This window comes from Crocodylus siamensis, chromosome 8 (genome assembly GCF_052110815.1).
Source record: "Crocodylus siamensis isolate JL-2025a chromosome 8, ASM5211081v1, whole genome shotgun sequence".
Classification (NCBI taxonomy): domain Eukaryota; kingdom Metazoa; phylum Chordata; order Crocodylia; family Crocodylidae; genus Crocodylus; species Crocodylus siamensis.
The window spans coordinates 20,747,491-20,891,669 of NC_143402.1; the positions used below are offsets into that span (position 1 = coordinate 20,747,491).

Here is a 144,179-nt window from a genome sequence, read left to right on the forward strand (position 1 = left end):
TCGTAGCTGGTAGGGCTGGAAGGGACCTGAGCAGCTCATCAAGTCCAACCCCCTGCCATGGCAGGAAAGAGTACTGGGGTCAAATGACCCCAGCATGGTGTTCATCTAGCCTCCTCTAGACCCCCAGGTGTTACCAGATTTGCCTATTACTTTGGGGTGTGCTCATTTATTTGGGATACGTTTCTAGGGTCTTGGTAATTGTATCAGTGTGCTGCTTGTGTTACTTGTGTTTCTATATGGAGCTGTACCTCTCCCTTCTGCAAGCCCTCACCCCCAATGGAGCTATCTTGCAGGACTCAGTTTCAGTGGGGCTGGGTTCCCCCAGTCCTCAAATCAATCATACACACAAACACACATAGATTAACGTGACACACCTGACCTGGCTGGTTTGATCAGCATGGACAGGCTGACACCCTCATATGCCAAGAATCAGTTCATCAGAGCAACAATAAACTGCAGTCAGACACAAGCACACAGTTAAACAGAAGACCTCTGAATCTGGCTGGGTGTCCAGATGACACCCTCATGGGCCAGCATTCAGTTCATTAGGGTACCTCTGAGCTAAACTGGGTCAATCAGCCTGTACAAGCTGATCCCCTTCTGTGTTTCAAACTCAGTGCATCCCAATCTTTTAGTCTCCTGATGAGAAGACACCACAGTACTTTTAGGCTACACAGGGATCTTTAGCTTAGATAAAAGAAACATTGCTGCAGAGCAAGTGGGGAAGGAGAAGTAGAGAAGGAAAAATATACCCAGTTACCACCAGTTTGACTATAAAAGTTATTTATTGCTAAGTATGTGAAATATATAATGACACTAGTAGTAATAGACATGCAAAGGAAAACAAACAAACACAGTATTACCCTGGTTTCACTAAGTATTTGGGGAAAATTAGCTCAGGCTTAACTAACACAGTTCAGGTTCAGAAATCTGTGCTTAGAGAGCGAAGAGAAAAGAGAGAGAGCTGGGATCTCACCAGTTCAAGGCACTTGGGTTGCAAAGCTGACAGGTTAAAGTTCTCAGCATGATCCTTGAAGGGAGATGATCTGCCTCCTTCAGCCTCTTGAGAAAAAAGTGCGTGGTGTCAGCACACACTGCTGCTTTTTACAGATTTTTATACCCGCAGTTCAGCTTCTTTCAAGCATTCTCAATAGTGTAAATCAAATTGTCTTTTCTATTGACAAGGGGTTATCTGGTTTGGAACATCTCAGGAAACTGATTGATACTCAGGAAACACGTAAGTTTATGGAGTAACCAGATACTTAGGAGCCAGCTTGAAATTCCTATGGATAGCAGATATACTGAAGGGATATCTCCTGGTTTCTTCAGAAACAATAGATAGCTTGCAGCATCAGGGTTTTGGATTTTTACTTGTTGTGAACAAGCCTCATCTTAGCATGACTTTTCCAGATCTTACTATCTTTTAACAGACTTAAGGCAATTATTGGAGTGTTCATAACCTTTGAGAGGGGAGGACTTCCACCAGTCGTCCCGGGAAAAGTATGACAACACTTGTGGACAGGGCTCCAACGGGCTGGATGCTGTGATGAACCCATTATCATTGTTCAAATGTTGCCCATACCCCCTCGGACTCAGTGTCTTGCCTCAGCATTCCCTCATCTGGCAATCGAGTTTTAGCCAATTAAGTTTAACTAAGCCTCCCAAGGTGGGACTGGGGAATGTACAGCCCGAGATGCCTATTAAATTTACTTCTGCTTAGTGGTGTGTGTGGGGGGGGGGTCAGGGGAAGGGGGGAAGTCCTTTGTAAATGCAGATGAGAGCTGGTCTGATAAATGCTGAGCTGGGTGTGTGGGTTGATTAGCATTTGGAGCACAGATTCCCCATCATGCAGTGCTCCCCTGCTTCTCTGATCCCAAAATTCACTGTGGTCTCTGCTTCAGACTTTCTGTTCTCCATCTCTCATGTAAATGAATGGTCATCTGGTTCTATCTCGGATGCAGTTGTTTCACTCTTGTCACCCTTATCTGGAGGGTTTTAGGTGTGTCTCTCACTGTATCTTAAATGGTTTCTGTTTAGGTAGAGGAGGGGGGGATTCTTTGTGAGTCAGACAGTCTGTGTCCTGTGTCAGGGTTTCCCAAGAACATGGAGCTGAGAAGCAACACAGCCTTGTTGCAGGGGTTGAGGACCTGAGCCACCCCAGGGTCTCCAAAGATCCTGCTCCATGCACTGGCCTGTGTACCGTGTCTCTAGCCGCATGCCAGAGGTTGCAGACCTGAGCCACCTCATGCATCTCACAGGGTCTGGATGCCATGCATCATGCACTGAGAACCTAACTGCTGGAGCCATGCCACATTCCCTGCTTATAAAAGTCTTGAGGGGCTCTTCCTGGGCTACTGCTTCACCTTGCTGAGCAGCTCTCCTCAGCTCTTCTAAGCCCCAACTCTTCTCTCTTCTCAGTCCCTGATGCATCTGTCCCTTGTACTGCACATGCAACTCCTTTTATACCACCCAGGGCGCCACCCCTGAAGTCTTCTGGATCTGACAGTTTGCAGTCTTCAATCAGGTCTGGGGGAGCTCTTGTCCCCCTCCTCTCAGGAAAGGGGTGTGATGTTATTTCTCTTGCTGCCTCCTGATTGGTGGATGGGCTCCACCAATCAAAACAGCAGGATCTCAAGCCTGGGATTCAACCCGAGCTTTGAAAGGTAAGCGTGCTACACAAGATAAAGTGCAGTTAGCTTTGCTGATGATTTTGTCACACTGGTGACTCATATGTTCATCTTGGAGTCCACTATGACTCCAAGATCCCTTTCTGCTTCTGTGCTGCTGAGAGGGTCACTTCCCAGCCAGTAGGCATGATGGATATTTTTGTACCCTAGATGCAGCAATCATTCCCTACCCTCCGGAGTGTGTACTTCACCCCATTATTTAGTATCATCTGCACACTTGGACAGAGTACACTTCACATCCACATTCAAGTCACTGATAAAGATATTGAAGAGTACAGGTCCAAGGACTGAGCCTTGCGGGACCCCATTACCCACATCCTTCCAATTCGATACCGACCCATCTGCTACCACTCTCTGGGTATGACCACTAAGCCAATTTGCCACCCACTGAACTGTGTAGACATCTATGTCACAGCCCCTTAATTTATTTATGAGAATGGGATGAGATACTGCAGCAAGAGGTTTTGGGACCAGCATCGTGGCCAACATAGCAGCCAATACAGAGGCCAGTGGGTAGGGCTTCTGATGTCACAGACCACATGATGAGCCAGGAGTTCTAGTTCCAAGGCCAGAAACCCACTCCAAAAGGAATATTTTGCGGGGGAGGCAGGTGGGGGGCAGGACAACTTCTGGTCCCAAGAGGGCAGCCATGGGGCAGGGCATCTGTCAAGAGGCAGGGCTTAATAGTTTGACATGAGGTTTACTCCTTATACTACTTATACTAGAACCAGAGAGAGTTGCATTTGTCCTTAAGCAAATGAAGGTTTATGAAGTTCCCATGTTTATTGAAGGAAACATTGAGCAGGAAGCATGGATGAAGGACCTGCCAGATTTCAATTTCTGATGTGTAGTCTTCAGGCTGATACCTTCAGAAAACGATTGGTTCCATATTGAAAACCCTCCGTTTCAAAATCAGATCCTTTACATTTCCAAAGTTCTCATATTCACTGGGAGGGAAGGAGGTTGGAGTGCACGTGCATCATTTCATAGCCATTGTACTTCAAAGACTTAAGCATGCAGTTGTTTTGGATCCTGTGTTTTGTTTCCTTGAAAGCCATCATCAGATCCTGTAATAGGTATCCTCCTCATGTGCATTTATGACTGAAATAAAAATCAGGTATTAATGAGAAGGAACCCAAAGAGACTCAACATTGCCCAGCTGCAAAATCCTGGGCCGGATCCTGTTCTCAACCATACCCGAGATAATTCTGGCTTTGTATGAGCTGAGATCAAATTATAGTCCTCTGCCTTCAGTGTCAATTGAATTATGCTGGCAAAAAAAAAAAAAGATACTTTTGGAAAATGAAGCATTTAAATGGAAATCAATAGCCCAAATGCAGCTCATAGAAGTATATGTGAGCTGCTTTTGGATGATCAATTGCCTTTTACATACAAAGTGGTCCATGGCTGCCTATATCTTTTAAATAGAAGTGCAACTCAATATGAAATTGCTAAGAGACTGGCCTTACTTTAACATACTGTGTACAAACTTCCCCAGCCAAATAGCACATTATAATATAAACGCTGTTAAAATAAGGGGATGGCTAACCTGCCTTGGAGAACCTTCAGATTTGCACTTCTATTCTGCATGCACGGGTGAATTAAAAAAAAAAGTAGGAAATTTCGATTCAAATGCAGCATTATGACATTCTAGGAAGTTATACTCAGAATAAGGAAATTCAGCAAGAGGTAGTTTTGGAGCATTGTCTGAAAACACAAGCCACATTTCACTGGAATTTTATCTGAGGGAAAGAGAAGGAGATTCCTCGTCTGGATTCTGGACAAAACACTGGAAACGAGGTATAAGACAATGTTTTTCCACCTTCAATTTTGTTATTCTAATATATCATTCAAGAACATTATCGTTATTAACCACTACACCAGTGATTCTCAACCAGGGTGCTGCAGCATTTTTTTTCTGTAGTCAAAAAACAAGTAAAAACTAAGACCTAGCATTTCCTGAGGGGTGCCTTGAGCGGAACAAGAGATGCCTGGAGTCTAACACGGTGGAGGACTCTAAACCCTAATGCTGTTAATCAAATGCATCATTAAAGTATTCAAACTCTTTCCTTCACAAACAATTATTTTTCCCCCCCTCAGGAAATAGTTTTTCTGCCACACTTTAATATCACAGCCACACCAGTCTTCCCGGCATAATACGTGAAGAATCATACCACTATGTGACATAATAGGTCTGACCTGGAAAAAAAAGAGTCAAAAGACAAATATTTTGCATTTGCCTCCTCCTAACAGAAACTTGGGGGGGAGGGGGGTTAATTTTGAAAAAAAATGAACTCTAAAAGACACTGAAATAATAATTGGCACTGACATAGGACTGTACGGATGTTAACTAATGAATCCATTGAAGGACCTGGGACAGTAGGTAAGTACGGTCATTCCCATATTACAGATGGGCAAGCCAAGGCACAAAGTAGCTAAGTAAACTGACAAAATTTACAGTTGTGCTGAGATTACTAAACCAGCCTTGTGCTCAGGCCATTACATTGCCACACCCTGCAACTTACATTTTTTTATGTTTTGCTCTCCATCAGAAGTATCTGGCATCAATATTTACCAAACTCAACCTTGAAATCTTTTTCTTGGGACTTGTTGTATTGTGTCAGTCAACACGGAGACACTGAGTTATCCTTGTTAACACTTAACATTAAATTCAAAATGAAAGCTAGTAGGTTTTTAGGAGCAAATGTTCATAACTTGGATGTACTTTTTGTTTGAAAGCAGAATAAAATCCAAGCCAGCAATATATCCATTTATTGTTGTGAAAGTGAAGCGAGGCTTGCTGACTCCCTCCTATTGGAGCTGTTCCACTTTGCATTCTGGGGGCTGCTCTCTCTCTTCCTTACGTTTTGGCCAGGATCTCCTCCTGGACCTGAGAAACCTTTCTTGTTGAAGAATGGCATGGATGGTCTGCAGAGAGATTCAGTTCTGATTTCATTAGAAAATTCCCAACCAGGTATCCTCATGAAATGAGGCTGAATTAAGATATTAAACTCAGTGCATCCTTTCTGGCCTTCAAATCTGTGAAACATCAGCCTAGGCTAGTGGTGCCAAGATTCACTGTGCCTTGAACATAGCCACTCTTAGTCTCCTGTAAGAAAGGAATGGCTTTACCACTCAAGGTCCATCTAGTCCATTATTTTGCCAGCAGTACCCAGGCTGAGGTAGGTTCATCTGGAAACCACTAAGTGTGTGAACAGTGCTAAGGAGGTCTCTGTGTTATTCAGGACCTTGGAATCTGAGAGAGCTCTAACCGATTTGCACTGCAAGCCACTACATAATGAAACGGCCTCTAACTGGCTCATGTCCAAAGCTGCTTATTGGTACAGTTCCCCACAATGCCAACTGGAAGTCACTGCTTAAAGAAGGGAAACATGTTAGTGATCTAACAAACGTTTCCGGGGCACACAATGAAAGAACTATATTCATATCACTGGAATGATGCGGCAAAGCAATGGAGACTCAATGATTACCAGAAATCTGGTAAACAGGAATTAGGATTCAATTGACAATGCCATAGAGTAGGCTTGCCCTGGTGTTCAGTTTCAAGACCGATTGCCACGGTCTTTGCTATGTTCCATCTACGGTATTTTAGCAGCATGTTTAATTTGCAGCCAGACGGTTCCTTTCAGGCTCCGTTCTAGGCAGGCAGAAATTGTTTAGAACAGGGGTGGGCAACATGGTGGTGTAATCCGGGCAGTACTCCAAGAAGTACCCCCTCTCCACTTGAAGGGATTAAAGCAGGTGCACAAGCACTGTGGGAAGTGTAGGGACTCTCCTCCCCACTATACAGCACAGCCAGACCACCAATGGGGCCTTAACCATATACCTTCTAACGCAAGAACAGTACTGGGAACATAACAGGCATAAACCAGGGGGTATAGTGGACACTACAATGCCCCAAGGGGGCAGGATTCAACAGAGATGTGGTCTACTGCCTGCACATCCCTGCCTGGAAAATGCAGGTTGCAGATCGTGGCTCTGTCCTGGCTCTGGACCATGATGTCACTGCTGCAAGATCCCAGTCCTGCCATGAGCCCTGCCAGCAGGGGTGGTGCTAAGAGAATGGTTTAGCGGGGGCCACAGCCAAAATTCCCTGTAGCCACCCATAGCCACCCCTTCTAGTGCCTGCCCTGCACAGGTGGCGGCAGCTGAGCCCACCCGGTGCTGCTCACAGCACAGCCCTTCCTCAGCTCCCCCATCAGGAAGGGGCTGGTGCCGCTGCTACCTGCCAGTGCTGCTATGGTCAGTCTCCATGGAAACCCTGGCCTTGCGCTATCACAGTGTGGCTGCTGCTGGGGTCTTCTTAGAAACCAGCCCCATCCAAGTGGGCAGGGGCTGCTAGGAAAAGGAGTCCACTGCTGGCCACTGGACTTTGCCTGCCCCGATTTAGAATCTCTAGGGTGATTATGGCCCTGCTGGGAGGACACCACTCAGGAAGGATTGGAGAGAGAGACACGTAGCACTCACATGCATCCAAGAGTATCTCTGTTTCTCTCTCGTCCCATACTTCATCCAAGACAGCAATATATCCAATTATTGTTGTGAAAGTCCTTCATTGGGCACCTTGCCACAAGACATTCACACACACTTTAATGAAAGTGCTTTGGTCAGACAACTTGAATTTTTTAAAGCAGATCTCCAAGCTGCTGGGGAGCTGCTGACACATGAACCACTTGCATCCTATAGCTTGCTCACCCCTCCCCAGGAGTGTGGGAGTATAAAGCCAGCCTGCATAAAGCTTGCTCACACAGAGTAACCCAGATCTCCTCAGCATGCCCTACTCACCTTATCTGTTTTTCTTTCTGCAGGAGATGATGGTGATGACAAGAAAGACCACAGAGGCACAGAGTACAGCGATCAAAACAACAAGACCGAGGGACAGGCTGGTCCTGTGGGCACCTAGATCAACAAAGCACAGGTCATTTTGAGCTGATTACTAAGCCTGTGCGAAGTGACTAGTATTCACTTTGGATTTGGATTCGGTCGATTCAGGAGATAGTGATTCAATTTGGCGATTCAAATCACCGTCCCAAATCAATCTGGCTGAATCTGATTTGGAGATTCGACCACCGTGGAATCGGCTGAATCTCTGAATCAAACATGCCCCAACCCTGCTCTCCCACCCCTGTTCCATCAACGGCTGCCCTACATGGCCCCAGTGTCCCAGCTCTTAAAAAAAAAGTGCCACGCTCACTGGCTCCTGCCAGGCTGGGGTGGGGGGAAAAATCCCTACTGCCCCCCACTGTCCCACACTGCATGGGGGGCTCTGCCATGAGCCCCCAGAAACCCTAATGGCCACTGCAACAGCCGGTGAGTGCGGGACTTTTTTGTTTTTTTTAAAGGGTCGGGATCCTGGGGCCACACGGGGCAGCTATTGACAGGGCTGGGAGAGTGGGTGGGGGTTGCAGGACACTCATGGGGGCTGGGGAAGCAGGCAAGGGATGGTGCCTGGTAAGGGTCCCCCCATAGTCCCCTCCCTCCCACCACCCCCCTCCCTCACTTACTGGCACAGAGTCTGGTTCCAGCTCCCTGAGGCAGCAAGCAGGGACTGCCCAAATCTCCGAATGTCTCCAAAGCTCTATGAATCTTTTCTGAATCAATTTGGAGAGTTTCAAATCAATTTGGACCTTTTTATTGGTGTCCCAATTTGATTTGGATTAAGAGATTTGGCCACCGAATTGGGCCAAATCTCCTCGGAATCAAATCAGCACCTGAAGCTTTGCACAGCCCTACCAATTACCAGCAGCTACAGTCATGATGGTGGATATTTTCCCATGGGGGCTGAGGGTAAGGCTGAGGTTGGCACAGCAATTTAGGGACATTTTGTTTTAACACAAAGACAGGCATTTGGTCCATGTTAATGTCCCTTCTCCTCTCCTCTTCACACAGAACCATCCACCAGGTTGCCAATAACTCCAAGTGACTGTTATGGTTTAGTTAATTTGCTATCTCCTGGCTGGAATTCCCAGGTATGGATCTTCGTTGGACATAGTGGCCCATGTACCATATTTACTCAAATATAAGATGAGTGCAAATATAAGATGATCCCCTCAATAATTAGATTCTACATATGGAAAAATGTATAAATGTGTTATAATTGCCCAGGAATAGAATCTAATAATTAGTGGTTTGCCTTGAATTTGTTCTTTCCACTGCTACAACAGAAAAAAAGTCAATCGGGGGAGGAGGGGGGTTCAGGTAGTCCTATTGCCCTATACTACCCCTAACTTCTTCGACCTGAAGCTCCTTCCCTGCCCCATACTGTCAGTACCATCAGAGCCTGCTCCCTCTGAACACATGGAAATGAGGAGCAGATCTGAAGTCCTATGGAGATAAACTGATGCATTTTATCTTTTTAAAAAACTGATGCAAGTTAAAAAACCCAGGTACACCACAAAGATACCTTTAAGAAGCACTTTTGTAACCTCCTTATACAGAGTACAGACTATGCATCATACTAATCCAAACCCAAAAGTCTCATGATTTAGTTTGTTAGGCTGGGTCTCAGCAAAAACAACAGCATTTCAAGCCATGGTGACCCCATAGCTCAGAAGTGCTCAGTATGTGTGTGCATTCCAGATATTCTTGCCACAAAGGATGCATGTGCTAATTAGCCCCTCACTCAGGACTGGAACAATGTGTTCTTGTCATGAGTTTTGGGATTCCCCAAAAATGCATATATGGATGAGGTGTGGGACAATCTGGTCCAGCTTCACCTCTGGGAAGGTGGGGCCACACGAATCATATGTGACAGGCAGAGCAGGGCTGACAGAGGGATAGTGGGTGAATTGTTTGGGGCCCTGTTTCATGATGTTTGTTGAACATTTGAGGCTGGTGAAGGAAGAAGAATAATTAGAAATGGGAAAAAGGCACAGCTCAGCTATGGGAGTGAAAAGAAAATTGAAATGAAGAGGAAGTTGAAATGTATTCGATGTAGTGGCTCACCATGACTTGAAAAAGAGTCAGTGCCGAGGGGGACTAAGCGGAATGCGTACTACTGTATATTGTATTCGTATGAGCTTCACTAACCTGTATTCAATACGTTCCCACAGGTATGAGTCCAACACAAAGTGGAATGCAGGAAAATTGAAGTCCGGGTGTTAATGCCCAAACCTGATCCCTCACCCTCAAATCAATACAAATATCCAACCAAGGCTGAAAGCAGTCTACAGGAAACTGTAAATGCTTTGCTACGCTCGTAGGGCGGGTGGGGGTAGAACAGCAGAGTATCAACAATGCCCCCATTGGGTCTGTAAGGAAAGTAGATGGGAAAACCTGGAAGCAGAGGAGATGCTATGAGGTGGTTTTCACCTTACGCTGTTTTAATTACCTGGCAGGGGAGATACCGTTTTTCTTGGCCTTGAATGATGTGATGTACTTAGAAGGTGAAGGCTTATCCCTTGCACTGTGGGAAGACTGACCCCTGCAAGAGTCTACAAATGCCCCTAAATGCAAGGATCTTGACTACACAATTTATGGTGATGGGGGATCATAGAATCATAGAAGTAGGGTCGGAAGGGACCTTGTAGATCTTCAAGTCTGACCCCCCGCCTGGACAGGAGAAAAATTGGGCTCAAATGACTCCATCCAGGTAGGCATCAAGCCTCCACTTAAAGACCCCCAGGGTAGAAGCAAGCAGCACTTCCCTTGGAAGTTGGTTCCAGGTCCTAGCTGCCCTAAATGTGAAGTAGTTCTTGTGGATGTCTAATCTAAACCTACTCTCCAACAACTTGTGGCCATTATTCCTTGTTATGTCAGGGGCGCCTGGGGAAACAAGGTCTCTCCCAGACCCTTCTGGTCTCCCCTAGGGAGTTTACAGACTGTCACCAGGTCCCCCCTCAGCCTTCTCTTGTGAAGGCTGAACAGGTTCAGGCCCCACAGTCTCTCATTGTAGGGTCTGCCCTGTAGTCCCCAGATCATGTGGGTGGCCCTCCTCTGGACCCTTTCAATGTCGTCCACATCCCTTCTGAAGTGCGGCGCACAGAACTAGACACAGTACTCCAGCTGTGGCCTGACCAGTTTCTTGTAGAGGGGGAGAATCACCTCCTTGGCCCTGTGGATGCACGACAAGGTCCAGCTAGCCCTGCCAACCGTGACCTCACATTGTTGGCCCACGTTCATCTTGGAGTCAATAATGACTCCAAGTTCCCTTTCTTTCTCCATGCTCTCAAGAAGGGAGTTTCCCCATCTTATAAGTGTGCTGCTGGTTACTACTCCCCAAGTGCAGCACCCTGCACTTGTCAGTGTTGAAACACATCCTGTTTTTGTTAGCTCAGCCCTGTAATCTGTCCAGGTCTTGCTGCAGTCTTTCCCTCCCTACTAGCGTGCTCACCTCACCCCAAATTTTGGTATCATCAGTGAATTTAAACAGGTTGCTTTTCACCCCATCATCCAAATCGCTGATAAAGAAATTGAACAGTGTGGGCCCAAGGACTGAGCCCTGGGGTACTCAGCTGCCCACTTCCCCCCAGGTTGAATATGACCCATCCACCACCACCCTCTGAGTACGACCCTTCAGCCAATCTGCAATCCATCTGACTGTGTAGGCATCAATGCCTAGTTTTTTAATGAGGATGGGTGGGAGACAGTGTCAAAGGCCTTGCTGAAGTCCAGAATGACTACATCCATGCCAACACCTGAATCCAATGCTTTTATGACCTGATCATAAAAGGCAATCAGGTTGGTCTGACATGATCTGCCCCTAATAAAACTGTGCTGGTTACCCCTGAGCATCATCCCTGAAGCTGGCCCATTGCAGATGTGCTACTTGACAATCTTCTTAAAGAGTTTCCCTAGGATTGAGGTAAGACTGATGGGCCTATAGTTGCCCGGCTCCTCCCTCCTCCCTTTTTTTTTTTTAAAGATGGGGACCACGTTGGTTACCTTCCAGTCATCTGGCACCTGGCCCGAGCACCACGAGCACTTGTAAAGCTGTGCCAAGGGCGCTGCAATAACCCCTGCTAGCTCCCTTAACACCCATCTAGCTTGCCCCTTCAGCCTTTTGGTTAGGGGTAAGTGAGACTAGTGGACATCTGAACTGTAAGGCCTCCTGGCTTGGGGTTTGCATATAGGATGCCTGCCATGGATCTGAAAGTATCTGAAGCCCCCTGCTGAAGAGTTTGGGTGGTAGGATACTTGTTGGTGGTAGTGCCACACAGACTTGAATGACTGAGCTCTGCTCAATCAATAGAATTCAGAACTGATTTGGCTGGTTTGACCTGAGACACAACATTTCAAACCCCCTCCCCCAACTCTCCTCCCCCCCCCCCCAAAAATAAAAATAAAAAAATGGCAGGTTCCCATCAGCATCTCGGCCTTTTGGCTAAGATCAAGTAGCACATTTCTCCTACCTGCTCCTCGGCCTTTTGGCTAGGAACAAGCAAGAGCAGGCAGCATCCGAACTCCAAAGCTTACAGGCCAGGGCTTGCACATAGGATGTCATCCAAAAAAAAGGGGCCCATCAGTGTGTTTTTTCAATGTGGGTCATGTTCTATAGTCATGCTCAGCATTGTAAATATGGTAGCTCATGGGCATCATCTTTGCCCAGATACCTAAATGAAGCCCAGGGTAATTGAGAGGGTGGGTTGTGTGCTGAGCACAGCCAAGCAAACTGTTCCTATCATACCCTTGAACTACATGACACTTGTCCAATTCAAGAAAACTAAGTTCAGACACTTTCCTGCAGAGACCCACTATGATTCAAAAGGGTTTTGAACATATCTTTGTTCAAGTGAAATCTACCATTTCAGTACAATACTTCATGAATAGTAGCAGTTTGGCCAAGATTAAATTACTTAACTTTCATTGGATCAGTTTAAATGAGAAACCCCAAATGAACATTACACTTGGGACACAACAACATGGACAGGATGTTGTGGGAGGGGAGGGTCATATTCATTGGCCTATTAAGACACCAGAATCTCTGAGTTTGAAGGTCTGAAATATGATGCCAAGAGATTTTTCTCTGCAACAGAAGCCCCTGCCAGATGCTAGGTTTAAAAGTTCATGATGATTCCTGGCCTGCTTGTTAGCCCTTCATAATCTTCCCCTTTACCTGTAGTTGTGCTGTTCCTTCCTGAATCTCCAAGGCCACTGTTGGGATCCAGCACTGTTGTGGTCAGATCTGCAAATCAGCAAGAAATTAGATGAACAAAGCAGCTCCAAAGTCCTTAGTTCAAAACAGAAAGAACCTTGATTCGGTTCTGTGGAGTAGTTATAGGACTCAGGGACAATTCCCCATTTCCCCATCCCAAGTATCCAGGCCTTACCTGTGGTGGTCAGAACCAGAGGGGTTACTACTATGAACAATAAATAACTGCTCTTGGAGACATCCAGGCAATTGTCTAGCAGTTAAGATTAGCTAATGCAAAGCTTGCAAGTTTGCAACTCGCAAGTGCAATTTGTCACAATTTAACCAAGGTGTTGAATCTAACTGTTTGCACTGATCATAGGACTGACTGGGCCCCCAAAATAAACAAAACTACAGCATCAGCTGATCTAACAGGTTTTCTAAAGGTCAGCCATAACAAGATCTGACCACCTAATATAATTAGCACATTCCAAGGAATCCAAGGGGTTGAGCTTGGGCAGAGTAATGCTAATTTCAAACCTCAAACTAATATGGTGTAATTTGCTTATTGGGTGAACCCGAATTTGGGCGGTAATCTTTCATGATAATTTCTAACACCTTTTAATCCCATAGGGTAATAGATATAGGGCAAGATTGTGAGTGGCTCTAAAACCAACAGATTAGCATAAAATAAGGCATAAAGGAACATGCGTGTCAAGAAACCAGTTTGAAAGATGGGACAGAAGGACCATTGCTGTACCGAGCCTGGACCCTGGACTCCCAGCGTGAGCGAAGAACGGATCCTGACCAAGGGACCTTCCTGGTGACCTCTTGGACAGTGTTGATTGGGGGCGCACAGCTTCACTGGAACAACTTGGTGCATACCTGGCTTAGAGGGACTGCCAATAAGTTGCCAACCCCATGTGGGAACTCTTTGTCATTCTGTCTATCTGTTGTTATTATTCACTATGAGCTCTTGATTACTGTATTATCTATTTGTCACATTAACCTTTCTGTTAATTGTTGTATGCTAAGCTATAAGTAAATTTCACTCCTGACTCACCTCCTCGATCCCGAACCCAGCAGCCTAATGGCTGATACACTCACAGCACCTAGCCAGCCTGTGACAATGTAACACTTACCCCACAGCTCTCAGACATTCACAAGGCAAAATGAGGATCCTCTGACTATGCCATCCATGGTTTTCAGCCTTCAGACTCAAGGCTGCCAAACAAGTCATTAGCCCAGGCACAGAAAAGTCAATGGATGGGTCTTGGGTAGCTCCAGCACTACAGCCAGGGGCCACCTGAGCTTCTTATTTAACTGAACACAACTCAGGGATAAAATAAACCACATGAGCTGAAAGTTGGAAGGGACGTGGCATATTGTATCCTTCTCTGCACAAACACAGAGTAAAGTTGTGGGCTGGAGGTGGGGAGGGGGTTGCCATTCTGTGGCACTTCTGTGTATGGGCACAGAGTGAAGATGCGGAAATCTGGAGGCGCAAGAGTGTCTCCCGGCAAGAGCCCACTAGCAACAACATGACACTTCCGTGTTGACTGCTAGCCCTTCAGTCTTTCCCATTTACCTATAGCCATGTTGCTTTTTCTGTTAGCCCTTCAGTCTTTCCCATTTACCCATCTTTATGTTGCTTTGTCCCGACTCTTCCAGCATACGGTAATCATCAAACACCGTGCTCAGCTCTGCGACTTCAAGCATTGGTCGCATGACTCTCAGAGCGGAGAAGCTGGAGGCCACCTAAGCTTCCCACTTACGGCCACCCCAAGCTTGAGATGAGCTGCACTCGCTTCACCTCTCCCACTGGCCCTTCCTCCCCTGCTCTTTGGGTGTTTCCCTTCAGGAAGCAGAACTACAGGGCTAGCCACAATACCAACTGCCCCAAGCCACAGGAGCTACAGGATCAGGATTCACGGTCCTCCACCACTTCACGGCAACTCCATGCAGCTGAAGAAAACCGTGACTCCCCTAGGCAGGAGCCACTCGGGTGGTAGAAGAGCTCTCTCTCAGCAAAGCGGTGGCAGCTGCAGTCATAGACAGCTGCAAAGGTCACTTCCTACAGACTACCTGCCCCACGAACCAGATGCCCAGCTGTCACAGGGGACTTATCTCAGTCCCCAATTCAACTCCTTTCCCTCCTGTGCATCGTTCACAAATGGCACTTCCTCTCCAGCCTGCAGACTGCTTCCCAGGCAGCCCTCAGCAGTCCAACATGCGTTTGGGTGATTCCAAACTCACGTCTTCCACCACAGTGATGGCAGGACCCAAAGCAAACTTTTCGGCTATCAGGCTGTTGTCATCTCTAGCGTGTCACCCTGCACCAGGTCTTGCGCTATTTATAGTCAGGTGCCGTTGGCTGCATGCCCCGGCCTCAATCTGAGGTGCTAGGAATCAAGGACCTTGTCCCATTACAGGACAGACCCCTGGGACAGACCCTGGAGAGCCAGTGCTGTTCACTGAACTGACAGGGTTACAAACCCACCTGCCCTAGTAGCTTTCAACGTCGTCTGAGCACTTGTTGGGGTGCTTTTGACAACAGCGCTCTTGTGGCTCACGGTTAGGGCTGCAAAGGAAACAACGAACTTAACCCTGGAGTTCATACAGGAGCAACAGGCCCATCCTCCACTAACCCTCCTGCATCCCAGTATCCGTGCCTGACCACACAGCTCTCAGGCAAACACAATGCAAATGGCAGGTCCTCTGGCTATAACAGCCACGGTTCTCAGCCTTCAGATTGAGGACTGCCAGCAGTCCTGTATACCCTTGCATATCTTTGAAATAGTATCTTCGATGATCGTAACATCAGGATCCAAACCAAGCTTTTCATCTGCCAGACGCTTGTCATCTCTACTCTGTGAGCCTACCCTCACCTTGTCATCGCACCCAGGTGTTTGTCATCACTACCCATCCCTACCTTCATCTTTTTCATGATCAGGTGCGGCTGGAGCGAGTGTCGTGACCTCAGTCCCGGCTGTTGTGGGCATGGCTTTGTTGAGATCTAGAAGAGAAGGATCCATGCATGTTTAGCAGCTGCTACTTCTATGCAGACATACGAGGTTACAAATCAGGGAAATGAAGAGTCTGCTGGGACAATTTGGAAACGGCCTGTAACATCAGGAACCCCGACACAGAAAAGTCAAGGGCTGGGTTTTGTGTTGATCGAGCTCTACAGCAAGAGCCCAAGTCAGCTTCCCTTCTACCTGAGCACAACGGGGAGCTGCACTAAAACAAGTGGGCTGGAGGTGGGAAGGGGGTTGCCGTTCTGTGGCCCTTCTGTGCACGGGCACAGAGTGAAGATTTGGAAATCAGGAGGAGCAAGAGTGTCTCCCGGCAAGAGCCCACTAGCAACAACATGACACTTCCGTGTTGACTGTTAGCCCCTCAGTCTTTGCCACTTGCCTATAGTCGTATTGCTTCTTCCTGACTCTTCCACAATATTGTTATAATCAAACATTGTGGTCAGATCTGCAAGATCAAGCATAAGTCGAATGACTGTAAGAGCAGTGTCCCCAGTACAGCATCAGGAGGAAAGTCAGTTCTGGCCTGCAGAGAAGTGAGGAACTACCGTTTCTATACCCCACAGCCCTCATGCTGGCAAATTACAATTTCAGCCTTGCAGATTCAATTCTATTCAATTTTTGTGGCTTCAAGGAGACAAGTGTTTACAGATGAGAACCAGAACTAGAACCAGGGAGCCCCCCCAACTTTCCCATTGACATGGAGCCTACTCAGGGTTGGACAAAACGAGGTGGGCTCAAAGTTGGGAAAAGACACAGCACTTGGAGGCCCTTGTAGAGATAAACAACATACTGAAAAATCTGAGGTCAAGACATTGTGTTCTGGGAATAGAGACAACTGGTGGCCGAATCTCCAAATCCCAATCAAATCACAGGACCCTTTAATCTCCCTGAATTGAACCAGAACCCTTCAAATTGATTCAGAGAGATTTGGAAAGACAGAGCTTTCAATGTTTTCTCTACATACCTCTAGGTAACAGGCAGCTCATGAATGCATGGAGGATCCCACATAAGCACAGGGGGCTCCCTAGCGCATGTGGCAGCAGACCCGGAAGTGGACCAGAAGCACTTCCAGTCCACTTCCTGGTCGACTGTGGAGTGCAAAGGCCCCCCACCCCAGCATCCCTCTGGATTGGTGACGGGTGCCTTCTGGGTCTGGGGGGGCACCTGCAGTTCCCCCTGCAGCCAATCGCCGAGCTGGCAGGGTATGGGGAGGAGGGCCTGTGCACTCCCTGGGGGACCCAGAAGTGGACCAGAAGCCAAATCAACAAATTGAGTCACTGTCCCTGATTTGGGCCGAATCCAAACTGAATAGGACCCCATTTATATATCCCTATTAACAACCATCCAAAGCTTCTCCATAGCTATTTGTGTGGAAAAGACATAAAGTGGCTTATTCACCCTGTTCTATTCCTTCCACTGGCATTCTGACCCTGCCCCAGCTGTACTTTGTTCACCCCATAGCCAAGCGTCAGGGCTAACCGCCAGGTCTCTGCGGTCTAGCACATTGAGCCTACAGACACAAAGCTGCCCACCATGCAGCAGGGGGTGGCAGGTTGTAGATGGGATGTAAAGCAAATACCAAGCTGGAGGCCACCTAACTCAAGAAAACCATGACTCCCCTAGGCAGGACCCACTTGGGTGGTAGAAGAGCTCTCTCAGCGAAGTGGTGGCAGCTGCAGTCATAGACAGCTGCAAAGGTCACTTCCTACAGACTACCTGCCCCACGAACCAGATGCCCAGCTGTCACAGGGGACTTATCACAGACCCCAATTCAACTCCTTTCCCTCCTGTGCATCGTTCACAAACGGCACTTCCTCTCCAGCCTGCAGACTGCTTCCCAGGCAGCCCTCAGCAGTCCAACGTGCCTTTGGGCGACTCCAAACTCACGTCTTCCACCACAGTGATGGCAGGACCCAAACCAAACATCTCGGCTACCACACTGTCGTCATCCCTACCTGTCAGCCTGCAGCAGGCCTCGTGCTATTTATAGTCAGGCGCGGTTGGCTGCATGCCCCGGCCTCAGTCTGAGATGCTAGGACTCAAGGACATTGTCCCATTACTAGACAGGCCCCTGGGACAGACCCTGGAGAGCCAGTGCTGTTCACTTACCTGACAGGGTTACAAACCCATCTGCCCTAGAAGCTTTGAAGGTCCTCTGAGAGCTTGCTAGGGTGCTTCGAACAACAGCTCTCTTGTGTCTTAACCCTGGAGTTCATCCAGGACCAACGGGCCCAACCTCTCCTGACACACTCCTACATCCCAGTATCCATTCCTGACCACACAGCTCTCAGGCATGCACAGTGCAAATCGCGGGTCCTCTGGCTGTGCCGGCCATGGTTATCAGCTCTCAGACTGAGGACTGCCAGCAGTCCTGTATGCCCTTGTGTAACTTTGAAATCATATCTTTGATGATCGTGACGTCAGGATCCAAACCAAACTTCTCATCTACCAGATGCTTGTCATCCCTACCCTGTGAGCCTACCCTCACCTTGTCATCACACCTAGGTGGTTGTCATCCCTACCCTTCCCTACCTTCATCTTCCTCAAAATCAGGTATGGTTGTACTGTGAGATATGTCCTCAATCCTGCGTGATGTGTGTGTGGTTCTTTGGAGATCTGGAATAGAAGGATCCATGAATGTTTAGCAGCTGCTACTTCTTTACCAATATACCACTTTACAAATCAGGGAAATAAAAAGTCTGCTGGGGGAATTTGTAAACGGCCCGTAACATAACAATCCCAAACCCAGAAAAGTCAAGGGCTGGGTCTTGGGTGGATTGAGCTCTACAGCAAGAGCCCAAGTCAGCTTCCCTTCTACCTGAGCACAACTGAGAGTTGCATTAAAACAAGTGGGCTGGAGGCGGGAAGGGGGTTGCCGTTCTGTGGCCCTTCTGTGCACGGGCACAGAGTGAAGATGCGGAAATCTGGAGGAGCAAGAGTGTCTCCAGGCAAAAGCCCACAAGCAACAACATGACACTTCCGTGTTGACTGTTAGCCCCTCAGTCTTTCCAATTTACCCATCATCGTGTTGCTTTGTCCCGACTCTTCCAGCATATCGTAGTCATCAAACACCGTGCTCAGCTCTGCAACTTCAAGCATCGGTCGCATGACTCTCAGAGCGGAGAAGCTGGAGGCCACCTAAGCTTCCCACTTATGCCCACTCCAAGCTTGAGACGAGCTGCACTCGCTTCACCTCTCCCACTGGCCCTTCCTCCCCTGCTCTTTGGGTGTTTCCCTTCAGGAAGCAGAACTTCAGGGCTAGCCACAATACCAACTGCCCCAAGCCATAGGAGCTACAGGAGCAGGATTCACGGTCCTCCACCACTTCACTCCATGCAGCTCAAGAAAACCGTGACTCCCCTAGGCAGGACTCACTCCTACATCCCAGTATCCATTCCTGACCACACAGCTCTCAGGCATGCACAGTGCAAATTGAGGGTCCTCTGGCTATGCCAGCCACGGTTCTCAGCCTTCAGACTCAAGACTGCCAGCAGTCTTGTATGCCCTTGGATATCTTTGAAATAGTATTTTCGATGATTGTGACATCAGGATCCGAACCAAACTTCTCATCTACCAGACGCTTGTTATCCCTACCCTGTGAGCCTACCCTCACCTTGTCATCGCACCCAGGTTGTACCTATATCCCTACCTTGTTCATAATCAGGTATGATTGAAGCATGTGCCATTGTCTCAGTACTGGGTGATGTCCTCATGGTTCCTTTCAGATCTAGAAGAGAAGGAACTATGAATTTTTAGCAGCTCCTACTTCTTTAAATAAATATCAGTTTACAGATCAGGGAAATTAAAAGTCTGCTGGGGGAATTTGGAAATGTCCCATAACATTATGAACCCCGACCCAGAAAAGTCAATGGCTGGGTCTTGGGTAGATCCAAATCTACAGCAAGAGTCCAAGTCGTGTTGCTTCTTCCCGACTGTTCCCAACATATTATAATAAGAAAAAATCATGGCCAGCTCTGCAAGTTCAAGCATAAGTCAGATGACTGCAAGAGTAGAGAAGCTAAAGGCCACCTAAGCCTCCCAGTTATGCCAACTCAAAGCTGGAAAGGAGCTTCATTTGCTTCACCTCTCCCACTGGGCCTTCCTCCCCTGCTCTTTGGGTGTTTCCCTTCAGGAAGAAGCACTACAGGGCTACACACAATACCAACTGCCCCAAGCCATACGAGCTACAGGAGCAGGATTTACAGTCCTCCATCACTTCAAGCCAACCCTATGCAGCTCAAGAAAACCGTGACTCCCCTAGGCAGGACCCTCTTGAGTGTTAGAAGAGCTCTCTCTGAGCAAAGCGGTGGCAGCTGCAGTCATAGACAGCTGCAAAGGTCACTTCCTACAGACTACCTGCCCCACGAACCAGATGCCCAGCTGTCACAGGGGACTTATCACAGACCCCAATTCAACTCCTTTCCCTCCTGTGCATCGTTCACAAACGGCACTTCCTCTCCAGCCTGCAGACTGCTTCCCAGGCAGCCCTCAGCAGTCCAACGTGCCTTTGGGCATCGCCAAACTTGTGTCTTCCACCACAGTGATGGCAGGACCCAAACCAAACATCTCGGCTACCACGCTGTTGTCATCCCTAGCCTGTCAGCCTGCAGCAGGCCTCGCGCTATTTATAGTCAGGCGCGGTTGGCTGCATGTCCCGTCCTCAGTCTGAGGTGCTAGGACTCAAGGACATTGTCCCATTATTGGACAAGCCCCTGGGACAAACCCTGGAGTAAGACAGTGCTGTTCAGTTAACAGACAGGGTTACAAACCCGCCTGCCCTAGTAGCTTTGACGGTCCTCTGAGCACTTGCTGGGGTGCTTCTGACAACAGCTCTCTTGTGGCTCATCTTTAGGTCTGCAAAGGAACCAGTGAACTTAACTCTGGAGCTCATCCAGGAGCAATGGGCCCAACCTCTGCTAACACTCCTGCATCCCAGTATCCGTGCCTGACCACACAGCTCTCAGGCAGACACACCGCAAATCGCGGGTCCTCTGGCTATAACAGCCACGGTTTTCAGCCTTCAGACTCAGGACGGCCAGCAATCATGTATGCCCTTGCATATCTTTGAAATAGTATCTTCAATGATTGTGACATTAAGATCCAAACCTAACTTCTCATCTACAAGAAGCTTGTCATTCCTACCCTGTGAGACTACCCTCACCTTGTCATCCCTTCCAGCTGCTTGTCATCCCTACCCATCCCTACCTTCATCTTCTTCAAGATCAGGTGTGGTTGCAGCATCCACCATGGTCTCAATACTGTTTGATGTGATCCTGGGTTCTTGGAGATCTAGAAGAGAAGGATCCATGCATTTTTAGCAGCTGCTACCTCTTTACAGACATACCAGTTTACAAATAAGGGAAATGAAATGCCTGCTGGGGAAATTTGGAAATGGCCCGTAACATCAGGAACCCCGACACAGAAAAGTCAAGGGCTGGGTCTTGGGTCAATCGAGCTCTACAGCAAGAGCCCAAGTCAGCTTCCCTTTTAACTGACCACAACGGAGAGTTGCACTAAAACACGTGGGCTGGAGGTGGGAAGGGGGTTGCCATTCTGTGGCACTTCTGTGCACGGGCACAGAGTGAAGATGGGGAAATCAGGAGGAGCAAGAGTGTCTCCCAGCAAGAGCCCACTAGCAACAACATGACACTTCCACGTTGACTGTTAGCCCCTCAGTCTTTCCCATTTACCTATAGCCATGTTGCTTTTTCCCCGACTCTTCCAGCATATCATAGTCATCAAACATTGTGCTCAGCTCTGTGACTTCAAGCATCGGTTGCATGACTCTCAGAGCGGAGAAGCTGGAGGCCACCTAAGCTTCCCACTTACGGCCCTCCAAGCTCGAGACGAGCTGCACTCGCTTCACCTCTCCCACTGGCCCTTCCTCCCCTGCTCTTTGGGTGTTTCCCTTCAGGAAGCAGCAGGACAGGGTTACCCACAATACAAACTGCCCCAAGCCATAGGACCTACAGGAGCAGGATTCACAGTCCTCCATCGCTTTAGGCCTACTCTGTGCAGCTCAGGAAAACACAAACTTTACTTTTGGACTCCCTGTTAACCCCCCATAGCCTTTTCCCTTTACCTGTACTTGAGATGATCCCTCCTAAATCTCACAAGTCACTGTTGTAATCTAGCCATGTGGTCAGGCCTCCAAAAGCAAGCGTAAGTGAGATGACCATAAGAGTCAAGTCCTCAGTTCAGATCAGGAGGAAACCCAATTCTGCCCTGTGGAAAAGTTAGGAACTGGAGGGCATTTCCCCATCAGCTGACAAGGCCCTGAAGCAAACTCTTTAGAGCTATGGCCATTTAGGTGACAGGATAGCGGGTGCGTCTGATTTCACGGGGCCTACTATGTTGGCTTTGAACATCCATTGAGTGGTGGTCTTGATTGTCTTGGCAAGAATGTTTAATAGCTGTTGAAAGCTTTCTTTTCTGCGCTCATGGGTGAAAAGAAACCATTTTATTTAACCTGCTTTGGAAATGATGGAGCCTATCACTTTCCCTGACATTGTCTTGCGTTCCTCCTATCAGTTCTCTACCTCACAAACCTCAAGCACACACAATGCAAATTACAGCTTCGATCATGCAGAGTCAGTTCTATTAAATCTTATGGCTCCAGGGACAGAACTGTTTATAGACTGGAGCCAAATCTAGAACCAGAAAGGCTACATTGTCTTTCCACTGAGCTCGAGTTACTTGGGATTGGACAAAACCAGGTGGGCTGAAAGTTGGTAAGAGAGAGAGCATTTAGCTGCCCTTTTAGAAACAAACAACATTATGAAAAATCCGAGGTCAAGAGATAGCGTTCTGGGAACAGAATCAACAGACAGGTCTGTTTTCATCCGTTCACTCTTCCTCTATTCTCCCCTTACGTGTTGTATCATCAGAATCCCCCCGTTCATGCCAAGAATCCAGTAGTCTTGAAGGCAACTTTGCAAATCAAGGAAGAGTCAAATGAGCGTGCTACTGGTTTCCAATGATTCCATTCAGCATCAGAATAAACTGACCCGGTCTCCACAAGTAGCTCGTGGTTTGAAGGACATCTCCCAATTTTTTGCTGATGTGTGATAAACCCCTTAAAGTTGGCACTGTTCATTTACTGGACAGACAGATGGGCCTTTCTGCCCTGATAGACCTGTTACAGCCCCACTGTGAATTTGCCCTGTGGTTACTTGGCATCTTTGTACGGGAATATATTTTGTGTGTGTGGGAATAGGATCCAAAGCTTCTCTTGGGCTATTTGGGTGAAAAGAAATAAAGTGACTCCCTCACCTTGTTCCACTCCTTCCACTCGCATTCTGAGCCTGCCCCAGCTGTAGTTTGATCACCCCATAGCCAAACCACACACTCAAAACCAACTGAAAGGACTATTCACTATCCAACACATCAAGACTACAGACACAATGCTGCCCACCATGCAGCAGGGGCTGACAGGTTGTAGATGGGAGACAAATCACATATAAAGTGAGAGGCTACCTAAGTTTCCCAGTTAGGGCCACTCAGAGTTTGAAAGGTGTTGTACTGACTTCACCTCTCCCACTGAAAATTCCTCCCCTTCCCCTTTGGGTTGTTTAACTTCAAGCAACAGCACTACAGGGCTACTTATAATACAGATTGCCCCAAGCCATAGAAGCTACAGGAGCAGGATTGATGGTAATCCATAACTTTAGGCCAACTCTATGCAGCTCAAGAAATCCATGACTCCCCTAGGTAGGCCCCCTTGGGTGTCAGAAGAGCGGCCTCTGAGCAGAGCAGTGGCAGTTGGACCCATAGATATGTGCAAAAATCACTTCCTACAGACTACCCGTCCCATCAACCAGATGCCCAGCTGTCACAGGGGACTTGTCACAGTCATCCCTTCAGCCCCTTTCCCTCCTGTGCATCTTTTACAACAACTGTGGGGAAAACAGACTTCCCTTCCAGCCTGCAGACAGCTTCCCAGTCACCCTCAGCAGTCTAATATGCCCTTGGATGTCTTTTGTAATGGTGTCTTCAATGATCGTGACACCAGGACACAAATCAACTTCTTGTCTACCAAGCTCTTGTCATATCTACTCTGTGAGCCCTTAGCAGTCTTCACCTTGTTCATAATCAGGTATGGTTGCAGCGTGTGCCGTAGTCTCAATACTGGGGGATGTGGTCATGGTTTCTTTGAAATCTAGAAGAGAAGGAACTATGCGTTTTTAGCAGCTCCTACTTCTTTAAGAAGGTACCAGTTTACACACCAGGTAAATATAGTCTGCTGGGGGAATTTGTATACTGCCCATAATGCTCCATAATGTGCCATATTGTCCCACTAGAGTGTGAAGGACAGTTCTCTGATGTCCATCAGTTATCAATCAACCCTGAAGCAGACAGGCATAAAGCCCTTATGGATTTATCTTTAGTAATGGTGCTGCAGTTAGCGGCTATTTTCTATATCCATGGATAATCATTTTTTAAAATCTGATAAGCTATTTGCCAGCCTCAGTAATCTCCTACAACAATGACTTAATGGAGCACACCAAACTTTAGTTTCTGGTGTAGCTTGTTAGGAATTTTTCTATTAAAAGGAAAAACTGATTCCCACCTTCTAATTCTAGGCATTTACCTTTCACAGTCAGCTGCACCACGTCGCTCTGCTCAGTGACAAGGGATCTGGCTCTGTTCTCTGCTTGACAGTAGTATTTTCCCACATCTGAGGATTGCAGGGGATCAAACACAAGTTCAGCCTGATTGCTGAGGTGCACTGCACTGCCTCCTGGCTCCCCCTTGAACCATTGGTAGCTGATGGGTGGGGACCCTCTGGCTGAGCAGGTCAGGCTTGCCCTAGCCCCTTCCGGCACTGCCAGTCCCAGATGCCCAGGTGTGATGATGGGTTTGGACACTGCAACTGAAAGACAGAGATTAAGAGGTTTGCTTCTGAGGAGGCCCACAGTCCAGGGGTTATTTAGACCCAAGAGGCAGGTCGTTATGGAAAAAGGAGCCAGTGTGTGACTAGGCTTCACTGTACTTCATGGCTATTCAGATGGACAAGGGCATGAAGCAATTTGCACTAGCTCTTCTAACTTGTTGCAGCTCCTCATCTCTCTCAAAAAAATATTCATAACATGCAAATCCTTCTCCATCAGATGCAGAGCCATCATTCTGACCACCCATAAACCACATAAAGGGAGCTCTGGCATCCCCTAGATAATATAGGTGGAGTAATGTATTATCCAGCTGTTCTCGAGCTACTTCCCATAGGAACATTAGGTTGCTGGACATAGGACAGCCTTCAGCACTGAGTTCAAGCTGGCCACTGGCAGCCCCAGAGTTGGGTGGCCATAGGCATCTCCCCAGAGCCTTGGACTGGACCCTGCTTTCTAACAGACATGATTTGCATCCTCCAAATTATTTCCTCCCAATCTGGGAGACAGAAGTTGTACAGTGAGGAAGAGCCCCGAGACTCCATAAAATGCTGCCCCTAACCCTGTGGATGCGGCGAGTCACAGTGAAAGAAATAGTCCTCTACTTCTGCTGTGCAGCCAGCTCTCTTACTAAATACCACATCTCATTCACAAGGCATTTACGTTTTACCGCTATATTTACCTTTAACAACTCGAAATGTAGTTGTCACCTCCTTTGTTATCAGGCTGTCATTCTGGGCTCTCCAGGTGACTTTGCAAGTGTAGTGCCCACTGTCCGGGATTTCAAGATTCTTAATCTGGAGGGAGACATTGCCTGGGATTTCTTTTTGGATGCTGACCCTGCCTCTATACTGAGTTAGCAGAGTGTGGTCACCACTGAGATCTCTTTGAATGATAGTGACACGGGTTTGATCTCGCTCCAGGGTCCAAACGACTGTTTTCTGATTAAAGTCCTCTATGGGTACATAGATGCATGGTAAGATAGTGGAACTCTTCCACACTCCTTCAATCTCATGGGTGCCAGTCAGGTCCAGGATGGCTGCAGGGAGCAAGAGGCAAGGGGTAGAAATAAAATCACGGTGATGAGAATAGCATCAACACCAAAGGATGCGGAAAACACCATCACGTAAAGCCCACCAAGCCACCAGCACTGTCAGACAAGCAGCTTAAAGGAAGCCACATGTTTTAGTGGCATAGACTAGGAAATGACAAATATAGTTGAAGGAAGCTAGAAGGAAAGCATCTGGAGCAGTGCAGAAGAGCTGAGATATGACAGGACGCACACTGCATGGAAGAACTCTGTACCATGTTCAGGACAACTGGTACTGTGATCTCTTCAGCCAGCCCAAATTAAACAAGATCAGACTAGGGAAAGCAGATCAGTCACACTGGGAACTGATGAACAATAACATGCTCTTTGTCTCTTCCCCCCCCAGAGGCAGGGAAGTTTTGTGAATGTTGCATTATTCTTCCTGGCTGTATTTTAAGGAACCTATAGGTTCCCCACCTCCCCACTCCCCAGTCCCATCTTCTTTTCATAAAGTTAACTACAACCTTTAAAGGCCCCTTTATGTCCTTTATTCTCGAAATAAATTCCTCTGATGACATAAAACAGGTTTAGCCTTGATAGGTAATTACCATCATCACTTAATAACTAATTCTGAAAACAATTTTTCAATGTTTCTTTCTGCTGAAAGTTGTGATGGAAAGCCCTGTAGACGTCATTGATCAACAGAGAAAGTATGACACTATGATGCCAGAATGTGTCTCTCAGCTTTAGTATAGAACAAACCTGCTGGTCAAAAATGGGGGGTATATTCTCCTGGTCCTAGTCCATCTGTAAGCTCTCTTTTAAGTAGGAGAGCAGGGGGGATATTCAGTACCAGATAGAGTGGAAGGGTTGGTTTGTGATGTGAGAACTTTCCTCATTTATTAAATGGCTTCTGACCAGATACGCACTACTTTAGTCCCCTACTTGTTTTTACCTTCATGCTCTAATTGGCCAGCATAGCTGTTCTAAACGTTGCTTTTTTGCCTTCTTTCAAAACCATTGTATTATGGGAAGAGACTCAAGAAAGAAAAGTTTTAGAAGCTGGTGAGGAAATGCATATCAAGCTAGTTGTTCCGTTTAACTTGACCATAAAATACTTGATGTCTTGTACTCTGTGGATGCAAAATTTTGTAGGACACATACTTGCAGTGTTTGGATTTACTTTCAGGAGGACACAGGATTCTTCTTTTTTGCTAATTCTAAGCTGCTACACATTGCTACTTGGTACTGTAAACAGCTGTTACACAGAGGTCTGCGCTGTGGGAACTTTTTGTCATGACAGTAAAAGTCTTAAATAGGGATTTGGCAATATATTTAACAAAGTGTCAGATAAAGTTATTTTTAATCACATAGATCTTCAAGATTTAGTAGTCAAGCAATAAAGGGAGTTTCCATTTGAATTAATGAGTCAAAGAAATGAGTTGTAGATAATTTATCCTTTGACCTCGACAAGTGAACATGTTGCAATGGGCAGCTCTTAGAACAGCTCGTAATAAATGGAATATAATTAGAATTAGAGAAATCAGAATCTGGCCCACTGCAAGTTACATGGATGGTTGAAACTAGCATTGCAGTTACAACTGTGCATCCACACATTTCTGAAAAATGGCTACAATCCAAACGAATGAACGTATTCCATGTTGGAATAAACATGGAATTGGACGCCAAAATGCCAGAGCAGAAATTCCCCAAGTAGTCTGGACAATCTAGCTTTGTTCCAATGGATTATATTATCTCTGACCAGCTGCCCAATACTTTGCAACTTGTTACAGTTTCAAAAACACCTCTTTGCTCTGTCTGAGGTGATCAAAATGAACTGTAACACCACCTGTGTTTTCCTCTAGAGATGCAATGCTGCTTCTTTCTACATCCTTTGTATTTGAAGTGTAACCACGCTAGGTACATGCCAATAATATACAAAAGGCACCCTTTCCTACAGCGTAGGTTTAAACCCTTGCACTAGGAACATGGCCATACACTCAAACTGACACACATTTGTCTTCACCTACCCAAGTTACTCACCATTGCAGAGGAGGAAGGAGTTCACCAGCACTACCGCACGCACCACCTTTTCCATTCCTTCCAGCACTGTGGTTACTTCTCTTCTAACCTCAGCCTAGTAAAAGAGATCTGCTCTTCTAGGCTCAACAGGAAAGTCAGAAACACTTCCCCTTCCTCTCGTTATAGTATCAGCTAGTATCTCGGGTTGCTGAACTTTCTTCCTTCCTTCTTAGACAAATATAATGAGAATGCCGAAGGTACCGGGCTGCCCGCACGGCACTAGTATCGGGAAGTTCTAGTGAAGGACAGAAAAAGGGAGACTCCAAGAACCCTTTTGTTCTGGTTCATGCTCCCCACCCTGTGTGCCTATTGTATGCCTATTTACTTAGTTTACCACTTATTCAGGGTGTCCAATGAACTGCATCCTTTGATGCTCTTTATAACTGGGCATTTCTTTTCTGGTTTCTTCCCTTTTATGTTTTGCAATCTTTTCTCAAGTACTATTATCACTATGTATGTTAAAAATATTCCTTTAAAGATAGATAGCAAAGTCAAGTATGGAAAATGAAGGAAAAGCTAGAATGCAGATCTCCTGTGGAATGTTAATTCAACCCCACTCTGGTCTCCTCTGGACCCTCTCAATGTTGTCCACATCCCTCCTGATGTGCGGCGCCCAGGACTGGACACAGTACTCCAGCTGTGGCCTGACCAGTGTTGCATAGAGAAATATTAGTGTCAGAAGTGGGATTCAAACAACGCCTCCATACAGAGACCAAAACACCCACCGACTATGGAAGGCAGCTATGCCTTGAGTCTGGCGCCTTAGACCACTCAGCCATCCAGACACCAGTGGGGGCTATTATAAAAAAGTCCAATTTAACTTTGGTCATAGTTCAGGGCAAACTCTACCTCTGCTTCTTTAGTGCCTTCTTTGAGCATGCCCCCTTTGTTCTCCAGCCTTGTGACTTCAGCTCTCTCTAGGTGGGTTCGTAAAGTTCTTCCATTATGTGACCAGCCCTGGAGTTACCAACCATTTATGCTCTGCACTTCTAACTGGGATTGGTATCTGTCCCGGGACCCGAAGAAGCCGGGAAAACTTACCAGACAGGCAGGAGAAGAGGAACGCCGTGGCAGAGGGAGATTTAAAAATGGCTTCGGAGGCGGCGGATGGACCGGAGATTGAGTGGCGGGCCGGGAAAGCGACAGCGAAGGATCCCGGGGACCAGACACGCCGAGCTGGAGCTCAGGAGGGAGGAGCGACCCTGAAAGGAAACCCGACGGTGGGAACGATGGCAGATCGTGTCAGAAGTGACGGATCGGGTGAGCGACAGAGGATCGGGACAATCCAGGAGGAGTTCGGAGACCCAGAAGTAAGTTCCGAGATGGTGGGTGCGGGACATGCTAAAGAGGGGTGAAAGACCAAGAATCACCAGGCTGAAGGGAGATCGGGGTGGGATCGCCGCCAAGACCTGTGAACGTCAGGTACAGGAACAGGAGTGGGGCAACTGGAGGGCCACTAAGGGGGATCCCTTCCCCTCCCAGTCCAGGCTACTTAGGAGCTGGTGGAGGGATAGCAATAGAGTTAGTAGCTATACCGGGTGAAGGGCTTGTGGCGTGGGGTCTATAAAAGGGCAGATGAGGCTCCAGTGCAGGCTACTGTGAGGAGGTTGTCCTTACGGTAGCAGTACAGTGGCATCCCCACAGACTGTGGGATCGAATAACAAAGTCGTGGTAGTAGCCGGCGGAAGCAGCAGAGCAGGCTCAGGGAAGTGGAGCCCAGAGGTGGCGTGAGGCCGGGGTTAGGGGTGGCGGAGCCCCGTGTGCAACTGATGGGCCAAGCCGGGGCCACCAAGGGACCCGTGAACTAGCCCCGCACCACTAAGGAAACACCAAGTCGTGGCAGGAGAGGGCTGGGTTTGGTGACGCAGGAGAAGAACACCCACGGAGACAAACCAGTCCGGAAGGGGAATAGTCACCAACCTGGGAAAACCAAGCTCCCAGGAGGGACACAAGAAGGCCCGTTGGGGACAGTAGCTATAGATCTTTTTATCAGGAACCTGCAACAAGTAGTACCTCATCATCGGCATTTCCTCTGTATGAGGATGATAGTTTTCCAGTAGATAGGGAAGCCATCAGTGTGACAGGAGATGACTGAAGAGGCCCATCAGAAATCAGCACGTTCAACTGTGGACATAGCATACAGTTCCAGAAGGAAGGAGTGGATCCTGCTGATGTCGGTTCAGAACTCTTTCCCTTTGTCTCTCTTTTCTCTCCGCCTCCTTAGTGATGTGAGTCATACTTCATGAAACTATCAGGGAGGATTCAATGCTAGTCTCTCCCAGGTATTGATGTTAATATCACATTTCTTCTGATTGGCCTTCAAGGTGTCCTTAAATTTCTTCTTTTACCCACTTGCTTTTACCACATGCTGAGCAGCAGTTTCTCTCCCATGCCGCCACTGCTGGGCATAGGCCCCAGCACCAGCTCCAGGCTTGCTCCTTGGGGCTAAGTAGCAGCTGCAGTGGCATCACCAGGCAGAAACTGTTCCTTGGCAAGGGGGTAAAGCAGCCTCTCCCCATCACCACTGGCAGTTTTTGGTGCAGCTGCCCAGAGTGTGCGCACTGCGCCAGGTTGCCATGTAGCTCCATCTCTGGGTTCCCACGCACACCTCACATACATCTAAACCCTCCTCCACCCACAAACCCCACAACCACACCCTCCCTCACACACAATCACACAACTCACAAACACTGCACCCCCACCACAGTAACAGCCACACGCTGCTGGGGGCAGCTCTGCTCACTGCTGCATGCACATACCACACACCTACACAACCCCAGCTACCCTCCCCACCTCCATGCACCCCACAGCACAAACCCCATACCCACACACATCCCTACAAACCCCCCACACCCATCCACATATAATCAACCCCACATACACATGCAGCCACATACACACACCCACATCCCCCCACAAACCCCATACCCACCCACCCATACCCCCTCACAGCCCCCACAATATATAAGGGTAAGACTTCATTTTGAGCTATTATGCAATCACTTTTATATATACAGCATGAATGCACACAAATCAGGACAAAATATTTTTTTAAAAATAAAATTAAAAAATATTATTACAGGTGTTTCACTTTCAGTATATGATTTGGGAGTTTTTTCAGTTACAGGGTGGCAAACCCCCTCCCAAAAGGAGTACTTCCAGGGGAGGGACTTCCAGTGGCAAAGGTCAAAGGTTAGGGGTGGATCTCCAGTCCCAAGATGGCCGTCAGGGGGTGGGGAGTGGAGCCGAACCACCCTTGCAGCCCTCAAGAGCTCACCAAAACTCATTAAGCAGCCCTCCAGGCAAAATAATTGCCTGCCCCTGATGAAAGCCAACCACTCTGGCACTGTCCCTTTGATGGCTTTATGTGTTAGGTTGAAGTCAGGTAAAGAGCTGATGTAATGTTAATCTAAAAAAGGATCCATCAACAATATGCGTAGCACCATATTGCCAAACGCAACCTTGCGAGTACCTGTGGTAAGAATTAAAATTCCCTGCTAAAGAAGAAGCATTATCATGTGCTGTGGCATTTATAATCATGGGGAACAGTTTAAATTGGGCCTAAGAAGCCTGTACTCTTCCTTCTCATAATGCAAATAGAATATGGAATAACTTGGTCTGGGGCATGTTAAAGAAAATCACTTCTCTTACTTCTGCTTAAGGGAATTGTGATTAATCAGGTTCTGTTTTTCAAATGCAGATTTGTTTCAGAGTGGGAAGGGAAGAGCTCTGTGTGCACGCACACACGGCAGTCTTGTAAACAGAATGGAAAAATCAGTGCAAATGGATGAACACGGGGTCACGGTCAGAAAAAAAAAATCCTAAAAAAGCTGATGTGAGGAATTTGCACTGTGCATCTAGTTTGGTGGCATAGTGCTTGCTCATGCATGGGTATGTTCTCCTTGCACTAGTACATCATGTCTTATGGCCCAGGGAATAACCGTCTCTTCTTTTCCTCTGTGATAACAATGTCCTGAAAAGGGAAGTAGAAGATAATTGTTCCCAGATAATAGTTGCTGGGGTAGTAACAAGCCTTACACTTTTAATGAGGCAATTGTGGTTCCAGTGAAAACAACCTGCCCCACCCCACACTGGGTGTCTTGCTATTTAGTAAAAATGAGGAAGCGTCATGTGAAAACTGAAATGTTAGCAGACTACCAGCGAGAGGCATGGAAACCCTTATGTTCTGTAATAATACAAGATGTGACACACACATCTATAGAGGGAAAGGTGTGCAGAAGTTATTCTCACAATTTATAGTCATTTGAACTGAATATCCTAAATGGCCTTGATAATATTTAGCACCCAATGTTCAGTCTTACAGCATCCCATACTATCTTGTCACATTATTATGTAATTTATGTTACATTATTAATGTAATTACCATACTCCAGCAGCCATCCAGTTCATGTACAGGCACCGATAGTAACTTAAATTGTAGTTTAGAGGAGTTTGCTTCTGACGAAAAGTAGGCAAGGTTTGGGGTTGTTTGAAAGCCAGGTGGTCGGGAGGGGGTGGGGGATAGGATGTGAAGATCTCTCTCAAGATGCCATTCCTTTCAAGCAAGCTCCTCATTGATCAATACACCCCCACTTCCTGGTCTAAACAACAAATGCAAAACCAGCCAACACTCTCCATTGCCGGTGCCAGTTCTCTGGTGGGGAGGGGTCTGTGGGGGACAGGTAGACCCCCCACAAGTACAGCAGCATGCCCATGCTCCAGCAGATTCCACCAAATGTGGGTGGGAATGAGCCCACCTGCCACCCACCACCAGGCCAAAACTCTTGACCCAGTTGACCTGGGCAGAGGAGGCTGCCGAGTACAATGCCTGGCAGGCCTCCACCTGTGCCCAGTCGCCCAAGTCCTGGACCATGGGGAGTACGTTGTCAACATATGCTGACAGGACCAGCTGCACTGCTGGCTCCCAGAGCATCAACCCCACCACCCATTTCCGCGGGTGAATGAGGAAGGGCTCCAGGGCCAAGGTGTACAGCTGGCCTGACAGTGGACAGCCTTGACACACCCTCTCCTGAATGGGATGGGCTCCGTCAGGGTCCAGTTGAGCTTGACCAAACATTCTGCAGAGGCGTACAGCACCCGGAGAGCCTGCACGAAGTGGGGCCCAAAGCCAAAGGCCTGCAGCATGCCTGTGAGTTCCCCTTAATCTGCTCTGTCAAATGTCTTCTCCTGGTCCAGGGATAGGAGGGCGAAAGACAGGCCCTCCCAGCATGCTAGCTCCAGGAGGTCCCGAAACAAGTACAGGTTGTCGAAGATGGAACGTCCGGGCACCGTGTACGTCTGGTCGGGATGGCTCACATACATCAGCACAGACTGCAGGCACAGCAAGATGGCCTTCATTAGCACCTCGTAGTCCATGCAGAGATGGGACATGGGACGCCAATTTCTTAGGTCGCGGGGATCTTCCTTCTTCGGCAGGAGGATCAGCACAGTCCTCTGGCATGACAGGGAGAGCTCCCCACTTCCTTCAGATTCAGCCCAGACTGCAGCAAGGTCTGGGCCAGGGACGTCCCAGAAAACCAAGTAGAAGTCCAAGGTCAGCCCGTCTATACCCAGTGCCTTGTTGCCAGGCATCAGGTGGAGGGCAGCCAAAAACTCAACCAGAGTAAGAGGAGTTTCCAGCCAATCCCGGTCACCCACGCTGACCTGCGGGAGTCCCTCCCACAGGGTCCGCCAGGCTTCGGCATTGGTTGAGTCCAGGGATAAGAGCTCTTTGTAGAAGGCCATCGCACGCCGGTGCATCTCACCTGGATCCGTGAGGGGGTGCCATCACCCACCAGAAGGCAGGTGATGCATTTCTTGACCCCCTGCCTCCTCTTCTTCAGGGCACTGAAGAAGCAGGAGCCACGGTCCATCTCCCAAAGGAGCTAGATGCGCGAGCGGACAAATGCACCATGGGCCATTGGTCGTCCAGAACACGAAGCTTTAAAAAAAAAAAAAAAAAGTTAAGCTTTTTGCTTCAAAACATGTTTGAACAAAATTACATTTCACAGCAAAACCCTTTGCAGCAAAAGCTAAATTATTCAAATGAAGAGCAGAAGCCATTTTGGAATCCTTAAGTCTTTGCTAAATAGAACTGTCATTTTCCATCTACCTTTAGAAAATACAATAAATGACTGCCCAATAGCAGGCCTAGTAGTATAGAAGACACTTTTTAGGAAGTGCTTGTAGAGAGAATGTGGAGGAATGAAGCCTGAAGGTTGCCCTGTCTCTGATCTCTCCCCTTTCATGTTTGAATACTGAACAGTGTTGCTCCCAAAGCCTTGCTCAGCAAGTGGATCTAGAACACCAGAACAGTAGGTGGCATATATTCCTAAAGCCCTTTGAACAACACATATCACCACACACAACTCAAACAGCCCTTTGTATATTATTATGAAAATAAATTTGATCTCTAAATATTAGTTTTTCAATGAGACTAAATGGACTTTATTACAAATAACAACAGGCTTCAGAAGAGAACCAAAATCCAAGGAGCCATTCACAGGATCCCAGCTACCAGCGAGACACCAAAATGTGTGTCTAATTGAGTTGTCACATTGCCTCATAGGAGTTTGAATTCAGAATTCTTTGTGTCCCGTTCTTTTCTACAGGCCAGGCAACCTGAGTGATGACACCTCCCCATGATGTCCTGTAGCATTTCAGCCAAAGGGAAATGTTTGAAATCCATTAGGAGAGCACACATTTACGCAAGAAGCTGAGCCCAGAGAGGAACACAATGCCAGGAGGCACCTGAACCACAATTTCTTGAAATACTATAGCACCTTAGACAGAATCACCCTTTCAGGGTGACATTGTTTTGTGGGGGGAGGGAAGCAGGGGTGGATTGATGAGAAGATCCACCCAAATATCCATTTGTCAGACAGCATTTTTTGTCACCTTAGCATTTGGTTAAGAAGAGATTCATAGCCAGTTCTGCTCTTCATGCACAAGGAGGGACTTGTGGGGAAGGAGCAGAGGAGATTCTGGATTATTAAGGAGAGGCTTAGAACAGAAATGTTACTACTACAGTACATTGCTGGAGCTGTTGGAGATGACTGCTTGTTACATGGACAGGGCATTAGTTGTGGGAAGAAAACGTCAGTGCAAAGGGACATCCATGCATAACCTTCTGCCATCCCAGCACAAATTTCACTACAGGATTATTTTTTTTTTTTAAATAACCTGTGAATATTCTTGAAATTGCCATAGAGAAGGTAATGTCATATAAGACATGGAAATATGCATATTCAGGTAGAATCAAGCAACTTATCTAGTGATCACCTATTTCAGCTGGGGGAAGAAATATCATAAAGTTCAATAAGGATAAGTGAAAAGCCCTGCTTTTAGGATAGAACAATCCCATGCTCCAGGACAAGTTAGGGATTGACTGCCTAAGCAGAAGCTCTGCAGAAAAGGACCTGGGGGTTACACTGGAAAATAAGCTGAATATTAGCCAACAGTGTACCTACTTTTTAAAATTTAGTTTCAAGAGCAAAATTAGTTCTGAATTCTATTGGGCAAAGCCCAATTGTCTAGTTCCAAATTTCAACTGTCAATCGTTCAAGTCTGTGGCTCTACGACTAGGCAAGTATCCTTCTTCCCACACCGATCAGTCTGGGGCTTCAGACGCTCCCCAAATCTGTGGCAGGTATTCTACATGCAAGACCAGGGCTCAGAGACCCTGGCATTTGTATGTCCCCATGTCTCATTTTCTCCTAGCCAAAAGGCTGGGGAGCAAGCCATGAGAAAAAACAAGAAAGCAGTTTCCCATTGCCACAAAATTGTGTAGTTGGGTTTCCTGCATTTAGGGAAACTTGCAGGAGTCAGCCTGCCTAGAGTACCATGGACAGGTCTCACCCTGGGAGAACCACCTTGGGGAAAATCACAGGGGTCAGCATGCCCTGAGTGCGAGGGACAGGCCTCACCCTGGGAAAGCAATCTTGTTGCTCATACTATCTCCCCACTTTACTGATCATGGCATTTCTCCTGAAGAAGGCTGAAGGCATACTGGGCTGCATTAGTAGGAATGTTGCCAGCAGATGAAGGGAAGTGATTTCTATTTGGCACTGGTGAGGCCACATCTGGAGTACTGTGTTCAGTTCTGGGCTCCCCACTACAGAAAGGATGTGGACAAATTGGAAAGTCCAGGGGAGGGCAACGAAAATTGTTAGAGGCCTAGGGAACACAACTTATGAGGACAGGCTGAGTGAGCTAGTCTTATTTAGTCTGGAGAAGGGAAGACAGAGGGGATTTAATAGCAGCCTCCAAATACCTGAAGGGGAGTTTGAAAGAGGATGGAGCAGGACTGTTCTCAGTGGTGGCAGATGACAGAACAAGGAGTAGCAGAACAGTCTCCAGCAAGGGAAGTTTAAATTAGGTATTAGGAAAAAAAAATGCTCACTAGGAGGGGAATAAAGCACACTAGGAGAAGAGTAATGCTCACTAGGAGGGGAGTAAAGCACACAAACAGGCTACCTACCCAGAGAGGTTGCAGAATCTCCATCTTTAAGGTTTTTAAGGTCCAGCTAGGCAAAGGCTTGGCTGGGATGATGTAGCAGGGATGGTCCTGCTTTGATTTGGGGGTGGACTAGATGACCTCCAGAGGTCCCTCCCTACTCTAGTTTTCTATCATCCGGTCACAGAGACATTTTACAGAAGGGAACAAGCAGGCAACACCGCTGCAACGAACGCATCAAGAAGGTCCCTAGAGAATGCCGAAAGTGTTTTCCAGTCAGAAACAAAACCCAAGCCTTTCTGCAGGGAGTGAAAAATTTTAGCAAATTTAATTAAAAAAAGAGTAAAATAAAAATAAAATAAAATCAGAACAGACCTTTTCAAACTTTAAAATTTAAAATAAAAAAAATTGTGATTTTAGCAGAACAGAAAAAACCCAGAACACTCCTCCCACAAAACAGGAAACCTAATCCCATTCTGAGGAAACTTTTCCACAAGTTTTTTTTCTCATTCACAATTTCAAAATCTCTCTCCTTCCATGAAGATGATCTGTGTGTACTGGGTTGACACTAACAACCTAACCCTGGTCCACACATTGTGAAAGTGAATTTGGTAAATGTTACCACACTTCCTTACTAGGAAATAAGAATTGCTGAATCACTGCAATACTTACTGCAAGACTGAGGAAAAATGCCCATGTAACAAATCAGCGTCTCTCCCTTCCTCACTTCTCCTATAAGGTGTCACCATTTGGGACAATCGCCTTGGGAAAGAGATCAGAGAAGCCCCAGATGATTAAAATTAATACAGTAGAGAACATTATTTTAAGGGCAAAGAAAATCCATCTGATAGACTCCATATTTTTTGTTGTTTCCCCACTGGATCTCAAACTCAACAGTAACAAAAATACCAGATGTTCCCATGCCACTGGTTTCCATCTCTTCTACCTATCTACATATTAACATTTAGATCTCTAGGAGTGGTGACTTTGGTCTCACCTAAAAGTGCAGACCATTTTGCTGGTGGGCTGTGCCCATGAATCCCAATTGGTCATCAAGCAGGCTACCTCTTTCCCAAACTTACCAAGTAGCAGGTAATCTGTGCTCAGTACAGCAGGTGCTCTCTCACCAGTATTCCTTCCAACATCCTATTATTTTTACTTCTGATGTCATGCCCTATTTTCATGGGTTCCACAGATTTAGCTCATTTCCATGAACTAACTCTCCATCTCCGAAAGGCATGTCATTTTGCATAGGGGGCCCCCCATCATGGACAGCAGGTAGTGCTATGGGAAAGAAACCAGTCTAATTTTGCTTTACATTATGAAACTGGTCTGACTTGTGTCCCAAGATGGAACTGGAGCCAAATGAGGGTCACAAACACAGGAAGATGATTCAAATGTCCATGTAATTTTTCAACATTTTGGAGCTGTCACGTGAAACTCATTATTGTGCAATACACTGTAGGTTAATTTTTAGGAAACCTCATCACATGTATGTTTTGCAACAAAGCTTCAATGTGTTATTTCTGTCTTACCGTTCCCTTCCCAACTATTAACATAACTTCTTAAAATTCAAAGGCTAATGTCCTGCAGAAGCCAATAAAAACTTTCCCCTTCCTTATGTGCTTAACACTTGCCAACTGCACTCACTCCAAACTGGTCCCCATTACACAAAGATACAGCATCCTTTCCCCAGTTTTTTGATTCTTTGGCATACTCATTCAGGACAAGAACCATCTCGCGCACCATCTCCTTTTATGTTATGTGTTGCTGACCGCTATTTCAGTAGCACATCCTTCAGAAGTCTTGGCACTTCAGCAATACTGTAGAGGGAGCCTTCTCTTGCTACTGATGGGCTTGATGCACCCCCTTGAGAAATCATGCAACAGATGCATGATGATGACACACAATAAAAGACGAGACAAGCAGTGCTGATTGTACAATTCTGGAATTTAATTACTTCAATGTGTGTGCCTCCTCATTGCCCAACCTCCCATCTAGAATATGCTGATGTCAGGAAGCATATACATTTCCAAAACATGACCATGAACAAAACATCATCAGCAGTTTCCATTCCCTTTTTAACGTAGGTGTTCTAATTTGATAAGCATGTTCTTAAAAAGAGGGGGAAGGGGTGGAGGAAACCTACCCAAGACAAAAAAAAAAAAAAATGTTTTCAGTGATGTGGAAAGAGGCTAGGTTCAGCTAATTAGTCCAGAAAAAAAATGAAAGAAAACAGCACCTCACCAAAAAGGGGAAAAAATAAAAAATAAAGACAGTAGCAGAAAGTGCAGCTATTTAAAATCAACCTTGCTTAGAGCAGAAATGATACAAGACCAGACACTTCCTGATTTGTGTCATTTGGAATTGGTTTGAAACAGCACCAGAAAAATCTGGTCTATGCTGCATTGCCTGCAGACCAAATTAATGTATTACAAAAAAAAATAGCATGAAGCTACAACACGCACATATACTCCTTCCCCCACCCACCTGCTTCTAAAGTTCAACAAAAAGGCTGTAGACCGTTTCACTCTCCCTTAAAAAACAACAAACCTGCCCGGGACACTGCATATTTAAAGAGACAGCAATTAAAAATATAAAAACATGAAAAAGAATATAAGTAAAGGACACATTACAAAAATACTGAAATAATTAACTCAGCAACACTGAGCATAAGCATATGCACAACACACGCTAGGAACACCGCTTTTCTCGTTAACTCAAAGACCCAGCAACAAAACGAACATAAACAAGGTTCCCCACACACCCAACATGTAACTTGCATTGTTCCAGATAGATTCATTTTGCACCTAGTCAAGTTAGTCTTGCTAGCCGTTCCATGTTTTAATTAAGGTGACCTGGCTTCTTGACAGTTTAAGATGAAATAAGAATATTTCATAGCAATCCTGTGGGTGAAATTGGTAATTCTGTAATATTACAGAAGTAAGTCTTTGCTCAGTTCCTGCAATGAACTCACTATTACTCTGCATCACAAGCTCCAAGTGTAGGATATTACAAGCCTAACTATAGGACTGCGCATCAAATCCAGTCCTAACATGTTATGGCACTAATACACACTGACTTTCCAGAGTTGCTTAGGGATAACAACTTGCCACGTAGTACAGAAATGCTGTTTGTGTGCTCAGATGAAAGCGATTTTATAGGATAAGCCTTTTTTTCTTTTTTAAATAATGGAGCAGGAAGTGGTTCCAAGAATTTGCCAGTTTCACCACAGGGTGTTCTTTGGCTAAGGCAGAGTGCAAAATCGGGCCCAGTGTTTCAGAGCACCATGTGAACAAGAAGATATTGCGAGTAGAAGAGAGGAACGTTGAGATGTTCTATGATAACACAGATCAACATTGTGCAGCTGTTTCTAGTTCGTCAAAGTGAGCTGCAAGGGGCATAAAAACACGTGTCTTGCAAAAAAGCACGCTTTTTGCATAGCAAGGACAGTTGCTGGATTTTGTCCAGCGTCTCCCAGACTGGTAAAATCCTTGCTTAAGGAGAACATACATGCAGGTCACTTATATGCAAGTTATGCCAGAGAACTCTTCATGCAGTGTGCATGAGAAATAAGCTTTAGGTAAAGTGCAGAACCAACAAAACACTTATAACTGTAGCAATGAACAGCCATCAGCATGCCCTAAAGTAATACACCATGTTAAAAAATACCGTTTTCCATAGGAAAAAAAAGTGTTGTCTATATTAAAAAGCCCAGGAGCAAATCTAGGAGTAGGAAAAAGTGCCCTAGACAGAAGCAAACAATCCAATCCAGACTTAATAAAAGAAGCATCTCCCGGCTTAGTAGACAAGTCCCCTAATGAAATAGGCTCTGAAAATAGCATAGGCCAGGTTACAATACTCCATACTGTGTTACTGGCCAGCTAAAAATTGCTAATCTTTACAATGGAATACAAACAGATTCTTTCTTGCAATGAAATCATTGTATAAAAAAAGTTGTATTTATATGGAGTTTGATCATCTCCCTCTGGTACCTTCAGTGTTGTGCAGCTCTTGTCTTAAGCTTGCTTCCATCTTTCTTCCTGGATTGCAGGAATAAAGTCCTTCCAATGTTTTTGTAGACTACTAGGCCCAGGAGGATGCTGGGAGGGGGAGTAGAAGAGGGTGACAAAGCTTCTTGCTGATTCTTGTATTATTTCTGCACATTTTATGCCAGTTTAGGAAGCTGAGTTTAGGAAGGTTTTTCCAAGTTCAAGTAGTTTCTATCTCTGAGGCCTCTTCTATAAAGTTAGCAACAGGACTGAGGAGTAAGAGTGGGAACAGTTTATACTCTCCATTTGCATCTTCTGAGAGCAAGGGCTGGTCGCCCATTCCCAGTATATCTGGAGGCTCAGCTTGGTTTGCTGGAGCTGCCACTGAGGAGGCTATTTCGCTACTTGAGGAAAGAGAAATCATGGGTTTCTCCTCCAATGGGGTCAGAAGGAGATCTTTAGGATCCTCCATCTTTCCTGAACTTTCGATTGAAGGCAATTCTTCGAGAAACGAAAGCAAAGGATTGCCCCTGTACTGTATCACCTGCATGTCTGTTGAAAAAAAGACAACAAAATCAAAACCAGTAAGATTGATAAGAGGTGCAAGAGTAAGATCTTATCCAAAAGGAATGAAAGGAATTACTTGATAAGTTCTTTACTTGGGGGGAAAAAAACAAACAAACAAAAAAAACAGACCAGCACGACCAAATTTTGGGCAACAACCAAGAGGATCCAAGGACTACAATTAAAGCTTGCATGAAGTAGGATGTGGCAGACTGTCTTCAGCCTGACGATAATCACCGGGTGCATCAACACATGTGATTACAGTGAACGAATAGACACCACGCCTGGGAGCAATGTACATGTGCGCCCCATGTGCCCCCAGGCTAGCAACAATTGAAGCTGGGGCAGAGCAGGGTTGGGCTGGCAGGGGACACATGGGGTCAACTCTGGGCTCTGGTGTCAGGGATGGCTGGGGCACAAGGATGCCCAAAGTGCAGAACCATGTGGCTATGCACCAGGCAGGAGTCTGGCTACCTGCTGCTTGCGCTGACTAGGTGCAATTTATGCCCAGTCAGCATCCACATGTGTGTTTAGGCACAGTTAATTACTCCACCATAAGATAATACTGTCCCTGACAGTGCTATCTTACAGTCGTGTTCAGTGTCCCACAGTCTAATAGTGTCACATATGTAGACTGTGACGCTTTACTTTGTAGCAAACCAGGCTACTGCGCAGTAAAGCATGTGTAGATGCAACCACTGAGTGTAATGCATGCATTGGAGTCTAACCTGCCTGCTGGCTATTGTTACATTATTTAGATGGTCTCCCTTGCTATTCTCCACAGTTGCTGTTAAATTTTAAAACTCATTGGTTCAAACACATTATGTCATTTTCTGTTTCTTCAACCCTGTAAGTGGCTGTCTGTCCTCAAATCTTCAAATCTGAAGACATGCTAGGCCTTGAAGGTAGTGAATTAAAGGAAGTTTTCTCTTCCTCTGTTCTCTTTCACCTGAATCTTGTCACCTTCCCACCATCTGCCCCTGCTGCACTCCTTTCAACTTCATACCTGCTGCCAGGCTGCACCCTCTGCATGGAGCAACTCTCATTTTTCATTTAATCAAGATTCATCCTTCTCCCCAACATTCCTCCTTTTGTGAGGCTTTCCATTTCTCTCTCATTGTGTATTTGAAGTTCCCCTGCCTTTCCTATTAAGTTAAGGCAGAGACCAAGGCAGTTCTTTAGGCTGGGAGCATGTACTAACCACGTTCCATTACAGGCATGGATGGAGTAATGTATTCTTCAAAGCTGTAACCTGAGCCCCACTTCCATTAAGAATGGCAGCTGGCCTCCTCTCCAATAACACCAAGGTGGATTAGCATGTGGCCACAGCAGATGGGAAAAGGCAATGATGAAATCCAGAATCCAAGAAAATGGTGCTACCTTGAACCCTCAAGAGATTCAGTTTAGTCTATAAATTCCTACAAGCCATCAACCCACTCCCCTACAAAACCCTTAACCATGGAATGGATTGGCTCACAAATATAGATGTAATGCACACTAAGAAAGCTACACACTGATTTGCCCAGGATTTGTCTGCTGCCCACCTTTGTTTCCTGACATTTCCCCCTCAGTTGCTGCTAGCTCTTCGGTGCTGTTGGGCAATTTCTCAAGCTAAAGGGGAAGAAAATACATAGTAAAGCATCATGTATAGTAGTTTTTTAATTAGCAAGTTAAATGAGGAGGACATAAAGGAGAGGACAAGCACTCACATCATTAATCAAAACCCATATATACTTCCTCTCCCTGTAAGCTCTCATCAATCCAAATAAAATGAAAGCAGGTTTTCATGCCCCAAAAGAAGTCTATTTGCTGCCAATGAGGGCATAGGGAGGGGAGCGGGGGAGGGGGGGGGAGAAAATCAGATAGGATTGGTGCTATATGGATGAAAACATTCCTCATCCAATTTTGGAAGAATCTGCTTTGTAAAAAAAAAAACATTCCCCCATACAGATTTATTTCATCCTAAAACAAGAAGCTCTGTTATTCAGTATGATGGCCCATGATAGAAATGTTTTAAGTAATATTTGAAAGTTAAATCCAGCTGACAAACGCTGCCAACATTTTACTCCAAGTTATTTGATCCAAAACAAACTGGCAAAGAAGTCTGTCTGAAAAACAAAAGGGTTCTTTTTAAAAGTTTGTATAATGAGAATCCATATTCACCCAAGTTGTCACAGCAGAAAAGGAAATTTAAGAACTAGTCTAACAAAACCATGCACACATGGCAGGTCTTTCCCCTCAGAAATATACTGGGAAGATGCATATGATTAAAAAAAAAACAAAACTTTATTGGGGTTTTCTGGTCACTGTGAAGACATAGCATAAAGTTTTTCAGCAAATATTTGTCTTATTCCCCTCAGTTTGCTCACACCCACGCTAACCAGATGTTAAAAAAAGTGATCTTGTTTCAAAAGCTGACCAGTCCCACAGGTTCTTCAATGCAAGACAGCTTGAGAATAATCAAAGTACAAAAACCCAAGCCAATGAACTGTGGTTAAATACTTGCCATTCATTTGGTTTCAGAGTTCTTAACATATGTTGGGACTTTTTTTTAGCTTCATTATCACCAATGAGCTGAGAGCTAGGAATATAAAATACTGTCCAGCGCACACAGATGAATGAGGGGTGTAGGCTGTAGCCAGGCTGGTCTAAAGACATAGGCAGACAAGGTTCTTTGGGTAAATCCAATATCGTTTATTAAACCAACTCAAATAGTTGGAAAAAATATTCTTAGGAAGTTTTCGGGTAAAAAAACCCTTCTCATCAGGCTGAGAAAGTGACGCCTCCTCAGCCCGATGAAGGGTGCTTGTGCCTGAAAGATTGCTAAAGAAGAATTTTTCTGACTATTTGAGTTGGTCTAATAAAAGATATTGGATTTACCCAAAGAACCTTGTCTTCCAGAGATGACTGATTGATTTTTGGAATTCCTTTCTATTCCACAGTAACGTATTTGTAAATAGGCTCCCCTACTCCAATATTTCCCCAGCTGCATTCAGAAATTAAATGTTACACATGGCAAAATGAAGGCATAAATAGCAGGGCTGCGCGAAGCTTTGGATGCTAATTAGGAGGAGATATGGCCCGATTCAGCCCCTGAATCTCCAAATCTGAACTGAATCAGGGACTAATCTCCAAATCAATTCAGAAAAGTTTCAGAGAGCTTCAGTGATTTGGGCAGTCTCTGGCCTGCTGCAGCAGGGAGCTGCCATGCCAGTAAGTAAGGGGCAGGAGGCTGGAGGAGCAGAGAGGGGGACCATGGGCAGGACCCCTGCCAGGCCCCATCCCTGCTCCCCAAAACCCCCTTAGCATCCCCCGACCCCCGCCCGCTCCCCCAGCCCTGCCATGGTTGTCCTGCTTAGCTGCAGCTCTCAGTTGTTTAAAAAAAAGCCCCCACTCACAGGCTGCTGCTAGTCAGAGGGGTGAGCCCTGTTGCCCCCTGCTGCGTGCGGGGCTCTGTCATGAGCCCCCCCAACCTTTGCCCACTCTCCCAGCCCCCCCATGGCTGCCCCGCCCACCTCAGCTCCCAGCCCTTTAAAAAAACAAAAAAAAAAACAAATCCCCCCCCCCAAACTCAACAGCTGTTACAGTGGCCTTGGAGTTTCTTGGGGCTTGTGACAAAGCCCCCCTCCACACAGCATGGGGCAGCAAGGATTGCCCCCTGCCTGGCAAGAGCCAGTGAATAAGGGATTTTGTTTTTTTTTTTAAAAGGGCTGGGAGCTGGGGTGGATGCAGCAGCCATGGGGAGGGGGCTGGGAGAGCAGGCAGGGACCAGGGGGCTCCTGGCAGAGCCCATCATGCATTATGGGACAGTAGGGGGGCAGTGGGGATTGCTCCCTTGCCTAGCAGCAGCCAGTGAATGAGGACTTTTTTTTTTTTTCCTTCAAAAGAGCCAGGAGCTAGGGCTGGGCAGGGGATGGAGCCTGTGTGATGCCAAATCTCCAAATCTGATTCAGCCGAATCAATTCAAGACAGTAATTCAAATCACTGAACTGAATCACTGTCCCCACAACTGGCTGAATCCAAATCTGAAGCAAATACTAGCCATTTCACACAGGCCTAATAAGTAGAAGCGCAACATTTTTCAAATAAAGTACATTAACAAGGCATATAACAGGCATTAATTACAAAGTGCTTATGCAGAATGCAAACACCTGAGAATTTAAAAACCAGATCTGGTTTGATTTCAAGTTCATGGTTTTCATCATTTCTAATCGTTACTCACTCGGCATAGTGAAACCAATTAGAGCAATGCTTTCATTTTATGCCTCAAGTAGTTTTATTTGTGCCTTTCCACCAAAGGAAAAAACAAATGTATAAAACGCCTTATTAACTGCCAGTCAGCTAAGATTCATCCCTTTTGTTCATCACCTCATCAGCCTTTCCCACCACTTACATTCTCTGCACTGGAGGAAGCATCCATCAAATTCGCATCCAAGCCTAGAAGCTCTGGATTGCGGGTCTGAAGAAAAGGGACAGGATGTGAGATGTCTTCACAGAAAATCATGGGACTATGTAGGATCACAGAAGAGAGAAGGGAGAGTTCACACTGCAAAGAGCATCCTTGGCTATAGCAGGACACCCCTGTGTGTCACACTAAATTGTATTTACTTTATTGTAGAGCCTTCCAGCTTAAAAATCTAGAAGCATTTAGAAATTTTTCTTCACAAGCCTAGAAGGTAAGACCTTTTTTTCACTTCTATCAGCAGCACTAATCTCCTATCAGCCCCTAATCTTAAATACACCCATTATAAACAAACACTACCCTTCCCAATATACGGAAAGCAGAGAAAAATACGATACATAGTAGGTGCTTTTATAAGTTACTATATGGCACCATGCTTTAGTACTTCCTTTTGGAAGTACTAAAGCACAGCGCAGTACAGGCAATTACTGGACTATGCACACGGGTAGATGTTGACACTATGTTGTCGTAGCACTGCGTTATATCCAGGGAGCACAACTCTACAGTGATGTAGCTGGCGATTACGTGTAGACCTGCATGATTGCTACATTGCCGTAGCATTGCCATACAGCACACATAGATGCGCCCAGTATATCAGTGATACTTAAGAGTGCTGTGTTTCTCTGGAGTGCCATAAGATCCTTTCCAGGGTGCTGAAGTGAATCACATTAGGAAATACCTACACTTAGATTCATAAGATAAAACCAGAGATTTCCAGTGTCAAAAGACATTTTGACTTGTTGTGGTCTTTGGAGAAGAGCTATTCTATTATTTTTCTACAGCCAAGAAACAAACGAAAGCTAAGAGCCTGCATTAAGTCTAATTAAGTTAAAAAAGTCCACAGATGGAAATGGACACTTACATCGCTATATGATTCAGAGCCAAAATTAAATTTCTTCCCAGACAGCATTGCTTGGAGCTCCTCAAGGCTGGCATCAATACAATTCAGGAAATCCTGAATCTCTTCCCTGGAAAAAAAAAATTAATACAAAATGCAACCATATGCCAACTACAGAGCAAGGTAGAAAGAATTCTAGCAGATGAGCTAGTTGCCAAGTATTCATTATAGCTGTGGGGAAAAAAACAGACCTCCATACAATAAGGGTAGTCAGGACCTAGAACAGATTCTTGTTAGCTACACAAAAGTCTCCTGGTCTCCCACCCCACAATTCAGTGTCCAGCACTATGTGGTCCTATCTTACGAAACGCACACTGAACAGGGCAGTGAGACTTAACAGGTACCCTGGAACAGGTGGGAACTTAGATTTGACACTGGTATTCTGGAAAATTACTTTTTCCATCAGATGTCTCTTTCATATTAGATTTCTATTCCAGTATGTATGAGAGAAGGAAAGTGGGAGAGAGAATAAGATACTGTCAGGACCCCAATGGCATAAGCATGGCTAATTTTCCATTAAAAGTAGAGGTAAATTTCCATTAAAAGCAGAGGTAAAAAGGCATTCTTGCCATGTAAAACTTGGCTGATAATGGGCTTAGAGGAGTTTGGGCTGAAATTTAAGCACGGCAAGATGGAATGGATGCTAGGGGCTTGAAAAGGAATGTATGTATGACCAGGTATGTAGGACTCCTATACTCAAGATTTGAAGCAAAAGCGGCAATATAAGGGCACTTGTTTCACTGCTTACTAAACATAAAGCAGAGGCTTGTTTTCAGCCACCGGTGCTAAAGCATTCATAGCCAACTTGCCGATCCAGAACTGACCAATGCTGCTCATGGCTCTCTAATTAGTCATTTCGCTTACATCAAGCACTACAGGGAACAACTGGTAAAGGACCCTTAGAACCAGCACTTGTGCAAATAGTTCCAGCAGCTGGCACTATTACATGATTTTTTTTTTTTAAATCACCTTCACTGGCTTCCCAGTTCCTGTTGGGTGCACATCAAGACGGTGATTTCTTTTTTAAAGCCTTCTTATATACAGTATGAGTCCTGACAGTCAGAAACTACCCCACCTCCCACAAGACGGAATCTTTCAATTTCAACATCTTTACAGAATGACCCTCAGCTAGACATCTGCTCCATCTGTTCAGCAGGCACAGTTTGTTGGGCTTGAGTGCATGGTACAAGATTCAGCCCTTTTCCAAAAAAATTTCAAATTTTTGAAGTTATGTTTAAGGAAGGAAACGGAGGAAATATTATCATATCCCATTATCTACAAACCTCTAGGACTCTGTAACAGATGCCTTTATAAAAAAAAAAAAAATCAACACAAACGATAAGAATACAAGCATGTATCAAAATTGTTAACACCGTATTCCATACCTGTCCAACAGACTATCATTTTGGGTTGCAGAGCTGCTCTCATTCAAGATAGACTCTATCATGGATGCAGGGTCTTCTGGAGAATTAGTCTGTGGAGCATACAACTCTACCACATCCTTTTCTATTTCACAAGATTTGCTGCCATTGTCAATGACCTGAACTGGATAATGTGGTTCCACAGGATCGAACTCAACAGATGGTGATGCTTCCTGGACAGTTGAGTCTGACTGTTGAACTGCTTGGGTCTCTCTGGGAAATACAGTGCATAATAAAATGAAACTTAGAATAGCTCAGCTTCTGCAGCACGTCTTACTGTAGGTTTAATATTTCAAATGTCAATGCCTTTTCTGATTTAAAACCAAGTCCTGTGAATTCACAAAGAATCTGGTTTCTTTGTAAGAGATTACAAAAACACAGAAAACGCTTTCATCATAGACAAAGAATCAGTTCAGCAGAAAATTCTACTTTGCCAAAATGGAAGCGTCTGAAGGTGGGGAAACAGTAGTGACTCACATGTCCTCCTCCTCCAAAAAAAATTGGGGAACATGGTAGTTAGACCCTTGGGATTCCCAAGACCTGAGGCAGGGTCATAAATTTGGCATTGGATATTAACAGCAGCTCTCCAGGGTAGGGGACACAGGCAGGTTTGCAGAATCCAGGCTTTACATAACACTTAGTTTAGTCACAGACTGTTTTCACCGGGGACCAACTTCCTTTTCCTGACACTAACTAAAATGAACAAGAAATGCTGGTTTCCTTCTTTCTTAGTTTCCAATAGCTTACGCTTTGCTGCATTTTGTAAATATTTGTCAGGCTATAGAGTTTTTAGTTCATTTGGGCTAATATGATGCAGGCTCTGAAGCCTCTCTTTCATTGTGGTATGACACTCTTACTTGTTTCTTTTATTGCTCCTCCCAGACATTCTACCAGGGTCTGAAGCTGAATGCACAAGAGTTTCTTCCCTTTAAACATTTTGTTATGCATAACATGATCAGCTAACTGCTATTAACACAGTACTAATGTGCCATATCTCCTTATTTTGCCAAATGCTTCAGCATGTTCTTAATTATATGTTCTTAATTATTAAGTGAGCAAATGATTAGACTGAATTAAATTCAAGGTTTGAACTTCGGATTCAAAATGAAGCTATCTGCATTCAAGAAAGAAAGAAAAAGCTCTAAGGCTGTTGCTAAAAAAAGGCTTCTGTGACGCACCAGAAAGCTGATTCTTTAACACATTAACCTGGGAGTACATAGATATATTTGAAAACTGAGATGGGCTATTCCATTTTTATGTTCAAGAAATAAACACAAATGTTACACAGGACTTAGGTGCAAACCATCTTATGTTTTCATTCATACCCATCATTTCCACTCGTGTGCACTACCGCAAGCATCCCTTCTGTGGCACTGTCCAGAGTGTTGGTGATATCTCGAATGATGATGCCCTTACCGTTATCATCCTCACCGTCTGAGGTATGTCCAGAAATAGCCACCTGCTTGGTAGAGAAAACAATACAAAAAGAAATCAGTGATCTGGCCTATTCAGTGCCAGGTCTTCATTCTTACTGCAATGTTTATTTCCCCATTCAGATTTTTCTATTTCCATAGTTTTGGAGACATATAAACGGTTTAACTCAGGGGTGTTAAACTTATCCAGCTCCTGAGCCAGATGAGTGGTATGGGATTAGTCTACAGGCCTGATCAGGCCCACTGACTCCCACTTCCTCCCTTTTTCCCCTCCCTCTCCTGCTCACCTCCATACCTGTCCAGCAGCTGCTGCAGCTAGTCTGAAATCTGTGCTGCATGTGACTGGAGCAGTTGGAAGTGGTGCCGCTTACAGCAGTCCGGCCAGAGCAGCAGCTGTGCTGCATATGGTGGCTGCCCAGGCCAGATAATGGCCACATGATGCCTGTTCCAGCTAGTCCAAGACCCACACTACACATGGTGCCTGTGAGTGGGTGTGCTGGCTACATCCAGCCTGCAGACTGGCCCTGCGTCCCATACGGATCTGCTCAAACCCAAGGGCAGTGACAGGGGTTGGATGGTGGGGCTCTACAGGCTGTGCATTTGACACCCCTGGTTTAACCCTTTGCAAATCAGATTCTAAAGTATTTAACTACAGCTGAGAATATTCATGTTTATAAGATCATTTATTAGACTGTATACCCATGAGCACATCTAGCCCAGTGCTCCTGTCCCTGTCAAAACTTACTGTTTCACCATTCTCCACAGGTATGCGAACATATTGACAGCTGTATTTGGAAGGTGAAGCACCTGAAGCATCTGTCAAAGACCTGAGAAACAACAATACACTTTTAATGCATGGTTAAAATATAACGTAATTTTTAGCAATGTCTGATTTCAGACAGCAAACAAATAGCAGCTCTTGCTGAAACTACCTAATTTTGTGAAGACAGGGATGCTATTTAAGTGACACAGAACAATCAAGTAGGTCATTTTCCAGCCCTCCTAGAAAGTGGATAAAACTTTCAGTGCATACTCTGTTCACCCTGTCATGCACAGGTGGTAGAGAGAAGTGATCTTAAGATTTTCAAGACTTTCAAATCTAGGTCTAGGAAGGGGTGAGGATTTGTTTAAACTTGGTGATTTTATACCATTTCTACTTAAATTGTACAACTCTAGATGTTCCCTCCCCCATCTTTTCACAGTCCATTTTTAAGAAAAATAAATCAGCAAACAGGAAATTTTGGATATAAATTTTGGTATGTACTTGCATTTTTAGTTACCTTTAAAAAAAGCAGACTCTCATTGCTTGATAAATACAGCTTTCATTCTGAATTTGGAGCATTTGTTTTTTTAGCTGTACATGTATATTTAAGAAAACAGCTTAAGATTTTTTTTTACGATGTCTAAGAATAGTTAATGATTTTTATTTTTAAATTAGATGGCTTTTTCTATACTTCTGATTTGTACTTATGTCTATTTAGATGTTAGCCAAGACTGTTCAATATTCAGAAAATGAGTTTTTAAAGTGTTTTATTACACTTTTTTTACATATGAATGTATTATTTTTTAAAAAGTACTGTGTTTTGTATTTAAGACTGATTTATTAAAATTAACTGTTGGGCATTCATACACATACTTTTCTGTCCCAAACCATACCAGAGATCTGCCGCTTCAGAATTGAGTTTGCTTCATATGTGAGTTGAGGTGAACTGCACTGCATGCATTTGTGTAAGTGGCAAAACGCGTGTCAGCATGTAGAAAATGCCAGCAGTGTGCTTTTGAACCAAAGCGCCTCCGATGTGTTTTAGTTCAAAAGTGCACCACTGCCATTTTCTTAGCAATGATGTGCACTTTGCCGCTTATATACAACTGCAAGAGTTGCAACGCCGGGCTCTTTTCAAAGCATCCAGCTCTTGCATGTATAAAAATACACACTGTGTTTAGAGGAAATTGAACCGATTGTTTCCGATCAATGTTTTTCAAAATGTTCGGAGTTGGTCTCATTCCCACATCTAATTTATATTCATAATTTTAAAGAGAACAAGGTCTCCCAAATTTGAACATTCTAGTCATTGCACTAAACTAAAAAAGTCAGCATTCTCTCTGTACTTCCACTAAATAAAGTCAGGTGCTTCATCAGCAACTTCTACTAGCTTATTGATGTGATTTTCTTGAACTCTACAAATATGTACTGCTTTAATAGTATTTCAACAGAAACATTTGTGCAAATGCCTGAACTTAAGAAAATTCTTTTTTTAATTAACTTGTTAAACACCTGACAGTTACCTTTTCCTCTTCACTCCCACAATATAATTTCCTCTCATCAAACTTAGGATAAATTGTAGGATCTGAGAAAACAGATGAAAATATAATTAGCACACAGACTAATATCCAGACTTGACTCAGTACAATTCTGTACAAGCATAGATAAATACTATGATATACAAAGCATAGCTATAGAATTACTGATGGATTAATTGTAGGTAAATTTAAAGCAGCCAATACCTACTTGTACTGGCCTTCATATTAAGAAAAAAAACCCTGAATTTGCCCCCCCATATTAAATTATCTCAGTTAAGAATATTTTTAACCCTCTCTTCTGAACTTAAGATTTATAAGCTTTGTGGAATACTGGACTCAGGCTGCTTGCAGACATTTAAAAAAAATTGCTTTACCAGAAGCTCCTGAGTTACTTCAACCCAGCTCTGCAGCATCTGTAAAGATTAAGCAGTTCAGCAGGGCTTTTTTGATCTTTTAGCTGAAGCTGATTCAATCAACTATTAGATAACAGCAGCAAAAAAGCCCCACTAAAGCACTTGATCTTTACAGACACAGGGTGAGACAGGTTGAAGTAATGCACTGCCTCTTTTGGGCATGCATGGGAATGTGGCCATATTTAAAGTAAAGTGCCATTTTTGGATGTTTTTTTTACATCTACCAGCACCACCAGTGACCAAGCTGGTCTGTTCCAGACCTACAATCCTCTCTGATCTACCAACACCCAACATTAACCATCATCAGGGATAGGACAGCAGACAAGGGAGCTGCTTTACAGAAATGATTCCTATATTTGAAGCTTCACAATTTCTTATTGGCTTTGTTAATTTCAATGTTAAGTATGCTCTGAATCTCCAAGATCTAATCCTACTTTCCCACAATTTCATCTTTCTGCTCACCACCCAGAACCCTGCCATATCCAAATTGCCATCTCACACAGGGTCTATGAGGCCTCACAGTAAAGAAACAGATTAACCAGAGATTCACCCTGCTGTCTGATGGTCTTTGCTCCAAGAGATTCAGCCTTTGTCTTTTTTACCTTTTTTTTTTTTTTTTTTTTTTTAAGACACAGTTAGTAGGCCTGTGTGAAGCTTTGGTTGCTGATTTGATTGAGCCCAATCGGTGGCTGAATCTCTGAATCCAAATCGAATCAGAAGACCCTTTAATCTCGCCGAATTGAATCAGAACCCTTCAAATCAATTTGGAGAGTTTTGATGATTTGGACATAGACAAAGCTTTAAAAGTTTTTTTTACATACCTCAAGATACCAGGCAGCTCATGAATGCTATGATGCTGGGGTGGATGAAGTGTTCCACGGGAGCATGGGGGGGCTCCCTAGTGTGCTCTGTGGTGGCCCCAGGAGAGGACCAGAAGTACTTCTGGTCCACTGCGGACCACATGGGGCACCGTCCCACCCCACCCGGCAACTGGTGCCTCCTGGGTCTGGGGGTCACCCAGCGTCCCCCTGCGGCTGATCACAAAGCTGTGTGTGTGGGGGGGGGGGTGTGTGAGGGGGTGTGTGAGGGGGGGTGTCCCTGCACTCCTGTGAGATGCTCTATCCACCCCACCAGCGCAGCGTTCATGGCCATGCCTGGTACCTTGAGGTATGTAGAAAAAACATTTAAAGCTGTGTCTATGGCCAAATTGCCAATTCTCCAAAATCAGCACTGAATCTTCAGATTCGGATTTCGCCGAATTCAATCAGGACAGTGATCCGAATCAACTAACTGATTTACTGTCCCCTGAATCAGGCTGAATCTGAATCAAATACAGCCTGTTTTGCACACCCCTAAATTGCTTAGTCATTTTTCCTGTAGCTCTTTCTTAGCACTCCTCTCAAAATTTTGTTACAGTACTTCTGGATGAATAAGAACTGTGAATGCGCTTTCAAGACTGTATTAATAGAGCCTGTTCAACTCTGTCATTTGCCATTCTACATAAGCAAAGAATGCCCTGAAGTATCACAGAGGCAGGAATAAGGATGGTAGCACTGAAGATGCTGCAATGGTACCTTAGACAGCAGCTTCTGTTGTTGACTGTGCTTCTGCCTTAGAACTGCCACTTCCTTCCACAAGGCCTTATTTTCTCTGCAATGCAGAATAAATCAGAAGACAGCAGATGAACAGAGAGTTTACTTGATACACTCTAGTTCCACAGTTTTCAGAATCCAATATTAGCCTGAAGAACCAAACATTCCTTCCTCAGGAAAGTGAAATCAGTGACTCAAACCCACCAGTCCAGATTTTGGCTTAAACTCACTCTATCCCCTACCAGGCTCAACCAACTGTACTGAGAATTTTAATACCCTCTGCTGCTCAGCTTGATCTGAGGTGTCCATCCACAGCCTCAAGAGTCACTTAAGTTCTTAGAAGAAAGCTGAGAACTTATGTCCAGAAATAGACTTGATATAGCATAGACCACCTCCATATGCAGTCCAAATGAAAATTTCAGAGAAACACAGAAAATGATTAGGAGTGGGTAAAAATAGAATAATAGAAGTAGGGTCAGAAGGGACCTTGTAGATCTTCAAGTCTGACTCCCTGCCTGGGCAGGAGAAAAAAAACTGGGCTCAAATGATCCCAGCTAGGTAGGCATCAAGCCTCCTCTTAAAGACCCCCAGGGTAGGAGCCAGCACCACTTCCTTTGGAAGTTGGTTTCCAGGTCCTAGCCACCCTAACTGTGAAGTAGTTCTTACGGATGTCTAATCTAAACCTACTCTCCAAGAACTTGCGGCCATTATTCCTTGTTATGCCGGGGGCGCTCGGGGAAACTAAGTGTCTCCCAAACCCTTCTGGTCCTTACTAGTGAGTTTACAGACTGTCACCAGGTCCTCCCTCAGCCTTCTCTTGTGAAGGCTGAACAGGTTCAGGTCCCGCAGTCTCTCACTGTAGGGTCTGCCCTTCTGCCCCCAGATCATGCAGGTGGCCCTCCTCTGGACCCTCTCAATGTTGTCCACATCCCTCCTGAAGTGGGGCACACAGAACTGGGCACAGTACTCCAGCTGTGGCCTGACCAGTGTTGCATAGAGGGGGAGGATCACCTCCTTGGCCCTACATGAGATGCACCTGTGGATGCACGACAAAGTCCGGTTAGCCCTGCCAACTGTGACCTCGCATTGTCAGCCCACGTTCATCTTGGAGTCAGTAATGACTCCAAGATCCCTTTCTGCTTCCATGCTCTCAAGAAAGGAGTTTCCCATCTTATAAATATGCTGCTGGTTACTACTCCCCAAGTGCAGCACCCTGCACTTGTCAGTATTGAAGCGCATCCTGGTTTTGCTAGCCCACCCCTGTAACCTATCTAGGTCTTGCTGCAGTCTTTCCCTCCTTACTAGCATGCTCACCTCACCCCAAATTTTGGTATCATCAGTGAATTTAAACAGGTTGCTTTTCACCCCGTTGTCCAAATCACTGGTAAAGAAATTGAACAGCGCAGGCCCAAGGACCGAGCCCTGGAGGACTCCACTGCCCACTTCCCCCCAGATCGAATATGACCCGTCCACCACCACCCTCCGAGTACTACCCTTCAGCCAATATGCAATCCATCCGACTGTGTAGGCATCAATACCACAGTCGCCCAATTTTTTAATGAGGATGGGGTTGGAGATGGCGTCAAAGGCCTTGCTGAAGTCCGGAAAGACTACATCCACAGCAACACCTGCATCCAATGCTTATGTGACCTGACCATAAAAGGCAATCAGGTTTGCCTGACATGACCTGCCCCTAATGAAACCATGCTGTCTGCCCTTGAGCATCATCTCTGAGGCTGGCCCGTTGCAGATGTGCTCCATGATGATCTTCTCAAAGACTTTCCCTAGGATTGAGGTAAGACTGACAGGCCTATAGTTGCCCGGGTCCTCCCTCCTCCCTTTTTTAAAGATGGGGACCATGTTAGCCATCTTCCAATCATCTGGCACCTGGCCCGAGCACCACGAGCACTCGTAAAGCTATGGCAAGGGCCCTGCAATAACCCCTGCCAGCTCCCTCAACACCCTGGGGTGGAGAACATCTGGACCCGTCCAGCCCTTCCAGAAGCTCTCTCACCTGGTCCTCCCCAATCTGAGATCTAGAGGCATTACCTAAAGAGCTTTGGTTGATGATGCTTTCTTGACAGAGGTAAAAGTATAATAACCCAGCATCCAGATAAACAGGTCTGCAAGAACAGACTTGGACATACAATGGCCACTTAAACAGAAACTTGCAGACCTTCTCTCAATTCCAACTGACCCACTTTTGTGTTAAGAAGGCTAACATCCTTCTTGCTCTATAGTAGAAAGGCTGGCACAGCTTTTGATAGTGATTATGAATCTGACAGTCCAGAGGCTTCAGATTAGTAACTGTGGTCTCAGAGTTGTTAACTGAGCCACATAAACAATAAGACAAAATACTGTAGTAGGAATTATTCATGGAGAAATGATACTATGTAGTCTCATGAGAGTCTTGTTAATAAAACCTACACAAGCTGTAAAACTAAGGTTCTGGCTTTTTTAAAAAAAAAAAAGAAAAGAAACCTAAGACCAATAAACAGATGAAGCTGAAAAACAGACACATCCACCTCTTCATATTAGCCAGTCTGACATCCATGTTATTTTGTTGCTCTCTCATTTCTTGAACTTCAGAAAGCACCTTATGCAAATCTTCTGTACAGACTTTGAGATCCTCTGTTCTCACTGAAGATGCCTAAAATGAGATCAGGTCACAGATGCATTAGGGATCTTACTCAATTGCACATTTTGCTTGAATAAGGAAAAACATAATTAGATTGAGCCTGCAGATGAACACCATGCAACTGCATCATGGGATTAGAAAGGATTTAAAATATAAAGCTACAGCTTAGTGTGCTATAAGAAGCCACCTTTGATTTGACTCCCAATAGTTTGTGAAAGTACTTAAAGATTGCTCATGATTTTCATTAGGACCTTATCAGTACCACATACATGCGCACACACCCACCCACACATACCAAAACCACACAGAAAGACAAGCAGTGGCTATCATGGCAGGCCTAATATAATACAAGGCGTTATACTGAAAATGTAGCATGGATTCAGAATACTCTGTCCTCAAGGGTCTTCACATTACTGATGAAATGAAAGCCTGCTCCCTAGACCTTGAAGAAAAGTCTGCCTTAACCCAAAAACACAAGCAAAGTGCTGCTTGTTGCTCAACAGCAATAAAAGCAACATCATCAGTTCCTTTCAGCACAGAGATCATAGATTTGGTTTAGTCACTCTGTGGCATTTACAAAGACCCAGCCACTGTGGCATCACCATTAAGTCACTGCAAAACAGCCAACAGACTTAAGGGTCTAGTCACATGCATTTTACATTGCTGAAGCCTTTCTTCCTCCTTCATTCAGATCTCCTCCCAACAATATTCCAACAGTGCAGACATCTGGCCTTTCTACAGGTCCACTTACAATCCACTAGCCCTGTTCTTGCAGCTGATAATGCGCTGAAGAAGAGTCTCACCAGAATATACACAAGATGTTCTCTCTCAACTGGAGAGGCAGAGATCTCCTCTTTAGAATACACAGTCTGAAGATAAATTCAGGCACATTATATTGCTTACTGAAAACAAAGATATAATGCAGAAGCCAACTGTTTGGAGAGTAGCAAGGATACACTATGGCAAAGAATGCAAACCACAAGGATGTAATTCCTACCATAACCTTAAAATACAACGGATGGATTAATAACTCAGTAATTCTTGCCTTGCCCTACACTACAATCTTGTGCTAGTGTGGTTGAGGATGCCAGTAACAGATACACATACAATGCACCCCAGCTAAAATGCACTGCTACTTGCTTCCTTGTCAGCACACAAACTGACTTCCAGAAAGAGACCCTGGGAAGTGAAAGCAAAATGCTTCCTAACATCCTTGGCTCAGAAAGGCCCTGAATTCCAGCCTGCATTAATGATGGGAGCCTGAAACAGAATTTATAGCAGGCACTACAATGTTGATTCTCCTCCAGCTTGTAAAACAGTGGGAAAGGCTGACAGCCATTTTATTCACTGCAAGAATTATTCATATTTGCTACAGTGGAAAATAGGTTTACCAGCCTGCTCCATGGTTCAGTTTAAGTGTTCCCGGCATTAACTAGATACTGGACCTTAAGCAATCAAGGCAGAAGACTCCACCTGATGGAATATTCTTAGGAACCATATTACTGTACATAACAATATGAACGAACATTTCCAACATGCATCCTCTGTAGAAGCAGAAAATGAGGCTTGCAGTGAAAACAAGATAATGAGCACAGGGCCTGGACATCAAAAAGGCAAGACACCAGCTGTTAGCCAAGGTTGGTCCATTGAGCAGCCTGCCCTCAAAGTTCCAAGGGTTAGTCTAAAGTAAATCATGACTCCTTGAACCCAGCCAGCAAACTACTCGTTCCATATACAACTTCCTTTGATGAACATCCAGACATGCATGCATGCGTGCATGCATGTACAAACACACACACACACTGCGCACTATACCTTGCGTTTGATGTTTTCTAGTAAGTGCGCTTTCCCTTGTTTGAAGTAAGGATGCTGGAACTCGATAACTGAGCTCTTCTCTGCCATAATCATGCCATTCTCCAGTGCAATCACCTTCCTGAATCCATCTGAGGTGAAAGAATAGTGCATTTATTTCTCCTAATAGCTGAAATCAAGTTAACGTTCACTCTTACGACAGGCACTTCAATAAAAAAACAAAATCAAGCATGACTAAAATATCTATAGCACACAAGAATAGTGTTAGAGAATGGGAATTTAAAGGGACCTCAAGGGCTTTTCCTCAGCATTCAACCACTTAGCTGTAAAGAGTTCTCTGCCTGCTGCTGAACACTTGTGGTATTGCCAGCACTACTACAAAGTATTAGCACAGTTCTTACTCTCAGGAAACTCAAGTGGAGGCTAGTTGTGCAGCACACATAACAAAGAAGGTTAAGGACTACATGTGAGTGATTTCTAAGAAATCAGAGGAGTTAAATAAAATGTAAGCCTTATTAAAAAAAAAAAAAAATGGGTAAAGTCCTGGCTGCACTAAAGTCTATGAGATTTTGAGGTCTCTGATCTCTTGCTCCACTCCTCTTAACTAGATGCCAGAATACATATTTGTCCTGTATCCCCCCAGGGACCAGAAATTGAAATGTAATGACGAGTGAGTAGAACTTAAACTGCATTCACAGAAACACATATCCTTCTTCCCACATCATTCAGCAGACAGGTGGCATTAAACAGCATGGCTCATCTAAAAAAAGCATGGTGAGACTATGTTCTATTTCTATTAGTGTTTTAAATACTCTGAGAAAGTTACAAGACCCATTTTTAAGTGGTAATGTGAATCCTTAATTCTCTCAACTAAAGTTTCCAACATAATTAACATCTTAAGAGCACTGCATCGTGACACCATTAGGGTCTGAAAACTGAACTCAGCCTGCTCAGACCCAACTGGATACAAGGCATCACACTATGCTTCCACAGGGAGATAGACAGGCTTTAAATGTTGAAGTCCAGTTTCACTAAAAGATACTTAACCATGTGTTCATTCCTTTAATCCTCTGACACTCAGAGTTGGAATCTCAACCACTTGACACTAAGAGCAACAAACAAATGCCAAGAGGTTAACTGTGCCTCTTATCCCTTGTGTCTAATATGAGAAGTAAATCAACTCTGCTGGGGTTGAGTCTACAAGTCTACTCAGCCAAGGACACATTGTTCCTCAGTAAATTCATAACATTCTCCAGTGATTAAGCGAGAGTACCACTATCAATCCAACCCAAATTCATTTAAGTTGTTGGCCTACATACTGTGTACTCTATATCCTTCTTTTCCTTTAAAAGGGCTCAAAACAGAAATAGTTTCCTTTGGTTAAAGAAAGCGGAGGATCCTTTATTTGTAATGAACTGGACATATTAGGATTTAGCTCAAATTGGGGGTAAGTCAGGGGCTTCCCTCAAGTTCTTTCCTAGGAAGTACTTGCTGAGTTGCAAATATTTTGCACTCTAATCAGAAATGCCAAATGATGAATATCAACAATTTCACTATGACGTATTCTGTGCGGTTTTCTTCTCCACTTGTCCTTTGAACCATATGAATAAAAAAAGACTACGGAAACAAATGTAACAGGACATACAGAATTTTGCCTGTGTCAAAACATCACACAGATATGCTTGCTTGGCTGAATGTACAACCTGTATTATTTGTGGTGCTATTATGTAATGAACACTGCACTGTATTTACCAGGAGGACTAACAAGAGTTTAGCAAGGAATGTAAGCCAACCAGATCTACCAGTGTGGCTAATCTCATTTCAACATAATCATGGAGATAACAGCATGGACAAATATTTTATCTTCCAAATAACAGGTGAAGGAGTATACATGTGGCCTTTGTTCCTTTAAAATCATTCATAAATTCAGTATGCTAGAAAATGAGGGAATTATTAACACTGTTAGGGCTGGGGTGAATTTCTCTGCTAGACACCAATTGTGAGCCAGGTCACATATAGATCTCAGAGATGAAAGCCCAGTGTGCTCTCAACTTCAGCCAATTATTTCCTTCTTTAGACACATTCCAAGTGATCCCAAGTAGTAGGGAGCTTAGCAGTATTAACGTATGAGAAAAATGGATACTTACACATGTTGAGTTGACGTATGAAGCTTGAGAGGTTGTTGTGTTTGAAGTATTTAGGAAGAAGCTCCTTCGCAAATCTCTGCTCATCCAGAATGCAGAAGTTCTGGCCATTCTAGAAACAGATTAAAGACCAAAAGGAACATTTCCATGTTATTTACACATGAGCCTCTTCCAGGCTGATAAATCACTGAAATGTTTTTTGTAGCTTGGTGTCAGTTGAATTCCCCAGTACAATAGCAAAAAGTATAATGCTAGAGAAGATACACAAAGAATATTTCAGTTGACAGGGGAGGTCTGCAAACACCTTACAACTAAGTCTGGCCTAGCCATTTGAAAACATCTCTCAAGGTCATTCTGATGACAGAGCTCAACTCCTCTCGTATCTTCCAGAAAACAAAAGCTTTGCTTGTACAGATTTCCCTCGATTCATGTGGCACGCGAGTTCCTGGAAAATGTCGCATGAATCAAATTTGCATAAAGCAAACCTACTTTATAATGTAAGAAATAGGGATATGTTCCTGTGTTGGCTGCTCTTGGGGCTGCTCCAGCATGGCCTGGGATGAATGCGGACAAGTGGAGCCCTGGGTGGTGCGGAGCACAGCACCTGCCCCAGCCCTAGCTGCAGCAGCCCCAGGAACTGCCGGCACCAGCTGCCTGCAGCCACTGGGCTGCACCATGCCCAGGACCCCTCAGGGCTCTGGCTGTCCCCACTCACCTCAGCTCCTGCTGTACTGCCTCGGGGGTGGCCGATGCCAGCTCCCTGTAGCCACTGGGCTGCACCATGCTCTGGTGCAGGCAGCTGGCGCCGACTGCTCCTGGGGCCACTGCAGCTGGGGATGGCGTGAGTGGGGCCATGGCCCTTTCCCCTCCCCCCACAGACTTACTTGCTTGGGGGGGGGGGGGCCATCTGTGCTGATCGCATAAGAGTGAATTTACCTCACATATAACGAATTATGGCTCTAAACATGCTCATCGCATAAGAGCAAATTTGCATATCAAGAACCCAGATAAATAGAGGGAAACCTGTACAGCTTGGAATTTGTGCCACAAGAGGGCTCTCTCACTCAGCCCGGGACAGTTCTCCTCCTCCTGATAACATTCCTTATGGCTAAAACACCATTATAAATAACTAGATAACCTCAGAGAGAGAGACTGAAAGTACAGAGGGCAAAACACAGCAATAAAAATAGCTTTCTAATGGTGAGCTAAATAGCTTCAGGTTTGTTCTATTCCCAAATTTTAATTGGTTGGAGGTGAGCTGGTCTTTAACCATTCTGCTGCTGCTTGTGCAGGTATACTGGAAGGGTGAAGCATCTTCTCATCTATGTCTTTTTTCCTGCAAAAGGCCAAAAAGAGCCACCAAATCACTGCACTCAGCAGGGGTCCAAATGACATAGGATTTAAATATTATCTGCACTAACCCCAGTTTTAGGAGTTTGCATTTCCATGTTATCCACATGCAGATTCAAAAGGTTGTCAGGGAGCCAAGATAAAGATTAAAAAGAATATTATAAAGTCCAATACTGAAGAGGGAAACAAGTGCTCACTCCTTTCATTTCCATGTTATAAAAGTGAGTATTATTTGCAAAAATAATTGTTAAACACATTTTAACTCTGCACCCAACTGCTGAGCACACTGTGCTACACAACATCTAAATCAGGAATGTTAGACATGGTTTAGCAAGTTGCAGACCACAGAGCCATTCCCTGGAGCCCAGAGGGCTTCTGAAGACCAGGAATTCAGTCATAGCTAGCAGCAGGTGCAGCCTACTGCAGAATGGGAGGCTACAAAGCCCTGCTCGATATGGGTATTGGCAGCAGGTGTGCAAGTGAAGGCGAGACCAACATGGTGCTTGCCCTGCTTGGGTTCATGAAAGCTTGTGCTTTGTCTATATCTTATTTTGCTGGTCTATAATAGTGCATACCTACCCTGCCTTCCACACTGCTGCCAAGGCTGAATCTAGCCTACAAGGAGCCCTGTGGTCTGGATCTGGCATCAGGTGAATCCGACACCTGTGAGTTTAGTAGTGGTGAGATATCACCATCAAATCAACACAAACACTGCTATGTGCCTGGAGAGGCTTCCTCGCTACCTGGATCAGGGGGTGGGCAATTATTTGGGCTAGAGAAGGAGTTCTGGTGAGCTGCTGCAGGCTGGGGCAGAGGGGAGGGGGGCCGGGTCCACGTGGCAGGGGGATACAATTCATCCTATCTGGGGATGCCAAATGGAGCAGGCAGGGTCTCCATGAAGACCGGTTGGTCCAAGACCCCTGCAAACAAGACATGCTTGGCTGGGCAGGTGGGATGGGGCCATGGGCTGGCGAGTGATTGGCATCCGGGAGTGGGATGGGTGGACAGGGCTGGAGACAATGCAGGGCTGGGGCCCAGGGCAGAGCCGCCATACACTCCCAACAAGTCCCTGTGATGGGCACCGACTTCTTGGGCAGGAACCAGGGCTGAAATTGGGGCCAGTGACAGCATGAGGCAGGGGCTGGGGCCGAGGCTGGGTAGCGGCACTCTTGACAGGTCTGATCTGGCTGCAGCATGTATTTTGCCCACCAGAACTTAGATGCTTGCAAGCCTGTGCAAGCACCATCCAGACAGCACTGTATTTCCCCAGGTATAGCCTGCACCTTTTTCACCAAAACCAGCTGCAGAAAATTTGGGCTGGAGAAGTGTATTGTATGTGAGAAAACCAGACCCCCGGGAGCTATCAGATTGGCAGCAGAGGAATAGTGACAGCATGAACTGCCTGAGCAGTGGCAATTAAGTCTCCTACGTAGGGGCCCCTCAGCTGGACGACAGGGCTCGAGCACTACGTTGGGCTGGCACACGCGGCTGGGCTGGGGTGTGGCTGGCGGCTGGACCCAGCACAGTTCAGTGCGTCCAATGCAGCGCATGGGGAGAAAGCCTGGCTCCCCACCTGCTGCTCCTCGGCTCATCCCAGGGATTTTGCAGGCCCTTCCGCCCCATCTCAAAATCAAGTGGCCCATGACATAAGAGAGGAGGTGCTGCATGCAGAAAATACGGTACAGGAACGTTCCATGGGGCGGGAGCGGGGGAACGGCGCCCGCGAGGCCTCACTTCCGCCCGCGCCGAACGAGGCCTGTAACTGTGCGCGCACCCCCCTCCCCACGGCCGCGCCCCCTCCCCCACAACCCCCGCCTCACCTGGCTCCAGCGGATGACGTCATCGCTGCCGGAATCCTCCACTAGGGCCCAGAGCTTGGCCAGGAAGCCGGCCACCGCGGCCGCCGCCGCCGCCTCCTTCATCATCGCGGCGCCGCCAGGGCCAAGGGGGCGGGGCAGGAGAGGGCCGCCGTGCGTGAGAGGCGGGGCCCGCGCCGAGGAGCCTCCTCATTGGCTGAGCGTGGTCGGTCCCGCCCCGAGCGTGGCGCTGTTTGTTGTGGCCCCTGTGAGCTGGGCCTCTATGACGTCGCGAAAGCCCTCTCCCTGCCCCGCCTTCCGAGCGTCGCGTTCCTAGCGTGCCTGACGTTAGCACGCCTGAAGAAAGCATTAGTTGCCTTTATGCCCCCCAGCTCTTACGTCATGTGACGTCACCTGCCGTTTAAAAAAAAAGTCTCGACTTCCTCATGCTTGAGGGGGATTAGCTGGGGTCATCCAGTGTCTGCCTGGTGCTTTGTTTGGGTGCCCCTGTCTGCTGCCACCCCTCAGGGCCTGTGTCAGTGGCTGAGGTGAGGCAGTTGCCCACATGCTGCTATGACCCTTTGGGCAAAGTCTGGTGCTGTCAGGGCCGGTGGCTCTGTCCCAGGTGAGTGGAATGAGTCCAGCCGTTGCCCCCATCACTGGCACCAGGGCCGTTCAGGCTGGAGCTGCCTGTCTGAGCAGGCCACAACATCCACATCAAACGCAAATGCCTCCGGCAGGATCCCAGTGACTCTGGTGGGGAGGCCGAGGCACCCAGAGATGCCTGGAGACTCCCTCTGGGGTGCCACGGTGTCAGCCCAGCTGAGCATGCAAAGGCCACTTGTGGAGATTTCAAGAACAGCAGCTTTTATTTCCTGCGGCACCCAGCCCTCTCCAAAGGTGCCTGAGTCTGAAAAAACGGCTGAGAAGAGAGGCAGGCGCAGCTGTGTCCCCCCCTTTCAAACCGAAGCCTTGGGGAACTTAAATCTCCAAAACGGAAGAAAGCCCGCCTTCCCCTCCCCCTCCCTGCTGAGATGTTTCCCCTTCCTCTGTCCCCCATCTGCCCGAGCTGCTTTGCCAGCCGTCCTGGGGCAAGGGACTCTCAGAGCCACTCCTGCCCACTCCAGCTGGGCCATGCAAGGCCTAGGCTCCCTATGGCAGCAACAGCATTAGTGGGACCCAGCAGCAATCCCCCCACACTGTTTCTGTTCCCACCTTAGCCTGGTGCCTGGGCAGCTGGAGTGGGCAGAGACAGCCCTGAAGTTTTCCCTGCCCCTGGACAGTGAGGAAAGCAGCAGGGACTGGAGGAGGAGGGACTGCAGGGGGGGGCTCTTGAGTATGGAGGGGAAGGCAGAGATGCTCATCTGCTTTGGGAACTTTAAAAAGTCTGTAGTGGCTCCTGCCTGTGCTGGTGGGTTGGGGTAGAGTGGGAGGCTGGGAGCAGGGGTGCACCCACAGCCACCCTGTGGCTGGTATGGCTGCTTCTGCACCCCCTTTGCAAACTCCTGGATCTTTCCCTGGTGGAGAACTGCTGACATGCACAGTGAAATAAAGCAAAACACGGGGTGGCTTTGAATTAAAACCAGCTCTAAGCTGATTCTAGGGGGCAGGTGCAGTATATGGCTTCTCCCAGGATCAGAGTACGAATTTCTGGCTGGTCTGCTGCTCTCAGGCTGGGAGAAGTGAGACAGCTGGAGAAGGGAGTGTTCTTATCGTTCCACAGTGAACTCCCTGCCTCCACCCTGGCACAAAGCAGGTTTGACAGGTCTGTAAGGTGCAGTAGACCCTTCAACCCTGCTGGCATCTCAGTAAAGGTGTGAGACAGGACAAGGACCCTCTGCTGTGTGGTATCAGTTATATGCCTTACAGCTCTTCTAGCACATAATGAAACAATAATAATACCATCAATTTCTTCTCTCTCATAAAAAGAAAGGCGTGGTTCTTTGTAACTAATCTCCAAAGATCGTGCCATACAGTGCTAAAGGATGAAAGTGATAGTGGTCTATAATATCAAGGCCCTGAAATTACCCAGCCAGGCTGCTCACATCCAGACTATTTCATGTCTAGTACATTAGTGATACAACTCACATGTTGGACCTACCCAGTGGAGGTCAGGTGTCTCCCTTTTTTCACAACCTGGACTTTGCCTCCTCTGGCATTTGTGAATCTTCGCAGATTCATTATTTCTTCAGCGCTCTAGGACTTTAAACACAAATGTCTCCAGACTGATTCTTTGACCTTCTCAACACTGCCTACTTCTAAACCAGCAACAAAGTAAGGGTTTACATTGATTAAAGATTACATTCATTTGATACTTTCCGCTTTTCCTTGGGTAGAGTTTTCTTAGCCCTAAGCAAAACTGGGACCAGTTCATCTTTCTTGATAATGTGGAGTTTTATTAGCCTGGTGGAGGAGAACAGTAAAAAGGATGAACATCTTACGGGTTTTTCCCCTTTTTTCATATGTTATCAGATAGTCAGAAATATAACATTTGTGGGAAAACTGTTTACCTTTGAAAAGTTATAGCATGTTTTGATGTCTAAACAAGTAAACAGATCTATCATTTTCAGATGCAAGTAAAACTTTTAAAAGGGCTGAAGTGCATTTTAAAAAGGAAGAAGCATGTTTAAGGACAAAAAGTGTTGGGCGGGGGGCTTAAAATTAATTAAGCTGATTCCACTTACACCAGTGCAAAAGTAGGAGCAAGTCCCTATAAGTTAATAGAATTGCACCACTGTACAATAGATGTAAGAGAAGAATCAAGCCCTATGAAGCGTAATTGGAAGATGTTGCATTGCTATTTCATAGTGTAAGAGAATGCTCTCACTCTCGCATCCTAATGAAACTCTCAGGGCATTTAAACATATGCTCTGGGATGGGGGGAGGGTGGAGAGGCGCTTTAATTAAAGCTCCAGGAGCATCTCTTGTATTAGCATCCCCATGCTGAAAAATGGAGGTGGGGGCACTTTAACTTTATAAAAATCCAGCAGAACCAATTAATTGAGTCTGCTCTGAGACACTGCATCGAAGCAGCCTTGCTGCAGTTGTATAGGTGCCCTCACATTCTAATCAAACCCCTGCTTCCATTCTGAATCAGGTCTTTGACAGAAGAGGGTTTTCTTTCTGTTTTCTGCCTGAGGCCCAGGCAGTTTGCTGGGGGCAGGTGATTCCCAGGCAAGTCAGGTGCAACCAGCAAACCTGCTAATGCTGCAGGCTGAGTGTGAGCGTGGTAAGAAGGACCTCAGAAGCATAAATGTGGTAGGTGTGTGGTACCTATGACCATCTGGAACTAGGCACTTCTCCCAACCTGTCTTAATAAGCAATATCCATACTTGATTTCAAGCCCAAGCTCAGCCCTTTTCTGGGGGCTGAACAAGCACATGATATTAGGATGACATAAGGATTAGCTCAGATCTGCCCACGCTTGGCAGCTTCTAGGCAGTGTTCTCCAGGACTGCTTATACATGTCCTACATGCTGTTTCTCCCAGACAGCCACTCCTATGTCTTTATAGTGTAGTTGGCTAACAAGCCACTAATTGGGTTTAGTCAACAAAGTCCACTTTGCCCTTTTGCAACAGAATCTATGCTTATATGGCCAGAGGTTTTAGGCTAATGCTGCAGTCCTCTTACACAATCTATACTTTCCTTGTGGCTGTCACTTTTGTCTCTCACTGTCCATTGTGCATGCATGTGTGAGAGAGAGCAGGAATGGTACATGTAGGGCTTAGTTAACATATTGGGTTAAAGAACAAGGTGTGTGTGTAAATGGGGGTCTTTCATGTCTCTGTGTGTAATATCAGCTATGTCACTAATGAAGCGAGAAGTTAATAGTAGTAGCTAAAGTGACTAGGACCAGAAAGACCTGCAGGGTGACCTTAGGCAGATGACTCCACTGCTCTGCCCTTTACAAGAATAGGAATAATGACACTGACCTTCTTTTGCAAAGTCATTTGAGATTTACTGAGGAACAGCATTATGTGAGGTGTATTATTACTGGGTCACAGAGCAGAAATATCTCCCAGATTCAGAGGTCGTTATTTTTTTAGCAGAGGAAGCTAAAGAACAGTTTATACATTGTGCAAAGCCATAAACAGGGGTTTTCCAAGCTGAAGCATAGGAGCAAAAAATTAACTAAATATAATGACTGTCTTCTCCCAGTTACCATTAATTTCTGAGAAAAGCAAAGATTCTTTGGAAATTATAGGTTCATAAAAGCACGGGAAGAACAGGATCTCAAGAAATCATTTACTTCAGCATTCTGCACTGAAATGGGATCATCCTTGACAGATATTCATTTAATATACTCTTAAAAACCTTCAGTGAAGGAGACCCCATAACCCCTGTAGGGATCCTATTCCAGTGTTTCACCACCCTAGAAAGCTTTCCTTAATATATAATCAGGATCTTCTGGGCTTCTAATTAAGATGGTTTCTTTTGTTCATTACCTAATGGCAATGGAGAACAATTGACCATTGTCCCACTAACAATAAACTTTAAGATATTAGAAAACTGCTATTAGATTAATTACCACTGCTTTGGGACCCCCTGCTACACAACATTATGGCACAAGAAGGTTGGGGAAAACCAATGGAACACGTGAGAATCGGGCTCGGTTGGCAACACACAGCCTGCAGGCCGGATATGGCCCATGAATAAATCTGTCCATGAGCCAATAAATCTGTCCCACAAAGCCTGAGGGCTTTACCTGTGTCTCTGTCTGCCCCCACATCAGGGCTAAACAGCAAGAACCTGGGCTGGGGCTAGACAACCTCCAGCTATGCCCATGCCACTGCTACTTCTTGCCCCAAGCCTCCCCCTGGCTGTGGCATGGGCACAACTTCCAACTGGTAGGGAGCTGCACCAGAGCTGGGCAGGTAGGAGCTGCATCCATGCTGCTGCCTCTTCTCCCCACAATGCTTTTTGTGCAGTAATGCCTTGGCAGAGGGGATCCCCTTCTCATACAAGAGCTGATCAGGCATGAAATTTAGGATTTCTTGTAGCTTTCCCATTTATTTTCCATAATTAAATAGGGAGCCCTGAAGTTTTTTGACTGTTGATTCCTGTCTGTTTTTTCAGAACCTTCTGCCACATCACTTAAAACTGAGCTATGTGGGTCAAAGCCTATTGACTGATCCATTACTCCATTCTTTTCCAAATACAGCAATCTCTTCCTGAAGAACCTTCAGAAACCTGGATAGGATGGGATCCTGGTGGCAACTGCTACAGTCGTTGCTTTACATCCATGTCCTGCTGCCACACTTTGCTGAAGGTGTCACCAGAGTCTATTACCTGGGGATCCACGAAGTGAAATGGAACTATGCCCCAACAGGGAAGAACATAATCAGCGACCTAAACATTACAGCTGACCTGTATGTTTAACTCCTATACATATTTCAGCCTATGCTGGCCTAAAGTCACAACTGGCTCAGCTGTTTCATGCAGGATATTCTGGGGATCTTAAACAAGCAGGTGACATGGTCAGATAGCTCATCTTTATAGGCTTAATAATTAACTTGCTTTATCACAGGATCATAGAAACTGCCATATTGGGACAGACCAATGGTCAATTTAGTCCAGTATCAAATGGCCAGTTCCAGATACTTCAAAGGAAAGTACCAACCCTTCATGTTTCAACTAATTGCACAATGTTATATCATGAGGATTATTTCATCTTGACCCCAACAGATGATCTGCTTATCTGCCCTGAAGTTGAAGACTTTATGCCTTTATATATGCATTAGTGGTTAAGGCTGGTCAACTTTTTATTTTGACAGAAAATACGGTTTTTAATTAATTTTATGCAAGAAAACTTCTGTTTCAGTCACAGATTCCCAGGCTTTTGAAAATTCCCCAAAATATGAACACTGAAAATAAATGGTTGTCAGCCACTGAAAACACAAGCAGCTTTAGTTTTTGTTTTTCCAAAACCAAAACTATTTTTTTCAGTGAAACCTTGTGAAAAATCTGTGAAGTGAAAATTTTATATTTTGTGTTGAAATCCTTCATGGATTTAAAATATATTTCCTGCAGCCACCTCATGAATATTGCAAGAAATTTGAGTTATCCCTTTAAAAAAAAAGTTTGTAGTAGAAACAGAAAAGATCCAGAGAAAAGTAATAAAGATTATCATCTGCCTGGACAGATTCCCAGAAAGGGAGGTATCGAACAGACTGGAACAATTTAATTTATGAAAATGACAAAGAAATGGAGGCATGGCAGATACATGTGATATAACATGATAGTGAGAGTAAATCAGGTGACTTGATTTATCCTCTCTAATGTTTGAAGGATATATGGACAGTCTGAGATTAAATTTGCACTTAAAACTGATTTTAAAAAGCTTTTCTAGCACAGCAAGGAATTAGCATGTGGATCTCATTTGCACAGATGTTATTGAAACTAATGGCTTAGTAACAATGAAAAAAAGATTCAGCATTGGGATGAGTTGTGCAGCCAGTTGAGATTTTTTTGAAGGAAAAAGTTTTTAGTTAACAAAATGGCTTGTGTCTGAAAATGAAACAAGGTCAGCAGTTAAATTCCTTTTCCTGTAATGTGGCAGCTAACACTAGTTGCCACAGCAAGTGTAGGTGTGTAAAGAGTGGAGCTGCCTCTGTACAACTCTACTCGTCTCATGCATTAAACAACAAAATTCACATTTAATTTCATGGTTGCAGCAATGAGCTTGTAAAAAACAAATTTTTTTACCAGGGCTTGCTATGGGTAAGGAGTGTTTCTTTGCTGTAGTAGTGATGGTTGCTAAGAAAAAAGATATTTGGAGTCCAATTAAGATCTGACCTATTAGTAGTATCTGATGAATAGTAATAATAAAAATCTATTTCATGTTTGTATTGACCTTTGGACATGACACAAGTTCCTGAGCTCACTACTTTTCTGCAAATGCTACATACCAGCTGGAAACCCACCTTCTTTTATTGTCTTTGTCACCGGGCTCAAGAGATTATTCTCCTTATGATTCATGCGGCATGCTTGCAAACACCACTAGGATGTAAAAATGGAGTTATAGGAATAAAAAAACAAATAAGAACTCTGAAGTCTAATATTTGGTGGCATAAAATGACCGCAGGATAAGAAAGGAAGAAATCTCTTGTGCCTCTGCTGTGTGACAAAGCACAGCCAGCTGCAGTTAGGAAAGTATTTCCCCACTTCCCTTTATGGCTAAGGGCAGACATTACACATAAACTGGTTTAAATGATCAGAAACTGGTTTCTGAACAGACATTCAGTACACATAAACCAGTCAGAAAATGGCTGAAACCGGTTTGAAATAAATCTGGTTAAATGTAGTATCAGCTGTAACTGATTTGGGTCAAACCAGTTTATGTAATGTCTGTCCGAGACCCCTTGCTGGTTTAAGTTAAATCAGATTCCCCCAGCATCCTGGCATGCTCTCTGGGCTGGGCGGGGGGCTCTCTGCTCCACACCAGAGCTGGCCCCTCCCCTCTTCTCCCTTGCTGTAGTTCCAGCAGAGACTTGCAGGCATAGCAGGGTCTTCTGGCTTCCGTGTTCCCCCTCCCTCCCCCTCTTACCACTCACTGCTTAAGCAGAGATTCCTTCCTTCTCTCTCCCACAGCACTGACTGTAGCCAGCATGTGGTATGCTAGCTAATGCTGTGTAAGGCAGATAGGACAGTGTCCACTTAGGGCTTTTTGGAGCTAATCAACAGCTCATCTGGTAATGTCCCTGCATTCCTTTCTTTGGAAAAACGCTGTTTAAGAACTAATGAGCAAGGTTTCAACAGTGAACTAGCTGTTGAACTAATGAGCAAGGCTTTGTTTTCTGATGGGGTGCTAAATGCTGATAAATGTTCTGTAATCATAATCAAAGAGGGGGAGGCCCCTCCTTAATCAGAGCATCCTGCCAGGGCCTGGTCGTGTCCCCCTCAGATCAGACCTGTGGAAGGGAATGCCTGACCATAGCCTATGGGACAGACTTTCCTGAGGTGGGTCCCTGGATTGTAGCCAGAGACCTCTCTCAGACTAAAGGAACTGCTAATCTGCTATGGTGCAGTGGGGCTTTGCATCCCCTTTCATATTTCATGCTCTCAAACGGTAGACAATAGTGAAGGATCTAGTGTTATTACCTAACTGGATTTCGCTTCCAAGGTTCTGCTGTGATCATACTGAAATCAGGGTGGTTATGTCACATCAGCCACAAAACTGGGCCACTGTATAACATTGTGGAGCATTATGGAAGTTATTTGGGATGACCTATTTTGCTGCAGCGGGAGCCCCAGAGGAAACACAATGTTGAACTAGGGTGGGAGGAGAACATGGGATGTGTGCTGGTACAACAGAGGCTCTGTGAGTCAGCTAAGAGGACAACCTTAGGTATCTTTTTTAGCACTGTCCCCACCATGTTATGTAGTTGTAATAGATAGCACGTTATTCATGATCCATTTTGTTTTCTCAATTTAACAGAGAAGCCTCTGCATTCCTCCAGCCTGGCAAAGACAGGGTAGGAAGCATATACAAAAAATCTGTCTATAAGCAATACTCAGACTCCACGTACACAACTGAGATCAGCAAACCTGCCTGGCTGGGGTTTCTTGGGCCCATCATCCGAGCTGAAGTGAGCGATACCATTCTTGTGCACCTAAAAAATTTTGCCAGTCGGCCATACACGATCCATCCTCATGGCGTGTTCTATGAAAAGGACTCAGAAGGTAAATAAATTACAGCACTATAGCAGAATCATAGGTTTTCTACAACAGACACAGGGAAGATGCAGTGGTTGAATTGATCTGAAGCAATATCACTCGGAAAGCAAGTATTATTGGATAAGCTTTATGGGAATGCCACAAGCTACTGGATTCGTGGATCTGAGGTGACTACTCAGAACCTAATTTCCAGCTGTGGGCTCCTTAATAGAATGTCCAGATTCTTCCTTTAAAAATAGTATGATAGTAACACTACCATACCCTGAATATGGGACCATAGCACTAGCAGGGAAGCAGTTTATGAATATTGACTATTATAGTGTTATGTCAGAATATGCATTTAAATGTCTGTCATGTGATGAATACTGTAGACACCAAAGGATTGAATGACATTTCAGAATAGAAATTCCTGACTTGAAACAGTCCCAGAGACTTTAGAAAGAACTAATTCTAGGGGACTGTAGAGGCAGCCTGAAACCTTAATGATGTTCTGTTTTGCAACGAGAAGATAAAGAAGCAATGGGTAGAGCATTGATTCTCAATCAGGGTGCTGCAGCACCCTGAGATGCCTTGAGGATTCTTTCAAGACTGCTACAGAGTGATATACAATGTTAGTATGGTTAGATATGCAAACATGATTAACAGGATAAAGCCAGATATTTCAAATAGGAATCCACAGTGTTAAAAACTTTCTTACTTGTGGTCTTTCTGAGTTCTTTGCAACAGAAAAAAATGCTCTATTATTGTTCTGTAGTCAAAAAATGAGTGAAAAGTAAGAGCTGGCATTTTGAGGGGTGCCGTGAGCCTGGCAAAGAGTTCTTTGAGTTTACCTAGAGGTGCCTAGCACCTAAGAAGATTGAGAACCACTGGGGTAGAACATGGGACTTATACTGGCTCTACTGTTAAGTTACTGGGGAAGTCTTTATGCCTCAATTTATCTACTGAAAAATCATCACTGCATTAGTTAACATGTCCATATAAAGCTTAAGTCCTAGACCGAGAGATACTACAAACTCAGGGCTTCTATGTTCTGTCAAGGGTGAAACATGAAGTATGGGTTTATATATCATCTGCTCTGCCTAACTTAAACAGATGCTCTGATTGCTTAATTATTCCAGGGTCCCTGTACCCCGATGAGTCCTCACAGCAGCATAAGAAGGATGATTCCATTCCACCAGGAGGGAATCATACGTATACTTGGACTATACCTGAAAATCATAGCCCAACAGCTGATGACACAAACTGCTTGACTTGGATCTACCACTCTCATATTGATGCACCAAAGGATGTTGCTTCTGGGTTAATTGGGCCATTACTGACATGCAAAGAAGGTAACACTGTAGGGAGAGGGGAACTCAAAGTTGCAGTTTCAGGGACTTAATAATGTTTTCAAATAGATTAGGACAAGCAGTAGCTACCCAGTCAGATCTGCTGCTCATGTGGACTTTGGTCTGAGATAAGCATTGTATTCTGGATTGATTCTGATCATTACCTTGTACTTATTCATAATGGCTTACTGCAGTGGTGCTCAGCTTTTCAGCCTTGTGGGCCAGATGAGTGGCATAGAGCCCATCTGTAGGGCAGATTGGAACCCAAGCCACGCTTGCATACCAGACTTGGGCTCCAGGGCTCTGTGTTGTTGCCCTCCAGCCCCATCTCCTGGGATCAGGCCCCAGGCCCTGTGTTGATCCTGCCAAGCCCCATGGGCCAGGGTTGGGCCCCATGCAACCCTGTGTGCCTGATCTAGCATGCAGGGCCATGGCCTGCAGAGCTCCTCAAAGACCAGCGGGTAGCTCTGCAGGCCAGATTACTTGTTGCCAGAGGGCCAGAGTGTTAGTGCATTAGTTTGAAACACCTTGGGACATAAGATGAAATACATAACTGTATTCATCAAGACATGATCTGTACATGCTATTTATTGTCGGTAACAACAATAATGAAAGGTCCAGGACTGGACTAGCAGGGAGTTCTGCCAGTAAGAAATGAGATGTATTAGCCAAGCTGGGTGGGATTTAAGAATGGATCAATGTCAAGCACTGCAGGTTAAGGATGACATTGGCAGAGTTCAGTGAAGGTATGAACAGGAAGAACAGAAGTCTACAATCTGTTTGGGAAGAGATTTCCTTCAAGGTATTGGTGCTATTCTCTTTGACAAATCTCTGCTCTTCCCTCATTTTCTTGTCATTTTCTTTACCCCAGGAGTGCTAACTGGCACCTCCCAAAGGCGGCATGATGTGGACCTGGATTTCTTTTTGATGTTCAGTGTCATAGATGAGAACCTGAGCTGGTATTTGGATGAGAATATTGCTTCTTTCTGCACTGACCCAGGCTCTGTCAACAAGGAAGACAAAGAGTTTCAAGAGAGCAACAGAATGCATGGTGAGCATCATCTGTCACAACCACCTGGCTTTTCTTATTCATTCTGTGCATGGGTGACAGTTCCACGATACCTGGAAATGCAGGTTCCCCAGATGTATACATGGATGATTTTAGAACTATACAAGACCTGTACTGAAAGCAGCCCTAACAGAAAGGTGCCACCTCAGTCCCAACAAAACCATTATGTATTTGGTGTTCTTTCACTGAGCATTGGACCATTAATCTCAGCTGCAGATTATGACTCATGTTAGATAATGATCAGTGAAGATGGATGGTCCAGGATCAGTCAGTGGAGGGGAAAGGCATTCTGGTTACATCTTTCCTTTGTATGCCCTCTATTTCTGTAAAATGACTTGCAGGCTGAGGCTCAGAAATCTCTTTTCCTGATTTGTGCTTCTAAATCCCTTGGTTTGCAGCTATTAATGGTTACTTGTTTGGCAACCTGCCTGATCTGACAATGTGTGCTGGGGATCAGGTAGCATGGCACCTCTTTGGGATGGGCAATGAGATTGACATCCACACAGCCTTCTTCCATGGACAGATGCTCACCATCAGAGACCACAAGACTGATGTCGCCAGCCTTTTCCCAGCTACTTTTGTGACAGCCAACATGATTGCCCTTAACCCTGGGAAATGGCTTCTGAGCTGTCAGGTCAATGATCACTTCAAAGGTAGGTCACACTTTGGAATCCATTCTACAACCTGTGAACTCCTTTCTCTCTGCAATAGTGACCACTTCACATTGTGCAGAGGGGCAGAACAACCCTCCAGACATACCCCTTGCTGAAAGAGCTTTTCTTGTAGTGTGGGGTTAGTGGAATTGTTTGACCTGCAGGCATTACAGATTCTGGCAGGTGATGCTCCAGCTTGCCCAGCTTTGGACATCTCAGGGTCAGACTAGGTGGTGGTGCTGCAGGAGGTGCCCTGTAGTTTAGGCTTTTACCTCCATAGGCAGCACCTATATAATACACATGAGAATTGCTGGAGCTACATTTTCCCACTGGACCTTCCTGATGTAGGGTCTGGTATTTATGGTAGGAACCCTTATCCATTAGCTGAGAAAACTCTCCCATCTCATGTGACACTTCAGCACCCCTTTTCAGGAATGCCCAAGCTGAGATAACAGGACTCAGTGCTTAGTGCAGAAGTCACTCTCTTTAATCCATTCTGCACCCTGTGGGCTCTTATGGACTGGACAGGGCACTGCCGGCAGAGGGGTTCCCCTCTACCCTTTGGCAGCTTGGAAGACAGAAGTTTAAGTGTGCATTTGCTTCTTCACCATGTCTTGGGCAGCTGGAATGGAGGCACTCTATGAAGTTAGACATTGTTCTCAGAAAACTCCGGAGTCAACCCTTACAGGGAAAGTCCGGACATACTACATAGCTGCAAAGGAAGAACAATGGAATTATGGACCCTCAGGACTTGACCTGAGCACTGAGGAAAGCTTGCAGAAGCCAGGGAGGTAAGAGGTTTTCACATGCAGGGGCTCTCTACTGAAGGCTGTGTCTGAGATGCGTGCACTATGTTGACAGGAATTTGGAACATCTTATTCGACATAATGGTTAAAGCCACTGTTTCCCTGACATGCATTCCTATAGGGCAGATATGCATTGCACACTACAGTGCAGCTCAGAGAGACCCAGGCTAGTTCAGGAACCAGAAGCATCATAGAGTTGTATGTGGGCCATTTCACCCTACTTCTCATGGAAGAGACTTCTGTTGGTTCCTGCTTCCCTCTTTTCTCCCTCTCCCTTAATTAGCAGGAAGCCTACTATTCTGATAAAATGATGCATTTCTCAGTAGGGAAGCAAGTTTCACAAAAGACACAGGGTGGCAGAGCTAGACTGTAGATTTCTATTCAGCTTTCATGAAGCCATGCTATGTGAAATCTCGCAGTAAGCACACACCTCTAGCTCCCATGCATCTGACATAGTTTCATAGTTAGTAGGGTCGGAAGGGACCTGAGCAGATCATCAAGTCCAACCCCTGCCATGGCAGGAAAGAGTACTGGGATCAAACAACCCCAGCAAGGTGATTATCTAGCCTTGTCTTAAAGACCCCCAGGGTAGGAGCCACTTCGCTTGGAAGCTGGTTCCAGATCCTAGCTGCCCTGACAGTGAAGTAGCACCTCCTGATGTCTAATCTGAATTTACCCTCTGCCAGCTTGTGACCGTTATTCCTAGTCACTCCTGGTAGTGCTTGGGGGAACAGGGACTCCCCCAGTGCCTGCTGGTCCCCTCTGACTAGTTTGTAACAGGCCACTAGATCCCCCCTCAGCCTTCTCTTCTGGAGGCTGAATAGGTTCAGGTCCCGTAGCCTTTCCTCAGAGGGCCTGCCCTGCTGTCCCCTGATCATGCGAGTGGCCCTTCTCTGGACCCTCTCTGTGTTGTCCACACCCCTCTTGAAGTGCGGCACCCAGAACTGGACGCAGTACTCCAGCTGCGGCCTGACCAGTGCCACACAGAGGGGAAGGATCACCTCCTTGGACCTGCTTGAGATGCATCTGTGGATGCATGACAAGGTACAGTTGGCCTTCCTGACTGCATCCCCACGCTGCTGGCCCATGTTCATCTTGGCATCAATGATGACTCCAAGATCCTTTTCTGCTTCTGCACTGATGAGAAGGGAGTTCCCCAGCCTGTAGGTATGGTGCTGGTTCTTCCTCCCCAAGTGCATCACCTTGCACTTGTCGGTGTTGAATCTGATCCTATTCTCATCCGCCCACCCTTGTAACCTGTCTAGGTCCGATTGCAGCCTATTCCTCCCTTCTAGCATGCCCACGTCCCCCCACAACTTAGTATCATCAGCAGATTTGAACAGGGTGCTTTTTACCCCCCTCGTCCAAGTCACTGATGAAGATGTTGAACAATGCGGGCCCGAGGACCGAGCCCTGAGGGACCCCACTGCCCACATCCCTCCAGGTCGAAAATGACCCATCCACCACCACTCTCTGGGTGCGGCCCTCCAGCCAGTTGGTGACCCATTTGACTGTGTAGGTGTCAACACCACAGTCCCCCAATTTCTTGATGAGAACGGGGTGAGAGACTGTGTCGAAGGCCTTCCAAAAGTCCAGGAAGAGTATGTCCACTGCTAGCCTTGCATCTAAGGATTTGGTGACCTGGTCGTAGAAGGACACCAAGTTGGTCTGACAGGACCTGCCTCTAATGAATCTGTGTTGGTTGCCCCTAAGCATAATCTCACCTGCTGGCCCCTCGTGGACATGTGCCAGAATAATTCTCTCAAAAAGCTTACCCAAGATTGAGGTAAGACTAATGGGCCTATAGTTTCCCGGGTCCTCCTTCCTCCCTTTTTTGAAGATGGGAACCACGTTGGCCCTCCTCCAGTCCTCTGGCACCACACCAGAGCACCACGAGTGCTTGTAAAGCCATGCCAGGGGTCCCACAATGACATCAGCTAATTTCCTCAGCACTCTGGGGTGAAGAACTTCTGGACCAGCTGATTTGAATACATCCAGTCCCTCCAGAAGTTTTCTGACTAGACCCTCACTGACCCTTGGCCTAGGTGCGCCTCCCCTGGGGTCTGAGGGGGGCCCAGTGGGGAGGATGATCCGGTGTCTCCTCCAGAAAGTGGAGGCAAAGAAGTCATTAAATATGTTCGTTTTGTCGTCTGGTTTGACGACCAAATTTCCCAGCGTGCCTTGCAGGAGCCCCATTTTACTGGTACCTTCTTTTTGCCACCTATGTATTTAAAAAAGGACTTCTTGTTGTCCTTGATCTGGGAAGCTGTTCCCAGTCCCATCTCCGCCTTGGCCTTCCTGACTGCCCCCTGCATCCCCGAGCAACCGCAGTATAGTCCTCCCTGGTGCTGGCTGCTCCCTTCCATTGGGAGTACTCCTCCCTTTTAGCTAGAAGACATTCCCAGGTGCTTTCGGTGAGCCATGGGGGCTTTTGCGCCCTCCTGCTCCCTTTGATCCATGTTGGGATTACCTCCCTTTGGGCTTGGAGGATTGTCTCCTTAAGAAGCCACCGCTCTTCTTGGACATCTGGCTCCTGTCCCCTCTGGGACCTCAGTACTTCCCTGACTATTCTCCTTAGCTCATTGATGTCCGCCATCCTGAAATCTAGGGCTGCTGCCTTCCTGCAGGCCTTTGCCACCTTGCGCTGGATGGTGAATTCCAGGAGGTGATGATTGCTGTCGCCCAGGTGGCTGAGCATCCGCAGCCCCCTCACCAGGCCATCACGCATGTCCAGCACCAGGTCCAACAAGGCATCTCCCCTGGTGGGGCTGTGCACCTCCTGGGTTAGATGGAGGCCCTGCATTCTGGCCAGGAACCTACGTGAGCAGTCAGACCTGGCTGACTGCTCTTCCCAGCAGATGTCTGGAAAGTTCAGGTCACCCATGATGACCGTGTCTTTGACCTAATTACCTCCGTGAACTGACTTAAGAATTCCTGGTCTACCTCTTCCCCTTGGTTGGGAGGTCTGTAGTAGACCCCCCACCATTAAGTCTCTTTCCCCTCGACTGCCTTGTATTCTAACCCTGAGCACTTCAGTGTGCCCCTCCTCTGACTCTGTGCTACTTGGTGAGGATATGTATTCCTCCTTAATGTAGAGTGCCACACCCCAGCCTTTCTTCCCTGTCCTGTCCCTCCTGTACAGCCTATAGCCCTTAATATTCACTGCCCAGTCATGCGTTGGGTCCCACCACGTTTCAGCGGGACATCTTTCACACCAAATGAATATCATGAGAGCTGGCATCTGAATGGTGCTTTCTGCTTTCAGAACATGTGCAAATAGAAATCAATAAATTCTCACACCCACTCCTAGGAAGTCCATAAATTCAAAAACCCATTTTACAGAGGAGGAGAAACTGAACTATAAAGCAGCTGAGTGACATACTTCCACAAGTCAAGAGTGCAAGCTTTCTCTGTCACTACCATTATGTTGGGGCCCAGGGAACTAATTTTAAAATCACGTGAAATTTCTTCTCTGTGTTCAGCCCTGCTGAGCAGTTCTTCAAGCGGGGCCCCAGTCGGATTGGGGGAATTTACTGGAAGGCGAGATACACGGAATACACTGATGCAACTTTCCGGGTGGAAAAAGAGCGGTTGAAAGAAGAGAAGCATCTTGGGATACTTGGTAGGACCTGTCTGGAAAAAATAAACCTTTTTCAACACCAGGTAGAGCAGGGGTGTCAAACATATATTTTGCGGGTCAGAGTCAACTCATGGAGCCACTTTGCCTGGTCTGATTGTGGGGCACCAGAAGTTAGGGGGTATGATGAGGGATGTGGCCTGCTGCAGAATCTGGGGCCCTTGTCAGCATCAGGAGGGAAATCAAGGGCTGATGTAGACCCAGTCACCCTCTGCTTCACCACTGCTATGACCCTACCTCCTTGGCTGTTGGCCCTACCACTGTAGCTCAGGGCAAGCAGCAAGAGCTGGAACCACGCTTTGCCAGAGCCAGAACTGCTGCTGCTACTGCTGTGTGCCCCAAGCCAGAACCACTGTGCCTGGACTGGCTTCAGCCTGCAAGGAGCACTGCAGTTCTGATCCAGCCCAGGGCACAAGGTGAGTCTGATGCCCCTGAGCTAGAGCAATGTATCAGCAATGCCAATTGGCTGGCATTGTCCTGTAATTTGTAGAAGCAGTAACTTTTGAAAAGAAAGTGTTCCCTTCATAATATCAACTATAGCCATTTCAGTATAAGAGAGTAGGTTGAGTGTTTTTTTTAAATTTGGGAGATCAATATTATTGGTGGTGGTGAGGGATATACTAAGAATATGACAAATAGACAATCATAGATTAGATTGATAGCTTTCCTGGGGCTAGTGCTCATGGAAGCTTTTTAAGCATTTGTCAAAGGAGACTAAAGGCCTTATCCCACCCCATTGAAGCAAATGGACTTTTGGCCATTGATTTAAGGTAGGGTCAGGAAGTAGTGAGTAGTAGTAGAGAGGAAGAGTAGGGACTACCACAGGATAAGGAGCTCTCCCTCTCCTTTACTTTAGTCCCAGATGTTAGGACCTGGAAAATCCTTTGCTGAAGCCTCCCAGACAAACTTTTACTTTTTAAATAGCTTCTACCCAACCCTTGCCATCTCCACCTTGATGCCAACAAGCGAACAAGCCAACCTGGCCCAGGTGAAAACAGAGGAGCAGTTCTGTCAAGCCCTACATTCTGAGCTTTCTTTCCCTGTAAACTCTGTATAGAAACAGCCACTGATTTCCTGCTTTGCCCATTATTGTTGCCCCTCTGTCATCCCATCCACTCACTCACTCTGTTTCTCTCTGCAGGTCCAGTGATAAAAGCTGAAGTGGGAGACACCATCTTGGTGATATTTGCTAACAAAGCCTCCTGGCCCTTCAGCATTCAGCCCCATGGAGTACTTTATGGGAAGGAATGGGAAGGAGCTATCTATCACAATGGTTTGTTACTCCCATACCATCTAAACTAATGCAATGGCAGCCCCAGCATTGTGGTTTCACAGTGCAGCTGCTCTGAGTCAGATGCGCGCGCTCTCAGAATTCACCAGGTGAGCAGGGCTGGGCATGCTCAGGAACTAGGGGCTGCTGCAGGAGGTAGTACTAGTGTTTCAATAAGGGATGCTTTTCCTGTCGACTTATCACTGAACCAGAGCCTCAGCATGGTGCCAGAAACAGAGGAATACCAGAGGTTGTAATTTTTAGATGAGATAAAAGTCAGGTTCCGCCTATTTCTAACCACAAGCACAGGAAAGTATCTAGTATGCTCCAACTTGAATAGTCATAGTTCTACTACCTACATTCTCCTGAGGATTTAACTGGATTTATTTCTTTATTTTGTGCCACTTGGCCCACCTCTGCCATGACACTTTCCATAAACTTGTCCACAGTTGTATGTACAATAATGCATGCTTCTGTCTCTGGTGTACTTTTGACACTCCTATAACATTCTGCTACATTCTACCCCAGTTGCTTTCATAGTAAGTAAAGCAAATCTCAGTCTGAATACAGCTGATAAAGTGTTACAAACTTACGTACCATCTTTTCTTGTGTTTTATAGGCCTGTCATGGAATGGAGTCTCTGTTAAACCTCTCCATAATTTCACATATCGCTGGACGGTACCACAGCATGTTGGACCCACAGCCAGTGACCCTCCTTGCTTAACCTGGATGTACTCTTCTGCTGTGAATCCCTTCAGAGACACTAACTCAGGCTTAGTTGGCCCCCTATTGATCTGCAAACCTGGAACTCTGAGTGACAACAACAAACAGGTATTGTCTACTCCCCTGTTGCAGTAGTTCAGGATCTTTGTCTCTTAAGAAGAAATAACTGGAGAAATGAGGCCTTAGTCCAGTGGTTTGCAGCCTTTTTAGAATCAAGGCACTCCCCATTAGACTCGATGCACCTCTCAGAAAATGCTGGGTCTAGTTTTCACTTGTTTTTTGCCTACAGAAAAATCACAGACTAATTTTTCAGTTGCAAAAAACTCAGAAAGACCACAACAGGTCAGAATGTTGTTACCACTATGAATTACTATTTGAAGTCTTGGTTTATCTTGTGGCTCATGTCTGCATACCTAACAGTGCTAACATTGTGTGCCATCCCACAGCACCCTTGAAAGGATCTGAAGGCACCCTAGGGTGCTGTGGCACACTGATTGTAAATCAGTGCCTTAGTCCAAGTGACACATGAATAAAAATGTGCTGCAGGAAGGAGGCCAACAGCAGGAAACAACGCAGCAAGGGCAGAGGGGGTGCTTGTTCAGTCATGCCAGAACAGCTTCATGCATCAAGTTGGCTTTTGGGAGAAGCTAGAGCACTTGAACCAGCTTGACTCTGGGCTTTAAAGGAAATCTTTACCATTTTGTCAAAGTAATGGGCTAGAGTCATCTTCGGTGTGATTCTGCTGACAATTACAGGGTTACACTGAGGATATATTTGTCTTGATATTTGTGGGCATAATCCTTTACAAATTCTTCTTATTATAAAATGGTAGCATCAGAGTGATGTTGTAGTCATGATGGTCCAGGAATTACGTGAGAGGCAAGGAATTCTTAGGGTGGTACTTTTTGTCGGACCAATTGCATGGTTAAACTTTATTCCAACAATTATATTGACAATGATTGCAAGTTACACACACACATTTTTGTTACAGTATTTAATATAGTCCTATTTTTGCTGAAATAAGTGCATGTTTTGCTTAAATGGGAGAACATTTTGTGTTTCAAGTGGACATATTATCTACTCAAAATTCAGCCCATTTTTAAACAAAAAAAGTATGCAAAAACAGGTGACCTTCTGGAGGCTTGGAACATAAAAATAGGTGAAATCCTATGGAGGATGAGCATTTTCTCCTGGAATTTCACAAAACAAATATGCGTCACATTGGCATAGAGCTAGGAAGGCAGTCAAATGGTAACAATAACTATTCTGAGATAACTTATGGGTAGATAAGACTCCATGAAGGAAGATTCCATGTAGGAGTAAGGGGAAAACCCTTTGGCCCTGCAGGGGATGAAATCAAGTGGCCGTGTTAAGAGATGAAAAACACAGAACTTGCCACATGCAAAGTAATCTGTATTTTACAAGCTAATGGTTGACCCAACTGTTTTAAAAAGTAATGATGATGATGATTATTATTATAACAGAAAGGGATCGACAAGGAGTTTTACCTTCTCTTCAGTGTGTTTGATGAGAATCTCAGCTGGTATTTAAATGCAAACATAAAGTACCATTTGAAAGTAGAAGAGGCCTCTGTAGAAAAGAATGAAGCTTTCAAGGAGTCCAACAGAATGCATGGTATGGCACTGCTCTTTCTTATACAGGGTCTGTCTAAAACTTATTGCTAAAAAATGGAATTGCCAAATGCTGCACTGACACCTAGATATGTAACAGCTGGGCACCAAAAATATGCTGTGAGTAAAGTCAGAGCATAGATAAGGGGATCTGAGGACCCATTTTGCCCAGAAAGCATGTCTGAAGCTGATATGGAGTGGATGGCAGATGGCAGTGCGTTCCCCATAAAAACTCATCTGCAATTCCCATGTTCTCCTGCTCTTTGGGAGCATGTGAATGAAGATGCTCTTATGGCCAATTTGTAACTATCTGGGTATTATTTTTTCTCTTGCAGCCATTAACGGATTTATGTTCTCTAACATGCCCAAGCTGGAGGTATGTAAAGGAGACACTGTAGCCTGGCACCTGATGGGCCTGGGAACTCAGGCAGACATTCATGGAGCAGTGTTCCAGGGAAATACCTTTCAAATGAATGGGATGAGAAGAGGTACAGCCAATCTCTTCCCTCACACATTTGCCACTGCCTTCATGCAGCCTGATAACAAAGGTAAATATCTATACAACTGAGAAGTATTTGTTCTCCTGCCCTGATTTGGCTAGATGTGGTATCATGGTTACAGGGCAAGCTATGCTGCAGACCCTTTTTAGTCCTTCTGAAGTAAACTTCTCAGGTGACAGGCCTGATTTCCTCTGCTCACTCCAACTGCAGCTGTGTAGTTCTACTGCTCATAAGCTGAATATCTGAGCCACAGTCCTACTGCTTTATAAATGTATAAACCCAACTGACTTAACAGGTATTGTTACCTGTAAGCCCCTTTTCTTCCAGGAGCCCAGGATAGAATAGGTGGGCAGTGACACAGAAACGCCTTGTTCAAAATGGAGTGGTATTTACTGATATGGGGTCAGGGGCTGAAGACAGGAGGGGAATCTTACTTCACCCGCCTGGAGTACCTGAAAAACCATTAACGCCTACTTTTGTACCACACTCTCATTTTCGCCTTAACACTACATCACAAAAAGTGGCAAGAACCCCTCTACCTTTTGCATTAATGTTTTTTCAAGGACTCATGCAGGGTGAAAAAGGATCACACTTAGGTGCCTACGTCTACTTTGGCATCTAATAAGCGGAATAGGATAAGGCCATAAGAGTCCTATGCGCATCTTGTCCTAGCAAAATATAACCAAGTTGTCCTTAGTTCAGGTTTCTCCAGCTTTTTTAAGATGCCCTTTTATAAGTCTGATGAGTAGTTTCCATCACCTTGGACCCTGACTCTCTCTCTTAGTCAATCTATCTTCCACCCCTTTTTGAATGGTGAATCATTTCACTTTTCAGTGACTTACTAAAACAGCTTTGTAACTGCTGGCAGTGGGCAGGTGCCTTCATTATAACTTATAAATTGATTATGGTGTCCAAGCCTTTGCTGAGATACTTGTAATCTAGGCCACTGTGGGTGCATATACATGTTCATTAATGCACAGTAGTTACTGGTATCCAGGTTGTAGCCATATTGGTTTAGAGGAAAAGGCAATCAGGACTCATAGTAAAGATGATATCTTTTATAGACCAACAAGATTTTTGCAATTTTTTTTTAATTGCAAGCTCATGACCAGCTATGAACTGACTGTCCAGAGGAGTTTTCCTTCTATTGACTCCTCTGTGCAATCCTATGAAATATGAACTTTCATTTCTACCCAGGAGAACTTTTACAATCTTTTCTCCAATGCCCGATGAAGGTTGTTTGTGCCTGGAAGCTTGCATTTAAAAACATTTTTTTGCAAAAATTTTGGTGGTCTATGTGACAGGGTGCCTGAAGCACCCTGCCATGAGCAGAGTCAAAAAAAAAAAGAAAAAAAGAAAAACTTACCTCATGGAGCCGGAGGAGCCACAGTGAACCGTGCCACGATCAGGACGAGCCAGGGAGCCGGTTGGGGCCGCGGAAGATCAAAGGCTGCCATGGCAGACCCTGCTGCTGAAATACAAACTCTGGAAAAGCAAAGCAGCACAGGAGGAGAACAAAAAAAAGGGAAAGTAGCACACTGGGCAGTAAAGAAGGAACAGCTGGCTCAGGCAGGCAGCCAACAGGGAATGGCCATGATGGACCCAGCTGGAGAGCGGGAGATTTAAGGGATGCCAAGGAAGTGGCCTGGGCAAGGAAGGAAGGAGAAAGAAATCTGAGCAGAGAAAGCGAGAAAGGAGGAAGCCCAGTGAAGAAAGGAGAACGTATAGTGGGCCAGAGGGTAAGTATTGGCCCTGTGGCTTACCTGGCAAGGTCCAACTGAGACTTGGAGATGGCAAGGAGGCTTGAGCAGCCAGTGAGTCTGATCCCAGGGGGTGAAGGGAACCACTCCAGGGATAGCTGCCTTGGGAGCCATGCAGGAAAGAACAGGACAAGCAGCCACATAGGCAGAGACCTCAGTTAAAATCTTTCAGGTTAAGACAGTAAAGAATCGTAGTGGCAGTCAACATTGCCCGGAACATCGGGTGCGGTGAGGGCAGGGAATGGGGATGGTGGAGCCCTGCAAAGAGCTGCAGAAACTTTGAGTCCATAACTGATCTCAGTAGTGTCCAGACTCATCTCCCAGACATTCAAGGTGTGGCAGGCAATCTACAACAACAGGATACTACTGTTCCAGCTGAGAGGCAACATGATTCTAGGTGGCGAGGGAAGCCCCCTTACAGTCTAATAAAAGACATTATCTCTACTACGAGTCTTGATTGCCAGTAGTTACTGTGCATTTAATTTAGTAGTTGCTTAATGAAGTGCTAGCGAAAAGTGCAGTAACTACAGTTACTGTGCAGTAGCTCCACAGTTTTTTTTGTGATGTTTACTGCACAGTAGTTTAACAACACTGTGCAGTAGTATATTAGCATGGTTTTTGACCAGCACGCTACTGTGCAGTGTTATTAGGCTACTGTGCAGTAAGTGTCTCTTGTAGACACAGCCTGTTTTGCCCTTCCTGCTTGGTTCCTCGTAAAACCTTGTGATCTCATCCCATAGCAATGAATGCATCACAACTAAACAAACATACAGAGGTATGCACAGTTCTCATAAAAATAACATGGATGTGGCCCAGTTTTCTCACAGAATGAGAGAAATGCTGACTGAGATTCTTTACAGCTAATCTCTTTGTCCATGCTGCCCTCTAGGGAATTTTGAGATCTATTGCCAAACAGCCAACCACTATCAGTCTGGGATGAGGGAGCAGTACTTTGTTTCTGAATGCGGCAAAAAGATTCCTGCTCTTGCCCAGCTCTATGAAGGAGTGAGGACATACTACATCATGGCAGAGGAGGTGGAGTGGGATTATGCACCAGATCGTAGCTGGGAGCTGAAACGACACAACAACCCTGAGAAGGAAAGGTAGAGCTGGGACTTAGGGAGAGGCTGCATATTCTTTACACAGTGCTTCCTGGTAAAGCTTTATACAACCACTTCAAAAGGGAGACTAGCATTTCCAAACCTGGCTGAATGCTTATGTTGGAGCAAGGGACCTTCCAGTCCTTTGCATCTCTGAGCTAAATCCCTGAATTTGTGGTTTTGGTGTCTAAATTTTTGGTCTTGTTTTTCCTCCCTGTTTATAGCATCTCCTTGCATACTTATATTTGAGAGGGGAATCCTATATTCTCACTCAGTGCTATAATGGGTGCCCCACAGAGGCTGCCCACTGCAGCCAGCTGATACAGTGCTTCTATAATGCAGACATCCATCCACTGGAGAGTAGAATAATGTCCGCCAAACTCAATTCATGTCAGCCAGGGAGCAGCTACTCAGTCATGAGGTACCAAAGTAACTTTAGATCATGATCAACCAAAAGCAGTTTCCAACTGGTACTCCTAGAGACAAGAATGTTCTGTATCTTCCTACCAACCCTAGAGCCATTCTACTCTCTCTCATGGCCTCAGAGATGAAAGCAAGATATTTAAAGGTGAAACCTGTTCAGTTAATGGAGCTTTCACAGTAAATGCTGTTCATTCATGCATTTAAAATAGCACTAAAGTAACAGTATTCTACATTTTGCAGCTATGGCAACATATTTCTAAGCAATGAGAATGGACTCCTTGGCTCCAAATACAAGAAAGCAGTGTACAGGGAGTACACTGATGGGACATTCAAGATACTCAAGAACAGGAGCAGCGATGATGAGCATTTAGGGATCTTGGGTAAGAAAATGTGCAAGCGGTACATCTTTCAGGCACAGTGGGGTCTTAAGCTAGGGACAGACATTCAGAAAGCCTGAGCCTGAATTGATTCAATTTTTGCAAGTTAGTCTAACCTGCCTAGGTTGAACTGGTTTGCAAGTGTACAGACATTCCCTCTGAACTGAGGAAATGCAGGCACATGCCTTCAGTGGCACAGGCTAGAAGCCAGGGGGCACTAGAACAGCCATCCATTTCTTTGACAGTTCTGAGCTGAGGGCGGGGGCATGGCCAGTCCTCAACAGGATGCTCTGATTAGGGAGCGGTTTAAACCCCCACCCTGGCCTGCACAGTCCCAGGCTTTTCCCTGCTCATTGGTCAAGGGGCAGCCCCCAGCTAACACTCTGTGGCAAAAGGGGGTATGGTGTACATGCATCTGTTGATGATACTGAGCTTTTCAGTCTCCCTCTCCCTGCTTCTTCACACTGTCTGTAGCAAACCTGACAGGCAAAGGAGCCAGTAGGGAGCTGATAACACAGTGTTTAGCAGCCCATCAAGAAAACAGAAGCCTCTCTCATTAGTTCAGGCTCTTCTTAAACAGCTTTTTCCAAGGAAGGAATGAGGGGTATTACCAGCTGTCCTGTTGTTTAGCTCCAAAAAGCCCTAAGCAGACACTGTCCTGTCTGCCTTTGTTTTGTCTGCTTTGTCCTGTCCCAGTGAAATTGGAGACACACAAACACACACATACCTCTCAGCATTAGCTAGCACGCCACATGCCTGGGGTTCATGTGGGAGGTGGGAAGGAGGGGCAGGAATCTCTGTTTGAGCAGTGAGTGGGGAGGTAGGGAGGCCAGGGGGGAGTCAGGCAAACCCTGCTGTGCCTACAGTCTCCGCTGGAGCTCTGGCTAGGGAGCAGAAGGGCGGGGCCAGCCCTGTTTTCTGGAGCAGACAGCCCAGCCCAGCCCAGGGCTGCAAAGCAACACTCTTAACTGTTCTTCCCCATGTATAAAATGGGAGCAAACTTAACTGTTTCAAAGTTTTCTGAAAACTGCACATGGAAATCTCTAAGTCTTAAAGAAACTTCTCACTTCAGCATTATTGAAGAGGTGACCAAGCACTACAAAGCAGTAGAACAAACACTGATGGCCAATGAGGGTCCAGAGAGGCCTCAGTTCCCCATCTCCATTCAGTATAGCATAAGCAATGTGAAGTGATGGGCTATATAAAATAGCATATCACTCTGATTTAGGTACAGTCACAGACGCCAGCCAACTTATACTGAGTTCTTCTTAAGCCAATGGGAGGAGTGGAGGCAAGAGGGAGAGGAGGGGCTGTATGTGGGTGATGAAGATGTCTTTTACTTCGCATTACAGTAGTGCTTAGAGATCAGGCTCCATTTGATTTCTGAACCAATGCAGAAATGCATTCCATGGCCAGGAGTCAGCCTAAATTTTTAAGTCCATCTTAAATCTGTGTTTACATATCATTTGTTGGGGGAAGATATGATGATGAAGAATTCCCCTCCCATCTCCGAATTAAAGTGATATCAGTAGCTGATAAAGAGAAGGGCAGTCATTTGGCCATCCTGGGCAGCCTTGCAAATGTTACCTTTTCAGGCCTCAAAATATGTTCTTCCTGTCTCAAGGTCCTTTTATCTGGGCAGAAGTTGGAGATGTCCTCAATATTGTGTTTAAGAACAGTGCTACCCGTCCATATTCCATTCATGCACATGGGGTACTGGAAAAGAATGATGGACACCTGGAAGCTGCAATGCCTGGTGAGTCTGTGGCTAGCTCTTAGTTGCCTGGGCTAACTTATGTACATGCTGATGATGATGCCTTCTCCTCTCCTGAATATTTTTTTTTTTCAGTAGGTTCATGTGTGTGTCTTTTTTCTTTAATGTGATAACATTTAGGGTCAAATATTCACTTTCAGGGTGTTTTTTCTTTTCATCAAATGTCTTGGATTGGCAGCTTTGGAGAGTAACATTCTCTTTTTACCCACAGAATAAGTGGGGCACAAGTTTCTTCACACCTCCGCACCCCTTTTATGTCCCCACACCCTAAGGGTGTGTTTGTTGGTGTAAGAAGGGTATTCAGTGTTCATCATCCAATCAGTCCCTTGCCACCCTGCTTCACAAAGGGACCCATGAGTGCCAGTTAGCTGGGACATTATCCTGCATACTGTGGATTGCTGTTTGCTAGAAAATGGGCTGAGATCAATAACACATTTCCATGCATAGCTATCAGAGACAGTAGTGTAACTGAGGGGGCTGATATGGATGTGGGAGTGAGGGGATGGGGAGGGTATCAAAATTGCCACCATTGCATTGGCAGCTGATTGGGCCACCCTGATCTATGCCGTGGCAGCCTGGCACTTACATTGTGGGTTCCCTGGGCACAGAACTGTCCTATTATACCTGCGATCAGGGAACATAACTTCAGGTTGCTGCCGATTTGGCTTTAATCTGCTTTGGTGATTTGTGTCCTGACTACTTTGCTCCCTTGAAACAACAGCCTCTCAATCAGAGCCCCAATTTCTAAAATAAAAAAATAAACAACTTGAACTTGAGTAAGTGGCAAATACCTCCTTAACTCTATGGCTTCCAAAAGTGGCCCATGTCTCATCTGAAATGAAGGTAGCCAGAGTATGCCCTGACAGCAGCTAGTCCTGTCCCATGATTGGAACTGCTAGGTGCTACCACAATGAGGATAATAATGCTACTTCTTTGGCTCCCAGGTGAAATTGTAACATACCGCTGGAACGTCCCAGAAAGGTCTGGCCCAGGATCCAATGATTCTGCCTGTGTTTCTTGGATCTATTACTCCATGGTAGATCCTGTAAAGGTAAAATAATGTTGGACCTTTAAAATAAATAAGCTAGGGATGGTAAAGGCCTGTAATATTGTCTAGAGCAGCATTTCTCAACCCATGAGTCGCAATCCAAAAGTGGGTCACCAGAATATTTCAGAGTCATGAGCTGCAGTAGGGCAGAGGTGCCTGCCCCTTCCAGTGGAGGAGAACTGCATGTCCAGGCTGTTGGCACCAAGGCCAGTGCCCATGCTAGCAGCTGCTTGTAGGGCAGGAGGAACCATGACCAGGTTGCCTGGTGCAGTGTGGCAGCCCCAGTCCAGGGCAGGTGGGATACCACAGACCTCTCTTCCTCCTTTCTCCAGCCCATGCCAGGGCTGGACTCACTCTGCTACCACCTACATGAGCCAGAGCTGCTGCAACCACCCTGCTCTGGCCCAAGAGGCACAGGGGCAAGTGGGGGGAGGGGGCCTGCAGATTGGGAGCATGGCCCAGGAAGGCAGGAGACTGGGGGTTGGTCACCAGCATGGCCAGGGGTGTGGGTTGGGACAGGCTGTAGATCTTTACAAATGGGTCCGGGTAGGAAAAAAATTGAGAACCACTGGTCTAGAGCATTCAGAAACAATGCAGACTTGTTCCATCACAGATAGATTTTAATTCAGAATAGAATGCCCCATGTGACAGAGCTCTTAGGGAGGGAATCCCACAGGTTAATAGGTCTCACTGTTGGGGATTTTATCCTGATGTTAAGCATAAATTTTCTCTTTCTTAACTTTATACGTCAGAAAATAATTCCTCCTCCTGCTTAGTGTTCATACTCTTCACATATTTCCGGAGTGGTATGACATGTCCCATTTAATAATGGCTTTGCCTGGCTAAGTAACCAAGGCTAAATTGGAATAGACAGAAATCATTCATGCAACCTAGATAATTCAGGAAGTTTTGAACGCTTTTTTCATTTACTGCATAACGATTTATCTAAAAGAGAATATACAAAGCCCCTAATCTTCAAACTACTTAGCAAATTCTGCCTGTAGAAAATTTCATTTAGATACAGAGAGGAGACCATTTGATTCTCATCCTCACACCCAAATTCTTGTTCAGGCAGGGTACTGAATGGAAAAAAATACTTCGTTAATGTCATTATGTCTTTTGATTTGCCTACATAAAGGGAAGTATCTTTAGCTCTGCTGAGGGTCCTAGGAGCCCTCCCACAACGTCCTGCAGATTGTGGAAAGGTCAGCCACAGTTTTGGTTTGTATTAGTGCCCCCAAGTTCAAAAATCACCTCAAAAGAGAGGCAGAGAGGATAAGGCTACTTTGGTCTTCCTGACAGACATGGCTAGGTATGGAACATGTACCTGTTCAAAGACCCCCCTGCACTGTCATTGGTTGCTCATTGCACCCATTTCAAGGTGGTGACTAACTGCTAGGCCCAGGCTCTCCAAGCATTCATGTTTTATGAGTAGTATTGATTAATCATTTTGTGCAAGGGATGCTGGGAGCAGTTAGCAAGCTACTGCAGCGTAGTGGAGAGAAATATACCTCAGGTTTCCTTCTCGTTCTTACTAGGATATGCACAGTGGCCTGATTGGCCCCCTAAAGGTCTGCCGAAAAGGAATACTGCACCCTAATGGGAAAAGGAAGGACATGAACAAGGAGTTTGCTCTCCTCTTCCTGGTTTTTGATGAAAATCAGTCCTGGTATCTGGAGGAAAATATGGAAACTCATGGTGATCAGAGCAAGTTCAACCTGGAGGATGAACAATTTATAGAGAGCAATAAATTGCACGGTGGGTGATATTTTTCTTGGAGGCATTAGAAGGTCCCATGCAGAGCAGTTCTTGCAACTTTTACACCCTCAAACTGCAAAGAGGAAGGGACTGGAAGAAACCTGTCCATGAGTTACATCTTCCTCTGGTTCCATACCAGAGTGAGGGATCCAGGTGGAAGAAATTTGCATTTACATTTAGGAACATGAGACTGGAAGGGGCACCCCAGGCCATCAAGTCTAGTCCCTTGCATTTGCAGGTATCTGTTTTTCCAAAATTGTTTACAAGAACATCTGCCCTATTTTCTTTCACTCACCCCAGTCACAGAGCATTCTATTAATAACCCTGACTGTGGCAGAGGTGAGGAGCAGAGCAAACAAGGGCACTGCCAATACCTCAGACCTTGCAGTGGCAGGAAATATATTATGTTAAAATATGTACTCTTGTACATCTGTATTGTTGATATGTATAGCTTTAGACTGTTAATTGCTCCAGATGAATAGGCGGACATCTTAAAGGCGATTCCTGATTCCTGCTGAGAACCTTCAAACTCCTTTGGCATTACAGATGCTCAGCACTTCAGAATCCAACCCTATATGTGGCATTTATTATTATTAGGGTATTTATTGATCACTGTGCTGCCTAGGAAACAGCTGATTATGGTTGTCTCTGTAAAAGAGAGGCAATGGAAATATGCATGCCGGTAAGGTTAATTGTTGATACATCTGTGCCACTCATTGCTGGAAATACAGTACAACATGGAATTAACATGTCAGATTAATTTCACTCTCCCCATCTCAGCACTGTTAGTGTATATTACATTTCAGACTAATTGACCTGAGCCATGTGATCAGTCATTTTAGCTGATTACAGTAATGATACATTTGCATCAGTAGCATGAAGATTTTCCATAATGTCATTTTACAGCAGTCCTTTCTACCCCTTAGGTTTACCATATTTCCAGTCTGATAAAAGAGGAAACGGAGGTAATTCAGAGAATCAGCAATTTGGAGGAATTTGGGGAATCAGCAATTCAGCCATAGACACAGCTTTAAATGTTTTTTCTACATACCTCGAGGTACCAGGAGCAGCTTGTGAATGCTGTGATGCTGGGGTAGATGGAGCGTCCCACAGGAGCACGGGGGGGCCCCTGCATGCTCAGAGGCGAACATAGAAGTGGACTGGAAATACTTCCAGTCCACTTCTGAGTCCCTCTGGCTTGGTGACTGGCTGACCCCGGGTGCCCCCCAGACCCAGGAGGCACCAGTTGCTAAGCCAGTAGGTGGGGGTGGGGGAGAGGACCCCTGCATACTCCCCGGCAGACCCAGAAGTGGACCGGAAGTGCTCCTAGTCCCCTTCCAGGGCTACTGATGAGTGTGCTGGGGAGCCCCCCCCATGCATCTGTGGGACACTTCATTTGCCCCAGCATCACAGCATTCATGAACCACCTGCTACCTAGAGGTATGTAGAAAAAACATTTAAAGCTGTGTCTATGTCTGAATCTCTGAATCTTTCCGAATCTCTCCAAATTGATTCAGAGGGTTCCAGTTTGATTCAGAAAGATTAAAGGATCTCCTGATTCAATTTGAATTTGGAGATTTGGCCGCTGAATTGGATTGAATCTCCGCTGAATCAAATCAAGGATGGAAGCTTTGCACAGCCCTAATTAACACCTGATTAGCACCTAAGAGTAATGTGTGTGACATGCAGAATGGTAGAATTAACCCATTGATGGGGACCTGTGTTGTTTACATTGTTCAATAGGAATATAAGCCAAGTATTTAAATAGTGTATGACAGCAATTAGGCTATAAGGACTGTGTTTACAGGCCCTCATCTTAAAAAGCATTGAGCTGTGCTTGTTGACTTCAACTTCTGGAAGTGGTCTGTTCTTAGGAGGATTCTGAAATAATCTAAAATGAGCTATTGCCTCACTTCGTGAACATGGAGACACCCTTTTGACTTTCTTAGGCCTCAGTTAAACCATCCAAGAATTGGATACAGTACCTGAGTGAAGAGGATGGGGAAGTGATAAAACCGTTGGAAGAATCTCATACTTGAAAAGACAAATGGCTGATGCGTATCACTGTAGTTGAATTTTGAAGTATTGAATCAGCCTTGCCTGCTTCTTTCCTGCTATGGCACAGGGGTACTCAACCCCTGGCCCACAGGCCAGATCTCGTCTGTGGAGCCATGCCATCTGGCCTGCAGGTTTCCCCCTGCTTCTTTCCTGCTATGGCACAGGGGTACTCAACCCCTGGCCCACAGGCCAGATCTCGTCTGTGGAGCCATGCCATCTGGCCTGCAGGTTTCCCCCTGCTTCTTTCCTGCTATGGCACAGGGGTACTCAACCCCTGGCCCACAGGCCAGATCTCGTCTGTGGAGCCATGCCATCTGGCCTGCAGGTTTCCCCAAGGGTTCCTAAATTTTGTAGTAGGGGAGTGCTGGCACTGTTGATTGCCACTTCCCTGCTGCCAAATTTATGGACACATTATTCAGCCCTGTGGGCTGGATAATGTGGCTTTGTGCACCACATCGTGCTAGTACATGGCTGAGTCAGGCTGGCATGCAGCTGGATTGGGATAGTGTGGGATTGGGCTCACAAACTGATCCCATGCATCAACCCTGTGTGGAATCCAGCTTATGGTCTGAACTCACTCATCTGGCTTGCAGAGCCAAAAAGTTGGTCACTGCTGCTATAGCACAGAGTACTTATTATTTGACTACCTAACCTTTCCGTTCTTTCAATCTATTTTTTGCACTGCAGCCGTAAATGGTAGGGTCTACGCAAACCTGCCTGGGCTAACTATGTACCGAGGAGACTGGGTGAGCTGGTACCTATTGGGAATGGGCCAAGAGATTGATGTGCACACCATCCATTTTCATGCCGAAAGCTTCATACACAGGGTGAGAATCTTCTGATGCTTTCAGAGGGAAGGATGATGCTGGGTGGGCATCATTGCATGCATTTGATCCTGATTAATGTCAGCCAGCTGGGTATGATGACAGCTATTTCACATAATCAGCAGTAGAGAAGATTTTACATGCCCAAAGTGGATCCCATGATGCTGATATCCCTAGCTCAGCCAACTCAAGATCTGCTTTTGGCAGGTTGCTTTCCTCCTTTTAGAACTCTGGAGTTGCTCTGTCTAACACATACACTATGGTTAGCTTCAAAGTCATCTAGGGTCAGACAGATCCTACTGACTCTACAATGCTTCTTGTTATTCTAAGCCAGTGATGCTCAATAGGCCTGTGCAAGTAAGCAGCTATTCGATCTGGCTTCAGAGCTGGCCGCTTTGGATGCCAGCAATTTGATCCGGGGCTCCAGACCAGGCTCCTGCTTTGATCTGACCCCAGAATCTCCCTGCACCTATCTCCTTGAAACTTAGCAGGCATCATGGCCTCAGCAGGGGCTACCACCCCTGCAATTTTTAACCTGCTGCGCCTTAACACACACAGGGTCATCTATGTAATGAGTTTTGCCTGTCAGCAGCTTGAGGTGCAGTTCCCCCCAAACACCTGCACTGATCTCCTTGAAACTTGGCAGGCTTCATGGCCTCAGCAGGGGCCACCACCCCTGCAGGTTTCATCCTCCTGTGGTGTAACACATACATGTAACATGAGTTTTGCTTTCAAGAATTTGGCGTGCAGTTCCCCCCGAACCCCTATACCGACCTTCTTGAAACATGGTAGACTTCATGCGCTCAGAAGAGGCTACCACCCCTGCAAGTTTCATTTAAATCAGACAAAAAATAACAAACTTATAGATATTTCATTGATTCCCCATTATACCCTATGGCTGGATTTCCGAGGCGGCTCCGAAGCTTTTCCGAAGCGATTTGGAAGCTCCGAACCACTTTGGAAAGCCTAACGAAGCCAGCACTTTGATCCAGACATGCTGTTTCAGATGCCAAAGTATCCAAAGCTTCTCCAGAACTGAAGCACCGTCCAAAGCCTTGCACAGTCCTAGTGCTCAAACTCCACTGAATAAGTGGCATGGGGCCAGTCCGCAGGCCAGATCCCATGGGTGGGCTTGGTGTGCAGGACTAACCTTATAGGTTTGGTACATGGAGCTGGCCTGTGGGTGAACCAGCAGACCAGCCTGGCCCCATGCACTGGATCCAACTGCAGAGTGACTCCCTGTATTAACGCACAGGGTTGTATCATGCAGCCTGGGGGCCCCCCCATGGGTCTGGAAATTTTGCAGCAGGGGAGCAGTGGCAGCATTAATTTCTGGGTTTCAGAAGCTGCAGCAATTAGTGCAGTCACTGCTCCCCACTACCAAATTTGGCCTGCAGGTCAGAGGTTGAACATAACTGCTTTTAGCTAAAGTTCTCCAAAGGCACATTGAACATTGCTAACATCCCTCCATTCCCTTCTGGCAGTACGGCAAGAGGTACAGAGAGGATGTTGTGAGTCTGTTTCCTGGGACCTTTGTAATGGTGGAAATGCTGGTTGGGAACCCTGGGACTTGGCTGCTTCATTGCCACGTTTCAGATCATATCCACGCTGGTATGGAAATACTCTTCCACGTCTTACACAAACCAGGTAAGATAGAAACATCTATCGCTCAGCAGTCATCATCATCCTAAATACTGTGAGAAACTTCCAAATATTAATACCAGCGTTTATGTAGCCCTTCAAATGGGTCAGCGTCTATCAACTAATCAATCATTAAGTAGTTAAATAAAGTATTAACTTGGGTTCTGCCTGCTTACACTGTAATCATTGTATATGGGCTAAGAAACAAGTTGGTGTCAAAGTTTATAGAGCCCAGGATATTACTATTAGGTTTGTATTATTTCCTGTCTTGGAAGCATTGCCCTGTGATTATCTCATTTTGCTTACTACAGAGAGTACTAGCTGTAGCACAAACAAGCATGTTGAGGCTCTAGATCTCATCACAAATAATTAAGAAGCCATTCTGAGATGAGTGATACTATATGGCACTTCTGTGCCCTGCTCTTCAAAAGGTTATCAAGAGATTGTGTACATCAGCTAAGCCTGAGTTGTACTCTTGGGTAGGCTTGCACTCACCTGGGAGTGTAAGGGTGCTCTTGGATGGAAGGGAGATCAGCAGGGTGGGTGGGAGCCTCCATGACAAAGAAGCTAGCAAACTCTGAAAAGAAAAGAGTTTACTGGGATTTAAGTGTTAGGGCCCAAACTGGAAGCTGGGAAGCAGCCTAAAGCAACACATGACTGTCACCATCAACAAGGATTAGCGAACAGAGCTTTAGGGGTAAACTTTGAAGCCCCATCAAGCCGGTTTATTTTCTGCAGGCACAACTCCTGCACTGAACTGAGGACATAGATAGCATGGACCTAACTCTGTGTCCTCTAATCCTAGCCACTGTTCAAAATTGGGTCTTAGAAATTATCCTTGCTGTCTAAGTTATTTTCTAAGCAGGTTCTGGGGCTGGATGAAAGCTGGCTTCTAACACCTTCCATTAGCCCTTTGTGTGAGGAGGCTGGACATTACATCCTTTGCATGCCTGTTGAATGCCATGCATGCTGACCATCATGCCCTTCTAAAACCATGTAACTGGGCTAGATAACAATCACCTGTCATAAACTCCACTTTTTGTACTTTTCTTTCCTGCACAACATAACAATCCCTCACTCATTTTTCATTTCTTTTCAGAGCCAGTGGCAAAAGTCAAACAGGCTGGAGGAGGTATGCTTTATTATTATAATACAACCTCAACAACTTGCTCGAGATCAGAATACAGGAGAGGAGATATAACATTCACTGGAGCAGGATTAATAGGAATAAGCAGTTAATTTTATACCAGTCTCAAACACTCATAACATTAACTTGCACAAAAGCTCTAGACTGTGGTTGTCTTTCACACAAATACCTTTGCTTCTAAAAAAGGTTTCCATATCCTTGCAAAACACAAAAGAGAACTCACAATGGTAGGGAGCTAAAGATCTTTAACGGTTCATCATGGTCATTTCTGATCAAGTCACTGCAAGGACACAGTGGTTTGGAAGAGCAGAACTGAAGTGAGGAGTGAGCCTGGGGTGTTAGGGTTTACCCTATCAGTTCTAGAAGCAGGATGAGGATGCTGGCAGCAGGTGAAGCTGTGAAGTGCTTTTGCATACTTACTACATAGCAGTGAGTAGAAGTCAAAACTAGGTTTTACTCCTGGCTCTGCCACTAACTTACTGAGCAAGTTACTTTACCTCTCAACATAAAAGCCTTTTTGTGCTTCTCTGCTGTTTTATGCCTCCCTCCCCAGCACGGCAGAGAACAAGGCGGGGTCTATTGCCACCTTCTGGGTTTTTAAGACATCTGCCCTGCTGTGTATCTGTCCTTCAGTTATCCCTGTGTTACTTGCCCAAAGACTTGTGTGTGATTCAGTGAATGGAGGTTGGCAAAGGACACTGGGGTTCTTGAATTGAAGGTTAAATTATTGCTCCCCCTGGAGAATCTCTACAAGACCCACCCAATAAAAGAGCTGTGGGACTGGACAGTGATTGGTTTGACTTCCCATAGAGCTGGGTCTTTCTCTCCACCAACTCCCCTCTTTCCACATTTCTCTGACCCCTTAAATTGTCATATTTCTTCCCCCTCCCCCAACTGTCACCTTTTCCATTTGTTTGCTTTCAGTGACAACTCCCCCGGATGATGAGTCAAAGAATTTCAATATGTTTGGATATCAGCTGGATCCAGGGCAAGTGCAAACCACAATCATCATTCTGACCATTGCAGGAATTGTGCTGTTCCTCACTGCCAGCTTCCTGCTGGGAGTGATCATCCGCCTTGAGAGGCAAAAAAAATTAAGACGCAACAGGAGATCCATACTGGATGACAGCTTCAAACTCATGTCTCAACATAATCAAGTGATTTAGCAGCTATGAAAAGCCTTAATCCCATACCTGGAGCATAGTTTAGAACATCTTTGCCAGCAAGGACTGTGGGGTATCATGTCAAACATTAGGAAGTGACCCACCTTGGAAAGCCAAACAAGGAGCTCTGCAGCCCTGATTTCTCCCCTACACTCCTCAGTGCCTTGCTAGCAGAAAGTGTTCCCATGGAAGATCTTTGAACCCATTCAGCTAGTGGAGAAGTAGCAAAGGCACAAAGGTTTCTGTAGTGCATTTCTGTTCCTGAAGAAGACACGATGATGAATCAGGTTCACTTGATCTAATTGTCTTTCCCAACTCTTCCACAGAATTCTACCTTCACTCCACTGCTAGAGCTGGGTTGGCCACTGTCTTCTTAAGGACTACAAGCCTGACTGAACTGAACTCAAATAACCTAAACTAAACAAGAATGGCTGATATCTGAAAGTAAGATGAAAATGCAGGGGAGAAGGCATTTCCATTAGATTTGATTCCTCTATTTTTATGAGCAGTGAGGCAAATGCACATATTATGTACAATGAGTATATCTATACTAGGTCCCTGCTTCTGCTGGGAGCCCAAGCTTCCAGCCAACCAGTCCACCTATTCAGGTATGGCAAACCTGGACAAGTGGTGATGGGGGCACTCCTGGGTATCCTTCCATTGCTGCTGTCAGATTCTGACTGAATCTTAGAATTTGCTGCAGAAGGATACCTCTCAAAGTGCTTCACTGCCACGTTCCTTGGTTTGGCACTTGGAAGCAAGAGTGGGAGACCCTGGCAGTGGTGGAGACATGGTAGAGACGTATTCAATGGTATAGTGTCTGAATGACTTCATTTAGGAGCATAACAATGGCTGTGCCTCAGCCATCGGCACTGCTGACATATCACAAACTCCTGCAAGACCGTTTCAGGCTGGACATAAGGAAGAATTTCTTTACTGTCCGAGCCCCTAAGGTCTGGAACAGTCTGCCATTGGAGGTGGTTCAAGCACCTACATTGAACACCTTCAAGAGTAAATTGGATGCTTATCTTGCTGGGATCCTATGACCCCAGCTGACTTCCTGCCCTTTGGGCAGGGGGCTGGACTCGATGATCTCCCGAGGTCCCTTCCAGCCCTGATGTCTATGAAAGTTATGAAATCACTGTGCATATAAATACCTCAGGGAAAATGCTTCAACTCATGCTTCCAGAGCTTCAGTATACGTGATTGTGGGGAAATAAAGCTTTTACAAGTGCTGTCAAATGCCTTGACACTTCCCAATCTGTAAGTGGAAATTAAAGTGCAATATTATAAGTGTTTGTACAGTTCTCAGGACAATGGTGAGTTGATATGCTGTGAAACTGTAATTTGATTCTCTTTCTCCATTTTGTGTGAAATATATATTATTTTATTTAAGCTAACCTGGAGCTTGATTGTGTCAGAGTTCTGCTGTGAGGGATCTCTTGACCTCTGAGTTGAGCATATGCAATAAAGTGGGGTGTTTGCCCTAATCCTGACAGGTTGCCAGAGAAACACTCAGACCAGCCTGACTGTATCACAAGTAAAGCCTGAAGACTATGAAGAGAGGTACAAGTTTTTAAGCACCAACTGAGTTTATTGAGAACAACCTCATTTATCGTGGATGCTTCCTGTGGTAAGTGAGGCTTGAGACAGGATGGACCTAAGATTAAGAGATTTCCTTGAGTGTTGAAAGTGGCACTTGCAAGTCTATTTAGCAGTTAAGTAGAGAAGGTGAAAAGCAGCTGCCCTGCTTTCTGGAACGCTTCTTGATAAAAGTGCAGAATACGTATTAGAAATGGAAATGCCTCTTTAAGTCAGTGCCTCCCTTCCTTGGCTAATGGAAAGTTATTCTTTGTGGGGCATTCTGTGGTGATCACAGCTGTGTGGTGTCTGAGAGGGAAAGGGAGAACTAAATGATGGAGGAAGCACTAAGTGACAGCCTAGGGAGTCTCAGGTCCTTGGAGAAGTACAGTACAGGTATTAGCAAAGCAATTGTACCCCATGTCCTGCTGCTCTCAACTGTGCCTCAGTTCTACCCCTCAGGGGCTGCCTTTGGGGTGAAAAGACAACCTCATGGCACTTCAGTGTTTCTTCTGAGACTGTCCAACAGGATCCAAAGGCTGGCTTTGGTGTGGCCTTGGCTTACTCGCAACTGAATGCAGGCACCACAGCCATTTCATACAGGGCACTAAACAGTTATTAGTATTAAAAGCTTTAATTCCATACTGGGCCAGTTGTATAAATGAGCTACCAACTTCTTTCTTCCATTACCACTGCTCTGAGCACTCAGACCCCAGGTATTAGCATATTACATTTTCCTGGTATGGAAAATTTTCTTATTAGCATATACATTTTCCTGGTATGGAAATGACAGCCATACAGAATCCCAATGGCCAACTGTGGACATGCTCCTATTTTCATATTTCTGCCTTTGTCTAAACAGGGGAAAAGAAATATTCTCTCATGAGTGGCTTTTTGAGGCAATTGAGGCACAGCCAACTAAATGGATCTACTGACAGGAAATTGCTGTCGACCAGCTGTTCGCAAACTCTGGCAGATTGCGCACCAGTTCAGAATGATGCAACCTTAAGTACCACCCGCAAATTTTTCAGGTCAATCTTAAGTACCACCAGGAAACTTTGTCATATAAAGTAATTATAATAAATCTGTTCACGTGTACTACTGACAGGTTGTCTGCCGCAGGGGCACAGTGTAGAAGGGCCAGTAGGCCTGGTGTCGTGTGGAGTATGAAACAGGGCCTTAAGCCCGAGCAGATTAGAGAACTAGAGCCTTGGAGTCCTGCCCTGCTTAGTTAGTTCTGAGTGACAAGCCTAGCTAGAGAGAGGGGGATAAGCCCTCAGCTGAGACCCCAACATAAAGAGAAAATTATAAAATATCTGCAGGGCATGGAGCACGTTAAGGGGAGGTAGGAGCAGGCATTTTGCCCTTCAAGCAACAGCTCATTATCCTACAGGTGGTGATCCTAGAGCAGGCAGTTATTTTGGGCAGAGGGCCGCTTACTGAATTTTGGCAAGCCATCGAGGGTCACATGACAGGCAGCCCAGGGCAGATAAATACTAATTTTCTTAATTTTTTAGGGGGTCCCACAGGCCAGATAGAATGGCCTAGCAGGCGCATCTGGCCCCCAGGCCGCATTTTGCCCACCCGGGTCCTAGATCCTGTCTGGGGACCTTTGGGTCAGCTTCCCTCTTTTTAAGAACCAGGTAACATCAAGCTGTGGTGAGAAAGTAAAGGTGGGGAAGCTGATCCCAAGGAGGAAAATACAGCAAGTCTTGATGGGTGCGCACTCACCGGCTTACAAAAAAAATGCAGCCGAAGATGGCATCCTGCTATACCACCCTTGATATGTTCTTCAATCTTAAAGCCCAAACATAAGTGGATTCTAATAGTTTATATGTTACACTTCTGTAGCATGCTGTTTTTAATTTTAGGTATAGCCCTTCTCAGGCCCTGAATCAGCTGAATGCTTAAGGACATGCCTAACTTTATGGCAGTTAATAGGACTATTCACCCACGGAAAGATATGCATGTGCTTAAGTGCTTTCCTGGATCAGGGCCATGATCCATACAGAAAATTAAACTACTTTGTCCAAGGAGCAGCAGCTGGACATCGGCAGCAGGGCAAAAATGAAAATCTCTTTCTTTTCTTTATTAGTGCTTTGTCAAACTGCTGGCTAATATGCATAATCAACCACTACGTTGCTCCAACTAGCCTGACATTTACATCCACTTTCCATCTGATTAGCTACACTCAGTGTTACCAATAAGCATTTGTAAATGTTTGTTCTATTATAGTCAAACTGAGTGGTACACATTCAAAGGATAGCCAGCCAAAAGGAGAGCACATTTTGGTTTTGTGCTGTCCATTTAACATTATTCTCTCTCTCGATTATTTTGCCCCTCCAATACAAAAGCTAAAGTCAAATTAACTTGAGGCACAGGATAAAAATATCCCTGTAATAATGTCTTCTACTGAAGAAAGGGCTTTGTAAGCACTTGATGTGAAATTTACTCTTTGGTATACAACTTAGTTTGAAGCTTGCTTTGTAAAGTATAAGCATGGTGTACTGTTTACAGTGGTTGTAATTACTCTGGCACAGCACAACATAACTGCTGTTGAAAATAACGTGTATAATTTGCATTGGAAAGGGAATTTTAGCACATTGGACTGAAAAATGAGGGGAGCTGAAAGATTGGAATTAACAGGAAATCACTCGGGAACTGGGTTTCCTCAGCTCCAAAAGTTTAAGCTTAGCCTCCATTCACTAGAAGGCCAAAATCTTAACGAAATCCTCCTGAAAACTCTATCTAGTCAATGATTCGTGGTGGCTTTCATTGCTGTACTCAATTTAAGAGCTGCTTTGGAGCTCTACTCCTACACCCTGGAAAGGGTCTCAAGGAAAGAAGATCATAAATGACCAGCCCTTAAAATTCCAAGGGAGGACGTCATTTTGGAGGCCCAGTTCAGCACAGACTCAGAAAATACCGACAAATATAAAGTCTCCTGCAAACCTTTGCAGAGAATACTGATATTCTTCAATGAAATATCCACAGAGCTCTCCAGGATACAGCCTTGGTTTCAAGCCCTAAAGCCCAGTCTATCCTACATAGTTTTACAAGCAGAATTCAAGTTCTGCTGGCAAAACTGTGACTGTGTCCGCACTCACAGGAGTCCTGTGGTGACTAAGCCCCCTCTTTCTGCTAGCAGAGCATTGCAAGCTCTGTGACAAAAAGCTTCTAATATCATAGAGGAGATCCCAAGAAGCCTGTGTATATGCAGTGGGTCTTTCGCCCCTTAACTGTTGGTACCTCTCAGGTGCACTACATTCCTTGCCAACACAGCTACTGTAGGGAAACCATGCACCTGTGGACACACTCTGATGTTTTCTTTGTGGCGACAGCTGTCTGCAGCACAATTTCTGTTGTTGACAGGAGACTTGTAACATGGAGATGCTCTGAAATGCACAAGTCTGTCTTCTTGCTGCTTCCCCTTGAAAATAGGTGGCATATTTTGTTAAGTGCTTGGAACTCCTTGGAAAAAAACATTTTCAGTGCATAAGAAGTATGAGAATTGTGCCTGTCTGAGGCTGTGGGAGACATTTGGGTTTTGTGTATGAAAGGATGCACATATATTTTGTCGATCTTTTTTTCTTCATCTCCTTTCTTATGCAGACACCTTCTCTGAAAGTATTTTAAGACTTACTGGCTAAGAGATAAAACCCCAGGTCTAAAAGGGTTTTTATAATTACAGCTTTTCAAACTAAAAGAAAACGACTATGCTACATCAGTGTTAATATGTAAGATGAGTTTGCTTCTACAAAAGCCAATTCTTTTTTGTTAAATTGCAGTGCTGAACGGTCTTTTAAAATTAACTTTTTCACTGCAAATTTTCCATTCCTGCTCTCTGCAATTGCTCTCATATTGTGTTCTGGTGACACTCCACTGCAACCAGTATGATCTCGGGTCATGATTGATCTGCCCATCCATACTGCCAGACAAGTATGTTTTGGATCTTTGAAAACTCCTGGCGCTCTGGTGTAGTGCCTGAAGACTGGAAGAAGGCCAACGTGGTGCCGATCTTCAAGAAAGGGAGGAGAGTGGATCCGGCTAACTACAGGCCCATTAGCCTGACTTCTATCCTGGGGAAGATCTTAGAAAAGTTTATTAAGGAGGCCATCCTTGATGGACTGGCCCAGGCTAACATCCTAAGGGATAGCCAGCACGGGTTTGTTGTGGGTAGGTCTTGTTTGACCAATCTCATTTCCTTCTATGACCAGGTGACCTATCACCTGGACAAGGGAGAAGAGATTGATGTCATATATCTTGACTTCAAAAAAGCCTTTGATCTGGTATCCCACGATCCGGACGATCTTCACCCTAGGGTTCTACAGGAACTGGCCGAGGTCATTGTGGGACCCCTGGCACGGCTCTATGAGCACTCGTGGTGCTCTGGTGAGGTGCCGGAGGACTGGAAGAGGGCCAATGTGGTCCCTATCTTCAAAAAGGGAAAAAAAGAGGACCCGGGAAATTACAGGCCAGTTAGTCTTACCTCAATCCCGGGTAAGCTCTTTGAAAAAATTATCCTGGCACACATCCAGGAGGGCCTTGCGGGGGAATGCATGCTCAGGGGCAACCAACATGGGTTCATCAGTGGCAGGTCTTGTCAGACCAACCTGGTGGCCTTTTACGATCAGGTCACCAAATCATTAGACGCAGGGGTTGCTGTGGATGTAGTCTTTCTGGACTTCCGGAAGGCTTTCGACACTGTCTCTCACCCTGTCCTCATCAAAAAGCTGGGAGACTGTGGTGTCGATGCCCACACGGTCTGGCCGCACCCAGAGGGTGGTAGTGGATGGGTTCTTCTCGACCTGGAAGGACGTGGGCAGTGGGGTTCCGCAGGGCTCGGTCCTCGGGCCCGCGCTGTTCAACATCTTCATCAGTGACTTGGATGAGGGGGTAGAAAGCACCCTGTTCAAGTTTGCTGATGACACTAAGATGTGGGGGGATGTGGGTGCACTAGAAGGGTGCAATAGGCTACAAGCTGACCTTGACAGGTTGCAACGGTGGGCGGATGAGAATAGGATGGGGTTTAACACTGATAAGTGCAAGGTGTTGCACATGGGGAGGAAGAACCGGCACCACACTTACAGGTTAGGGAACTCCCCTCTTGCCAGCACGGAGACAGAAAAGGATCTTGGAGTCGTCATTGACTCCATGATGAACATGGGCCGGCAGTGTGGGGAGGCAGTCAAGAAGGCCAACCGTACCCTGTCATGCATCCACAGATGCATCTCGAGCAGGTCCAGGGAGGTGATCCTCCCCCTCTATGCGGCACTGGTCAGGCCGCAGCTGGAGTACTGCGTCCAGTTCTGGGCGCCACACTTCAAGAGGGACGTGGACGATATGGAAAGAGTCCAGAGGAGGGCCACTCGTATGATCAGGGGTCAGCAGGGCAGGCCTTATGAGGAGAGGCTACGGGACCTGAACCTGTTTAGCCTCCACAAAAGAAGGTTAAGGGGGGACCTAGTGGCCTGCTACAAACTGGTCAGGGGGGATCAGCGGCTTTGGGGGAGTCCCTGTTCCCCCGTGTGCTGCTAGGAGTGACCAGGAATAACGGTCACAAGCTGGCGGAGGGTAAGTTTAGATTAGATATTAGGAGGCACTACTTCACAGTCAGGGCGGCTAGGGCCTGGAACCGGCTTCCAGGGGAAGTGGTGCAGGCTCCTAGCCTGGGGATTTTTAAAAGGAAGTTAGATGAGCACCTTGCCGGGGTCATCTGACCCCGGTGCTCTTTCCTGCCAAGGCAGGGGGTCGGACTAGATGATCTACCTAGGTCCCTTCCGACTCTAGCTACTATGATACTATGATACCTCTTGGCCAAACTGGCCAGTTGTGGCCTTGGCTCCACCGCGATCCGCTGGCTGGGAAACTGGTTCCGTGGTCGGACCCAGAGGGTTGTAATTGATGGCAGTCACTCATCGTGGTGCCCTGTGACCAGTGGGGTCCCTCAAGGCTCTGTCCTGGGACCCATCCTGTTTAACATCTTCATTGGTGATGTGGACATTGGAGTCAGGAGTGGACTGGCCAAGTTTGCCGATGACACCAAACTGTGGGGCAAAGCATCCACGCCAGAAGACAGGCGGGTGATCCAGGCTGACCTGGACAAGCTCAGCAAATGGGTGGACGAGAACCTCATGGTGTTTAACACTGAAAAATGCAAGGTTCTCCACCTGGGGAGGAAAAACCTGCAGCTTCCTTATAGGCTCGGCAGTGCTACGTTGGTTAGCACTACAGAAGAAAAAGACTTGGGGGTCATCATTGACCACAAGATGAACATGAGCCTCCAATGCGATGCTGCGGCTAGTAAAGCGACCAAAACGCTGACTTGCATCCATAGATGCTTCTCGAGCAAATCCCGGGACATCATTCTCCCCTTGTACTCGGCCTTGGTGAGGCCACAGCTGGAGTACTGCGTCCAGTTTTGGGCTCCACGATTCAAAAAGGATGTGGAGAAGCTTGAAAGAGTCCAGAGGAGAGCCACGCGCATGATCAGAGGTCAGGAAAACAGATCTTACGATGGCAGGCTGGGAGCCATGGGACTCTTTAGCCTGGAAAAGCGTAGGCTCACGGGTGATCTGATGGCCACCTGTAAGTTTATCAGGGGTGACCACCAGGATCTGGGGGAACGTCTGTTCACCAGAGTGCCCCAAGGGATGACGAGGTCGAACGGTCACAAACTCCTGCAAGACCGTTTCAGGCTGGACATAAGGAAGAATTTCTTTAAAGTCCGAGCCCCCAAGGTCTGGAACAGTCTGCCAGCGGAGGTGGTTCAAGCGCCTACATTGAACACCTTCAAGAGTAAATTGGATGCTTATGTTGCTGAGATCCTATGACCCCAGCTGACTTCCTGCCCTTTGGGCAGAGGGCTGGACTCGATGATCTCCCGAGGTCCCTTCCAGCCCTAATGTCTATGAAATCTATGAAACTGAATGAAAGCACCAGTAGCAATGTATTTGCTGGACAAATAGAAGCCTGCCCATTTGTGTCCAAAGCTTTGTGCTGTATTTAGTAGAAATAGTTCACATTTTTCATGGCCTCTGTTCAAAGCAGCTTAATACCTGCCACTTGGTCTGAAGGAAGGCCATGTAAACAGAGTAAAGCATACTGGGATCATTTCTCAAGGGAGCACAAATACAACAATGCTATTTTGGTGGCATCAAGACTGATGACACATGATTCCAAAACACCAATACTGTATGCAAAGGATATTACATTTGGGCATGGAGGGCATTATCAGGAGAGGATGATACCAAAGCTGTGTGAGGCTGTTAATTCATGGGATTGGAAAACTGCCAAGAATGCAAAGTGCAGCGATGCATACTGGCACCAAAGAAACAAACCCTGATCTAGAGCTCACTGAAGTCAAAAGAAGTCAACCTTTCTATTCACATCAGCAAGTTTAAGGCCATGATTTGTGAGTTTGAAGGTGAAGGCCAGAAATAGGAACTGAAAGCCAGGTTTGCTACACCTCTATACCAAACACTGTATCGTGCACTAGGCATGTGTTTCTGGGGTTCCAACAAAAAGTTCATTCCAAGAGTTTTTGCTTCCCTTAGGCACATTCCCCGGCTCCTGCCCACTTCTGCTATTCTTAGATTTGTAACCCAGACCATTGCTTTAGTCTACAAGATTGACTTGGGCCTAGGTTACTATTGCCTAATTGCTCATCGTCTGAATAAATCCTGTCAGCTTTTCATTCATATCTCTGCAGTAGCAGAGAAACTACCTTTGAAGGAATTCAGTGGAGGCTCATAAATATAGACAGATATTACACAGAAAAGTGTGGAAGCCAAGTTTGTTTTGTTGTTAGCTCAATTATGGTCACAAAAGCACCTGGGCAATTTTATTACTATATAAAGGCTACCCAGGAGAAAGTAGAGGAGTAATATATACATGTAATGACACAGCAAACCTTCATAAACATTAGTCTCAACAATAATTGATTAGCTTAGTTAGAGACTATTCTGGCAGTATGAGAACAGCAAGACTGCATAGGTGATCGACAAAGCAGCTTTTACCGGAAATTAGCATTTATGCTGTTCACATTCAATAACTGCAGGCCTCGGAAATCAATTTGGCTGCTATTTTTCCCTCTATTTTTGGACAGGCAAATCTATTAGTCAACAGGTGTCCTTTATAAACCTTAGGCCCCCTGCTTTAAGTGCTAAGCTACAGAAAGACAAATCCTATGTTCATTGACACCAATTAGAGAAAAAGGAAATGGCCACCTGTACCCCAAGAAACAACTGATGATGAGTAAAAGAAAGGAGGTATTTATTGGGAGAACGTATGCTGCATTAATACTAGTACCAAGAGTATCATGTAAATCACAGTTAAAAGTGAAATGGAGGGAGAGAGCACAGGGTGTTTAATGTAATCAGCCACAAAAATAGGACAGGGTGGAAGAGAAGTGCTGTGTTGCTTATTAGCATCTTCTCCACTAGTGGCATACCATATACCCATGATAGGCTGGATACATTTCCATGTACAGTTTTTCTGAGCAGAAGAATGTAGTGATTACAGTTTGGAGATTTGAAAACAGTCAGCCTCAAAACATATTGAGAGACCTGGTTCTTGCCACTAAGAACTCTCTGTTTCAGTTAACTGTATGTACAAATTTTAATTTCATTTTCTTTAAATGAAAGCTTAAATTCTAGAGTGCTATGGTTTTCCAGTAAACCAAAAGCAGGCATAAACTGTTGGTCAGATTGACCTTTTACTTCATGCTTACTTGGTTTTACTCTTAAAAATCAAAGCTAAGATGCCAAATGTGAACACAGTATATGTGCTTCTATTCTGCAAATATCTATAGTGGAAAAGAAAATGGCAGTTGTCACTGTGACAGGTATGGGTTTCCTCTGCATTTAAAAGTGCAGTACACAGAAAAGTCATATAAATACATCTTAAGTGCCCTACACTGATAAAGCCATCAGAGAAGTACTGCTAATGTCTCAGCTGTGACTCACTCCAAGCCCTAGTGCTTGGAAGTAGGATATTTTGGGGAGTGTTTCCTTTGCCATGCACTGGAGATAGCTGAATGAATGACATTTAGATTAAAATTGTAGCTTTGTTGTTGGAAAACTAAAGAGATTGTGTTGAATGAAGTCAAAAGAAATTGCGTCCAGTCCAGCTGCTGATCTCTACTTGTTAAAAAGCAAATAGAATATGATTGTGATGAAAATATGACCTTTGTAAAGGATTTAATTGCTAATTGGATTAAACATAACTGAAACTACTGCAATATTCTGACTCTCTTAGGACCCATTAGTAGCCTATTGAACTATTGTTCTCTTTCTTCTGCCTCCACTATTTAGCCAGCTAGTCATAGCAAAAAGGCAGCCAAAAAAAAAAAAACCTTCATGAGCAGTGTTGCTTCTTTCTGGAGGGGGAGAAAGAGAGGGGAGGAAGAAGGTAGTTTGCCCTTGCTTTGGCACACACAATATATCTGATCAAAACATGCACCCAGTCATGGAGACTCTGGTCTTCAGTCCTTCATCCAGGTAAATCATAGAAGACCCTATCATACAGAACTCTACTGCATGAAGGTAGTATAGAATACATGCAAAAGATCCCTGAGCTCTGCCATGCCAGACTGTTACTAGTACTGTTATTTGGAGAGCTAGGTGGGATCTGGATTTGCATTTGTCTAGAAATTCTATGATTTGGGAATTGTTTACATTTCAAAACAAAGCAAAACCCAAGAGATGAACTAATGAATTTAAACAGATTTAGATTAGTTCAGAAAAGCCAATTATAAGGACTATGGGACAAGGAAACAAGCTGTCCAGATAAGCAGTGGATTCTCCTTCATTGGAGGCTTTTAAGAAGAGGCTGGATATATGTTTGTCTAGAATGGTTTAGAAACACTGAATCCTGCATGACTTCTGGAGACAAGGCTAGGTAAGACTCAAGGTCTTTTCCAACAACCTCAAAATTTCCTTGGTCATTTATCTGGGATGTGTGTGTTAGCCGTGTTGGTCTGAGACAAAAATAAATGCAAAAATGTAGAGCTCTTGGTTCTGAAACGATACATTTTATTTTAATGATCGAATTTTAGCCAATTTTGGATCATAAACTTCATTGCTGAACAACAAGAAAGGTTTTTACGCCTTCCTGCTTGCCATCTGACACCACCAGAGAAGAAATTCTGCTTGATCTACACAACAAAATGCAAGCTCACAAACAGACTCTCGTGGATCCAGAGGGACAGTTTTCCAGCTTCGGCTTCCTCTGTGCAAAAATGAAGTTTATTTCCTACGTATGGGGACTTTTTACCATCTTGAACTTACCCTGAGCCTGATGAAGGGCACGTGAGCCCAAAAACTTGCAGAAAAAGGTTTTTTTTCCAATTTCTCAGTTGATTTAATAAAAGGTATTGTTTTGGAACCAATGGTTCTAGATTTTTGCATTTCTTCTCAGTCAGTTATAACATTTTGCCTTGATATACTCTAAAAACAATCATTTTCCATGTAAAAGCAAAACACTTCTTTTCAAAATGAATATGAGAATAGTTCATTTAATTTTTCTACAAAATGACATTGCACTCAATGTTTTTCAAAACAGATTTAATGTTGATGAAAACAACCTATTTGATCAAAAAATGTTTCAGTAATAAATTTCTGGGCAGCTCCAATTTGTTGTAGCCCCAGCAGATCCCCTGAGAAAATCCTACTGTGAGCTATACAGATACAGAGTAAAAATAGCCCTAGTTCTTGCAAAAATGTCCAGTTCTAACAGACAATGAAACAAAGGAACTAGTGCCACCATTCTGTTTTCAAGTTGGAAACTAGAACATAGAGCCATCATGTGACTAGTCCAGGGTCACAGGGAGAAAACGAATGAAACATACTGTAACTCAGTCCAGCACCTGAACCTCAAGACCATATTTTCTCTCTGGACCTGATGGGTCTGAAAAGCCACAGATGGCTTTTCAGGGCGCCAAGAATTAACTAGGGCTAGGTACAGACATTCAAAAAGCCCGAGACGGCCTTGATCTAAGTTACGTGGTTTTCTGTAAGCGGCGTTGTTTAGATCAACAGTGAACAGAACACGCATCTGTCCTTTGGTGGGATACAGCCAGTCTTAGACCGGGTTCTGCCATTTTTAAACCAGTCTATGCATGCCAAACTTCTGTTCTGTTACAGGCATAGGCCAGTTTTGTATGCTGAACTTCTGTTCTGTTATGGGGACAGACCAGTTTTCAATCACTTACACCAGTAAAAGTGTAATGCCTGTACCCAGCCTTCATTATTTTAACACAGAGAACATTTTGAGCTGTGGCTTTTAACCAGAAACCTATCTTTGTTCCTGAAACATTACTGTCCAGCTAGGAATTAAAAAATAGTGATTGAGAACACTATAGAAAACTATGAACATTCAGAAGAGCATATTAGGATTCCCACTTCCAGAGCTGTGAAACTTCAAACCCTGTGAACTCTGTAAATTATACAAATAATAAGTTGCAATTGCAAGACTATCATTGTAGTGAATGCCAGGAATACAGTAGTAATAAACCATCATCCTCAGAACAAAGGTGCAAAGTGCTTTCCACCCACACTTCAGCTTCCCTCTCAGAGCCCCCACACAGCAAGGCTGAAATCTAGACAGCCTAAATGAGCCTCCGGCATCAATATTGTTTTACTGACAGCCGCACGTCTTTAGACTGCAGCGTAAAGAGAAACACATTATTTCTATTACCTGTCACAGTAACAGGTGCTATTACTCACACACATCAAAATCTCTCTGAAAACAACTCTGTCCTTGTGTCTTTTTCCATTCTGCCTGGCTACAGAATGATATTCTGATCCCCATTCACCAAAGTGCCATCCACTCTGACATCTCTCCTCCAATCCTACTTTTATTGGATTGCCTATAAGCAGTGAATTATCCAGCTTGTAAAAGGTAAGATAGATTTTAATGGGCTCATCTACACATGAGCTTTAATACACAATAGCCTATTTAACTGCACATTAAAGTGACACGTAAAAACCATGCCATTACTTTAATACGCAGTAAAATAGGCTACTGCGCATTAAGCATCACTTAAAAACTGTGTCCATTTATTACTGTGCATTAAGGAAGCCTAATGCATATTTGTTTAGTACCTCACATTGGAAGACATTTATAGACATGCTCCGGGAGGCAGGGGGAGGGGCAGGGGGTGTGATCTAATTAGGAAGCCACGCTAATTAAAAGCGCCCAAGTGTCACACATATCAATGTCCCTGCACTGAAAAAAATGGAGGCTGGGCATTTTAAAATAAAGCTCACTCAATAGGATCATAGATAGACACAGGAGGGACACCAGCCCACCAACTGTTAGCGCATACTTAGTGAAGGGGCACTTGGAGGGGCTGGATATGTTCACATCAGTGGGGCAGGATGAACTTCATCCAAGGGTGCTGAAGGAACTGGCCAGCATCATAACAGAGCCACTGGCATGGCTGTTCGAGCGCTCATGGTGCTCCAGTCAGGTCTCGGAGGGCTGGAAAAGGGCCAATATAATCCCTATTTTCAAGAAGGGGAGGAGGGAGGAACTAGGAAACTATAGGCCAGTTACTCTTACTTCTATCCTTGGGAAAACTCTGGAAAAAATCATTAAGTATCACATTTGTGTGAGCCCAGCAGAGGAAATAATGCTGAAAGGAAATCAGCATGGATTCATTGCAGGTAGATCCTGCCTGACTAACCTTGTTTGTTTTTATGACCAGGTCACAAAATGCTTAGATGCAGGAGTCAAGGTAGATGTTATCTACCAAGACTTTAAGAAGGCCTTCGATGGGGTATCTCATTCTGCTCTTGTAAATAAACTGACAAGCTGTGATATAGATGATTACAGAGTCAGGTGGGTGGCAAATTGGCCTGGGGGGCCTCACCTAGAGAGTGGTGGTGGATGGGTCAATATCGACCTGGGAAGATGTAGGCAGTGGAGTCCCACAAGGCTTGGTCCTTGGACTGGTGCTAGTGTATGTCTTCATCAGTGACTTGAACAGAGTGCTCTTCATGTCCTCATCCAACACTGCAGATGATACCAAATTACGGGGCAACGTTAACACACCAAAAGGTAGGGAACAGATCCAGGCGGATCTGGAAAGGTTGGAAAAATGGGCAGCACGAAATAGGATGCAGTTCAACAAAGACAAGTGCGAAGTGCTGCACCTGGGCAAAAAGAACCACCAACACACTTACAGGCTGGGGGAGGACCTTCTCAGTAGCACAGCAGTGGAAAGAGATCTTGGAGTCCTAACTGACTCCAAGATGAACATGAGTCGTCAGTGTCACAAAGTGATCAACAAGACTAACAGCGCTTTACCATGCATTAGCAAATGCATGATGAACGGGTCCAGGGAGGTGATGCTTCCCTTCAACATGGCCCTGGTCAGGCCACAGATGGAGTACTGCATCCAGTTTTGTGTACCAATCTTCAAGAGGGATGCAGAGAATCTTGATGGGGTCCACAGGAGGCCACTTGTTCAGTCAAAGGCCTGCAGGCAAGGCCCTATGAAGAGAGACTGAGGGACCTAGATCTCTTCAACCTTCTCAAGAGGAAGTCCCTTCTGACTCTAACATCTATGAATGACCTTTAGTTCAAAGTGCCTCACCACCTTTTTTCATCACAGGGACACTGATACCTGTGATGATGGAGGCTCTGGACCATGTTAATTTCTGTGCTCCAGCAGACTCAATTAATCGAGTTGGCTCCGATGTGCTGGATTTGAAGTGTGTTGGAGCACCCTCCCTGCATGTGCATAAGTGCCTGGGGGTACTAAATTTAATGCACATTAGGAAAAGTACCTTAATGCATGTGTAGACACATCCACTGAAGTATTAGGATGCTTCAGAGTTGAAACCAAGGAACACTAATTTTAGCAAGCTATCCCACCCTTATTTATTCTCAGTTCAACCCTCCATTGTTACCTGCAGCAGCTACTTTTTGTCTACTCTGAGGTTGTAAAAAGGACCACCTGGCATCCCTCCCTTTGCTCTGTGCAAGCTTCAAGGACATATAATTGGGCATTGTGTAAATAATACACAAATAGCACTTGCACAATTTTAGTGAGCTTAGAACAAAGGTGCTACAATAACTGGGGCATTTATATACATGCTCCAGGAGTGGTTGGGGGCATGTTAATTAGAATGACTCTGAGAGCCACGCTAATTCAAGTGCCTGGGATGTCATGGGCATCAGTGTCAAACAATTAATTGAGTCTGCTCCAGTGTGCTGCACTTACATCTGCAGCAAGGCTGCTCCGACGCACAGTATAGGCACCTTGTTGCCTAGGCTTCTTTGGCTGAATCTGCTATCTGGGTTTGAGCTGGGAGAAATTTTCCAGCTGAAACAAGTGGAAGAGCTTAAAAGGAATCCATGAATGTTTCAAGCAAGTCTGGATTGCATTTTTTCCCAGCAAATAACATTTTCAACTAAAAAAAGTCAAAATATTTTGTTTTGACATTTTCAGAACAAAATGAGCCTGATTTTCTCCCTTTAAAATTACATCCTATTTCAACATCTACAAAAAATTACAAAAAGCCTGACAATCCCTAACTGAGAGATCCTGTTTAACCCAAAATGAGATCTCGCTAAACCAAAGCACTGAACATGAAACAGATTTGTGAGTTGACCGCAATTGAAACATCCTGATTTTTCCAGTTTGGTTCAAGCAGTGCACTGAAACATCATTTGTTTTCAAGGCTATAGTCTGGAGAGTTTATTATTCTGTACTTTAGGGAGTGGGAAAGCATCTGTCTGAGTATTCTCTGGTTTTCTTTTTTCAGGGCTGTATAACTTACACTTTGTCTTTCCCATCATGTGCTTGAATTCCTCCTCAATGCTTCTCCTTCTGGGCTACCAGTAAGGAAAGGATAGCTGCTGATATTTTACCAGCATGAAGGAGGAGCCTCTTCTAGGGTTCTGGGTACTTCAGCTTAATCACAGCTCACTGTCTTTAGTAAGTCTTTAGTTTGATTCTTTTGTTACAGGCATACACCAGAATTCAAGCCTCACCCTGCTCCAATCTACCCACTACAGTCCACCCCCAGCACAGACTGGGCAAACTCCAGACTAGAGCTCCCTCCCTTTTCCCTTCTCCCCCTCCCATCATGCAGAGAGCACTGGTGCAGCCTAGCCCCAAATCAGACAGAAATTAATGAAGGCATTCCACTTTGGAGTGCCTTCATCTGAGCCCTCATGTAATGAAGGTTAATTTGTCACATGACGGAGCACTCTTAAAGTGCTTTGCAACCATGCACTTCTGTCAGGACATGGCTGTAGTCTGCTTTCAAGGGGCTGATCGCATGACAAATGCCACTTCTGTCAGCACCCTCAGAGACTTCTGGGAATTCAGAGAAAAGCAGCATAATTGAGGAAGCAGCCAGGAGTACCGATTTATTGAAAAAATTGAATTGGTTCAATATATACACTTTGGACAAATGATTGAAAACAGGAGAAACACCTTACGTATCTGAAGGGAGAAAAAGCATTTAGGACCAAGGAGGTATGAACTCAAAGAAAAAAAAAAAAAGTGGCCGAAACCCAAGCAATGGAAAATTTATTACACAGGAAAAAATTCTAGTGGTCTGTTGGGCTGTAGACGCAGCAATAGAAATTCTCTGGCCCAAGCCAATTATGACTAAAGTGGACAAAGCACAGTTGAAAATAAAGGAAGGAACAATATTAATGAAGTTAAACTATATAACCTAGATAAGAACATATCCAAGGATGTTTTCCATTCTAGTTTCCATGAAGCAGATCTGCTTCAAACACAGCAAGATCCCATTGGCAAGGTTAAATCTTTTGTTCTGTATTTGCTATTTAAACTGTGCTATCTGCAGTATTTATATGCCCGCTGTCTGCATTTTAATAATACTGCCTCATTTCATCAGTTCAGCAATGGCTTCTAAGAAAAAGATACAGTTTTATTACCGGCAGAGATCAAGCCAGAATCACCCAGGGGTGATCGGAGGTAGAATTTGAAAAAGTGTGTTAGAAAACAATTATTTTTTGTTGCTCATTTGTTTGGATCCCGTTGCAAAATCTGCTGGTTTCAGAGCTGAGCTATTAGAACTGCTTTGTGTTGCATTTTATGAAAGAGTTCTAGCAAAACTGAGCACAGTGCTTCATTAGTTAGTCAGCCCCAGAAGGCTCATCATTCATTACAGCATCGATCTTAGTCACCATTGATGCAGGTCATGGAGCCCCACGTCTTCCACCTCCTCAAGAAACCTAAAAAGAGATAGTTAGCTCTGTTAATCTCTGAAGTTAGGTAGAAGGCAGGGCATGGTGACACTGTAGAGACTAATTGGTTCAGAGATGCATAAAAGTTCTCACAGGCAACAGCCTATTTTGTCAGATGCTTTGTCATCCTGAAGAACTCAAAGCAAAGACAAAACATGGCTCCAAGATAATTCAGTCCCCTTGAAAGGATGGAAATTGGCTACCAGGTTCAGAAAAAAAAGAGAGGCGAAGAAGGGTGTTTTTCCCCCAACTATTTTAGTTGGTCTAATAAAAGATATTGGATTTACTCAAAGAACCTCATCTTTCAGAGGAAAGAAATGCTTTTACAAGGGGCAAGGTCTCTACCCTCAATAAGATAAGGTGCTAAAAGTGTCCAGGGAAGCTGGTTTAGGTAAAACAAAGTGCTGGTATGAATGGAAGTTACAGCAGCAAATGAGTAACTTGCAATTTCCAGGAGAGGTATGTATGCAAGGTCATGGGTTTAATAATGGGCCATAATATACTAGGTCTCACTAGTTCATGTGCTAATGATCCCAGTGGGATTAAAAAACAACAAACAAACAATAATTAACACAATATATTACAATCCTTATGGGTCTTTCATTATGTTCATAAAAGACTGTATATATTTTCCAGCTGAAAGAAGGAGTAAGTAACTGGATTCTGAAGTTTTGCATAGATACCAGCTCTTAAGTGATGAAATAACATTATACTTAGGGGTAAAGTAGTTCCTGTATGTCTGGTGTTACTATCCGTTCTGACCAACTATTCAGAAGAATTGCCTCCTATGGAGCAGTGTCTGGGCTTCACAGGACTCACTGCCTTACAGTGACTTAAGAAAAAGTGAATGATTTACAAACTAAAATTGAAATAATCATTCCATTTCTGATACCAGAGAAATCCTCCTCACTTGTAGTGTCCGAGCCCCGCAATGTTGAGAGGTGTATTTAACAAGCTGATTTCCTTTAGGATGTTTTCTCTGATGCAACTGAATTTGAGTTGCAGATGTTTGGACTGTTCTGTTTTCATTGTTTATTCCTTGTCCCATCACCCCTGATCAGCCTTTAAAATACCAGCACAGGAAAGCTGCTCCTTCTCCACCAAAAAAAAGAAATATGTTCCTTCCCTTCAGGGTCTTTTTTTTTTTTTGAATAGCAATCAGGGGTTCCAACAACAGGTAGAAGGTGGCCTGCCAGTTCCAACAGGTTAAGTCACTGCTGCAAACTAATGAAATGAATATATTAGGAGTGCATTTCCACCTACTTCTTCTAAGGGCTAAGAACAGGGGCAATTTTCTACTATATCTGTGGGAACTTTCACCCCCATTTTTCTCAGTTCCAAGGCAGCTTTAACTGAATGATACCTCTGAGAGTCACTCTTTTTGAGGGCTTGCTTTGCAGTGTGACCCCCCCAATGACATTCCTGGATTCTAGTTAATAATCTGGGACCCGTGTAACTACTTTGTTGAAACAGAAGCTGTGCGTCATTGTGTGAATACAGATAAAGTAGGTATCTGGATATAACGTGGTTGGAGGTACTTATAATTTTAAAACAGTATATGTAACCGTAACAATTCAGGAGCAATAATTACAGGTTACTGGGCCACATGCCACTGCCCTGCTCCTCCTTGAGCGACCCCCCTGGGCCATCAGGCTTTGCTACTCCCATACCAGCCTCACCATGCAGTCCTTTCAGTTCTTGCAAGTTCCTCTACTTTGCATGGTCCAGCTTTGTGCCAAACCCTGGGCTAATTCTGCCCCAGGCCCCTCACCAGGCACAACTCCATATATGTCCACACACACATACTGGGCTCCCAGTCCCCTGGTTCCCCCCCACACTTACTATGGGCTTCACACCCATCCCCTCACTGGGGCTTTGAGGCTTCCCTCCCCAGTTGGGCTCAGGTGACCATAGCCATGCTTGGTCCCCCTTGTACCCACAGCATTGTGGGGGATAGGGGCTAAGGTGTCTCAACCCACCTTCCACCAGGGTGGTAACTGGCCCAGTATTTCCTGGGGGGGGGGGGGGCCATCCTGTACTGCACCTGGGAGCCCCACCAGGCCACCCACTCCCAGCAGGGTGCAGTTTCAGGCCAGGGCCAGGAGCCTCCAAGCCATCCCCTTAAGTGCCTGCCCTTACCTCCAGGATACTGCATTTAGCCTTACAGCCAGACAATGTTTCTGCCAGCAGTGAATTTCTCTGTTTATATAGGCAGCCAGAGATATAAAATGGCCACTGCAATCAAGCACCTGCTGACTGCTTGTCCCAGCCCTTAAAGTGGCAGGCACCAACAGTGCCCTGCCACAAAGTTGCTTGAAGTTCTGTTTTGAAGATACTCCATTTGAAAACACTCCAAATGAGATTCAAGCAGTTTTCAATACCCACAATACATAGTATTTAGCATGCAAGAGAAGCTCTTTCATAGACACAGGAGGATGGACAATTAAATAATCTGTTGACTCCAAAATCAGTAGTCATAATTGCTACTTTGGAATAGTGTCATCTAAAGATAGGATGATGAAAGAACAGTGTGAGCTCCTTTCAAAACTCAGCAGTTGATTGGGCCTTGGTTCACTGTGTGGACTCTGAAAGGAAGTTCTTTGGCAGTCCTCATTTTTTTTATTAGCAAAAGTACTGTTGGAGCAGGAGGGAAGAGCTGATTGGAGCCTACATAATAACCTGATCTTTATAAAAGAAATGTGGACCACGGAGCCATTCAATGATGATTCAACTGGTTTGTCTGTTAAACATTCCTAATGTTCATGGCAAAAAGTTTCTGGGAAAATATCTACTGTCCTAGCCCAACGTTTTTCTCTCAGTAAAACTATTCCTGGACCCCAAAACTGTTTGTGAGTCATTTTTGAGAACAAGATAGCACTTTCATTTGCCTACACATGCAAGTGCATTTTGGGATTTAACTCATCATTTTGTGAAGAACACTAATGTCTCTATAGTACATAAGGAGCTATAGAAAGTTAACCTCTCTTTAAAAGTTGTAGAAGTTGATAAAGTATCTACCTTCAGAAGGCAGGTTAAATTAAGAATAACCCCAGGACATGCTTTGCAAGCTTCAGAACTGCAACTTATAGAAACCAGAGCAATAACTGCAGTGACTGTATTTGCTTTTGGTTTTGTGAGATCTCATGTGACATAGCAAGCATGGGCCCAACATTTGTTTCCTTCCTTATATCCTCATAATCATAGATGTTCTTCATTCTCATAGATCTCATCAACATAGATGTCTTTCATTGCTGGCTTTGCTGTATCTGGGCTGTGAAGGAACCACACACTTTTTGTTTTAGAAGCCACTGGTGGACCTCATTTCTTTATTGCCCTATATTGTAAAGTATTAGGGACTCAAAAGCCCATCTTTGATTTCAGAATCACATTGGAGAATGGGTAGGGACCCGGGATGGAGCTCTAGCCAATGAGATAAATGTGTATATCATGAGACCTTTGGAAATACACCACGCTACATGTTCATCTTCATATTGGTCTGTAGATTCTGGCAGATCTTATCTGAATAAGCTGTACCCAGTCGTCTGTATGATGATGACTTGGAAGAACATGATCTAACATGTATCTTCGTATATCACACACTCAGATTAAGAATATAAAACCTATCATTGAGGTCTGTCTATCTTTCTTGGTGAGATTCTGTTATTCAAAGTGAAAATTGTTTATAAGCATCATTCCAGTAAGTTGTGAATTAAGTCTTTAGCAGTTATTAAGTCATGTCAAGGGATCTGCATTGACTTTGAAGTCTGATTTATTCTCACAGCAAGAATATCTTCACTTGGCTTATTAGATGTCCTGGCTTTCTTGATTATGGACCAGATTCTTTCCACTCTTGTATCGGTGTGAATATAGAGCAATTCTCCTGAATTTAATAGAGTTATTACAGGTGTATCATAGATATTCCAGGTACATACCACAATTATTCAGTTTATTGTGGATGACTGGAATGAGATAGAATGAAGAGATGTTACAATCAAGTGAATAAGATGCAGCCCTAAAAAAATGTTGCTGATGATTGGCCCTTAAGAAAGTTTCCCCTTTTTAACCTGTGTCTGTGTGCTGTTTACAACTTTCAGACTGGATAAATGTAAATACTTATCAATAGAACAGGATCTAATGCTACATAAATATAGCACATCCCTGACTGATACAATTTGACTGATTGGTATTTGTAGTTTGGACATCTTTACTTAGCTTCTCTCTATCACCTCAACGATGTGCAAATCTGAATAGAAGGGGATAGAAAATCCATTCAGGCCCAAACCCTTAATTTATTATTCCGCTGTCATAAAAGCAAATTATTCTGTAAATACGGCATTAGTTAATCTTTCTTGTATGCTCTGAAATGTCCATTAATATTTGTGTGAATTGTTCGGTGTTTTCAATTCCTTGCCATTAAATGTATAATAATAGTCTGTAGAATTTGCTTTCACTTCAGCATTTTAAGTGGTGTCAACCTCTAAAACTAGGACAAGCAATTTAAAATCATTAGACATCTAATGGGGCTTGGGTACCTAGCTCTCTCCAGGCCCTAGTATTTCACTGGAAGACAAATGAGAGAAAGGAATCCAGGAAGGTCTCATCACATAAGGTCTGACTTGCTGTTTCAGCTTTGGGTCAGTTAACCTCCAGGCCTCAATTTCTACTTCATCTATAAAACCAGAAGTAAATGTTGACTTCCCTATCTCCCAGTCCTGTTAACTTCTCAATCACTTAGTACACATCTTGCCTCATTGGGCAAGTGGTATTTAGATAGGGAAGGAAATAACGCAGAATATTTAATTAAAATCACACTTGATTTTGTTTATTTTGCTAAGGGACCCAGGTCTGGTACCTGGGGGGAGGAAAGAAAGGAAGAAAATGCATGTCAAGAAAAGTAATGAAGTATCTTTTACAGACACTATGTATATCATCTCAAGAGCTTTGAAATGATAACAGAAAGTACAGGGACCATAATGAGGATTTGATGATCAAGGAAAAGACTCATCCATCCACTTGAGAAGCTTTTATTTCAGTGCTTAGTATCAGAACAAATGGCTCACTGCAAGTGGCTGCAGGTGCTTCAAAGCAAATGGGGCTAATGTCCACCTGTGATATGTACATTAGAGCTGCCTGTTGGAGCCAGAAGCTAAACCCAGCTCACTGCTGAGGGGCAAAGTAGATAGCTGAGGTGACTATATGATGTACAGCTGGTTAAGGTACTAGCATCCAAGAGATTCCAGTTGGCAACCTGAAAGCAACAGTAGTCTGTGCAAACAGTGGCCTGAATGACAGAGTACTGTGTATTCATTCACATCTCTTTTAGTCCTCCATGGCCTAAAAAGCACTCATGGCATATACTAGACCTCCCTGCTTTTTGGGAATGTCTACATATATGTTGATGGCTTATCAGGCTGATGAATGTTAAACATAGTAGATCTTGATACATGTCCAAGTAATTTATCTACATGTGGATTACACTGCATACAATTTAGATGCATGCTCACATAGATGAGGGTGATATAGGTTCATTCAGTCATGTGTTTTAAGTGATGTACCTTGTACCACCACTGGATACTGCTTACATGCCATGATGTGTTTTTTTCACAGAGTAGAATCATGTGCTTCAACTTCTCATGCTTTGGGTGGGTGGCGCTGTTCTAGACAGAAGATATATCTATTTAATTTTAATTTAGCTTTAATTACTTAGATTTAATTTAAATAATCTGAAAGCTCAAATATTTAACCTCAAATAAATGAATGTTAAATGTTTAAATATTTAAGATTTTAAAAGTTAGCTTTAATAACTTAGCTTTAATTTAGCTGTAATTAATTATATACATTATGTATGTATATTTCCATGTATATGTGTATATAAAGTAAATTAAAGCATTTTTTCTCTGTAAAGAATAAAATTTATTCATTTGCTATTCTGAGCCGGGTTTCTTCTTTGGGTGGGGGGAGGGGGAAGATGGCCTTCCCACCATTGTTCGGGGTCAAAGGATTACTTGACTTCACAATGATAACAATTTTCAAGTTGATTGCTTGCTAATTGCTCCCAGGTGCTAGCCTTCCAGTTTCTATCCATTTGCTTATGAAACTTAGAAGCTGTGTAGGCATTCTTATTTTGGCTATAGAAGCCTGTATTTTTAGTTATCATAAGGGTAAAATTATTGCAAGGGAGCATAAGGGGAAATTTAACATGGCATAAAGCATAGAACCATCAAATCCCAGCCACCTCCTCACTGTAGCTTAGCTGAAAACTGCTTCAGAGTCTCAGGGGGTTGCACTGAAGGTTGGGAGGGCAAGGACTGAAGGGCCTGAGCAAGGCGGGGGGCTCCCAGGGCTCCAGTGTGAGTTCCCAGCCCTCAGCTGCCCTCCCAGACCCCAACACCCATGCTGCCTCACAGGTCCATGGCAACTTGGTGTCTGGCTCCTGCCTTGGCTGTTAGTCACACATCTCGCCCACGAACATTCCTCAAATATAGCTGTACTGAGTAAAGCTCAATGTTACTCAGAAGCTCATTTTGAGGCTTAATTCTGTCTACAAAATGCTTTGAAATCTCTTGTATCTTGCAGTTTTGGGGCACATCCACACATGCAGGAATGCGCATTAGCAGCAGCTCAAAGAGTTGGGCCCAAATTTGAGCTAGGGATTTTTGCTTCAGCACATGTGCCCAGACACGCACTTTGGTGTGGGGCACACTGTGCCACTTGGAGCAAAATAACCCTGCCCAGCTCCTCCTGGATCTGCAGTCAGGGGGAGCAAGAACCTGTGCTGGCCCCTGTTACCTGTCAGCTCCATGTTCTTGGGGAACCCTGACGGAGGACACAGACTGTCTGACTCACAGAGAATCGCCCCCCCACTCCTTTACCTAAACAGAAACTGATTAAGATGCAGTGAGAGACACACCTAAAACCGTCCAGATAAGGATGACAAAAGTGAAACAACTGCCCTAGGTGTCATTTGCATCTCAGATGGGAACAGATGACCATTCATTTACATGAGAGATGGAGAACAGAAAGCCTGAAGCAGAGACTGCAGTGAATTCTGGGATCAGCGAAGCAGGGGAGCACTGCATGATGGGGAAGCTGTGCTCCAAATGCTCATCAACCCACACACCCAGCTCAGCATTTATCAGACCAGCTGTAATCTGGGTTTACAAAGAACTTTTCCTCCCCTCCGCCACACGCACACACACCTCTAAGCAAGAGTAAGTTTACTAGGTATCTCAGGCCGTACATTCCCCAGTCCCACTATGGGAGGCCTATGTAAACTTAATTGGCTAAAACTTGGTTGCCAGGTTAGGGAATGCTGAGGCAATAGACCAAGTCAGAGGGGGTATGGGCAACAATGGTACAGGGTTCATCACAGCGTCTAGCCCATTGGAGCCCTGTCCACAAGTGTTGTCATACTTTTCCCGAGACGACTGGTGGAAGTCCTCCCCTCCCAAAGGTTATGAACACTCCAATAAGTGCCTTAAGTCTGTTAAAAGACTATAGTAAGATCTGGAAAAGTCATGCTAAGCTGAGGCTTGTTCACAGCAAGTAAAAATCCAAAACTCTGATGCTGCTATCTATTGTTTCTGAAGACACCAAGAGATATCCCATCAAGTATATAATGTCAAGCTGTCTCCCAAGTAGGTGTTTCCTGAGTATCAATCAAGTTCCTGAGATGTTCCAATCAGATAACCCTTTGTCAATAGAGAGGACAATTTGATTTACACTATTGAGAATGCTTGAAAGAGGCTGAACTGCAGGTATAAAAATCTGTAAAAGAAGCAGCAGTGTGTGCTGACACCACTCTCTTTCTTCTGGAGAGGCTGCAGGAGGAAGATCATCTCCCTTCAAGGACCGTGCTGAGAACTTTGACCTGTCAGCTTTGCAACCCCAGTGCCTTGGACTGGTGAGATCCCAGCTCTCTCTCTCTCTTTTCTCTTCTCTCTCTCTAAGCATAGATTTCTTGAACTTTAACTGTATTAGTTAAGCTTGAGCTAATTTTCCCCAAATACTTAGTGAAACCAGGGTATACTGTGACTGTTTGTGTTTGTTTTTCCTTTGCATGTCTATTACTACCAGTGTCAATATATATTTCATCTACTTAGCAATAAATAACTTTTATAGTCAAACTGGTGGTAATTGGGTATATTTTGCCTTCTTTACTTCTCTTTTCCCCACTTGCTCTGCAGCAACGTCCCTCTTACCTAAGCTAAAGATCCCTATGAAGCCCAGAAATACTTTGGGGTCTGCTCATCAAGAGGCTAAAAGATTGGGACGTGCTGAGTTTGAAACACAGAAGGGGATCATTTTGTACAGGCTGATTGGCCAGTTTGGCTCAGACGTGCCCTAATGAACTGAATGCTGGCCCATGAGGGTGTCATCTGGACACCCAGCCAGATTCAGAGGTCTTCTGTTTAACTGTGTGCTTGTGTCTGACTGTAGTTTATTGTTGCTCTGATGAACTGATTCTTGGCATACGAGGGTGTCAGCCTGTCCATGCTGATCAAACCAGCCAAGTCAGGTGTGTTACGTTAATGTATGTGTGTTTGTGTGTATGATTGATTTGAGGACTGGGGGAACCCAGCCCCACTGAACTGAGTCCTCAAGATAGCTCCATTGGGGGTGAGGGCTTGCAGAAGGGAGAGGTACAGCTCCATATAGAAACACAAGTAACACAAGCAGCACACTGATAGAATTACCGAGACCCTAGCCCTAATAAATGAGCACACCCCAAAGTAGCAGGCAAATCTGGTAACATCCCAGCAGTATAAAAAGCTGCTCTGGCAAGCAGCTCAGGGCTACTTGCTCTCAGGAGCTTCTGGGGGAGGAACCTCTGGGAGGAAGTTGGCCACACCCCTTCTTGTCCCAGGCTGCTGCGGCTGTGGCTGTGGCTGCTGCAAGCTTGGTCTCAAGCTTCTGGGGAAGAAATATCCTGACCCCTTCCTGCCTCTGGCTACTGCTAGCTGCTGGCTTATTCTCAGAGCTTTTGAGGGCAAGTTGGCTGCACCCCTTCCTGCCTTGGACTGCTGCTGCTGCTGTTGCTGCTCCCCCCCCATGGGGGGTCCTTTGCTGCACAGAAGACGTTCTTTGTGTGGTGACCTGCTTTGAACTGTCAAAGCATGTCCTTCTGGCCCCAAGTTTACCAGGAAGTCAGCCACCTCCAGCTGGGTCCCGGATGCCAACCCTGAGCAGGCTTCTCTGCCTGGGTCCTGTCACTTGCCTCACTAGCAAGAATTTTGGTGCTTCCTATTTAAAACTGAAAAATCTCTGATTTAAAAAAAAAAGCCTGAATTCACTTGTTAAAATACTCCAACATCCATGTTCTTCCACAATTAAAACAAAAGACCACTAAAATTTATATCATGTGTGAGAGAGAGATCTGTTGGGCAATGTTTTATTGATATGTTTACAATTTCAAAGAAATTTGGAAGCCTACCAGTGTCTATCATCATAATAGAATAAATTCTAAATATCTGTATGTTTTGATGTTTGCTTTTGGTTTCCTTATCATAGAATAATTAGAACGCTCCTGACCCTTTCACTAACTAGGATGTGGGTACAGCTGCCCCTGCAGTCACAGCTCCTGCCAGCAGGTCTCAATCTGTCTGGCAGCTGGGCATACTGAATGTCTGATGGTGGGGTGTGGGGTTTGTAGGAGGGGGGTGGGAAGGCGTGTAGGGGGATGTGGGTGGGTGTGTGTGTGTGGGGATGTGTGGCAGCGGTAGGTACGTGTGGGTGGATTGTGGGAAGACTGTGGGTGTAGGGGGAATGTGGGTGGGGGAGCTGCTCAGCAGGGGTGGGTTCCTTACACCCCCACAGGGCTCAGCCCACCCCACTCACACAGCACATGGACTGCGCCCCCACAGGGCCCACATGCACTCCTGTACAGCCCTCATACTCCCCCACAGGGCCCATATGCTCCTCTCTCCACAGCAGCAGCCCATCCGAGAGCTTAAGGCCACTGCTTGCAGGGACTGCATGTCATGCTGGGCTGGGTCCTGCGTGCCGTCAGGCTGGGCCAGTTCTGTGCACACAGGACCCAGCCTGGCATGACATGCAATCCCCATGAGCAGCATGGGGCTCTGGGTGATAGCCCAAGCCCAAAGGTACACAGCCCTGCTCTGAGCCGGGCTGGGCCCATGTGGTTTGGCACAGGCAGCACCAGGTGCCAGGCAGCCAGGGCCAAGTCACACTGCTCTGTGCTGTGAGTGGGTTTTGCCAGGAGGGCAACCCCAAAGGGCTGCTGCTGTGGGGGGGAGCTGTGGGCAGTGCGGGGGGCAGGCAGGGGACCCACCACTCCAAAGAAGCCCCCCCCACAGTTCCCTGCATCCCCACTGCCCATGTGCTCTAGTCCCCCCCACCCCAGTCCCTTACTTACCTCAGATGGAGCTGGGGTCCATGCAGGCTGCTCCACTCTAGGCTGCCTTGCACATGGAGGCAGCATCAGCACCATGGCAAAGGGCAGCCCTAGAGACACTCTGGCAGGCTACTGGAGCATCTCCTTGCAGGACCTGAGCCTTTGGTTGCCTCAGGGCATGGTGCCCTGCCCCTTTTTCTCTGGGGGCTTTTTGGGGGGGATACCTGGATATTGGGGTCTTTTTGTTCCCAGCATACTTCTTGCCAATCTAAAACTGCTTTGAGAAGTGGCAAGAGGCACGTGCAGACTCATCTGGACACACCCCTGCAATGTGTGTCACTGATCTCCTTTATTCACTGAGTCAGACTAGAAAAAGATAGAGATGAATTATATAGTCTGTATACTTTTCTTCCTTTCAAAATATTAATTGCAAAAGCTTTTGCTTTTTCTTAACATTTCCTTCACTGTGCCTAACATGGAGTCCAACTTTTTCATTTGTATAATAAATGGAAGTTTTACCCCTCCCCTTGCTGAGACTGTGACAGTCTTGAATTATATCTGTACACATACTTGAATTTTCAGTGCTGCATAGTTGGTAGCAACACAGCCATCTTTATTTGAAGGATCTGAGCTTGCAGAACTTGCCATGATTCCTGGCAGAGAACTAGCAGATTTGGGACATGTCACACTTCAGCTTAAGCTTGGCCTTTAAGCATACCAGCCCCCACCCCAAGGGTGATTGCTGGGAGAATGAGAAGGAAAGCTCCTAGAACAATGTTTGCCCATCTCACTATTGTGTATGTCAAGTGGCTACTTTCAGTGTTGGCAAACACCAGCTCCATCTCACACCCATGTCTGTGCCCTGTACCAAGCATACCGGGTCTCAGTGCCCTCTCACACCCATATCTGAGCCATTATAACTGCAGGACAGTCCAGGATCCCAGTGCTAAATCCTCCTAGCTCAAGCAACTACTTGCATTTTCAAGTTGTCAAATACCAAAGTGATAATTGAGTACTTTGCACTTCCAGCAACAAAACCTGCTTTACCTATTTAACCTCACTCATACCCACTCACAACAAGGAAACATGGAGATAAGAAATTATTGGGGGTCTTTAAAAGAAGGCTGGATGAACACCTTGCCAGGGTCGTTTGACCCCAGTACTCTTTCCTGCCATGGCAGGAGGTCGGACTTGATAATCTGCTCAGATCCCTTCCAACCCTACCAACTATGAAACTATGAAATTACAGGCTGTGGAGCTATACCTGGTGGTAAAACTACATAACACTTCATGCAGACAGACCCTAAATCACATTTGCATGATGAACATTACAAAAACAGTTGCAGAACCTGTTTCAACTACACTATATCCATCGAGCTTTAGCTATCATGCAATGATTGGGCCCCTAAATGAAATTTAACCCCATGCATGTGTATCATGATACAGGTTGTAATACAATATCAGGTTTTAAAGTATAATGTCTATCATCGCTAATGGGAGCAGACAACAGTCACCTACCTCATTGATGTTTTATCACCTGATTCTGATTACTCTAAGCTCTTTCTGTTAGATATTGGATGAAGAAAGCCAGTTTACAATAGGCATCTCATAAGTAATTGGGTTGAGCCATATTTTCCTCTGGTACCATTATCTATTCATTGGTCCACTGTAAAAGTAACAGATGTGGTTCTGTCAAAGCAATTCCTTTTTAAAACAAGCATACTATAATTTTTAGTGACCTAGGTAAAAATGAGTCAGTTAACTTTGAGACCATAAATTATCTAAACACAAATGGGATCAGATCATATAAGCTAGGTAAAGACAGTTAAAAAGCTCAAGGCTGAATAGGTACAGTCTTTGAAGGTTAGTCTAAGCTGCATAGCTTGAACTGATTAATAAATGGACCGACATTCACTGTGATGCAGGAAATGCAGTCATATGTCTGTAGCGACTCAAGACAGAAGCCGGGGTGGGAAGGGGCAGGCACTAGAGCACCCCTGTCAGCCACTGCCAAAGAGGAGGGAAGGGAGACTTTTTCTCCATCCCTGCTGGAGCGGAGGGGGCATGGCTAGGCTCCAGCCTGGGGCTAGCATACTGATGGGTGAGGGCTTAAATCCTCTCTTTGGCTCACCTAGGACTCCAGCCCAGGCCTGCAGTGGGGTGGGAAAGGTAGTGGCACTGAATTTATAAGAGCTTGAACAAGAATAGTCCTTTCTCTGAAGCAAGCGTGTATTGAGCACAGCACTTTGCAACCTCAAGCACACAACAGAACAATCAAAACCCATCACCTAAGCTAAGATACAGCCCAGTAAAACAGAGTGAGAGTGCACGCAACTTAGTCTAACTTAACTGGACGGTAATAAACCAAAAAGACAAGTCTTTGCTCAGGCCTTCCAGTCTCCCACTTTTTACAGCTTCTGCTTTATAATATAAGTGTAGTTTTTTGCTTTCTTTTGTCACACTAGCTCAAGCAGTCTGGGATCCTATTCTGTTCCCTTAGCTCCATCTCCAGTACATACATGGTATGGTTGTGTCCAGGTCTTTGCCAACACTTCCCACCACTCAGTCTGGCCCTGCACGGCTTGGGTCTGTGCTCACAGGTGGCAGGGGACAAGTCCCTCCAGCCCCAGTTCCCCAGCCTCTTCCCCTCCCCCATGGCCTGGGGGACATGAGGGGAATCACACCCCCTTCCCCTCTCCTTATCAACTGCTTACTTTAGTCTCTGCCAGAAGTGGGAAGGGGTGGAGTCTTCTTCTTAAGAAGGGTCATATCTTGTCCCTTCCTCTAATAAGTCTCTGGCTAGGAAAACACATTTTCCTAGGTAGGTGGGTCAATATCTGAGAAACAATCAAAGCTATTAGCCCCATACTGCAGTCTAGATGGCTCTTGGATTAACATTTTAACAAGGTGTTAGTTACCTTTGCTGCACAGGCAGTGGTTTTACATGAGTTTGTAAAGAACGGTAGGGGAAGGCGGGGGGAAATAACACCCCCCTCATCCCCTTCATATTCCAGTTGGCATCTGGCCATACCCCCACTCCTGCCACTGGAGCAATGTGGGGGAGGGTGCCTTGACAGGGGCTGCTGTGCCCTGGCCAGGCAGACCCTGGGTGGGGTATGGTGAGGGGAAGGAGGGAGGAACAAGGCCCCTCCCTGCCCACTTTTCCTCAGGGGGCCATGCTGAGCCAGCATCTGGCCATGTCCTTGGCTTTGATCTGGCTAGAGAGCAGAGGGGTGGGGCCAGCCCTTCTCTTTGAAGCAGACAGCCCAGCACAGCCCAGGGCTGCAAAGCATCCTAGGATGCTGGGGGACTCAAATTTAACTTAAACCAGGAAGGGGTCTGGGACAGAAGTTGCATAAACTTGTTTGACCCAGATCAGTTAAGTCTACATTCAACCAGGTTTATTTTAAGCCAGTTTTGGCAATTTTGAAACTCATTTATGTGCACTGAACTTATGTTCTGTTACAGGTTTAAACTAGTTTTTGATCACTTAAACCAGTTTATGTTTAAGTTCTGTTCTTAGCCATAGTGAGCAGAGGTTCATAGCAGATGCAGCCTGTTTGACACATTGTGGTAGGGAGTGCAAGGAAAGAGGTAATAGAACAGCTGTTGGCTTGAAAAATAGGGGCTTCAGAAAGGCATTCAAATAGAGTGATAGAGAGTAGTCATATAGAAAAGGGTTAATGGGGATGTCATAGGGCATTATATCTGAATAGAAAGAACTGGTTGGGATATGTAGAAACAATTGCAATGCTTAGAATGAGTTGAGGAGGAGGAAAAAAGTGAGCAGTATTGTACTACTCTAAAAATAAGGAATATTTTTATATGTGGATGGGAGTTAATAGATCAATTCCAGCTCTCTGAGTTACAATTTGTCCTTAATGTAACTCTGCAATTTCTAGAGAAGTACAACAGCATTTCATTGTGAGTTAATGAAACTCAGTTGCTAGTTCAGTATGTATAACTACAGTAGAATCTCCTATTTTAATGCATCTCTTATATTGAAAAATCAGTTCAAGTTGTATACTTAGGATTTACCCAGAGGCCACAGATTCAATGCCTTGTTCTGCCGTGCAGGAAACCAATATGTTTGTTGCTTTCTAAGCATATTAAGAAGTCTTGTCCTTGCCCTACAGTCATACCCATATTCTCTGTCATTTTCTTTATATGAATTTCATCATCCATGGAAACTGTGTGATTTACAAGTACTCGAGAAAACCAGGAGGCTGCAGCTTCTTCTCAGTCATCTCAGCCAAATGTGACGTTGCAAATGATCAGGTCACAAATAATTCTCTACTGAGAATTATGTGACAAGTCACAAGTTATGCCTTTTCTGTCAAAATATCTCTTACTAGCTCAGACAAATGAAAACTTCTTCCAAACTCTTGTCCCATCTACTCATATCACAGTCTGTAGTTGCTCTAATAGTGTTGCTGCTTAATTGGGCTGTCACTGCAAAGGATGTGTCCTAACACGTATTACATAGATGCCCAGGGCTTGCAATTTGTTCAGTTTTCCTGGTCCTCGTCAACATAAATGTAACTCTACAATCTTTTCTCTTAGACAGAGGGTAACCAACCATAGAGTGGTCCTTTTTCATTTCATTAAACAAAAAAAAATAACCCAAGGGCTAAAATCCCATGGGGACATATTTTAGTTGAATATACATCTTTCACTTAAGTACATAGGATGCATATTTGAAGGACTGTTATAGCCAACTGAATTGAGCAGAAGATTCTATTTTGAAATAAGACTGGGTGATTTGTTCAGGTGGGAAACTGTAGCAGCCGTTTTAAAATTATTTAACAGTAAAACTATGCTATAGTTTATGACAAGAGGCAATAGGACAACACATCCAGCTGGATCTTCAGGATTTAGGGCAGCAGAATAAAACTGGTGTTTTATATAGACCTAAGTTTACTAACTCACAGAAGAAAAAAGCACAGGATTCCTAATGTAGGCACAGGCTCCTACAAATGCCTGTAAATCAATATCATCTGGGAACTGATATTTACCTAATGGCCTGCCTTTTAGCATTCTTCCCTGATGACACAGTTTTGTGCGACTATGTGTTGTGCACAAAAAAATGCATAAAAGAAGAGGGCAAAGGATTTTTTTCTGGGTCAGGAACAAAAGAGAACAGTATAAGTATCAGATGAGGAATGAATGCCTTTGGAAAGTTCAGGCTCCTTATCCAAATTCACAGGACAAGGCTAAGTCCAAAGCCAAGGATTTCAGGGGTCATGTATGCATGCTTAAATGATCATACATTACTTAGACTTTATTAAACTGATTTCTTAAGGAAAATAATTTCCTTTGATTATCTTCTCTATTGGCTCATTCCATCAGTTTCCAGACAGGTATAATCTGCAGTTGTCTGAGAATAAGTGTCACCTGTTCAAGAACAGGATGAAGTTCAATATCACTTAAAATCCTACCAGCCAAAATATTCAGGAAAATACTATGCCAAAACACCTTCCTGGGGCTCTTCTATGTTGGGGCATGGAGGGCATAAGAGATCATAGCATAAGGAACATAGCATAAGAGATCAGTGGTTTTCTGATATGCACTTCTTTGGCATGCCCACACAAGTGTGCACGTACCTCTTGCAGCATCTCAAACCCCTTTGAGACGCTGCAAGATGCATGGGTGGGAACAAAAAAAAAAAGTTCCCTGCACTGCAAATTTGCAGTGTGGGGGCAAAATTAGACCTCTGGATATCCAGGGGTCAAAAAAAAATTGTGCCACAAAACAGCAGTGCAAGGCACAGTCCTGACTGTGACCTGAGGCAACCAGATGCTCACGTCTTCCACAGAGATGTAACGAGCCAGAGTGTCTCTATGGCTGGCCCTTGCCCCAGTGCTGCAGCACACTCTCTGCCCATGCAGGGCAAGCAGTGTGCCAGCTGCAAGGACCTGGACCCGGGCTTTGGGCGGGGTAAGTAAGGGGTGGGGGGTTTGAGGAGTAGGGAAGGGACCATGGGGGGACCCCTGCCAGCCCCAGCCCCAGCTCGCTCCCCCAGTCCCCCCGATCACTGGCCCCATTCCCCACTTGCAACCCCAGCCTTCATGATCATTCTCTCACCTGGTCCTAGCCCCCAATCGCTGCCCCACCCAGCCCCAGCACTCAAAAACCCCCCAAACCTGCACTCAACAGCTGTAGCAGCAGCTGTTGGAGCCACTGGGGTCTCATGGCAGACCTCTCCCTCACCCCCCCACCCCCACCATGTGGCAGGAGGCAGCAGAGGGCGGCCCCAGCTGCTTGGACCCTGCGCTGCCACTGTCAGATCATACGGGTGCTGCATGGCTCTGCAAGCTGTCTGGGAGCTTGGGGCAGCTCTAGCTGTAACCCAGAACCTGGCATCACTTGGCCCCAGTGGCCCTGAACTCCCAGACAGTGTGTGGCGTCGTGCAACGCCCTGCTGAACCACACAGCACCCACACGATGCAACAGCTGCAGGGCGGGTGGCAGGAGACTGGGGCTGATTCCTGCTGCCCCCTGCTGTGCAGGGAGGCTCTTCCATGAGGCCCCCATGGCCCCAGTGGCTGCTACTACAGCTGGCAAGTGCAGGTTTTTGTTTTGTTTTTTGAGTGCTGGGATGCTGGGGCTGGGTAGGGCAGTGATTGGGAGCTGAGACCAGACTGTAGCCCCAGTGGGGGGGGCAGTCCATGAGCTGTACAGAGAGAGGACCTGCACCTTGTGGGTGCAGGTCCTTTGCACAGCTGCCCTCCTGAGCAGCTCCCCCTATATGCCCACCCCCACACCTACAGTCCCCCCACAATCCATCCACAGACCCCACACTTCTAAGCCACCCCCACAAACCCCTCACCCACATACCTGGCCCTGTGGGTCAGAAATGAGGGGACTGGGGTGGGGGGAAGGCTGTGAGTTGAGAGTGAGGGGAAGGGGAAGAGCACTGGCATATCAGTGCTTCTCTGCGCTGCACATCCCAGTGAGTGAAGGTGGTAGAGGCAGATCAGATTTTTCTAAAACAAAAAGCCAAAGTCAATGCCAACCTGTATAGATATTTAGAATTAATTTTATGATGATGATGGAAGCACTGGTAGGCTTCCAAATTGCTTTAAAATTATAAATATATCAAGAAAACATTGTCCAACTGATTTGATATCTCTCTCTCTATGCATGTCTAGTGATCTTTTGTTTTACATGTGGAAGAATATAGATTTTGGGGTATTTTAAAGAGTGAATTTGGGATTTTTTTAATCAAGGATTTTGCAGTTTTTAAATAGGGAATACCAGAATTCTTGCTAGGGAAGCAAGTGGCAGGACCCAGGCAGAGGAGCCTGCTCAGAGCTGGCACCCAGGACCCAACTGGAGGTGTCTGACCTTCTGATAAACTTGGGGCCAGGAGGACATACTTTGATAGTTTCAGGCGACAGCTGTCCAGATGGGTGGGCAGTGGCATACACGGCAGTAGTGTCACACAAAGTTCAACTGTGCAACCACAGTCCACTGGCAGCTAGCCCAGAGGTGTAGATGCCTCTAATGGCAATGCTGTCCCCATCTGGGTCTGGCAGGCACGCAGCCTTGGAGCCACATGCTGTCACAGGTGGCAGCAGGTCACAGCCAGGCAGCAGCCCCCACTGCCAGACTGCTGTAGTGGGTAAAGGGTACAGGAAACTCTCAGGGCTCCTTCAGCAGTTCAGCTGGCACGAGGGGTAGTGTCCCCAGGTACCAATTGGCTGGGCCCCAGAAGCACCTGAGAGTGAGTAGCCCTGAGCTATTTGCCAGGGCAGCTTTTTATACTTCTGGGGCCAGCACAGATCCAGGAGGAGCGAGGCAGGGTTATTTTGCCCCAAGTGGCACAATTTGCCCCACACCAAAGTGCATGTCTTGGCACGTGCGCTGAGGCAAAAAGCCCTTGCTCAAATTTGCACCACTTCTATTTGAGCTGCTACAAGCCCACATGCCTGCATGTGTGGATGTGCCTCTTGTGGCTATACTTAGTCAGAGGAGGAGGATGTTGATATCCTGAGTCGCACTATATGTACTTTATTAGGACAATCCATGCAGTAATTCATGGCCCCTTGAGTCATGATGACAACTCATGTTGTGCCTTACCATGAAGTAAGGCACAGCACAATGATATGATGTGTGTCAGAATCCGGCTATAAATTTTCCCCACAGGTTCATTATGGGATTACATTGCCTTGCAAGCTTCTGCTTGGGCGGAAGGGGGTGGGGGTCTTTTAGCTAGTCTAACAATTACATAAACAAAAAGCAGGCAGAAATCAAGTGTGTTGTGCAGAGCAGACTGAACTACCTCCACACCATTCTGAATTAATAAGCTGTGAACACCACCCTGATCAGCATGTTTATTAAGCACAGTTATATATTGGATAATAGAGGGTCTCAGAGTAAGTAGGAAAGGGCAATTCCCTCAAGGACTCTGGTGACATTGAAAAATCAAGAACATATCCCATAATTGCAAATTATCCTAAGAAGAAGTAATTCGGTTCATAGACCACTTATGAAGGTCTTAAATAGTGTAATAGTTAAGTAGTGTTTTTACTATCTTCCTTCCTTTTAAAGATATTAGATAGCTGGTGTGCTATGCATTAGGAAAGTTGTCTGAGACGTCCCATTATTCGGCTGCGTTTTCTATTTATAATATTGCCAAATTAACCATGTGGAATGACATTTTCCCTGTCAGGTATCTCAGACCTCGGGCTGACATCTTTCTTTTTCTTTTTTTTTAAGTTTGGAAAAATGATTCTGTCACTTCCAAAAATGAGGGATGAGGAATGGGAAGAATTAATTGTTTTGCCCATGTGACCTTTAAAAACTGGCCCCCTTCATTAGAACAAAGACAAGAAATTTGCTGATGGTGAAATGGTTCCCCCTGTTAGGCATGGGCTTTCTTGCAGTCCTTGTGAAAATCTATACAGATTTGGCCAAGTTACAAGCCTTTGAAGAAATTTATAGTTCTTCACTAAAATTCTCCATCCTCACTGACCATATTTAGGTCTCCTCACATTACTCATGTACCACCCCAATAGAAGAAATAAGTATGCCCTATCTGTGAGCTGAGGAACAGAAACTTGAGAGGAATGATCATAGGAAAATAGGGCTGGAAGGGACTGGTCTTGTCCAGCCCCCTGCCAGAGGCAGGATCAACCCTGACTAAACCATCCCAGCCAAGTGCCTGTTTAACCTGCTCTTGAAAACGACCAAGGATGGAGATGCCACAATTTCTCTAAGTAGCCTGTTTCACTGCTTGAGCATCCACATAGAAAGCTCCTCCTAATCTCCTTCCTTTTTCGGGGCCCCAGTGTCCCATCAAGAAAATAGGGATGACACCAATTTTCCTACTTCAAACAGGTATTGTGAAGGTAAATTAGTTACTGTCCATGAAGCACTATAGTCTAATACTGATAAGAACCTTTAAAAAAGCCTGAAGCAATGATTAAGTCTTGAGAGCAGGGTTTCAATACTATCCTGTAAATAAGGCCTCATAGTCAGATATTGAGCAATGAAAGGAGAAGAAAATATTAAACAGCTCTTCATATTTGAGCACTGACCAAGCTTCTAATGTTCTTTCAATGCAGATGTTTGCTTCATAAGAGACAGAAAAGCTTTATTTTTAGATGCATTATGTTAATCCAATAGCCAATACAAAAACAGGTTTCATTACTGCCTCAGAGCCAGGAAAAGCCAGTTCCAGAGCCACAGCTATTTTTAGAAGTCTTAGAAACCCCAAGATAACATTAATATAAATTAATTCATAAGCGTTTGTAATACAGAAGTCAGCTCTTTGCGTCCATGACACAACTCTGACAGTGTACTTTGCTTATGCCCTGTAACACTGTTTGCTACTCCAGCACTGTTTTGGGACCGTGCTGTTCAATCTCTTTATCAGCGATTTGGATGACGGGGTGAAAAGCACTCTGTTTAAATTCGCTGATGATACCAAAATTTGGGGTGAGGTGAGCACACTAGTAGGGAGGGAAAGACTGCAGCAAGACTTGGATTGGTTACAGGGGTGGGCTAGCAAAAACAGGATGCGCTTCAACCCTGACAAGTACAGGGTGCTGCACTTGGGGAGTAGTAACCAGCAGCACACTTATAAGATGAGAAACTCCCTTCTTGAGAGCACAGAGGCAGAAAGGGATCTTGGAGTCATTATTGACTCCAAGATGAACATGGGCCGACAATGCAAGGTCATGGTTGGAGGGCTAACCGGACCTTGTCATGCATCCACAGGTGCATCTCTACCAGGGCCAAGGAGGTGATCCTCCCTCTCTATGCCACACTGATCAGGCCACAGCTGGAGTCCTGTGTCCAGTTCTGGGTGCCGCACTTCAGGAGGGATGTGGACAACATTGAGAGGGTCCAGAGGAGGGCCACCCGCATGATCCGGGGACAGCAGGGCAGACCCTACAATGAGAGACTGCAGGACCTGAACCTGTTCAGCCTTCACAAGAGGAGGCTGACGGGGGACCTGGTGACCGTCTATAAAGTCACTAGGGGGGACCAGAGGGCTTGGGAGAGACCTTGTTTCTCCTAGCACCCCCTGGCATAACAAGGAATAACGGCCATAAGTTGTTGGAAAGTAGGTTCAGATTAGACATCAGGAAGCACTACTTCACAGTCAGGGCGGCTAGGATCTGGAACCAACTTCCAAGGGAAGCGGTGCTGGCTTCTACCCTGGGGGTCTTTAAAAGGAGGCTTGATGCCTACCTAGCTGGAATCATTTGATCCCAGGTTTTTTTCTTTCTCCTGCCCTGGCAGGGGGTCGGACTTGAAGATCTATAATGTCCCTTCCAACCCGACTTTTATGATTCTATGATGACACTGTGATAATTCACCTTGTTCCCTACCCACAGCATCCAGCCTCTGAACTCTCACTTTTTCCCTCACTCTTGACATGTAGCCATCCTGCTATTATTCTTCAGTCCCACCATACATTTCTGCAAGCACATCTCATTCTTGATTTACATATCCAACTATAGTACAGTTCTGGACCGCATGCTGTTTGGCCATTTCAATTCTCCTGCTAAAAATCTTTTGAAGTGATTCACTTTGGGAGAAAGCTTTGCTACTTGTCTGGTTCCAATTTGGTTGGAAATAAAATTTCCATATAATAATTAATGCCCAGCAGCTCTCTAATATCTTTGTTTTCAATTCTGGCTAAGGAAAAGAAAAACAGTGAAAGAAACAAACTAAAATTATACAAATAATATGTTACAGTTCACTTTCATACTGGGAAACATATTTGGGTTGCCTCTTTTGTACAAAACCATTTACTGCAACAAAATATGAGCTTAGAAAGTATATTTATATATAAACACCCCAGGTCTTTGGAAGAGATCATAATAGAGCTCAATTAGAAAAAGCAGAGCTATCATTTAGTAAAAGCAATTACTGAGGGGGCTTTCCAATGTCTGTGCGTGAAAAGATTCCAAAAAAGGGCCAGAAGTACTAGAAGCAGTGAATTTTGGCAAATAATGAGAAACTTTATATTGGATTAATAATTATTCATATATTTCACCACAGACCAAGCACTTGGCTGTAGGTATTTTAACTGTGGCTTGTAGCAGGACTAGGCCCCAGGGGTAACTGTGATGCTACCTGGTAACCATGCAGGTCCTGTCCCTCTCCAGCTCCCCAGGGTACCTTTCTCTCTCACCTGCCATGCTGTAACAAGAAGCCCTTTGCCTGCACCCTCCCTGCCCCCATTTTGTGCATTTCTTTTTCCTTCTGAGTATTGGCAGAGACCTAGCACACTCATTGCATGGGTGTGGCAAGCCTCAGAGCAAGCCAGAAAGTTGAAGTGGCTTTCTGCAGGAGAAAACTACAAACTACACCTATATAGCCATTGAACTAAGCACCACGAAAGAAAAAAGAAGAACTAAAATATCCACTTCAGAGACTGTAAATATATCCTGGTGCTAACTTAACTCACTAAGTGTCCACAGTAGCCTTTGATCCTGGGCATTTTGTATTTTATATTTTATGCTTTAAAAACTTTAAGGAATGTACTCCCTGTAGAATGAAGTTACACCCTGAACCACTGTTAGAAAGTGCACTGAAACTGTAATTGTAAAGTGATAAAATCTGCTATATTGGGCTGGTTCCTTGAGTGAATGCAAGTATGAGTCCATAGATAATTGAATGACAAAGCAAGAACCTCTGGCTGTTAATTGACAATAGCCTAACCAGAGGAACTTACCATCAGAAAACTTTATTCTATAAGCCATTTAAGCTAATCAAGCCACCTGAAACCTGCAAGGACACAGCCATTGAATCAATCAAGTCAATGGTGGACTCCCAAAACTACACCACTGGTGAAACCCCCAGCAACTGTGACTAACAGCTGTCATGCACTACTGCAGATCCATGTGGGACCGTTACCTCTAGACTGGGCAGCCAAGATAATCCTGGGGGAAATCACACAAGTGTGCCAGAAAGGGATAGAAGGCAGTGAAGTGTTTCCCTCAGTGGCACTCCCTTATCTAGCACCCGACCTACCAAAACAGGAAAAGCAGGGACCCCCCACATCCTGGCTAGGTATAAACCAACGTCGGTGCTACACTACTATTGTAGCACATAACTCAAAGTTTGCATTTATGATTTTATTGGTAACTTCACATCCCATACAATAAATTAGAATTCATTATGATCCTGTGAGTTGGTCCTTTGCAGCCAACAATGCCTTGATGGAAGTATTTTCTGCTGTGGAGTGGAGGCTGCTCTAGGGTCCCTGTGTGAGCCCTAGCTTGCTTTGGGCCAGTGGGTCCCTCTTGTACCCAGCTGCCCCCATCCTGTTTTTCCAGCCATAAGTGGGGCCCTGTCAGCACCTCAGCTCCTGTCTAGTCTCCGTCTCTGGTCAGCCCCTGGCTGCCTGCATTGCCCCCTTGGGACTTAGGTTCTGTTCCTGATGGCCTCAGGCCACCTGAGTTGCCTCCTCTGGGCTCAGGCTCCAGCCCTCTCGGCCTCGGCTTCTTTTGGTCTCACACCCCTTCTCCTGGCAGGGCTCAAAGCCTTGCGTGCCTCTCAGATACCCATGCCACGTATGGCTCCTTTCCACCCCTTATAGCAACATCAGTTAGGCTCCGGAGTGGCGAGAGATGAGAGGGTGAAAGCCCGCTGCACCCCCACTCCGCTGAAGCCCCCCAGAGACCCCCAGCAGCCACAGAGCCCCCCGCCGACCCCCAGCACAGCCAGAGGCAAGCGGGGCCCATGGTGGGAGGGGTTAACCCCTTAGTAAGTGGAAGGAGGCGGCTGAGTGGAGCCAGGCTGGGTCAAGCCCTACCCAGGCCCCAACTTCGCCCAGCCCCCCAGGGAGCCACGTGAACAGGCTGTGCAAACAGGTGTGCTTGTCTGCTGGCACAGAGTTCAGGCAGGAGGGTGAGCGGGAGGGCCCGAGACCCTGCCTGCGAACCCCCCAGGGTAGTCAGTCCCAGCCATAGCCAGCCTATCAGAGGCATGACACGGATGGGCACGCACTGCACCCCGAGTCCCCTCGGGCTCTGCAGCCCCCCGCCGGCACCTCAGAGACGGCCACCCAGATGGAGCCCATGGTCCCGGGCTCCACGCAGACAGAGCCCCTGGCTCTTCGCTGCGGGGGCTGCCTGTCACTTTTTCATGCTCTGGGGCCTGGGAGCATGGCCACCTCCCCTTGTGGGGTCTGTTCCCTTTTGGGGTCTCTGGCGCGCCAGCTGGAGGAGCTCCAGGCCACAGTCCAGAGACTGCCGTCAGGGACTGTGAGCAGGAGATAGACTCCTACTGCCAGGCCCTTCTACCCCCGGGAGCCGGAGGGTAGACCACAGTCTCCCTCCAGGACAAAGGAGGACTCCGGGACCTCCCACTCTGCCCACTCAGGGGCATGGACCAAGGTGGTCAAGGGCCCCACGGCCCGCTGCACCAAGGCCCCTGCCCCACCGGAGCTTAGCAACAGGTATGCACCTCTTGCTGCTCCAGCAGAGCCTGCTGAGTTGCCAGCTCCCGCAGGCAACACAGGCTCAGCTGCAGCTACCGCCCCTGCTCTCCCCAAAACATGTGTTTGTTGTGGGAGACTCCATCCTGAGGGGGACTGAGGGGGCAATCTGCCGCCCTGACCCCTTGGCCCGGGAAGTCTGCTGCTTCCCGGGGGCCTGCATCTGAGAGGATGTGGAGAGGATCCCTAAGCTCCTCCAGCCCACAGACCACTATCCTATGCTCCTTATTCATGTGGGCACCAATGACACGGCTTAGAGTGCTCCCAACCGGGTCATGAGGCGCTACAGTGCTTAGAGAAGATGTGGACACATCCAAATGCCCCTGCATTTGTGCCCAGAGCGACTACTTGGTGACAAAGGCAGCAGAGTAAGTCACAAGCTGAGAGTGAAACAGTGATTAGTAATAGCTACATTAGGCTTATTCACACTTTTTCCATTTGACCCATTGTTTTCAACAGCAGCAGCAGTTTCTCATTTTCCAAAAGATCTCTATGACGGTGAATATATATATATATTTAATCCCTCTGAGTTGGCTGCTTAGATTATCAATATTGTTTCTTTACACTGAAAAAGTTTCAGGTATTCCTCATTTGCTGTTTCAATCCACTCCTTAATGCATGTTGAGGCAAAGTCGCACACCACTGAATTAAAAAGACATACATTGTTTTTATTCTCTGGAGACCTGTTGTTTTGCTTCTGGCTGATTCATGGCAAACGTTCCACGGTGACTCAGAAAGAGAACTGGTGTTTAATTGTGGAGACACTCTGTACTAGTATCTGAGTGGGATTTAGCAACCAAAGAAGCTGTTAATAATGCCAATAATAGCTGTTTGCCCTAATAGCCTCTTTCATTTGAGAATCTCAAATGCCTTAAGAACATTAATTTATTAAACGACCAGATGGATGTGAATTAAAATGCCAGATACAGAAGTCTCCTGAGCTTTGTGGAAGTTTGGATTTGGATCAAGGCTTGCCTCAGATTATATCTAATTAAAACTCACAAAACCTCTAGGAGGCAAGATTTACAAGCAAAACAGAATCACTGTGTTGGTAGGAAGGCTATACTATCTTTTTTGGCCCAGAACATGTTCCACTGGATGAGTACAAAATTAGTTGGCCTGTTCTCACTCCTACATCTCCAGAGAAATTATTTGTGCTTCCCACTGACTTTCATGGGGGAAATCCTTGGTAATGTTCATGAAAATGAGCCAATGCTAATGCCTGAACGCCATCCTAGGACTGCAGTAGGAAGTGCTGTAATGTCACATACTGGACCTGCTCCCCATAGTTAGCCCCCCAGATGGAAGCATTCTTGCCACCTCAATGCAGTGTGGAGCATGCGTTAATAAGTTTGCTTTTCCTGGGGTGTTTATTGGTATTGGCCCAATACCACACTAAGGTGGCTGTAGTGTGCACTGTGCAGGTGTGGCCTGCTTCACTGTCACACTCACTTGTAGTGTCCTTTCCTGTTGTAGACATGACTTGAGAGTAATTTGTCTTGGATGTGTGGCTGGGCTTTACCCTGAGCTGATTCCCTGGAAAAAGAAATGGAACCTGTAGCATTTCCCATCTGAACTGGGAATAAAGTAGGGTCACTGAGGGGTATGGGGGAAAGGATGGTGCCTTCTTTGTATTTTGGACAGCACAATTCCAGCTGCTGCCATTCATAGTTTCATAGTTTCATAGTAGCTAGAGTCGGAAGGGACCTAGGTAGATCATCTAGTCCGACCCCCTGCCTTGGCAGGAAAGAGCACCGGGGTCAGATGACCCCGGCAAGGTGCTCATCTAACTTCCTTTTAAAAATCCCCAGGCTAGGAGCCTGCACCACTTCCCCTGGAAGCTGGTTCCAGGCCCTAGCCGCCCTGACTGTGAAGTAGCGCCTCCTAATATCTAATCTAAACTTACCCTCCGCCAGCTTGTGACCGTTATTCCTGGTCACTCCTGGCAGCGCACGGGGGAACAGGGACTCCCCCAATACCTGCTGATCCCCCCTGACCAGTTTGTAGCAGGCCACAAGGTCCCCCCTTAACCTTCTCTTGTGGAGGCTAAACAGGTTCAGGTCCTGTAGCCTCTCCTCATAAGGCCTGCCCTGCTGACCCTTGATCATACGAGTGGCCCTCCTCTGAACTCTTTCCATATCGTCCACGTCCCTCTTGAAGTGTGGCGCCCAGAACTGGACGCAGTACTCCAGCTGCGGCCTGACCAATGCTGCATAGAGGGGGAGGATCACCTCCCTGGACCTGCTCGAGATGCATCTGTGGATGCATGACAGGGTACGGTTGGCCTTCTTGACTGCCTCCCCACACTGCCGGCCCATGTTCATCGTGGAGTCAATGACAACTCCAAGATCCTTTTCCGTCTCCGTGCTGGCAAGAGGGGAGTTCCCTAACCTGTAAGTGTGGTGCTGGTTCTTCCTCCCCATGTGCAACACCTTGCACTTATCAGTGTTAAACCCCATCCTATTCTCATCTGCCCACCGTTGCAACCTGTCAAGGTCAGCTTGTAGCCTATTGCACCCTTCTAGTGCACCCACATCCCCCCACATCTTAGTGTCATCAGCAAACTTGAACAGGGTGCTTTCTACCCCGTCATCCAAGTCACTGATGAAGATGTTGAACAGCGCGGGCCCGAGGACCGAGCCCTGCGGAACCCCACTGCCCACGTCCTTCCAGGTCGAGAAGAACCCATCCACTACCACCCTCTGGGTGCGGCCCTCCAACCAGTTGGCGACCCATTTGACCGTGTGGGCATCGACACCACAGTCTCCCAGCTTTTTGATGAGGACAGGGTGAGAGACAGTGTCGAAAGCCTTCCGGAAGTCCAGAAAGACTACATCCACAGCAACCCCTGCGTCTAATGATTTGGTGACCTGATCGTAAAAGGCCACCAGGTTGGTCTGACAAGACCTGCCACTGATGAACCCATGTTGGTTGCCCCTGAGCATGCATTCCCCCGCAAGGCCCTCCTGGATGTGTGCCAGGATAATTTTTTCAAAGAGCTTACCCGGGATTGAGGTAAGACTAACTGGCCTGTAATTTCCCGAGTCCTCTTTTTTTCCCTTTTTGAAGATAGGGACCACATTGGCCCTCTTCCAGTCCTCCGGCACCTCGCCAGAGCACCACGAGTGCTCATAGAGCCGCGCCAGGGGTCCCGCAATGACCTCGGCCAGTTCCTGTAGAACCCTAGGGTGAAGATCGTCCGGACCAGCGGACTTGAACACGTCCAGCCTCTCCAGAAGTACCCTAACTAACTCCTCGCTAACCCCTGGCCCAGGCGTGTCTCTCCCGGGGCCCGAGGGGGGCCCAGCAGGGAGGTGGCTGAACTGGTCCCTACTTAGGAAGACAGAGGCAAAGAAATCGTTAAATATGTTAGCTTTATCATCTGGCGTGATGACTAAGTTGCCCATCATGTCCTGCAGGGGCCCCACATTACCCGGGACCCTCTTTTTACCCCCTATGTATTTGAAGAAGGACTTCTTATTGTCCTTAATCCGGGAAGCTAGTCCTATCTCCATCTCTGCCTTGGCCCTCCTGACTGCCCCCCTACATCCTCGGGCGACTGTAACATAGTCCTTCTTGGTGATGACCCCATCTCTCC

At 45.5% G+C, this 144,179-nt stretch overlaps 3 protein-coding genes across 6 annotated transcripts; 1 reads left to right on the forward strand and 2 right to left on the reverse strand.

Annotated features, from left to right (window-relative positions):
* Positions 1-774: 774 nt before the first annotated feature.
* Positions 775-27,894, reverse strand: LOC149858180 (V-set and immunoglobulin domain-containing protein 4-like). Of its 3 annotated transcripts, XM_090061179.1 has the most exons (12): positions 27,777-27,894; positions 25,386-25,742; positions 24,406-24,687; positions 23,896-23,973; positions 21,021-21,104; positions 19,465-19,542; positions 18,348-18,431; positions 15,710-15,793; positions 15,278-15,358; positions 12,763-12,831; positions 7,494-7,607; positions 775-3,788 (listed from the first exon to the last, which is right to left on the reverse strand). In XM_090061179.1, the coding sequence occupies exons 1-11, from the start codon at positions 27,829-27,831 to the stop codon at positions 7,495-7,497; spliced, it is 1,365 nt and encodes a 454-aa protein (XP_089917305.1). In that variant the 5' UTR covers positions 27,832-27,894; the 3' UTR covers positions 775-3,788; position 7,494. The 3 variants fall into 3 exon arrangements, with proteins under 3 accessions (XP_089917305.1, XP_089917306.1, XP_089917307.1); XM_090061180.1 differs by lacking the exon at positions 23,896-23,973; XM_090061181.1 differs by lacking the exon at positions 15,278-15,358.
* A 10,308-nt stretch (positions 27,895-38,202) lies between these two features.
* On the reverse strand, positions 38,203-63,265 carry LOC149858181 (heat shock factor protein 3-like). 2 transcript variants are annotated; one of them, XM_090059542.1, is made up of 13 exons: positions 63,111-63,265; positions 59,944-60,052; positions 57,800-57,927; positions 55,872-55,996; positions 53,329-53,404; positions 51,327-51,388; positions 49,786-49,867; positions 48,933-49,066; positions 47,572-47,820; positions 46,151-46,256; positions 45,220-45,285; positions 42,371-42,437; positions 38,203-40,814 (listed from the first exon to the last, which is right to left on the reverse strand). In XM_090059542.1, exons 1-13 carry the CDS (start codon positions 63,213-63,215, stop codon positions 40,483-40,485), a joined length of 1,641 nt encoding a protein of 546 aa, XP_089915668.1. In that variant the 5' UTR covers positions 63,216-63,265; the 3' UTR covers positions 38,203-40,482. The 2 variants fall into 2 exon arrangements, with proteins under 2 accessions (XP_089915668.1, XP_089915667.1); XM_090059541.1 differs by having other exon boundaries at positions 48,933-49,069.
* HEPH (hephaestin) lies at positions 62,128-99,627 on the forward strand. The gene is made up of 21 exons (XM_090059543.1): positions 62,128-62,969; positions 68,249-68,456; positions 71,525-71,769; positions 72,882-73,094; positions 73,963-74,142; positions 74,559-74,813; positions 75,436-75,604; positions 79,102-79,241; positions 80,398-80,529; positions 81,146-81,357; positions 82,734-82,884; positions 83,216-83,428; positions 86,030-86,243; positions 86,904-87,043; positions 88,665-88,796; positions 89,759-89,865; positions 91,401-91,620; positions 94,366-94,505; positions 95,987-96,149; positions 97,243-97,275; positions 98,215-99,627. The coding sequence occupies exons 2-21, from the start codon at positions 68,287-68,289 to the stop codon at positions 98,454-98,456; spliced, it is 3,471 nt and encodes a 1,156-aa protein (XP_089915669.1). The 5' UTR covers positions 62,128-62,969; positions 68,249-68,286; the 3' UTR covers positions 98,457-99,627.
* The last annotated feature ends 44,552 nt before the right edge of the window (positions 99,628-144,179 follow it).

Bases quoted from the DNA above. Each gene is read 5' to 3' on its own strand.
- LOC149858180 (XM_090061179.1), bottom strand. From the start codon at position 27,831: ATGGAAAAGGTGGTGCGTGCGGTAGTGCTGGTGAACTCCTTCCTCCTC. The intron at 24,688-25,385 runs GTAAATATAGCG...TCTGTCTTTCAG, and splicing joins TACATTTCGAGTTGTTAAAG to TTGCAGTGTCCAAACCCATC. The intron at 15,794-18,347 runs GTAGGGAAGGGT...CTTCTCTTCTAG, and splicing joins TGATTTTGAGGAAGATGAAG to ATCTCAACAAAGCCATGCCC.
- HEPH (XM_090059543.1), top strand. From the start codon at position 68,287: ATGGGATCCTGGTGGCAACTGCTACAGTCGTTGCTTTACATCCATGTC. The intron at 71,770-72,881 runs GTAAATAAATTA...TAATTATTCCAG, and splicing joins CTATGAAAAGGACTCAGAAG to GGTCCCTGTACCCCGATGAG. The intron at 82,885-83,215 runs GTATGGCACTGC...TTTCTCTTGCAG, and splicing joins GGAGTCCAACAGAATGCATG to CCATTAACGGATTTATGTTC.
- LOC149858181 (XM_090059541.1), bottom strand. From the start codon at position 63,215: ATGATGAAGGAGGCGGCGGCGGCGGCCGCGGTGGCCGGCTTCCTGGCC. The intron at 55,997-57,799 runs GTATAGTGCGCA...ATCTCATTTTAG, and splicing joins TAGAAAACATCAAACGCAAG to GCATCTTCAGTGAGAACAGA. The intron at 47,821-48,932 runs GTATGAATGAAA...TGTATTTCCCAG, and splicing joins CACACGAGTGGAAATGATGG to AGAGACCCAAGCAGTTCAAC.